The 128,120-nt window shown below is 40.6% G+C and overlaps 3 protein-coding genes and 1 long non-coding RNA gene across 7 annotated transcripts in view; 1 reads left to right on the forward strand and 3 right to left on the reverse strand.

Moving 5' to 3' along the window:
* Positions 1-18,565: 18,565 nt before the first annotated feature.
* Positions 18,566-26,606, forward strand: LOC307029691 (protein FAM200A-like; the record flags this gene model as incomplete). The annotated part of the gene is made up of 5 exons (XM_079665769.1): positions 18,566-19,293; positions 19,394-20,359; positions 21,075-21,240; positions 25,688-26,380; positions 26,593-26,606. The coding sequence occupies exons 1-5, from the start codon at positions 18,586-18,588 to the stop codon at positions 26,604-26,606; spliced, it is 2,547 nt and encodes an 848-aa protein (XP_079521895.1). The 5' UTR covers positions 18,566-18,585.
* Positions 26,607-59,022: 32,416 nt separating this feature from the next.
* kcnj3a (potassium inwardly rectifying channel subfamily J member 3a) lies at positions 59,023-78,885 on the reverse strand. The gene is made up of 3 exons (XM_079664964.1): positions 77,341-78,885; positions 76,098-76,314; positions 59,023-60,876 (listed from the first exon to the last, which is right to left on the reverse strand). Exons 1-3 carry the CDS (start codon positions 78,016-78,018, stop codon positions 60,284-60,286), a joined length of 1,488 nt encoding a protein of 495 aa, XP_079521090.1. The 5' UTR covers positions 78,019-78,885; the 3' UTR covers positions 59,023-60,283.
* Positions 78,886-87,223: 8,338 nt separating this feature from the next.
* Positions 87,224-121,502, reverse strand: galnt13 (polypeptide N-acetylgalactosaminyltransferase 13). Of its 4 annotated transcripts, XM_079663975.1 has the most exons (13): positions 121,031-121,497; positions 116,894-117,184; positions 110,450-110,618; positions 108,131-108,297; positions 105,912-106,119; positions 104,429-104,599; positions 103,666-103,783; positions 102,959-103,139; positions 100,356-100,495; positions 98,557-98,655; positions 97,689-97,823; positions 97,373-97,402; positions 89,836-94,927 (listed from the first exon to the last, which is right to left on the reverse strand). In XM_079663975.1, the coding sequence occupies exons 2-13, from the start codon at positions 117,033-117,035 to the stop codon at positions 94,742-94,744; spliced, it is 1,746 nt and encodes a 581-aa protein (XP_079520101.1). In that variant the 5' UTR covers positions 117,036-117,184; positions 121,031-121,497; the 3' UTR covers positions 89,836-94,741. The 4 variants fall into 4 exon arrangements, with proteins under 4 accessions (XP_079520099.1, XP_079520098.1, XP_079520100.1 ...); XM_079663973.1 differs by lacking the exon at positions 97,373-97,402 and having other exon boundaries at positions 87,224-89,978; positions 97,689-97,841; positions 121,398-121,502; XM_079663972.1 differs by lacking the exon at positions 97,373-97,402 and having other exon boundaries at positions 87,224-89,978; positions 97,689-97,841; positions 121,031-121,490.
* Positions 121,503-125,154: 3,652 nt separating this feature from the next.
* LOC307028177 overlaps positions 125,155-128,120 on the reverse strand; it is a 19,975-nt gene continuing 17,009 nt past the window's right edge. Inside the window, exon 3 of the long non-coding RNA XR_013804867.1 lies at positions 125,155-127,184. This is a non-coding gene — a long non-coding RNA (uncharacterized lncRNA). The remainder of the gene's footprint in view (positions 127,185-128,120) is intronic.

Here is a 128,120-nt window from a genome sequence, read left to right on the forward strand (position 1 = left end):
ATTTGGACTGAATGTGATATTGATATTTCTGTAAGAACTGTATATACACAGATTTCCTTTGTCCTGTAGATGGAGATTTCTATTATACTGGTAGCTATGAGCGCACATATCTTGGAGGAAAGCGTTAACTTTTCAGAATATTTGTGTATGACATGCAACTTTTTATGCGGCTGAACAATGTCAATATTGCTTCTATGGTCTTATGTAGGGTATGTGGGGGTCTATGATGAAAACAGTGTGTGAATGAGATTATTGGCCACCTCTTTTCAGGGTCAGAGAATCTAGAGGAAAATCTGAATCAAAGAGACGCAGAAGTTCCAATGGTAAGCTTAGGCCTTAGCGGTTTGCACAATTTCATATGCCACAGTAGGTAGTGATTTTAATATATATGAAAATCAGCCAGAGCTGTGTGCATGTGTCTCTTATAATATCACCGGTGGGAGATTTTCACTGCCTTACAAAGGACGACTGTTTTCGTTTCCGCTTACTACAGTGTTGCCTCAGTAAGGCTCACAATGAGATATGTGTCTCTGTTACATACATCATTAGATGTTACATCTTGAGAACACAAAAAAGAGGAAATCACAATGAGCAATGTAAAGATTTAATTTGGACAGTATCTTTGTTTAGTTCTTTAAACCATGGTATGTTTAATCCAATAATTCCCCTGGCAGAGGAGCAAGAAATGGGATTGTTCCTTCTACTGCCATGGTGGCAGCTCATTGAAAATGTAATACACTACTTCCAAGTCACAGGTCAGCTGGCAATCTGAATTTTAAAAGGACTGTGAATAATATTCTATTTTATTTTGAAAATGAACTTTGTGGCCTCCATCATGAATCCAATATATGTCTTAATCTTCCGAGCTCTTGAAGCCCACAGCTCTGGAGGAAGGCCTTTGACTCTTGAACCTAATAAGGAAATCACTTGTTTTCTCATCCGTCTTCACGTTTTCATCGTGGCTGACACAAAACAGTCCTTTGTTTTAAAAGTTATTGATGTAGCATAAAATATGTTATTAAATATAAGTGCTTTTCCTCACCGTTTCTACATTAAATCATTATGTTAAGTAAGAGGGCTGACACTAATAAAACACTCAAAAAAACTATATTATTTATTCAAATTAAAATATTATTTGTTATTATTGTTATGCAGTTGCATAGGTTTGTATGACCAGTGTATGCTTAAGAAGAAAATATTCATATCTGAGCATTTATTGTTATTCTGAACTGAACACAGCTGACAGTGAATTTAAACGTTAATTACGCACTAACCTTTTCAAAATGGATATTTAGACACGCTGTGTCCAGCGACTCTGAATGTTCAGGAAATGAAAACATCCAACGACCAATCAGTATCTGCTCACATTAGCATAGTCTTTTAAAGCCCATTGCCCCAAAACATGCCACGGAAATCCTCTCCTATTTATCTTAAAATAGCCACTTAACTTTGACTGACACTAATTCTTACTACATGGAACTGTAAACCCCTTCATTTCCCCCTTCTGTCTCTGTCAGAAAATTACAAAAGACAGAGTTTGTGATGTCTCCAGTGTGCAAATCCCTTTATTCTGTCAGATTACAGCATTTGATGTGACGTAGTGCGGCATTCTGGCCTCATACGCCTGGCTGAGAGAAGGAACCTGTCAGCAGCAGAGGGGAGCGGATCATCACTCTGACTGATCCACAGGCCGCACACTGTCATCTTCTCCGACTGTACAAGTCAACACAAATAAAAGTGAGGAAGCAAAAGCCATAATGGCTGGGAGAGATCCAGGCTCATTGTGGCCATTACTTTTATTCAAACCTTACAGATGACATGATGTGAAAAATGAGCCTGTGTCTAGTCGGGTGCCCATTAGTGAGTGAGCACATTATCTCCCCTTTTTCACATTGAATCTCCTCCCTGCATGCAGTGGCAGATGCTCCAGAGGAGTCACTCACTTTTATGGGCTTTTGACTGCCGTACTCTTTTAAATACAGGGGCCTGCACCAGGCAGAGATGACGTATGGCTGTCAGCGCTCTTTACCTCACTGACATATGCCTTCAGTGGATCCCCCCCTTAAAGCCTCCGTCTAAAACTAAAGGGGACAGCTAACCTCTTCCCTCACAGAGCAGACAAGCATGCATCAAATTGATTATTACAGCAAAGGGGGTGATTTCAAAAAATATCTATTACCATACAATTATAGTGCAATTTACTTAAGTACAGTCTAAAGGCAATCATGAAATACAATTCCCCAAAGCCCTTAAAAGTGATACCACAAAGGGAAACTTCAAGTACTGAAATTACTATGAGGAATTTTGGGACTATATATGTGGAATATCATTGAAAATGATACAAAGCAAACTAAGTCCTTATACTCATGTATGCATTTTAAAGTACAATTTTTTGGGAAGTTTTGGTGTTAACAAACCTCAAGTCTGAGTCCCTTTTTATAACACCTCTAATGGGCGTTAAAACACCTCCCCCAGCTGATGAAGGAAAATCAATTACTTTGTCAAATCACTGTGTTCCTGTCACATTGTTGTGGCTGGCATTGACATGACGAACAAGTGCTTCCTCTGTGCTTAGTCCATCTATCCACACTGTGAGAAGTTCACATCACATAATAATTTTTTTTTTTAAATTCTGCTTACACAGAGACATTTTAACAGGCATACAACACCCAGACTTGCTTCCCAGGCATAATCACTAATAAATGACGCTACTAATTTACACAAGCACTTTAGCTAAGGTCTGACATCACTTTCTCAGCCTGTCCTCCTACAAAAAACAACCAAATAGGTCGATTGTTCAGCAGCTTATTATGACCTATAGTCACGTTTTAAAGTTTAGCACCTCTAGTGGTCGTGTAAGAAACAACAATTTGCGGCAATTGCAAACGCTCCGAAGTGTTGTATATTCACAAATAACCCTCTCTGGAAAATCCTAAAGTGTAGAATAGTTTGGCCATTAAAATGCTTTTTGATTAGATTTCTAGCGAGAAGTGTATATTGTACTTTTAGAATCCAGGTCCAATGGATGTGTAGGATCTATAGTTTGATAGATATTACGAAGATGATTTGAGGTCTCGCCAGGAGAACGTGTATATACTACGTCTGTCCCCTATTCATTTCTATTGACGGCAGCGTCCATGTAAAGTTGGCGTCAACCCTCACGGGGTGAAAACAGTATTTCCGGTCTCGAAGTTTTCATAATAAAACCGGAAGTATTCCCCTCACTGTCAAATGATTTTACAGTGATATCTGCCGTACCCATCCACTAAAAAATATCAGTTTATCCTTGTTAATTAAACAACATTGATTGGTTTTAAATTGTGTACAATGCTTTTGTGTTTTTAACCTTCGATTCGGAGAAACAAATAGTTTTTTGGGAGTTTAGGATGGCCGAAGACACTACACTACCCATAATCCTCAGCTATTGTTTGGGACTACAACATCCGCTTTGCTTGACAAACCCCGTGATTAGTCCTCAAGCTCTGTGATTGGATGCTGGAGTGGCAGTGCGCCAAGGTTACGCCGAGCTTCAAACAGCTCTTTGAAATGGAATGAAACCACGGCAGACTATCCAAAACTGGATTGAACGGGGCCAGCCCCACCCCCCAGAACTACACTGGCTAATTGTGTTTCGCAACATGTTCTATGGCACGTCTCTACTAGGAATTTTAGTTTTAAAAGACGTTTTCGTATTTCCCATAATTAGAAGTTGCCAGTATTAAACTGTGTACACCCCTGGAGGTTTAGGGGATAGGAAACACTCAAATTTAAAACATATAATTAACAAATGGGTGAAAATAGCTTGTGTCCATAATGGGCAGCATTAATATCCACTGACAGCTAAGGTCAAACGAGCTTTATTTAATAGCTGATCTTATGTCTGTCCCCTCCTGTTGTTCATTGATAAGCCTGAAACATGCACTTGTCAAGGTTCAGAGACAAATTTAGCAAATATGGCAGTAGCCATCGATCATCTTAAGATAAGATAAGATAAGATGTACTTTATTGATCCCAAGTTGGGAAATGTTTTTGTTTCAGTAGCATTGTTACGTGCTCCCCTCCTTGTTGTATTTTCTGTCCCCCTGCTGCGCAGGTGCACCTGATCTGCCCCTGGCTACGCCTCTGCCCAGGTGTTCCTAAGTTCACTCAGCCGGGTTATAAGGGGAGAATGGAGGAGAAGGATCCGCCGCCTATCCTAATGCCGGAAGTCAATCTTCTTTTGAGGATCTCTCTGCTGCTTTTGAGCTATAGACCCCATTGCTGCTGATGTTTGATGTGTAGCCTGGAGGACCTGGTCGTCTAGTTTTCGTGGCTTTATTTTGTTTCCCATAGGGTTTTGTTTAATTTCTGGTCAGGGGAGGGAAGTTCTGGGTCCTACGGCCCATGGTGTGGCTGGCTCGGGCCCCCTCCTTCTTTTTGTTTCTTTTGGCCTGTCCTCCAGACCTCGTTCGTTTGCCAGATGGCTTGTGTGAGTAAATGGCTGTACATCAAATAAATGATCGCTATCAAGCACTGGTTTTTGGTGTGTTTTCTTTTATGTTGCGGGTCTCCCCACGAGCCACTACCACGGAGTAGGGGGCGGGTCGTAACAGCATACAACATGCAATTTATTGTTACTTTGTAATTCTACTCCACAACAATTCAGAGGTTAACCTGGTATTTTTACTCCACTACATTTATTTTAGTTACTTTATAGATTCTGATTAATGATGTGAAATATACCCTTAAAGCAGACTTTAGTTACACCTGAGCAGGGGAGGACTGGGACTAAAAATCAGCCCGGGATTCTCGACCGGCCCACTTCGGTACCGCCGGCCCACCTCGGTACCGCAAGTAAATACCGCTAGTAAATTGTCAACGGGGGGTCCGACCGGATCTTTCTTATTCAAAAGAAGACCTTAACTTAAAGTATTCTTTAATGTTTAAATAAAGCCTTATGAGTTTTGTCTGTTTTGCACATCCTCCTATTAACATCTTTGGACGTCCTGCACTAAAATGTTTTATTGTAGAGATCACTACAGTATCGTCGTGATATTTTCTATTCTATATTTCTATCATTGACCTTCTACTTTCCCCCTATTTTGTATGTAGACTACTCTTAGTAGTGTGCTTCAACCACTAGGCGTTGCGGGTTAAAAAATGACAAGTTTACAGTGTTAACACATTAAATTATACTTTATGAAGATGTTCCAAATAACACACAGCATACAATGCCATAATAACTTTGTATTATTAGTGTAGGACACTTATGTATGTATAACATCTGAAGATGTGTAGTTTTATTCATGCTTTCACATAATTTTACAGGATATTGCTATATTATTTCACATATAGTAGTTCTACACATTAATATCTGAGGTATATCCGTCATTTAAATGGTAAGCTATTGAAATTCTGAATCCATAGATGTGTCTCCCATCACCCAAAACACCTAACTATTCTCTCAACTCAGTATTTACATTCTTTAATTCAAAGAAAATCAGCAATATCTTTAAAAACTACTAGTCATTTTCTACAGTATAAGCTGTGCATCGTTATGGTGTAAATATAACCCATCTACCAATTGGATCAAATATAAAAGTCAGCCGAATTAGTATTGATACTGCAAGGAGAAAAAAGAAATGTGTCTCTTAGAATCGAAAGAGAAAAAAACTATGGGAAAAACACAAAAGCAGTGTACACAATTTAAACCAATTAATGTTGAGTAATTAACAAGGATAAACTGATGTGTTTTAGTGGATGAGTAGAGCAGATATCACTGAGATCATTTGACAGTGAGGGGAATACAGTTTTATTATGAAAACTTGGAGACCTGAAATACTGTTTTCACCCGGTGAGGGTTGACGCTAACTTTACATAGGGGGAAAGACATATACGTTCTCCTGGCGAGACCTCAAATAATCTTCGTAATATCTATCAAACTATAGATCCTACACATCCACTGGACCTGGATTCTAAAAGTACAATATACACTTCTCGCTAGAAATCTAATCAAAAAGCATTTTAATGGCCAAACTATTCTACAATTTAGGATTTTCCAGAGAGGGTTATTTGTGAATATACGACCCTCCGGAGCGTTTGCCACAAATTGTTGTATCTTACACGACCACTAGAGGTGCTAAACTTTAAAACGTGACTATAGGTCGTAATAAGCTGCTGAACAATCGACCTGTTTGCTCGTATGAGTAGGAAGACTTGATTCACTTTCTCTATAATGTTTAATGAATAAAATGGAGGGAATTCCATTAAGACCCTTGCCAACACAACATGACATATTTTCCATGGTTGTTGGGAAGTTTAAAATCCCCATGCAGACTTTTGTGAAATGCATTAAACAGGAAGTTATATAAAAGATTAGGTTGCTACTGAGAAACAAGAATATATAGCCTCTTTCTTCATTCCCAAATGGCCAGAAATGTGCCAGTGTACCGAAGTTAACAAATATTCAACGGTATGGAAACCCCCAAGAAAGGTTGAGCCAATTTGAAAATTACATACAGTACATGTCATTCTACATGGGACATAAATCTGGATGCAGTAATAAAGAACAAAGCTCCGAGGTTGTGGTCAGTGACAGGGAGTCATGGCTTCTCTCAGGCATGAGTATGAACCAGAGCCGCTTGGTTCAATCTAATCTCTGACAAGAAACAACAAGCCTTTGGGACACCCCCGCGGTCCACCTCTACACCGCACAACATCATAAGCAGCTCCACGCAGGGGGTAAGATCTACTGTAGCTGTCAGGGGAAAAATGTGTTTCCATTTTACAACTTCAGTGGCAGAGAAGACCATACAAACGCTCCTCTATTTCCCTCGCTATTGCTCATTCGTTTGAATCTCTCTCCTTTGCTCCTGTCAGTTTTCCCTCAGTACACACACTCAAAAGGCTTCCCTGGTGACTGTGTCCCATTACTATCCTGAGACTGCTGCACAACACGGCGGCGTGGCCGAGGTCCCCAGTGATACCACTCAAATTCCCACATTGTCAAGTCAAGCACTGCAAAGGATTTGGTAGCCCAGTTTAAATGCAATGTTTCACTTTGTTTCTCCTAAATTTGTCATAAATGTGTAAATGAGATACAAGTCATTTCAGCGGCCAAGTTGAACAATGTTTCACGTCTCAACATAAAGTCACTGATTCGAGTTGAAATCTTGCTTTTCTTCAAAGATGCAAACAAATTGAAACCAAACTCTTAACAATTTACTAAACAGTCTCCACACCAGGTAAAATAGATAATACTATGTCAGTTATTTTAATACAAATTAAAAGTTGAGTATAATAAACTATGAAACTGTCTGTTTGACTTCAATAGATCAAATATTGTTGTTGTTGTTTTAAGTTCATCGTCCCTGAAGCCTTTTTTAATATGTGGCAACATAACCAATTTATCACAGATTTATAGAGTCGTATATAAACTGAACAAAAGTATAAACGCAATACTTTTGTTTTTGCTCCCATTTTTCATGAGATGAACTCAAAGATCTAAAACATTTTCTATATACACAAAATAACAATTTCTCTCAAATATTGTTCACAAATATGAAAAAATCTGTGATAGTGAGCACTTCTCCTTTTCTGAGATAATCCATCCCACCTCACAGGTGTGGCATATCAAGATGCTGATTAGACAGCATGATTATTGCACAGGTGTGCCTTAGGCTGGCCACAATAAAAGGCCACTCTGATACGTGCATTTTTGCTTTATTGGGGGGGTCTGGGGGGGTCCGAAAACCAGTCAGTATCTGGTGTGAGGGTTAGGGTTAGGGTAACAAAAGTGTTGCGTTTATATTTTTGTTCAGTGTATATGTTCAAAGTCATTTACAAGTAGTATCTGGATCATATTTTTCCACCAGATAGCAATGAAGAATAAACGTTATTTAAAAAAAGCCCCACTCATTACATATCTTAGCCAAATGGTATTTTTTTAAAGTAAGATTTTGAATTAGAAGTGTTGGTAAAAGAGAACAACTATTTCTAATTTAGCTTTAACAGCAATTCAATTAACGACTTGTTGTGTATAAAAAAGGCAATATATTTGAAAGTAAGCACAGGTTATAGTCCTGTGTTATTAATCTGGGTGGTGGGGTTATGTATACATTATGTCATATGATTTAACACCATTAGTGTTGATAGAAGTAGGACGATACTTGATACAAACAGCAGATTGTACTGTAAAACGGTTGTAAGAAGTGTTCTAAAAAGCTGCCTTTTTTTATCCAAATATACAAAGCAGCCACACAATGATTCCACCAGGATCTCAGAAGTGATTGTTCTAATCACCTGACACACCTGATTTTGCCGATTCATTTTCTCCATTCATCTCGAGCAAATGTAGCAACAGCTTGCATCTGTTTGTTTTGAGTTGTCAAAAAGGAACCAAAGGCATGTATCAACATGGAATAAATGCTACTGCAAGATGTCACCAGCTGCACATGATATGATGAATTACAAGCATATGTTAATCAGCCGGAGTTGCAGTAATGGGTTGTTTACACAGCGTTGCATCACAAACCTTCTTGGACTGTTTTCTCATATACAGATACGGATTCTTGAACAGACAGGAGTACACTACCGGTTGCATTACTAATAAACATGTCTGCTTTTTTTTTGTTTTTCTTAGTTTTACTGCTTGGTTTTCCAACACCATAGAAACAACTAAAAACTCATTAATGAAATACTATGTGTCTTCAATGAAAAATTAACTGAGTTTGCTCATGCGTTTATAATTACTTTGAATCTGCCTGCCTGTTGTTGTTGTTGTTGTTGTTACACAACGAAGACAACTCCTGCCAAGACTGCCTGACAATATTGGAAAATCCAATAATGTTTTCATCCTTCATCACTCAGTGTATTTCTTCTCAAACATGCATGCACAATCATAATGTATGTGTGTATGGGTGGGTGGTTGGGTCGATGTGTGTCTATTGTGGGAGGTTGGCCACAGAGTAAACAGCAGTAGGTCCAGCAACATGGTCAATACTGGCGTAAGTACCTTTTTATTTCCCAAGCCACCCACAGCGTTAGATCCTGCAGTTTGTCCAGCAAACTTACTAATGACTGGAGTAGCCTCACTGCTTCACTGTTGTTTTCCTTATCCATGGGTGGATGGATGAGGAGGATATAACAGGTGCACGTAGCATACAGGTATTCATTGTTACTGAAATAACAATACATATTTGATTTGTAGCCTATTGAGCAAGACAATCAGTGGTTTAGGGTAACAAAATTGTAGAAATTGGGCCGTATCTTCTACATAGATTTAACAGGACTCATGGATCTTTCTTGGAAAAGTTTTACAATATAGATGTATACGACAATATAGGAAAAACCTGTCTCTTTGCAATTTATATGAGAACATCTACAAATTAATTATCTTCTTATTTTCTAAAAACTAACCTTAAATAATTAGAATTCAAATCTGAAAAGTGAAAGTTAGTTTTTAGCCAAAAATATCATGAACAAAAATCAACAAATTAATATTACATTAATTATGGTTGATAACAAATCAGAAATTGTTATGAAGGTATACCGTTTATCACGTCAGCTATACTGTATACAGAATATGTCTGGAGTCAGTTGGGACAAAACATAATGGGGTTATATCTTTATGACATAATTCCAGTGACCTTAAGTATAATTTTAAAGTATAAAAACATGAATTTTTCAAGACTAAACTGAATTTAGGACTTTGGGGATTTTATCAGTGCTGCTCAGTGTAAATAACCATATTCATGTGGGGATTTATTAAAAATGAAAGAACAGACAAGGTAATATTTTAAGAAATGATAAATGACAATATAACTAAAGCAATATTTTATAACCGCAAATGAAATATGAAGATGGAGGCTACTGTGTGTAAATAAGGGGCGAATGAAGAGTAAATAGAAACATCACAAGCAGAGACACACTTATAAAGTATGCTACAACTAAATTGCTTCCAGACTCTATGGGCTCAATATGCGATTTAAAAGTGGCTGGCAGTGGCAATATTCTCCTGATATGGTGTTTAGTTTTAATAGGAACCCTCAGCTCAAATATGAGCAGACAAACACAGCAAGACAAACACAGTCTCTCTCCGGCAATGAAATATACACTATCAAATAGACCTGTACCTTTTTGAATCCGCTGTGTGGGTGAAACTAAAGCGCAGAACAAACAGCATTCTGATATGGCTTTGAGGGGGATAACAGCGTCTGACAGGGTGGAGAGAGCAGGCTTTGGGCTCGCTGCGAAAACACAACCTGTGATTGACATGATTCCCTGGCCTTAGAGAAGTTTACCTTTTAATAAGAGCTCAGAGAGGCCCTCTCAACAAGCTGGTCCAGTCTCTCTCTCAGGCGTCGGCTGGGGAGGTGTGTGTGCATGCATTGATGTGCGTGTGGCGTTTGTTTGTGTGCGTGCGTGCACGTGTGTGTATCGACGCACACGTGTGTCTGTGCCCACTTGTAGCAGATTTCAATCAAGGATTTCAGCCATGCCCAAATATCCCTTCTCTTTTGGGCCAAGTTGTTTGAAGAAAATGAGTGGATTCAGGATCAAGAGCCTTTCTGGAGGAATTTAAGTCTGTTTGAGGATTATGACTTCTTCATCCTGTACAAAGCCTGTGGAGAGAGCTATATGCTAGCCCTTGGAGGCCAGGCTTACCAACGCATCCCAATCGGTGATAAAGAAATGATAAGACCCAGGGAAGACATCATAGTTTTGGCGACAAAACTTCAAAATAAATAGGGGAGGTGAAAACTTTCCGGATTGACTCTAGAAGGGTCGTTATTTTGCAGTGTATAGTATATGAATGATCAAAAAATATTATTAGTGGATTAGATGGATTTGCAATAATAAGAGGATACATAGGAAGGCAGACTAGTAATCCATAGTATCTGACGACGATAAGCCTCTGGGGGAAGGGGATATGCATCTGTGGTTAAGGCGTTCCTAGCAGATATTCGGGCCAATACTTCCTGTCTTCCTCATTGTTTACAGTTCGATTATAAACTTGAGATGTAATCTGGAGTAAGAGTTTAGATACAAAGTAGTTTCCACTTTTTCTGCAAATAAAAAGCTAAATCAATGTCAAACGATAGATGATGGGTTCTGATATTGCATTTGGTTGGTCGATGTGTATCAATAGGTGAGGTTTTTAAAAAGGATTCATAATGAGGTAACTAGAGAAAAAATTCCTTCTCTTTTGACCTCACATAATTCCAGTGAAAATATGGTCCTTTAACATAATTTGCAAGCACATGTTGCCTTGATGAATTTCTTCAGAGATTGATGGTTAAGTGTCCGTGTAGGGATGCTTTTTCTGAATTTAACAAACCGCAGCACTTTCTTTGACCTAACTTATGAATCGTTTTTGGCAAACTAACACATCCACTGTCACCCCGGATCAGGTTTCAATCCGACCTCTTATAGCATCGACAACAGCCTGCTGCTCTTCAGAAGCTCCATTAGTTACACAGCTGATAAGTAAACTATCAGCAGCCCAGCCAGCTAGGTGTGGATCATCTCTAAAAGGGAGCTCTGATGAAAATCATTCATTATTTACCGTGTTTACAGCGTAACCTGAAAGCAAAACAAGAAATCAATGGAAAATGGGGACAAATTACTGTAAGTGTCAATATTTAAGACAGTTGAGAGAAAGGGCTCTCAGCCTCTAATAGATTCTTTCCATTTACCTTAAGCTTATCGAGTAGAGGCTTCATCAATTGTTGATAAGACCATTAGTAAGTTGTTGATGAAACAATTTAGTATCATTATAACGCTAAATATAACAAATGGAGGTTGTTTAAAGGATCAAGGCAACATCCAGCGATTAGAATGCCAATTATTTAATAGTGTATTTTCGTTTTGCTTTTCCCATTTACATAAACTTTAGTTCCTGTAGCCTACCATCAGAAATATTTAATTATAGAAGTTGTATAATATACACCAAAGGATCCACAATAATTTGATTCTCTGTAAGCTTGTTGCAAGAGAGCATTCATTAATTAACCTCTTCTTAACAAGTCTAAATTCTGCTATAAATCTAAATATCAACAACAACTTTGTTATATTGTACATTCTTTAAAAGTAATGTATGGAGAAAGGATTGCTATGCATCATGCTATGTTAAACAACACTCATTTAATTCCAACATAGACAAACTGATCCAAGCTATCTCCCAACCGCACAAGTCTCAGGAGTTTGCTTTTTTTGAGAAGGGTGTGGGATTTGTTTGACATCAGAGCAATGTGACTTGTGTCCCCGCTTTACTCCACACTTATATTATTTGTTCTTGATCAAGAGCAGCCACCCCCATACAAAATGCAGCCGAACAGAGGAAGTGATCAGCGAGCAAAGGAAGCCATGAACGTGGAGGAGAGAGGAAGTAGCATCTCATACAGACAGTCGCAGCAGGGGACGGACTAACTATAGCCACATCAATGACTAACTCTCACAGCAAGGACACCTCCCTTCACTTTGAAAATAAAATAAATTAAACAACAAAGGGGGACACTGACATTCACCGCCTTTCAGTTTATTGCACCAAATAACTGCTCGTCGTACGTCCAGCACAGGATCATTGTTAAGTTCAGCTGCCAGTGAGACTACAGTGAAATTCATTTTTAACAACAGAGTTCCTTTCCCAGCAGGAATGATGATTGTTGTATGGATTCGTAGATGAGGCAGAAAAAGTTCCCTCATCCCTAATATGGTCATTCCAACACAGGAGGAGACCCATCTTTGTACTTCCTCATGCATTACATACACAATCAATAATGGAAAAATATACACTGCGAAAGGCCTTAGTCGCACTGCCTACAAGCGGCATTGATAAATGATTTTGTGCCAGTTATGACAGCAAGGTGCATGCAGTGAAGAGAGTAGAAGGCCTTTTTAATAGTGCAAGGAGAGAATTAAATCAAACCCAGGAGGGCCTCCACTGGAAGGGAGAGATGCTGCATCTCCCTGCTCTAAATCACAGCTCTACTTAAGCCCATCCCTCTCTTTCCCCATTTTTCTACATTATCAGAGGAAACCTGTCACTGCTGTCTATGGGAAAGTTTACAAATCATGATTTATCAGAGAGAGGACCTGTAAACACCTGTGAGAGAAAATAAGCATCCCATGCATTATTATTTATAGGCCGAAAAGTTGTTTCAGTCTTCCTTTAAGTTAGGAAAGTATAGAAAATGGTTTGCATATATGTTCTCCTTTTTTTCATGTTTTAATAAAAGCCTTAAATTGTTGTAATACAGAAGATATTCAGATTATATAAAGTGCTATTTTCACTATGTCCTCTGTGTACCTGTACATTCATTTGCAAACAATATCCCCTTTCAATGTGCACACCCTAGATCACAGCTCCTTATTATCCCAGGATGGGGAAAATAAAAAAAGGTGGCTTAAGGAGTGAAAAGTTTCCAAAGGTCAAAAATTAATCAAACTCATTTCCTTTGGAAGAGAAGTATCCTGGAAGCTGCTAACTCGTTTAGCAGATTTTTAACCTCTATTTTCTTTTCAAAGGGCTGCAGATTCCCAAAGGAGCAGACGTCCCTGGCCTTTCCTTTACAACTGGATAAGTGAATCACAATGACCCTCCAAGGCCTGTTTCTGGAGACACAAACATTGCACTTTTTAATAAACAGAAGCAAAAAAAACATGCATTCAGCAAACTCATGTATTTACAAGCACCATTATATCATATGGTAGTTGGAATATCTCACATTACTTATTTTTAAACCAGAGACTTTATGCATCCTAAACAATAACCCTGTTTCATGCCACATTAAGCAATACAAACAGGAAAACCCACCCCAGCTGGGGAGAGAAAATCCTTCTTACTGGCCAACCACTTTATCCAGTAAATACTGCAGAAAAAGGGGACAGAGTGAAAGCCGAATGAGGGACACAAGTGAACCCAGGGTGACGGGCACTTAGTCCACTGTCTGGTGTCTGTTCCTATAATGCAGAACTTCCTCTAGGCAGGAGCGTCTGATTGAGGAAACACACTGATGAAATACAGACGTAGACTAGAGGGTCGGATACATAAGCCTGAATAAGCCCAGAGATTTTTATGTATAAGAAATGTATTAGTTAATAACTGCAAATATCAAAGAAAATAAATAGCTGTGAAAAGGAGCGATGTGTAAATAAATGCTCCAGAGTAAAGATTAACATTGTCAGATGATTAAAATCTGTTAAAATACAAAATGTGGGATTTCAGTGATGAAACAAATAAAAAATACAAAACGTTTTTCCTACACTGTGCATGCAGTAATAAACAACAAGATTTTTAAATGCTAACCTAATTAGCAGGAATATTGATTCAGTTTTACTATTAATTTTGTTCTATTTAGATTTTCAAATTTCCATACATTTCTAGACAGCACTAATTTGAAATACCAAGCTGGAATTAATATATTCTAAAATCAGGATCAGTGTAAATTGTTTTTTTCACAGGGTAAAAGATACGAGACAGCATTTAGGATTAATTTCTCCCGCATAAATAGCTTTGAGCCTAATTTGAACTGATTTGGGTTGTTGGGTTTATGGCCTAAACATGTCGAATGTTTGACGGTAAAAATGTGACTGGCCACACACACTCAGATGTAAAGACACTTGGTAAAAGTCCCCATATGGTAACACGGTGAGCTGGTCTTTAAAATCTGATTAAACCTACATGAGCAATTAACCCCTTACTCCAGCCCCCTTCCTATTAGAAAACATAGTTATTTCTATCCTTTTTTGTTTTTTTGAACAACTAAAATAAATATCTAATGCTATATAAGTTGACCAGAATGCTGCATTTTTACTTAATAAGCCTAGACATGAAAACAAAATGAATAGTGTTTTTTTAAAATACATTTTAACCTGACTCTTATTTTCACCACAAGGAAAAAAATAATCATAAAAAAACAAGAAAACCGTTAATGCTCTAAGGGAAGTCCAGGCTGTAAATGTGCACAATATTCCACATTATATACATGTCATTTCAGAGTGCACTCCAAGTGACGCAGTGTCAAATCTGTGTGACAGATTTAGGTGAACGCTGGTGAAGGGAGCCCTGCGTGGGGAGAGCGGCTTAGGGCTGACTCAAGCAGCCAGTACAAGATCTCCAGCAGGCAGAAAGCAGCGCTGCCCCACCAACACTGACAGCCAACAAGACCCTGACACCATTGCCATCTTCTGACGACAGCCACACATGACTCCTCGTGTCAGAATCCTGAACTTTATACTAAGTTAGGAGACATTTGTTAAGATAATTGCACAAACACAAAGCAGTGGCAGAATGTTAGACTGCTAAACCAGCCATGGTCAGGCAACCCGCAAATTAAGTATAATAAAGGATAATAATTTGCAGACTGATTTGGTGTGTAAACTTAATAGTAAACACAGATTGAAGCAAGAACTGAGCCAGAGTGTAGGACACATACAGCATGTGGAGGTTTCAATATTTGGAGCTAAAGCTTTCCTTTATTCCTAATGTAATGTCTCCCTCTTTTGGTAGCTCATGCAGCAAGAAAAAGCAGAGAGCAATTAAGAAAATTAACAATCAATTTCACATAGATCAGAACGTCAAAATAGGAGGAGCAAAATAAACCTTTGATTCTATTTTCATTTAAATCTATTGAATAGTTTGGTAACTCTGAGTCTCTTTCAATGTTTACGTTGTAAGCGTACATGCAGTGAAAACTTCATTTAAAGATCATCTTGCTATCTACTGTAAAATCACCGTCATAAAGAGGATGTGATAACGACATGGCATAGTTGTCTAATGTTAGATCATATTGATTTAAACTAAAGTTAAAGGTATGATGTTTCTGAGAACTACATGCTGCTGACTTCTTTCTCAAATCTGGGAGCTCCCTGACATCTAGTGGGCAAAAGCTAGACTGTTTTCCAGAGCAGGAAAGGCTATGTTTGAAAGGCCATTTCAGTTTAGTATACCTCTCAAATATACCTACAGACTTCAAGCATAAGTAGTTGGTTTCGAGCATACAGTACAATGGTGCTTAATTATCCATAAAGGACATATATCTATTGTAGATTAAGTATTTTTGTATCAACAACGAGCATTTTTCTTTAAAGGTGACCTGTCATGCAAAATTCACTTTTGTACGTCTTTTATACATGAATATGTGTCCCCGGTGTTCCAGGGAACTCACCAAGTGTCAGAAAACACAACCCTCTCTATTTTCCTCCATACCCAAATCTCTTAAAAAGGGGCTGCAACGGATCTGATACAGACTGATCCAGATTTGAACATTTCTATGACGTCACAGAAGTGGCGCTACGGCTATTGGGCCAACTCCACCAATCAGGAGGAGACAGCCACGGACATTGCCGTTTGAAAGCGCTGGAGACGCTGTAGTACATATGCCAGGCCTGTAGATGGTGCTGTTCTCACAGAATCAGCCCATGCAAAGAAAGTGTTAAATTGAGTGAAATGAGGAATGGCTAAAATGCATGATCTGTTTGGTATTTTGAAAAATAAAAAGTATAAATATGCCTTATATAGGTATGGTCCTACACTATACTATTCAAATATAGCATGATAGGTCCACTTTAAATAACAAAGTGTGCTTTAATATGAGGCACACACCATCATCGTATAATATTTTGAGAAGACATTAAATTAAAGGAATGATAATGCAGCTGTTGCATGGTTGTGGAAACGTATACTCACAGGAGCCAGTGTTGATACATTGTACTTACAAAAGTGCAATACAATTATGGGTATACATGTCAGTTGTAATATGGTGCCAGAAATTGGCAGTTACCATGGCATATTAAAATATATTTGCATCTATGCTATGTGCCTTTGAAGAGTCCAAGGGAACAAGATTTGTTTACTCATCAGTAAATTTGGTTAGGTGAGATCTCTGGAATATTAAATCATCCACTTCTTGACAGACTTTTAAAAGACAGGTGAATTGTATTCATTGCAAAGGCATTTAGCTGAATTGGATAATGCATATTGTTACAGATTTTTCTCTGTTCACATATTTACATACAAACACCATAAGGAAGCATGAACTCATTAAGTACAGTGACCTACTGTAAATGCCTAACTGTTTTTCAATCAGTTAACAATGTTGAACAGTAGAGGTATAAACCCTGAACTGTAAACTTGCCAGATCAATACTCAGACTTTTTTATATGGGACCAAATTAACAATAGAAAGTGAAAGTAATTGAGGCCAAGAAGTTAGACTTTGGTTTATACAGTATGGGCCAATAATTGTTCATTACTGACACATCCAGGTTATAGGCCTAATACATGTTATTTTCACAGCCCTTGGAAAATTACCTGTGAAAAAGGGCTGTGAAGCAATTAAAAAACTATTTTGAAAGCTCACAGGGACACTATCAAGGCAGGTGAAGGTCTTGGACAACACTAATAGGGTTTTGGATGTAGCAGAATTAAAGTAATATTTCATCATATTTACCTAACTAGTCAAGTTCAATTATTGTTTTTCTTTCAAGGAACAGATAAAAAAAAAATCTGTTCTAAATATATACTCACATGCAAGTTATTGATCCTCATTACTCTTGTTCATATTAGTTCGAGATATCCTTTACCTCATATCTTGCAAGCACTTTAATGGAGTACAGCAGGAAAGACATGTCTTAAGGGCAGTGTATAGAACGAGGCAAAATATCAGGAGAAAAATCTCGTTCTTAGAATGTGTAGCTTACTTTTGTATTCTGTCATTTTTAATAAACAAAACAATTAATAGATACAATAATAATAGAGATTGTTGGTTGCAGCTTTAAACTCAACACATATTGAATGGCCTTGAAAGTTAGGTGGGGTGATCCCTTTCTCTAATATATTTTTCTAATTAATCATGAGTCAACAAATTAAAGAAGAAGTAGCCTATTAAATATAAATATGACCTTAATTATGTTAGCTATTTTATTAATGTGACCAATGATAGAGTAGGCCATTCCAGCACAACAACAGCATGACAAATCTCATACAAACTTTTAAACGCTTGCTTCTGACCTCAGTAGAGCCTTCAGACTTTAGTTTCCTGAAGAAAACTATAGGACTACTAGAGCATGAAAATCCTTCAAACAAAAGAGTAAGGGCTGTTTTATATTTCATTATAGCATTTTGTATCTGATTTTGACAACATTGTAACTGGAATCACAGGAAAACTGCCAATCAAACTAGTTGTAAGTTGATTTTCCAAAATATTTTTACCTTACCTGTTCATAAGCACATATAGCTTATTTTTTTTCTTTGCACAAATATGTTTGTCTAGCAGGGATGGGCAACTGGCGGCCCGCGGGCCGCATGTGGCCACCGCCCTCACTTTGTGCGGCCCGCGAGTCAATTTACAAAAATATATTGGTTTCACAGTTGTAAACAAGCAAATCATTTGAACCAGACCCCACTTGTAATTAATAATATTCACCGCTAGAGGGCGCTCCCCCCAAATTCATGAGGCCTGCAGCCAAGTGTATATTGTCTTCTGTTTACCTCGCGGCTTTCCTCCGTTAGCGGGAAAAGAAACATGAGCGCCCAAAAAAGAAAACTGGACCTAGAAAACCGTCTCTTTCAGCCAAAATGGTGTGTCTTGAAACTAAATCGGCAATGAAGGACTACAATTTAAGTCGCCACTACAACAGCACCCATAAAGACAAATATGAAAAGCACACAGGAGCTGCCAGAGTCGCCATCGTTGCTGACCTAAAAGGGAAAATATGCCAGCAGCAGAACTTTTTTACCAGAGCCACGACTACACAGCAATCGTCTCTCACGGCGTCTTATGCCGTTTCCCTTGAGCTTGCTAAAGCTAAGAAGCCCCTGTCTGACGGCGAAATGGTGAAGAGTTGTGCAGTCCAGATGGCTAAAGCATTCGGAGATGACAACATGGCTAAAAACTTTGAAACCGTCTCTTTGTCCCGTCGGACAGTGACACGAAGAATATTTGATATACAAAATCATGTCGAACAAAAGGTAAAACAAGTCATGCATGACTGTGCATACTTTTCCTTAGCGTTGGATGAGAGCACTGATGTGACTGATGTGAGCCAGCTTCTCATCTACACACGGGCCATTAACAGTTCCTTTGAAGTGCACGAGGAGTTATTGAAACTGGCTTCTTTGCATGGCACTACCAAAGGACAAGATATTTTCGCCGCTGTTGAAAATGTTGTAAGTGCGCACGGAGGATTTCACAAGCTCTCAGCTGTTGTTACCGATGGTGCGCCAGCAATGCAAGGAAAGCGCACTGGATTCGCCGGCCTCCTCCGCCAGAGTGGCGTTGACTGTCCAATACTGCACTGCATCATACATCAGGTGGGTAAAATTATTGTCAGCTATTCTAATGGTTTTGAATGTGGGCATTCTTTGTAAAAAAAAAAATCAGGCTAAATCAAATTTCGTTTTGATATTGCAGGAGGCTCTGTGTGCCAAATCAATGAACTTTAGCCATGTCATGGATTTAGTTACCAAGACTACTAATCTCATTCGAGGAGGGAACCGGTCTCTCAATCACAGGAAGTTTATAGCCTTTTTGGATGAAGTGAACGCCGCGTACGGTGATTTACAGATGCACACAGAGATAAGGTGGATGAGCCGTGGAAAATGCTTGGAGAGGTTTTTTGCGCTACGCGCAGAAATCCCTGTGTTCTTGGAGGACACCATCCAATGTGATACAAGTGCGTACTGCGCAAAACTCAGGAATACAGATTTTCTTCTCGACATGGCTTTCCTTGCGGACATTACCTCGCATCTTAATCACCTGAATATGCGGTTACAGGGAAGATGCCAAACCGTGTCGGATCTATATGCGCACATGAACGCATTTGTTACTAAACTGACTCTGTTTAAAGACGGATTTTCAGCCGACCATCCTAATCTGGCGCACTTCCCGTCATGTGAAGAGATGCGCAAAGATGCCCCCGAATGTGAGAAAACATTACCCAAGTACAGAGCCGACATAGAAGCACTGCAGCAGCAGTTTAAGAAGCGCTTTCAAGATTTCCACACCATGCAGCCACGCATCGAGTTATTCACTAACCCCCTCTTGGCTACAATCATCGAGCAGCCCCCTGAGTTGCAGCTTGAAATGTGCGAACTACAGTCAGACCCCTTTCTAGCAAAGCGCCAGGAGAGGGGAATTTCCTTTTGGAGACTGCTACCCGAGTCCCGCTTTCCACTCCTCAGGGATTTTGCGCTCTCAATGGCCAGCATGTTTGGCAGCACTTACATCTGCGAGAGCAACTTCTCTATGATGAAGCACATCAAGTCAAGGGAGAGAAACAGACTGACAGATGAGACACTGTTCCATCTCATGCAAATCGGATGTACAAATGTTGAGATTGACATTCAGTGTATTGTGCAGCAGCAGGAGAGGCCACAAGTATCTCATTAAGAGTATAGCTTACTGATCCAGCTGTGGGTGAAGTTCAAAAAATGCATATGTTCTCGGTTTTATGTATCGAATGTGAGGGAAGCATAGAAACACAATACAAATATGAATATTCGTTGTTAAACTCAGTGTTGGTGTTTGGTACAATAAACATTTATTGCCTATACATATTTAGTTGTTTTCATTAAATTAGGAAATTAATGAGGACATTTTTTTTTGGCCCTCACTATCCTCAAAGTTGCCCATCGTGTTTACAGGACCACATCAGCTGTTGTTGCGTCCGTTGTTATAGCGACATCGCGAATAATTAAGCTAACAAAAATGTGTGCTAACTGTCTAATAACAGTGCTTATTCAAACAAGCTGCTAACTTTTAAAAACAAAGCAGGTGAATTAAAACACTTACCGCGGTTTTAATCACGTTTCCAGATGTCTCCATGACTCTTTATTTGGGGTTCTATTTCATCCTTATTGACCGCCATAGGCGGTGCTTTAGCACTGGATATCTTCTGTCTCGCGCATGCGCAGGTCGAATATTTATATCAACAAAGTCACGTGTGACCTCGTATGACCCGGAAGGCATAAGTTCCGGCGCCGTCAACGAGCGCAGTCCTTTTTCATCTTCTCGCTGCACAGGTTACTACTTTATGAGTAGAAGCCAAGCTAGCTTACTGAAAATTAAGGTTCTAGCTCATCGCTACCTGTAGCCTTGTGATCGTCTCGATCGGAGCTGCGGGCTAGAAAAACGCTCGCCCTCCAAAGGCTGCGACGAGCTAGCTGTCCGCCCTTCCAAGGTAGGGGACCGCGGTGTTCACCGCTCGGACCCTAGGAGCTCCGGACCGGTAAAGAGCGGACACTCCTGCATGTCAGCCGGTGAGATCGCTACCATTTATTGCCGATTGTTCTATATATTCTCAAACTGAGATAATTGTGTACAAATTAGCCGAGGGCTTTCGCTAATTTGTTACTGTGCTATCAGAGGCGCGGGAAGGTATTTTGAGTGGGGGTGCTGAGGTGCTGGACTCCAGTGAACACTATTACGGGCACTATAGAACACGCACAAAAGCACTCTCAGGGTTCCCGCGGGGTCTTAAAAAGTTTTAAATTTGATAATATGAATTTAAGGCCTTAAAAAGGTCTTAAATATGACCCAAAAAAATAGAAAGGTCTTAAATATGATTTAGACGGTCTTAAAAATGATCGGATTTGAAAGGTACTTCTGTGTTGAGATCGCGTCTAAATGTGTTTTGGGGGAAATGTCCGGGCTGCAAAGTAACCAGTACGGTAATAGCCTTTCAGTTCCCCCCAACAATTTGTATTGAATTAAATCAACATGGAACCAGTAATCACTAACTTTGTTTCCCCCGGACCCTTATTGGAGAACACCCAGCTAATAACCTAGCAACCAAGCTTCAGCCAGCGGCAGTCAGAAACTCATGTATCTTCGAATCTACTTACAAATTAATATGGGGAAGTGTCAGTTCAACCGTATTTGGTTAGAAAACATCTAATTTAGTGCTTGGTTGAAACCAGTGGAGGGGAACGTGTTTGAAGCCCGCTGCACCTTTTGCAAATAAAATTTGCGTTTGTTTTGCTAATGTCGCATTAGCTAGTGGAGCGTGAGCTAGCGCAGCAGCTCCCGCAACAACACAGGGCGAACCTCCGGGCGACGTTTGGGTCTACAACGTCAACCCTAAAAGCGGAGGTGCTGTAGACGCTAAATACCGTAGCTAAACACCAATCATACAACAGCAACGATGAAATAGTGTAGCCAAGGCAGCAGAGCTCTGAATATAGCCTCTCTCTCTCTCTCTCTCTCTCTCTCTCTCTCTCTCTCTCTCTCTCTCTCTCTCTCTCTCTCTCTCTCTTTCTCTCTCACACACACACTAGGGCTGCTAGATTATGGCAATAATCACGATTATGTTGGTCAATAATTAATATCATGATTATTAAATACGATTATTCATTGACTTTGAAAACATCCATTTATTGAACTTTAAAACAAATAATAATTTGAACAGTATCTTTTTAACTGTTGATTACCCTGAACGTATAATTAAACGGAAAAACCAATACAAAAATAATTGATACATTTAAATAAATAATATCAAAATAATAAATACCAATAAACAAGATCAACAAATATTTTGGAGCGCCCTTCCACAAGCTACTAAACATATATAAACATGATAAATAAATTAGAATAAAATTAATTAGATCAAATATGTTGTAGTGCATTGTCACAACCTAGCAAAGCAAAATAATCGTTTTTTTCGATTATGTTGTTTTCGTAATTGTGGCAGGCCAAAATCGTAATTGCGATTAAAATAAGATTAATTGCACAGCCCTAACACAAGCGCACACACACACACACACACACACACACACATACATACTCTAGACGTGTGTGAGGACACAGTTTTGTGTACTGTTATGCTGTTATGTTCAGTCATTGTTCTTATGTTGAACATGAATACATTTACTTTTTAAGTAATTATGGGACGTATTTCTTCTTTCATAGCAATTTTCCTTCATACTTTATTGCCGTGAAATAGGTCTTCAATTCTATTCAAAGTGGTCTTAAAAAGTCTTAAATTTGAGTTGGCAAAACCTGCAGGAACCCTGACTCTCCACACGCAAACACACAGTACACCCGCGACTGTTACAATGAAGGCTCGATAATCGGCTCACGGCATATAGGCAGGGGTAAAGTGCTATTTCTTATGAGTGGGGAGCGGACCTCACCTCCTCTAGGGAGGTCCGGGGGGGATGCTCTATGGATCTCTCAACACCCAGAAATGAATGAAACACAACTGTAAGCAGATGTTCTTTTTCTTTATGGATATTTTACAAATCACTCCCCTTTCAAACTGTATTCTTGTTTTACTGCCATATAGTATTTCATAACTGTTTTTCCTTTATTCTCTTATTTTTTTTATAATGATCATATGAAGGTGTGCCGCGGAAATAATCTTTTGAATAATTTTTGACCAAACCATTTGAGACCCACTGAGATAACTTAGACTAGAGTTAACTATCTAAAAACTCAGATTGTCCGTTTAGCTCACCTGAGCCTCTCAGTCCTAGAGGAGAGGACTCTCCTCCAGCTTGTTGTGGAACAAACAGGTCCGTATGTCCGTTAGTGCAGCTAGCTAACCAGATGCTAACAACACGGTCCCTGCTGGCACCGGTCCCTCTCTCCCTCTCTCACACACACTAAATGTCCTATTCACACACACACACACACACACACACACACACACACACACACACACACACACACACACACACACACACACACACACACACACACACACACACACACACACACACACACACACACACACAGAGAGAGAGAGCGCCGAGCTTGAATGACACAAGCACACTTTTATTTCCATGCAACTCTCTGATTGGTCTGGTGTCTTGCCTCTGTTGCATTCACTGAACACGGGAAATTACAGTCCTTCCGTCCTCTCTAGTGTCATGATGAGGTTCACGTAAAGCACAGTTAATGTATTATATTATTGAGGTAGAATTGTCCGGGGCTACAGAAAAAACATTCGGGGCAGGCCAAAATATTATTTTACCAACAATGTGGAATTTATTGGCTACATATTACACAGATTATGCACAGCCGGAGCAGCAATAACCGTCAAATAATAATTCAGACAGGGGAGCTCCGCACCCCCTGCCTTCCGCTAGGGGGTGCTGCAGCGCCCTCACCACCCCCCTAGCCCATGGTGCTAGTGAAGAGAGCGTCTCTGCCCTCCTCTCACTACATACATTTGGAGCCTTACCTGATTCTATCGTCTAGTTAGCTGAGTGCTTCCGTTCAAGCTAACTGTTACTGCGCTAGTGAGGAAAGCGTCTCCGCCCTCCCCTCACTACATAGATTTGGTTCTTTACCTGATTCTATCGTCCAGTTAGCCGAGTGCTCGCGTTCAAGCTGACTGTTACTGCCCTAGTGAAGAGAGCGTCTCCGCCCTCCTCTCACTACATACTTCTGGTTCCTTACCTGTTATATCATCCAGTTAGTTGAGTGCTCCCGTTCAAGCTAAGTGTTACGGCGCTAGTGAAAGGAGTGTCTTCGCCCCCTCTCACGGCACACAATTGGTTCCTGTTCCATCCTCCAGTTAGCTGAGTGCTCTCGCTTAAAGCTACTTGCTACAGCGCTAGTGAAGAGTGTTTCCGCTCCCCTCTCCATGCACACAGTTGGTTTCTGTTCCATCCTCCAGTTAGCTGAGTGCTCTCGCTCAAGCTAACTCTTACGGCGCTAGTGAAAGGAGTGTCTTCGCCCCCTCTCACGGCGCACAATTGGTTCCTGTTCCATCCTCCAGTTAGCTGAGTGCTTTTGCTTAAAGCTACTTGCTACAGCGCTAGTGAAGAGTGTTTCCGCTCCCCTCTCCCTGCACACAGTTGGTTTCTGATCCACCCTCCAGTTAGCTGAGTGCTCTCACTCAAGCTAACTTGCTACAGCGCAAGTGAAGAGAGTGCTTCCGCTCCCCTCTCACTACACACAGTTGGTTTAATACCCGGTCCATCTCCAGTTAGCAGAGTGCTCTCGCTCAGGCTAACTCGCTACGGCGCCAGTGGAGAGAGTATTCCCGCTCCCCTCTCACAGCATATATACCACGAACTGACCACTATCTTTTTTCTCTCCCCAGTTAGCAGAGTGCTCATGCCCACGCTAACTACTATTGTGCTTACTCCCCTCCACCGCAGAGTTTGTTTCCTGGCCCAGTTATTTACAGTGAGCTGAGTGCTCCCCCTTGGCGCTATGTTTAACGGCTGTAACACCTGTATGGCTTTTCTGCAACCAGAGGATGGCCATGACCTTTGCCCCTCTTTTCTTGGCCTCGAGCATCTGAGGGAGGGCCTTTCGGAGGACCCGTGCATGAATTGCCCCATCATGCCTCGTGCGGTAAGAGCTGCTAGACTAGCCAAGGTTGAACTACTGACTGTGGGTGGCCTTCCCCCTGCACAGTCGACTACATCCCAACCTACCCGTCCTAGGCGTCGGGCAGCAGAGGCATGGGGCTTGTCTGGCAAATTAGTCATCTGATGAGACTTGAGACTGAAGGCATCGATAACATCTTTGCCCATAATCTTAACTCCAGGAGGGACGTAGGGCTTTTCTTTCATGTGAATCTTCATGTGTTGTTTGAGGCTGGCCTCCACAGCAAACACAGCTGACACAGAGGTGTCCCGCCCAAAAAGAGGACTAAGCCTGATAGGGTGTCCTCTAGGGTGGACCTACTCACTACTGAGCTTGCCAAGATGAAGTCACTCCTCTTGGCTCTCCATTCTGGTGTCCGTACAGAGCACGCCGCTGCACCCAGTCCACCCATGGCTGAGCTCACTCCAGATGACGATGTGTCCTCGATGGCAGCTTCAGCCACTCAATTCAATGAGTACGACGGAGAGGGCCCGTCCCATGCTTCTGGGCCTGGCTCCTGTAACTCAGCTCATGCATCCTCGGAGGGGGCGGATGTCGGCTCCATGGGTACTGTCATCCGCATGGCACTGGCCAGTGCGTTCTTCAGGCGCACTTTGGCACCCGCCACCCTTGCAGTTCCTCCCTCTTGTGAGTATCTGAGGGAGTTACATGCATGCTGGAGGGACACTAAGACTCTTTCCCGTCTTACGTCCGATGGCGGAGCCCTAGCAGCCATGCAGGATGCGTCAAAGGTCGGCCTTGACCACATGCCGGCTGTTGAGCCTACCATTGCTTCCCTCATAGTTTCCCCTGTCGAAGCTCTGAGGTCGGAGGCCAGGTGCCCTCAACCCCAATGTCGGGTCACCGATGACCTGCTCACTAAGGCTTACGATGCAGCGGCACGCATGGGCCGTATAGGCAATTCCCTCTCTCACCTCATGCTCAACCTCTCAGCTTCCCTGCAGCAGGAGGCTCTTAGCGCTTCCGCTACCAGCCTCAGTGATTCCTCATTACAGACGTTTGCTCTGCAGTCTAGAGAGCTTGTGCGCCTGAGGTCCACTCTCGTCCAGACTCAGTGTGAGAAAAAGTTTTTAGAGAGTACTTGTCCATGGACAAGTGAGTTTGGCAATTTACTTGTCCGAATAAATGTTTCACTTGTCCATAGCTATACTTTGTGCATGCATTGCTGCACCTATTTTAAATATGATTAAATATCAACATAAAGCATACAAGAATCTGGGTTACTGTAGGTACACATTTTATTGTTTATTTGTTCATATTGTTCACAGTGTCTGGTTTCTGAACTTCTACCATCAAGGCACATCAAATGAATGTCAGATATAAAATAATAAGATAAAACAACCAAGTACTAACAATATAATGTTTTCTCCTCTGTGGGACTAGTAGACCTGCTAGCAGCAATGTATGGCTTCAGGCTCAGGGTGGTTGTTCACTGCAGCTGTCTCTCGAGCTGGCTGTGGGGCAGCAGGCACAGGTAAGTTGCTGTTCACTGCAGCTGGCTTTGGGGCAGCTTTGACATACCTCTTGGTCTTAGCAGAGGTTTTCCATTTCTGGATGGCTGGCTCTGGGTCAAACTCTGCCACTGTGGTGGTGATGTGGCTGACCCTCATGAGTGACCCCAGAGTTTCATTGGTCATCTGGGATTTTCTGGATGTTTTTATGAGGTTCATGAGGGAAAATCCACGCTCCACGGCAGCAGAGGAGGGAGAAAGGGTGACCATGATGTACACCAGAACCAGGACGTCCTTCACATCTGGGTGGTTCTCAGTGAGAAGGTCACTTATGACCTCCTTGGGGGGCTGCCTCTGCCTGTACTTCAGTCTGGCCTTGAGAGCTGGCCACTGTCTAGGGATGTTGGTTACCTCCTCCTCACTGAGAACAGACTCGAAGTGGGTCACCATGTTCATAACCTGAACATCACCATATGTAGCTAGTTGTGCATCTGATCTTGGGACGTTCCTGGGGTCAAGAACATGGAAATCACTGAAAGGGGTATCCTTCAGGAAGGAAAATCTCTTTTCTAGGAACTTCACAGAATTCTCCAAGAAGGAATTCTTCACTGTTTCTGGAATACCTGTTCCTTTCAGTGAAGTGATGTGTCCATTGTTCTTACTGTCAAACTTGCCATCCTTGCAGGTTGCCATGTAGCCAGTGTAGACATCACCTCTATTATGCTTAAGGCCTTCCAACTTGATCCTGGCCTCACACAACTTTACATCAACATCATAAATGAACAGATCATTACTCTGGAATGCCAGACTCACGTTGGCCAACACTTCTAAGACATCTACCATAAAGTGGAGCCCATCAACAAACTTTGCAGACTTCAGTACCTTCAAGTACCCCACACACTTAGCTCCTTCTTCTGTTTTTCTGTTTGAAGCCTCTTCCATGTGTAGGATGACAGAGTTGTAATTTTTTATGACGGCTTTGTATGCCCGGAGTCTTGACGCCATCCACCTAGTGCCACAGGGTGCTGAGAAATAGACAGGATCCTCGTCTATAACGGCTGATATGGCATTCACCTCCCTCCTACGTTTACCAGATCCATAGTAGAATCTGTAGATAGGGTCCACTCCTTTCTCTACGATGTCAATGAAGTCAGTGGCTTTGGTGGCATCTAGGAGCGACAGCTCCAGCTTATGTGGAGCACACCAAATCGAAATGAGCACATGCCCCAACAATTCCCTCAACTTCACAATAACTCCTCCCTTGGCACCTTGGTACCTTGGTTAACGCTGGCACCATCAAATGTGCAGGCTATTATTTTCTTCTTTATGTCTCCATCTGTTAGGTCAACATTATGTAGTGCCTCGAGGAGGGCTGCCAGCACACCATTAGCATCAGCTGACTTTACAGCCATGATGTCAATGAACTCTGTGGTTGGAAGTCCATCTTTGACATACCTGAAGATAGAAAATAAATAAAGTACATCAATAAAGTGCAATAAAAAAATGTAAAATGATTTGGCTTATATAAACCTTCCCACACCAGTGTTACCTTCACCTTTTTTTAGACTAAGAACACTAAAAAGCAACTTCACCTTCATTTGCTTTAAACAATTTATTTATATACTTTACCTGTTACAAACTTTTAAGTTAACTGAAAATTAAAACAAATATAATGCATCAATAAAATGATTGTGAATTAATGACTCAAACAAAAGGCCCTTTTGGAGATAAAATGTAACTTAAATAAGACAATATATGCACTTACAAAAGAATTAAAAATAATAATTACCTAACATATACATTCTCCTGTTCTGTCACAGATATATCCGTGGATCCATCCCCCATCAGAGCGAAGAATCTTGAAGTCTTGAGGTCTTCGGAAACTCTGTCCTTCTCGACTTCTGCAATGGCCTGCACAAATGCCTTGCACCCCTTGTCGTTCCGGTACTGTGTCGGCATTTTGATGCCATTCTTCTCTTGAAGTTCGATGAGGCCCTCAAACGAACGGAAAGGCAGCTTTTGTTTGGCGACATAAAACGCTGTGTTGAACATGGGTTTCAGTTGGTAGTCCATATCTTCTGCCTGCTTCTTGAGAGCCACAAACATTGGCCCTGTGCCTTTCTCTGTGACCTCTTTCCTTTGAATGCAGAGAATGTGATATTTGCTGGACTCGTGTGACTGAAGTGTCTCAATGCGTTTTGACCCTGTGACCCCCTTGTACAGTTGACTGTTGTGGTCAGCAATGGATGTATATTCTCTGCAGACCTCACAGAACATGATGTCGTCCACACATCTTACCCACGGAAACTGGGTTTTCCAAGTCTCAATAAATATTCTTTTCCTCTTGGGTGTCAGGGCGATGTCACTCTTGGCCTTTTTAGATGGACCAGCCATTGGTGAGATAACTGAACATGGCCTTTTAGCAGAGGCTTTCTCGTGACTGGGGGAGTCATCGTTCTGCTCACACTCTGGGACTTTCTGAGGACTCGTTTCAGCATGTTCAGGCTGTTGTTCAGACTCCTGTTCTTGCAGAAAAATTATAGATTATAGAACCTTTCTGCATTTTTTGGGGGTTTTTTCTGAAATAATTTGATATGCCCTCTTTCAAGCCCCTTGGTACATAATAATAGATCCCCCTTTCAATCCCCCCCCTTTTTTTCTAAAATTATTTTACATACCGCTTTTTTATTATTATTTTTTATTAATTTCTTATTTCATAGTTTTTCATTATATTTATTTGTATCTTCGATTTTATTTTTGATTTGATTAACCTGTGTGAATCTGTGCTGTCCTGTTTTTCACCCTTACCCTGTTGCTGTTTGAACTAGGCCTACTGAATTTCCCCACAGGGATTAATAAAAGTCCATCTTATTTTATCTTAAATTGTAGAGTCCCCTTTCAAGCCCTTAATCCACTATTTTCTGACAGAATTTATTTCAATTATTTTCCTTGTTAACTTAACATACCATTTTACAACTGTGAGAATGATGTTTACAAACCTTCTTAGAAAAGAAAGAAATCTTTTGTTGCCCTCTTGGGGCCACTAGAACCTTCTTCTTCGCCATTGTATTTTACATTTTCACACAGTTTCACGACACGACGTAAGTGAGCAAAAAGGAAACGTAAAGCGGTCGCAAACAACAACTGCGGACACGGACAATTTGCGAATGAGTCATGCCTTTTGTAAGCTGAATTTATCAATAATTTGTCATTAATTAGCGGCGAAAAACGTCACTTGTCCACCGGACAAGTGAATTGAAATATCTACTTGTCCGATGTTGTAAATAACACGTCCCGGACGGTGGGACGTGCACTTTTTCGCACACTGAGACTCGTCGCCAAGTTTGGCTGGCACAGTCACCCTTATCAGAGGCATGTAGGAGGACTCTCCGTGCTGTCCCAGTGGAGCCAGGGGAACTGTTCGGTTCACCTGCCGTACAAGTGCTCGAACGGACTGTCCAAGCTAGTCAGACCAGGCAACAGTTCTCAGCTCTTGGCAGAGACATGCCCCCCCCCGGTAGGCCTAGAGGCTCCGCATCTGCCTCCCGAGGCCACTCCCGTCCACCGGCTCACCCCGGTGCCCGCCAGGGTCCTCGGTATCCCACGAGGGGGCTGGCCCGCTACGGTCCTGTTAACTCGCCCCCAAGGCAGCCTCGGTGTCCGGTGCCTAACTGTCGCCCCCCCAGAGCCTCCAGAGGCCGGGTGGCAAGGTACTGAGGGTCTGTGGCCGGCTGTCGGTTATTTCTCCCAGCAGCAGCTCAACTACTGGGTAGCTCAAGCTTCAGACCCCTGGCTGGTTTCCACCTTAACCCGAGGGTACAAGCTTCAGTTCTGACGCCGGCCCCCAGCCTTCAGCCGGGTCAAAATGACCACCATAAGCGACCCGGCAAAAGAAATCGCACTAAACCAAGAGCTGTCAATCCTCCTTGCCAAGGGAGCACTCAAGCCTGTGGACCCCATCTCAGAGCCCGGGGGCTTCTACTCGACCTACTTCCTGGTAAGGAAGAAAGGCGGTGGCTCTCCTTCTCTCTCATGTCGCCCGGCTAGGCCTCAGGGTGAACATGGAGAAGAGTTGTCTGAACCCCTCTCAGAGCCTAACCTTCATTGGGGTGTCTCTGGACACAGTCACTATGCGGGCCTGTCCATCTGCTCAGCGCCTGGACGACATCCTCCAGCTTCTTCCCCTCTTCAAAAGGGGCAGGTCTCCGGCATATATCCTGTTTCTCAGCCTCTTGGGCATGCTGACAGCTGCCTCAACTGTCATTCCCCTGGGCTTGTTGTCACTGCGCCCCCTGCAAAGATGGCTGAACGGCCTCCACTTACACCCCAAGTTGCACAGACACAGAAGAATCAAGGTGTCACAACAGTGCCTCTCCACTCTATCCCCATGGAGGGAGATGTCGTATATGTCGAAGGGCGTGGCCATGGGCTCCGTCCCTTTCTGCAGAGACACCGTTACGACGGATGCCAGCCTCTCGGGATGGGGTGCGGTGTGGCAAAACAGAGCAGCGGTCTGCTCTGGAAGGCACAGAACATATCAATGTGCTAGAGCTATGAGCTGTGCACCTAGCACTCAGGCACTTCCTGCCATACCTGAGGGAGAGGCATGTGCTTGTCCGCTCAGACAACACTACAACGGTGTATCATATAAACCACCAAGGGGGCACCAAATCTGCACGCTGATCTGGGGGTCTCTTCGGCAGGGCAGAGGTAGATCTCTTTGCCTCGAAGATGTCGACCCACTGCCTCCTGTGGTTCTCCTTGAGGGAGAAAATCAGCCCTTTGGGTCAGGACGCCCTGGCTCATTCATGGCCAGGGTGTCTTCTCTATGCCTATCCACCCCTCCCCCTGATCCTACCAACACTCCTCAGAGTGCTTCATCAGGGCCACAGGCTTCTTCTGGTGGGCCCTTCTGGCCAGCCAGGACTTGGTTCTCCCTGCTGCACAGACTCTGTTGCGGGACACCTTGGCGTCTCCCCAACAGGAAGGACCTCTTGTCTCAGCTGGAGGGTCGGATATGGCACCCCAACCCCTGCCGCCTCCAGCTGTGGGTCTGGCCACTGGAGGGCCCGACCCACTGCTGAGCGACTGCATAGAGCCTGTCAGGAGGACTATTCTCAATGCTAGGGCACCATCTACTCGTACACAGTACGAAAACAGTTGGAAACTGTTCTCTGACTGGTGCCAAGGGCGAAATGAGGACCCAGTACAACACTCGAAAGATAATGGAGAGAATAATGTTTAATCAAATACAGAAATACTTTGAAGGTAACAATCTTAATACTGCTTATCAACATGCCTACAGACCGGGCCATTCCACATGCACTGCTTTAACACAAATGACCGATGACTGGAAGGTGGAGGTAGATAATAGGAAGTTAGTGGGAACGGTACTACTTGATTTTAGTTCTGCCTTTGATGTCATCGATCATCCATTGTTGTTGAACAAGCTAGAGCAATATGGTTTTCATCTGAATGCACTGAGGTGGATAGAAAGTTATTTGACCAATCGATGTCAAACTGTTTTTTTCAATGGAAGTCTGTCAACTATTAAAGTCAGTTGTGGAGTTCCTCAGGGGAGTTGTTTGGGACCACTTTTATTTTCTATTTTCACAAATGATCTACCATTGGTCTTACAGGAATCCAAAATTGTTATGTATGCAGATGACTCGACAATATATGGAGCAGGTTCATCTACAAGGGAGCTGAGTCACTGTATAAATAAGGATCTACAAATGATTTCAGAGTGGGTAATAAATAATAAGTTGGTACTTAATGCAGGAAAAACTAAATCTTTAATAATTGGGTCAAATCATCAGTTAAAATGTGAACCTAAATTGCAGTTACATTTAAACCATATTGACATTAAACAAGTCAAGGAAACTAAGTTGTTAGGGATAACTCTAGATCAAACACTGTCTTGGTCTAAACAAATTGATAATGTTGTGTGTAAAATGGGAAGGGGTGTGTCACTCGTTAAAAGAATTGTAAAACATTTGCCAATAGATGTCAGGAGACAAGTCTTGGATGCTTTGGTGCTATCACAGCTTGATTACTGTTTTGTTGTTTGGTCTAGTGCTTCAGAAAACGATTTAAATAAACTACAAGTAGCACAGAATAAGGCAGCACGATGTGTTCTGCAGTGCTCCTACAGAACCAGAGTGACTGAAATGCTGGAGACACTGAAATGGATTAGTGTTAGACAGAGGTCCATTTATTCTCTGTTAAATTTTGTAAAGAATATTACAGTGACACACTTACCACATATATTGTCACAAAAGTTCATAGCACAGTACTCTACACATAACTATCAAACCAGACATGCAATAGAAAAAAGGTTCATTTTACCCAAATCAAGATCAAATATCAGACAGAAAACAGTACTATACAGAGCAATGGTCAGCTGGAATTCGTTACCGGTCCATATCATTCAAGACAACTCAAACATACATTTCAAACATTTGCTAAAACAATATCTGAGAACTACAAATTAAATTTGAACTGTACTTGTGGGTCAATTAGTAATTAGTATTATCATGTAAATTATATTGTTGGTAAAATTTTGTTTAGGTTTTGACTTGATGATGGCTAAAATGTGATGACTATTTTTTTCTGTTTTGTTTTTGCTTTCACTTCCTTACCATGCACTTTTCATGAAATGATGAGTTGTTCTGTTCTGGTTTGTATTATGTATGTTTTGTGTGGGTGAGGACCCCAGGAAGAATAGCCAATGCTCATGCTAGTGCTAATGGGGATCCTAATAAAAACTAAACTAAACTCGGTGCCTACTACCCTTGAGTTCCTGCAGTCCCTCCTGGATGAAGGCCGGTGTCCCGCTACCATTAGGGTGTATGTGGCTGCCAAATCAGCTCAACATGCAAGGGTTGACAACAGCACAGTGGGGAGCCATAGGCTCCCTCTTTTTAAGGGGAGCACTGAGACTTCGCCCCCCGAACATCCCAAGGACCCCTACATGGGATCTGCCCTTGGTGCTGGATGCCCTATTCTCGCCTCCCTTTGAACCCTTGTTACAGGCAGAACCAAGGTGGCTCTCAGCCAAGACTGCTTTCCTTCTTGCCATCACCTCAGCAAAGCGTGTAAGCGAGCTTCAGGCCTTGTCCGTGAACAGCTCGTGTCTGAGGTGGAACTCAGATGGCTCAGGTGTCACCTTATGGCCGAACACAGCGTTCCTCCCTAAGGTGCTGGCACGCTCTCATTTTAATCGGCCTATCCAGCTGGCACGGTTTGGCCCCCCCATCAGGAGAGGGGGAAGAGACGTCAAGACTCCTATGCCCGGTGCGGGCCCTTAGAGCTTATGTCCAGACTACCGCAGGCATTCGTCAGTCTGAACAGCTCTTTCTGTGTTACGGTGGTCCTAAAAGGGGCCGTGCGCTCTCAAGGCATACAGGGCGAATGACCGTCCCTTGCCACCCAGAGTTAAGTGCCACTCTACCAGGAGTGTCTCCACGTCATGGGCGACCTTGAGAGGTGTGCCCCTGGAGGACATATGTGCTGCGGCCATATGGGCATCTCCGAGCACATTCGCCAGATACTACAGTGTGAATGTTGCCGCCCCTCACCCGCTGGGTGTGGTCCTCCTGCAGACTCCGCCTAGGCCATCCTTATAGGGTGAGTATTCAGACTTCCTTGTGACTCTGTTGGTATAGGTCATCCAGTGCTAAAGCACTGCCTCTGGCGGTCAGTAAGGATGAAATAGAACGATAGTTACTAGGCATGGGCGGTATCATTTTTTTCATACCGTCATACCTTGCTGACATCATACCATGGTATACGGTATATGACGGTATCAGTCCCAATTTAAGGGGTAATTTCTCCCCCCAAACATTTTTTTACTCAGTATATCAACAGCCCCACCAAAAATATTTTCCACCAGCCGCCACTGACGGTATGACTTGGGTCGACTTGAGTGAGGTGGCGTTCGGCAGCAAATAGATGTTTCGAACGGTATATTATATGTTCGGTGTAAAATGCAGCCCGAGCCGGTAGACGCTCGCAAAGTGCCGCGACGTGCGCGCTAGTTCAAAACAAGGGCTGCATACATGACACATTGTGCAAATGGCACATTTTGAGATCGGATACAGGACGCGTTTGTAGATGTCCAAAGTTGTTTCCATCGTGAGCTAAGTTAACAATATATCATCATACATAAACATTTTCTGGGAGTAAATACTTGATTTATTGAATAAAGTTTGCTATATTCACTAACTAGTTTGGCAATATTATTCCGTGCATGTGTTAAGAACCTTATTTCCATTTGATTCATTGGATTACTCGCGTGAATGTTTAGCACGTAAATGCTTTCGTTTTTAAAACCGTCCGACCTCGACTACAAAATCATCAACCAGTTGCATAGGATTAAAAAATGTCAAGACTCACTCACCCCGTCTTAAACATTCCCAAAGAAGTGCCTCTGTCTCTCGTTGTGCTGGATGAAGTCACTGGCGACAAGTAAACCCAAAATAGTCCCAAACAGGCGCAGAGGCATTTTTCTTTTTTACTAGTTGTCCGAGTTCGGGGCCGGCAAATGCTGCCGCCATCTTGCTCAGCTCAGCTCTGTGCTGAGCTCTGAGAGCGGGAAAGACGGACTGCCCTCCCCTGCCCTCTGCTGGCGCGTGCTGTGCATTACAACCAATGTCGTCCCTGTCAAAACTCTGTCAGTGTAATAGAATGAAACGCATCTGTGATTTGGCGCACAGTCTGTGACGTTCCGGTATTGAAAATCCTACCGACGGTATTTCGAAATACCCTGGTATACCGTAATACCGTCATACTGCCCAAGCCTAATAGTTACGTATGTAACTACGGTTCTATGAATACTGGATGACCGCCAGAGTTCTTGGTCACTCGGAATTTCGTGTTTCTGCGAGAAGATTCCATAGGACTGAGCTCGTTGACGGCGCCGGAACTTATGCCTTCCGGGTCATACGAGGTCACACGTGACTTTGTTGATATAAATATTCGACCTGCGCATGCGCGAGACAGAAGATATCCAGTGCTAAAGCACCGCCTCTGGCGGTCATCCAGTATTCATAGAACCGTAGTCACATACGTAACTATCGTTTTATGCAGTTGGAAAGATTTATATTCCTTCGATTGTGACGAGTTTGACCCACTGAGACCCTTGCATTCAAATAGGTTAACCGGTAGTGACATTCAAACGGTTTACTCTTGTGAAGTGCGTAATAAAAAGTCAAATGTAGTTATCAAGATGATTTGTATACTGCGAGAGTAAAAGCAATTGAAACTTAGCGTATTGCTGCCCTGTTTGTTTGCTTCATGAAACATGTTTTAAAAAAAACATTGTGTAGGTTACAATACAATTACAGTATCCTATGGCATTTAGTAGCCTGTACATCATCCTGCATATCATAAATACACAAAAAGAGGTAAACATACTGTACATAACTTTGTTTTGTTGTTTTTTCAGAACTCTTTCCAGCACCTTGCTTCAAATGATATAAGCTTCTGTCCTTTCTTGTTTTTTTATTTACTTTTTATTTGAATATTGTCTGAGTCACTCTGCCTTAACCACATTTGTTGTGACATAGTTTGAGTTTAATTCTGTTTTCAGAGCACCTCAGCCCATGTCACACCCACAATGTCTACTGTTCCATAGTGTATAAAAAAGGCACCATCATATTTAGAAATTACATGGCAATCTGTTTTATGTGAAAGAAAAACAGGTATTGATAATGAGTGGGGTTATTAAAAGGATGTGATGTAAAAATGTTATAAAAAGCATGCACCTCTCTTTCAAGAATAATCCTTTTGGACAACAGAAATTGCGAGCACATTGTGGCGCTAAAGCACATATGTCAAACTCAAGACCAGGGGGCCAAATCCGGCCCGTGGTGGATTTAATTTCGGCCCACAGAATAATTTCTAATTACTATTAGATCTCAGCTCAGAGCCTGACCCCAAACATTGATGAACTTCCACCCGAGATGAGATGCCAAGTATCTGGCTTGAACTAGCATCACAGAGCAGCAAACTGAGTTTCAATGGTTTCATTTTGCACTCCTTTTTCTCTCACGACAACAGGGCATGTTTGTTTTTTTCTTTGAGGGAAATTGTTTTTTTGAAGCTGTTGTTGGCCTGTGGAAAAACGTAATCATAAGAAATGACTCTGCAGATAGAGCTATAAGAAATACATGCAACTGATTATTTAGTGTTTAATGTTGTTCTCAATGTTTATCATTTAAGCTTTGTTAGTTCCAGGTTTAATATATGCAATACGTTTTTGCAATAAACATTGAACCAGTCCGGCCCTCGACTAGTAACGATTTTTTAATTTTGGCCCTCTGTGTATTTGAGTTTGACACCCCTGCGCTAGAGGAAAGGGTAGGGTGTTGAGATATTTTCACTATGAACAATGTTTGCATGATGCAATCCCCTGAAGCCTAACTAGCATCTCACTTGTTTAGTAAATGAAAATTTCTTGTCTTAGTACAGTCAAGCTGTAAGCCTGCTAGAACATCCCTTCCTATGTTTCTCCTCCAGCAATTGTTGTTTTGCTCAATGTTTTCCTACAAAAATAACAGTTACATAAATGCTGAAGAAAGTTTATAAACTCAATATGATTGGTTGCACACTGACTCCCACAGTTTCTTTTGTGCCAAAACCATCCGGAGAACTTATTGTGCCAGACATTACAGTACAGTGTTCAAAGAAGTACTCAGACCTTCAAGTTGAGTAAAAGTAGTAATACCACGCTCTAGAAATAATCTGTAACAAGAAAAAGTCCTTGATTCATAATGCAGGATGGCCCATTTTAAAGCCATTTATATTATACTTTTGGATTAAAATGATTGAGGCATTACAATGTATATCACTTTATTATTGTATTTGGCAATGGGAGCTTATTTTTGTATGATACACACTGCTATGTAGCTTGTGAAATTCACCAAGGGATGAATATAATATTATCTTTATCCTATTTAATACATCTTATTCATTGATTATACTTTGTGTTATTTATTAAAATCTCCCAAAATAACTAGTAAATAATGTTGTAAAATATATATAGTTGAGAATAAAGCACAATATTTGACTCTGAGATGTATAAAGTAGCAGAAAATTGAAGCACTAAAGAACAAGTATAGTAGCCTACTAATCAAGTATGTACACATTTTACCTAAACAAGGACAGGAGCCTGGAAATCAGATGAGCTGGAGCAGTCAGCACAGGAAGTCTCAGAACAGTGTTAAATAACATTAAAAAGGATGATGCCTGGGATGGTGATAGACGGTTATCACCTAAAATGATTGTATGTGCAGTGAGTTATTGGTTTTTATTTTAAATATTCAATCAGATAATGAAAATCAACACTATACAACATTGAATTACACAACACTGCTGTACAAACAACTCATTGTCATATGTGTGTATCCTCTCTCAAAAAGCCACAGTAAAAGATGTGGGCCTGTCAGTCATACTGATACTGGTCTGGATTGATGGAGGCAGAAATACTGTGACACATGGTCTGAAGCTGACGCGGTTGTGGACTGCATCAACCCTGTGTCCTCTTCAACATGAAAGTGGCTGTGGAGAGTGAGATTTTGAAGAGAGAATCTGGAGGACTGCAGGAGACAGCAGGCCTGGGTCACCAGCTGAGCATCTCCAACTGAAGTGGTAATTCTGCAGAGAGCCGATATAAACACCACCTGCTTACTTTCACCCATAGAAGTTCACATTTTAAGCTTTTCCTGTTCAGAATGGCTACACAAAATTAATTGCTTATTATGTTTAGATTATTCATGCTGACTGGAAGAAAATAAAATATATTTTCGTTTAAACTGTGCCAATAGTGTATGGTGACAATTCTCCTTCTCTGCCATAGATGGCACTATTGTCCTTAAAATATGATTGTTAATCTCAATCAAGTCCAAAATGTCTTTAAACAGCATTACTAAGACAAACACTCAGCATATCTGATATCAACAAGTTAAAGAGGGTTTATATTTTCATTTAAAAGCATGTTGCATGCTTTGTAATGGGATATTATATAGTTACAGGCTTGGTGTTTTAACGCAAGTTTCAGTAGCAATGGATGATCATGTAATGACCAGACTGGAAAGCAAGGGTAAAATTCTACCAACACCAAAAACCCATTTGGGTACACCTATTGGACACAACTAGTTTAAAATGTGTCACGGATTGTTGCAGCAAATAATTGTATGTTTTAAACATAAATAAATATATAAACCTCCTCATTACAAAACCCCAGTTGGACTTTCCATGAATATTAACCCAATATCAATATCACCATTATTATGCTTTCCATGCTCATAAATTACTCGGATAAAAACCCTATCAAAGCATCACCCATCACCTTCATTAATTCTGTTGATATGGATTTATGTTTCTTATACATAGTCTCTTTTCTTGTGATATCCTCCCGACTCTGTAAAAGCTAGTTGGTTTGCTTCATGTACCTGGAGTTAATATTAGACAACCCTGTGTTGTCATTTTAAATGAAGATGCATGAAGCTAACAGGCTTACATCCTGCAGCCACTTTGCCTTCATGTGTTGTTGTCATACTGAAAGATTACTTTGCATTCCCTTTCTTATCATACTATTTATCATGCACAGTTTTATGAAGGACAACAATTGTAAACACGCAGAGTGCTCGATTGTGCTCGTGAATTATTTGATATGATGTGATCACAGAGGAATAGACTTTAGAAAGACAGATCGTGGTAATCCTACTTGCTTGGAAATATCTATGAATGTGAATGAAAGTGTCAGGGATTATGATTCAGAAAGCAGCAGAAGTGAAGTATTTTTGTACAGAGTCAGGAATGTGGATTACAGCACAGGGGAATGTATATGTATAATAGAGGAAGGATGGAAATATATCTATATCTCTTTGATGTCCCTAAAGTTTGCAACAGACCCTTCATAAATTCTAAGGGAGACATTATGTGAAAACAGTTGGTTAGATATAAAATGGAAAACAGACAATTTAATATATTTGCCAAATAATCAAGCAGATGAAACACTGACTTCAATGCTGAGGATCTGAGTCTGTTGTTTGGCTGATTAATAACCTATATGTTTTTTTTACTTGTTTTGAAAAATGATTTTATTCTATTTAATAAATAAGTTTCTTGCTTAAATAAAGCACACTACATTTGGTGTTTACCTTGTGACCAAAAATAAAAAAGACATATGTTGTTGGCTGTATAATTGCAGTGCCTGCTGCTGTTACAGTAAGTCTTCTGTATAAAGGTTGGTTCTTTCTAGAAGACGGATGTTCTCTTGTAATATTAATTATTTCTCAACAAATTTGATATCAGTTCCAGGTGTACAGTAGGAACAGCATGAGGTGTTATTACTGAGGGGAGAGAGAGAAACGCTCTCCGGATAACCTTACAGGGCAATGTGGTTCGTTCTACATCGAAATGGAAAACCTTCTACACCTGACACAGCTCGCTGACAGGAGCGCTGTGTCTCATTATAGGTGACTCATTATCTGCTCCTCCCGACGTGTGTGTGCATGTGTTTGCATCGCCTTTAGCATGTGTGTGCAGATCTGTGTGAAATGACATGTTCATTTTCAGCATGACAGCATCACGAAGGCCTAGGGTTTTTATCCAAACCCACTGTAACCATCAAAGGAGAAGCAAGTTTTATAAATGTCCCACCAAGTGACAACACTGAGGTCAGAGTTTCACTAAACGTGACATTATTTGACCTTAACTTCATCCATTGTTGTAACTCACACACATCCTGACATTTTCACAAGAAAATGTGACAACCTCTGTCCTTCTCTTTCCTTGAACTTTCCTCTTCCATGAGTTCATAGACGTTTACTTCTCTCAGCTCTTGCTTTGGCTCTGAAAACTGTCCTTTTGAAATATGCCCCCAGATGTCTGATTTAAATGTTAGCAAAATGTCACATTTTCTCATTGGAGTGGCTGTATGGATGATATTAATTAGCATAATTGCAGTGACCATGTGGACTGAGATTATTGTGCGGCTGCTAGGCTCTTCTATTGTAGCTCCTCTCAGAGCCTGTGGATTGCTCATTGACTCACCCAGCAGTAGCGTTTCCTAGCAACGCCTCTTGAATGTACTGTACAGTACTTCCCCTTCTCATGGGCGCCTTTAATAATCTGCTTTGCTTTTTCCATGTAAGCTTTGTTAAAAGATTTATGGTGCATTTCGAAACTTTGCTTTTTTCAGTGTCTAGCCGTTTAACCGTGTATATTCTAGGGATAAAATGTAGTTTACAGCAGGGCTTTTCTGTGCATTCCTTTCTATGACGAGGGAATTAGCATGTTACAAGAATGTAAGGATTCCAGCTTTCACAATGAGAGGGGGAAAAAATGCTGACCAGCGATTAAAGCTCTGAATGAATTACCGAGTGATAACACTGTTCTGCTGAGGAATGACTTTGACCCGGGCAATTTCATTAACTGCACTGCACTCCTGATAGACAGTTTTAATAAGTGAGGACAATTTCACTGAGCGGCCTCGTTGTCATAACAAAGCTGGGTAAATCCATACATCATGGTGTTTTACAATGAAACTAAGCATTGGCCTCAATCAAGTATATTCCAGTATAGGGAAATGCTTCACAGTACATTTTTTAACATTGAAATGCACTATTTCAAGATGTGTGGGTCACAGTAGCAGTCTATATAAAGCATGAGTGCATTAAAGAGCTGTGAGCTGAGGGCTGTGGGAGAAAGGTTATCTGTTTGCAAGTGATGAATCCTGACATTACATGTATTGTTGTTGCCTGAGTCTGGCCCAGGAAATGTGTGGCTCATATAAAGGCTTCTCATCATGTGGCTGACAGACGGTGTATATTCTCCGGGACAGGAGATCATGACTTTTGCCACAGTGTGAAATTTGCTGCAGAGAATCAGTCTGCATGTGGGTTGGTAAGTACGCCTTAAAGCAGGTCTTGGAATATAAATATGTTTACCATTTTGTTTATCTATTTGTATTTTTCAAAACCTCTCAGCTCAATCAAATAATGTTTTTATAGTATGATTTGTTTGAATCCCACTATTGTTTTTCAAAATTCCCTATACATTTGTGTATCAATATATTCTTCAGGGTTTTTCCATATAAGCAGTCTCTGAACAGCTCAACATGTATAAATATTCGGGTCTAAGCTTCTCAGCATGCAGCAGGAAGCCTCCCAGGAGCGCAACATGTTTCCCTGCATCGTGTTCACCTCTTCGCTCTTCCACCTCTTCCATTGTTTTGTTTTATTCATGTCTCATAATAAACTTCCTCTCCCATCACTCAGAGTTAACGTACACCTGTGATTGCTGCTCGACTGCAGCCTCCAACATCCTGTGTCCAACCCAGAGTTATCTCTTGCAATTCTGTTGTTCTTGTTTTTCTTTCTCTCTCTTTTATTCACCTGTTTCTGCCCATTGCTTTTCCCTGAGGTGAAGAAGATGTTGTCTCCCATCTGGCTGACTTCACAGCAGACTGACAGTCCTCTTGTGACTCCCTGGTGCATAGTGTTCAGCTCACTGTCTGAAGCCCCTCTGAAATAATCCAGGCGTATTTTCTTTTAATGCAACCACTGATGGACACCTAGTAAAATGTGAAGAAAAAAACACTCAGTTGTATCCGTAACAGCAGTTATTGCTTGCTGACTGTATCTGAATGGACCATTTTTATTAAGTGTGTGGTGTCATAAAAGATGTTAACTGAGTGTGCAATGCAGCGTTTTTCCTTTGAATCGACAGTCATCTGGCATGCTTAATCGCTTTTTAGCGTCAGTGACTGCGGGGAAGAAATGTGACACTCATAGTACCCCACAGAGATAAGATTATCTTCAAATCTGTGCCTATATTTAATTTGTTTGTCCCCCACCCCCTCTCAACATTACATTTGGAGCCACAGTTTACAAGTGTTTCTGAAATCCTGTGACTAATGGCTGAGCATATGGCTTTCCGCATCAGTAAATGGTTTCACATAAAAATTCAAGACTTATTTTCTATTACATTTGTTTTGTTTCTGCCACAATCTAATTAAGATGATTGTATAGTTAGCTCTATTACTTATTAGCATAAGTGATGTTGAACTATTTTAGGTAAACATATCACAGTAGATGTGCAGGATAATAAGCCTACTTTGCATTGCTACCCTGCAGTTTGTCTTAATGAAGCCATTAGCAGGAACATTTCCTGTACCCGAACATGCCTGGTGTTAATGAACCACCTCAGCTGTCCACTGTGGTTACTTTCAAGGCCATGTGCTTCTCTTTGGGCGAAGGCAAAATGAAATAAGGAAGCATGAGTCAGCAGTGGGAATTTGCAGCGAGGTGATTAAAGGTAGTAGTGCAGGACCTTTCTGGGAGTGAAAGATGAATATGATTCTACTCTCTCATCTTCCTTAAAGCCATGATGTGGCCCCTAGAGATAGCTCGTCCAGAGCCAGCATTTCTCGGCAGCAATTCACAAAGGAAAATACACATATTAAAATATGTTTTGAAGAGATTGGTCAGCTCTAAACGATACATTGAAAGATTGGATTGGAACATCACAGTGGCTATTAGAAATTCCTCAGGCTAAGGAAATGTTGTGTCCGAAACCAAACATTTGGAACTATATAATATACTGTATTTATTCTGACATTTGTATAGCAGACATTTGTATAATACCAGCATGTATTACTCCAGTGAAAAGGGAAAGAGGAAAACATATAATTAAAGAAGAAATGATTGAGCGATGCATAAATTAGTTCATACACTGAAAATGAATTGGCAGCAATTTTCATAATCAACCATTAAAGTCATTTAGCAAGCAAAATGTTCAATATTCTCTGGTTCCAGCCTCTTAAATGAAAGGATTTCCACTTTGTCATCTTTTAACGATGTGTTATGCATTTAAATTGTAATCTTTTTGTTTCCATTTGCAATTTCTAAGGCTCAGAATGTCCTATCAACATGATTTATATTTCACTGGAGCATTGACTTTTCATTTACAGATGGCTGCTCTTACAAGATAAGAGTCAATGAAAAATTGCTAAAACCTTTTATTACATTTGTCCTGTATAGTACAGCAAATGTGCAAGCTGAGGTCATTTTTGAGTATTACAACATGTTCTAAAAATAAAAGTATGAAGCAGGTCTGATTAGAACACACAGTGACCCTGCTAAAAGCCAGTAAATTAAGAATGTTTTTTTTTTTTAAAACAAGGTTAATTAACTGAAAAAAGAGAGACAGGAAACAGGAGGAGAGAAAGGGATGACATGCAGGGGAATTGCAATTATGTCTCTTAACCACATAGGCCACAATTCTTCCTGATTTATATGAATATGATGACATATCATTTTAATCATATCATCGTTAATTCTGTGTATGTTTTTCAACTGTTGGTTGGACAAAACAAGTAGTTGTTTAGGCGCAGCTTTCAATCCTTGAAACTTGAGCTAGGCATTTTCACCATTCTTTTTTCAGTCCAAATGATGAATAGATTAATATTTCAAATGTTATGTAAATTTAAATAGTTTGAATGTGATGGCAGGTAAAGCCAAATCATCCTGACCCTAAAACATAAGATTTTTGGCTTCTCCCACTTTGCTTTTCATACAGTGAAAAGGCCTTTAACAGCAGATTGAAAATGTAAGTCTTCCAGCCCTGCACAGTTCCTGGGCTGACAGGGCTGGGAGACTTACATTTTCAATCTGCTGTTAAAGGCCTTTTCACTGTATGGTCATAATGTGTACCTTATCTGAGGAAGATCAGAGAAACGTACAAAGCAGCATCATGAGCCAGCCTATTTTCTATTCCATGTTGGATTTGTGGCAATAAAATGTGTATTTGAGGTTGTATTTTTCGTGTACAGTATGTGCGTGGGCGTATGTGTTGATGTGCATGTTTTATATGGAATGAGTGCATGTATGAGCAAATGTGCTTGAAAGGCCTATTACATATTCCACTTCCATATGTCCCTCATTTCTCAAGGGGATAATCATATTAAAGTGAGTCACACTTGACCTGCCTTCCAAAGGATTTAAACACATCATAAATACAGCTGCAGTGTGGTCAAACTACTAATTTGTTAATAACATGTCACATGTTTTTTTGATAATGTTCTGTTCGGATGACATCTTGTTTCGTTTTTATATTTTATGCTATTTATTTCAAAAGAACAATTATTCATGTTCATTGAAAATATTAGAAGCGATGAAGCAAATGATTCGCATAAAAGGTTGTTTTGAAGGCATTCATACAGCCATGGTCTACCTCCTTCATTGCTTTCGCTGATTTCCTGATGTAGAGATGTCCATTGTTCTGTACGTAGATGATGCCATTAGCACAGATACATTAAACATGAGCCATGAGCCGGCACTGGAATTAAGTGGAACAGATGGTAAGCATATTTTGAGCTGAGCCAGAATGAATAATTCCCCCAACTGATGACACAGCAACGCCAGCAACAGCTTTGAAAACTCCCAACTTGGGAGCAAAGTTTTAGTTTGTTCAAATCACCCGTCACAAAAGATTGAGTGACACATCTGAAGAGAAGTTCTTATGGCAAATCTAAAATGCAAGATAAAGAGGGAAAAATTATTTGTGTAAACTAAAACACTGTTAAAAAAAATCTCAAAACATACAAGCTTCTCCCTACATGTAATCCCTTTAGTTTGCACTTTCCAGGCGGTGATGTTCTTTGGTTTACCTTTGTTGACAAGCTGTTTGAGTGTGACATTCTGCTTTTATAGCAGTTTAGCAGGTTCACATGCTGGATGTTTGTCCTTCAGGGGACAGTTGCCCTCAGACCTACCTGTCAGTTTAAATAAGAGGTGGCAGAGCATTTTTCGGTACATTTCCTGGAAGCACACAGGATATAATCCATCTCAAAAAGGCAATATGCCTTAATGGCATCTTCTCGGCTAAGGGAGGTTAATGTTTTCAATGATTTGTATAAAACACTTTTTGATTTGAACTAATGCAATGATTAATGATAATGATGTTAATCAAACATATTATGTGTTTGGTCAGATTAATTACACATCAGCCTCTCATGTATGGGAAAGGTCCTGGTTTCTATGACTCCAGTCACTCACAAATAAGGGTGTGACGTTGAACCATTTGCTGCAATAAATTACACAGGAGCATCACCATTAACTCCACGTAACGACTCATTCTTCAAGTGCTGTTTGCTGAGCTCGCTGTTTACCGTTTTTTCTTCTTTCTCAATGATGATGGGCTTTGACATTTGATGTTAAGGCAACCCCACTAATACACCATGGTCATTATTTCACCATCGTGGGAATATCTTTTGCAGTAAAGTTTTGCTGGACTGCATTATGCACTAGAGATGCTGAATGATTTATTCCGTCTGACATGTCGGCCGTAATTGAATGTAGCCTTCAAACTCACTGCTGTGAAAGCTATCACACTCACCCGCGTTCGACTTCATTGCCTCCAGGAACCCTACTTTGAATTCTAGCCCAATTAAGATTGTTTCTCTGTGTTATTACTTTCAGTATAACTCTCCAATAATGGTATGTGGGGAAGACGAAGGGTCAGATGCAAATTTTAGCGAAATCTGTTCGGTGGTGTTTTTCTGGAGCCACACTACTCCTAAGTGTTTTTTGTCTTTAAATAGATTGGCAGGCCAGTTATTCAGTTGTCTGGATTTAAACAGATGGAGTGTTTGTTCCACATCTGTGTGTATTGCGAGACTATAATCACCCTGACTTTGGAAAACAAACAATCATACTATTTCATCGAGAAACGATCAATGTGCTTAACAACAGTGTTTTGAAACAGTGTTAAAGCTAAAATAAAGCACTTAAGTGAATTATGTGGGACGAGTTTTCCTTTGATGCACCTCACACATGTACAGGAACCTTTCTGTGTCAAAGTTGACCTTTGCTTTTCCGCTTATCTCTATCTTCAGTGTCCCGGTCACCTATTGATCCCACCAGTCCTTCAGAATAACAACATGGGAAGGTAACTAAGCTCCTTTGTGCCTATGCGACCCCGACAAAAGAGTAAGACAGAGAGGAAAAGAAAACAGTGCTTCTTTCTGCAACATTTAGTCCAATCAGCTCCCTGAGGCTGAACGCCGACGGGAGGCCTGGTTCCTGTGGTGAAGGAAAGTGGAGGCTGAGAGCCTGCTCTATTTCTCTATAGCATGAAATATGCATGTAGGTGAAGTGCATTATGAATTACATGCAGGGCTTTGTCCAACAAATCCATATAGTCTGTGAACACATGACTGTTCAGTATCGAAGGTTATTTACTGACCAGCATCTTCATAATGAAGCATCCAGCATGGATTAATAATTGTCTGTGATAAAATGTATGGTTAAGAGACACAACAATCTGACTTTTATTGTTTTATAGTTGTTTGGTTCCTTCACAAATAAGTTAGCACAAACAGACCAGCTTCTTTAAAATAGTGAGTTTAAATTGTTTGTTATTCCTGTATCTGTTCATTTGAGATTCGGAAATCTTAGAACAACATACTGCTCGTTTAGCCTTTTGGAGTATGGTTTTCTGGCAGCACCAAACACCTGGATACCTGGGGAAGAATCAAACACTGTTAATACCCAATAAGGTAACACATGGGACACAATGTAGACTCCTGAAAAAGTCATCCCACTGCCACAGCAGGCACTCAAATGGCAGTGAAAAGACAATAATAAAGTGAAGGACCAACAGCGAGACATAGGCTTCGCCCAGCCATGTGAACCCATCTTTGAATCTATAACGGGTTTCACTCCTGCTGCTCAAAATATAGAGTTAAGCCATGGATCAAAAAACCACCATCCTATAGCAAACATACAGTGCACATAGTGAATCTACATCTAAATTAAAAGATGTTAAGTCTCGGCAGTATTCAAATGCAATGTATTCTGGTTGCAGTTGCTAGGTAACAAGAGCTTCAGGGGGAAACCCTTATTATGAAGTATTTAAAACGTTTCATTAATTGCTCATTTGGAGATAGAAGTATTTTAATACTTATCTTAAATACTATTTCCAAAAACATTAAGCATTGTGCATTTCTGTACAATACTGATCTTTTTTTAAAGCATTACAAAGCATTGCTCTGGAATTGCCTTTCTGAACATTTGGTTGCTTTTCGATGTGCACTGACGACAGGATGGGACACTGTGGTGTACTCTAGCTAGATAAAAAGCCTTCATGTAGTGTATGTCACACTTGCAGAGGAACAGAGGCACACAGTTATGTACAATCTCTTTGTCATAGCTCCTCTCTTATCAAACAGTTGCCTCCTCAGCCAGAGCTGGGAATGCAGCCGAGAATCCGCCACCCTCGTCTGCAGGCTTATTTTTAGCAGGCATGGATTGTGAGAGAGCACTTGTTTTATTTCAGTCCTACTGGCTCTGACTGAAGCAACCACAATTATTTGGTGCCCTTTGAGTATGCAGAGTCATTTTCCTCAAGCGCACATCCACCACATGGATGAGCAAAAGGTGGAAGGATTTATGAGGGTTCAATGAATCTCACATAAGAAATCCTCGTGGCAATGGATGAACTTGGCTTTTTCTCATTCTGTTATATCCATCAGTGAAATAATGATGATATCATTTGTCATAACAAGAACTGTAGTAAATATACTTACTTTAAATATTTTTTATTCTTTTTTTTTTTTTTTTTAATTAACACCACATGGAGAAAAAAACATTAGACAAACACAAGATATTAGATTAAGCCATAAATAATTATTTAGTGCCAAATTATTGTACTAATGACTTTCAAATCATTTTCTGTTGAGGTTTACTTTCTCAACTGGATTACATTCAATGGTTTTCCAAGTCTGGAAAGACATATAACTGCCCGTGCTCTTAAAGAAATAGGGCGACAGTTGCTTACTGATCACAGAGTAAACATGAAATGGAAGTGAACAGATAAAGCGAGCATCAGGCAAATGGGCTCAGTATTGGCCGGAGAGAGTGGGCTCGGTGTTATGTGTCCTCCTCAGCTCCTTTTTCCCTGCGCTGTTGGCGACTAAACAAGAGATAGATTTTGACTCAGGTGCAAACTGAGCTGTTTTGCAGACGCCCACACCAGCCCGTTATCGTACAAATACAATACACCAGAGACAAGGCATCTGTTGTGGCTGTGTGTGTGTGTGTGTGTGTGTGTGTGTGTGTGTGTGTGTGTGTGTGTGTGTGTGTGTGTGTGTGTGTGTGTGTGTGTGTGTATGTGTGTATGTGTGTGTGTGTGTGTGTGTGTGTGTGTGTGTGTGTGTGTGTGTGTGTGTGTGTGTGTGTGTGTGTGTGTGTGTGTGTGTGTGTGTGCGCATGCGCATGCGCACGCGCACGCGTACGTACGTGTGTGTGGGTGTTAGGATGAAAAAGTATGCAGGGATGGGTTGTTTTTTTTCTGTCTGTGAGTATGTTTAAAGCAATGGAACACAAACATGTGATTGATATTTTTGCACTTTCTGTTACGACGCAAACTTCTATAAATACACTGCAAGAAATATATATAAAAAGGAGGAATTGAGCCCTGTGTTGACTTCAAAAACACTGCATTGTGCCGCCTGTGTTGATGACAGTTTCATTACGCTGAAGCAGCTGTTTCTGCACTGAATTATTCAACCCATGTGTATTTCTAGGATATGAGCTCAGGGATAAAGGGGAAAACGTGTGAATGTAGAACAAGTCATGACAGATCCTGACAGGAGACAGAAATGTCCTCTCTCCCCCTCTGGTGCTCTCTTTTACACTCTCTCAACCATTTTAATCTCCCATTTAATACCATCCCTTCCAGACTCAACTTTGATCACTGTCATTTTGCAAATTTACAGGATTGGAAGGATTGAGACAAATGCATTATTCATCCCACACACCAATTTGGGTCTCCTCTGCTGTCTGTAATGCACTTCTCTCATCTCCCTGTCACTTTTGTCTTTTGTTCTGTTTGCTCTGTCAAAGGAAGGCACTGATCTGCAATGGTCCTATAAGAATAAACCAAGGGAAATAAAACTCAATTATGCTAGTTATAAGAATAGATTAAATACAATATGTAATCTCATACTGTATTAAAATGTATTGGTTTGTTGATCTTAAGGAACACAGTGGTTGCATTTTATTAGTAGGCCTAATCCTAAACAGCAGTTGTCATGCCTAGTAATTTGGCTTCAGATTATGTTCAGTGTCAAAAGGCAGGCATGTCGGAAAACAAACAGTAATACCCCCCTCGTATTCGTTTCATGGTGCAGATACTGTCTAACCACCAACATGATTGCCTTGAGCTGGAGTGAGCAGAAGCTTCACGACCCAACCCGCGCCTCAGTAAATCACAGTTTAATCAGCTTTTATGAGTCAGGAGCCGCTGCAATCAAAATGAATTGGAAATCACTACGGAAGCCTTGAAAAGTTGATTCACTCTCCAGTCAACAGGCAGATGGACTAAAGACAAATCTTGAAAATCCAAAGTAGCTATGTGGCAGTGACACAATCTGACTATCAATCCAACAAGGTTACTTTAATCCAAACAGCAGGCTTTATACCGCAAGGTGTCTGAAAAATACAGTTTTTGTGATAAATGACAAACAACTTAGTGTTTCTTCAGTTCCTCTGTGATGCTGGAGGACTTACTCCCTTAGTTACTGTAGCTAGCCTACGCCAGTTACGTTTCTGTTCTCACACAGGATGTGTTAATAATAGAGGCAAATTTACCTCAGTAATTTAATAAAAGGATGATAATTCAAGGCAGGGGTAGACAACAGAAGGCTTCTAATTTGTAGACAAGATCTATAGGTTACTTACGTAACCCCAGTTCTCAGAGTAACATGAAGTGAGATGTCTCACTATGGGATGCGCCTCAACGCGTATGCAAACAGAAGCATCAATCTCATTACGCCAATCCTGATTGGCTGGTGATCGTGACGTCTACGTCAGAGAATCCACCTACACTATAAGTAGCTTGCGCTACGACGCAGCGTCATTCAAAATAAGCACCTCTTCTCGCTTCGCCTTAGCAAGAAGGGCCGTCTGGTGAGATATCTCACTTCATGTTAGTCTGAGAACTGGGGTTACGTAAGTAACCTATAGCTCTCATTCATAACACTCCGTTCGATGTCTCACTATGGGATATTGAAACTCCCGTATTGCTAGACATGCTTATCTCGATAATCACCAAAACAACCAGAACTTAACAGGTAGAACCCTGTCTCAACACGGGGCCCAGCACTGTGCGGCCACACTTGGAGCAGAGACATCTAGCCTGTAAAAGCGGACAAAAGTGAGCGATGAGGACCAGCTCGCTGCTGCACAAATGTCTTGGATGGAAACACCCTTGAACAAAGGGCAGGATGTAGCCAGTCCACGAGTAGAATGAGCACGCAGGCCCGTTGGTGCCTGCAAACCCTGACTCGTATAAGCCAGAGCAATCGCTTCCACAATCCAGTGGGAGAGCCGTTGCCTGGTAACGGGCTTGCTCTTATGAGGGTTAGCCCAGGACACAAAGAGTTGGTCATTGCATCGAAACTCTTTTGACCTGTCCATATAGGTGCGTAAAGCACGGACTGGGCACAGCAAATTCGGCCGCTGTTCCTCAGAGGAACACAGTGGCGGAGGAAATGCCTCAATGTCAATGGGAGTACATGAGCCAACCACCTTAGGTACAAAGGCAGGGTTGGGCTTCAGCAACACTCTTGTTTGCCCCGGGGCAAACTGAGTGCATGAAGGATGTACAGAGAGCGTATGAATGTCACTGACTCGCTTGGCAGATGCCAGAGCCAGTAACAACACTGTCTTCAGTGACAGGTGTTTCATGTCAGCTTCTTCCAGGGGTTCAAATGGAGGTCGAGTGAGCCCATCCAAAACCACTGCCAAGTCCCATAAGGGCACCAGTGACCTGGAAACAGGGAGGAGCCTGCGAGCCCCTTTCATAAAACGGCAGACCAAAGGAGGTTGGTTTGCCCTTTTTCCCTCTAAGCCCACATGGCATGCAGCAATAGCAGCCAGGTACACTTTGATCGTAGAGAAAGCTCTGTGTTTATCAATCAGGTCCTGTAGAAATGATAGAATCACCCCGACAGGACATTGAAAAGAGATGTGTCCCTTTTAAAGGCACCACTTCTCAAACACCCTCCACTTACAGTCATAGAGGGACCTGGTGGAGGAAGCTCTTGCACTCTGAATAGTGTTTATCACCTTCTGAGGGAGTCCCACTGTATTCAGGTTATACCACTCACGGGCCAGGCCCATAGTGCCAAGCGCTCTGGGTGTGGGTGAAAAATCGTCCCCCCCGCCTGAGACAGTATGTCCCTGCGTAGCGGGAGCTGCCACGGCTGCCCGCACAGCAGCTGATATATCTCCGCCAGCCAGTACATTGCAGGCCAGTGTGGAGCTATTAGGATCAGTGTATGGCGTTGTTCTCTCACTCTGGCCAGAGTTGGGGGTATTAGAGCCAGGGGTGGGAACGCGTACAGAAGGACCGGGGGCCAAACGTGCGCGAGCGCGTCCACGCCTAACGGTGCGTTTAAATCGCGCATTGAAAAGAACAGCTGACATTGAGCGTTTTCTTTTGATGCGAACAGATGCACCGCGGCCCGACCGTAACGCACCCACAGCTGACTCACAATTATTGGATGTAGAGTCCAGTCTGCATATAGTGGTGCACCTCTGGACAGCAGGTCTGCCCCATCACTCCTGGTACTTGCGTCGCTCTCAGAGAGAGGAGACGTCCGCAGCTCCATAAGATCAGTTTGCGTGCCAGCATGTGTAACTGGAGAGAACGCAAATCCCCTTGCCGGTTTATATACGATATTGTGGTTGTGTTGTCTGTCCTCACGAGGACATGATGTCCTCTGAGAAAAGGCAGAAAGTGTTTCAGGGTGAGGAACACCGCTAAAAGCTCCAGATAATTTATGTGTGACCGTTGGAGGTCTCTGCTCCAGAGACCCCTCACAGGTCAACCTTCGTATATACCCCCCCAGCCCGTCAGACATGCGTCTGTGGTGACAACCTTCCGCGATAGGACAGCATCCATAGGCACGCCCCGTACTAGAAAAGTCGGGTGCAGCCAGTGGCGCAGTGCCATTACGCATTTCATAGTGACCATCACTCTCCGCGCGCCATGACGAGCGGGGTCCAGTCTGAGGGCAACTACCCAGCGCTGTAACTCCCTCATGTGTAAGCGTCCCAGTCGTACCACCAGGATGACTGACGCCATGAGCCCCAGTAACCGCACACATGATCTGAAGAGAACATGTTTGCGTGGCTGGAAATGAGCGAGGCAAGCCCTGAAGGCTTTCACTCTCTCTGCTGACAGGCGGGCTGTAAAGGGCACCGAATTCAGGCGTAAACCCAGGAAGAGTACAGTCTGGGCTGGGGACAACATGCTCTTTTCTGTGTTTATTACAAAACCCAGGTCGAGCAGGTGTTTTACGAGGACATTCGTCTGCTTAATAGCCTCTTGCTCCGACTCTGCGAGAAGGAGCCAATCGTCCAGATAAGTTGCCAGGCAAATACCCTGTTGTCTTAACGGGGCTATCACGCCTTCCGTACACCGTACAAGCACTCGTGGGCTGAGAGACAGACCGAAGGGAAGTACTCTGTACTCGTAACAGACACCCTGAAAAGCGAACCTCAGATATTTCCTGTGTGGATAATATACTGGGATGTGGAAATACGCGTCTTTCAGGACGACTGATGTGAACCAATCGTTTTGGCACACGAGACGCAACAGAGATGTGTGAGTGAGCATTCTGAATTTGTATCTTTTGAGATATTTGTTCAGAGCCCTCAAATCCAGTATTGGCCGAATTTCCGTTCCCTCCCCGTTTGGGAACGAGGAAATACTTAAAAGCCGCTCTGACTCTGTTCGGAGGGTACTATATATATAGAGCTTTTTTTCTAGTAAGGAGAGAATCTCTTGCTCCAGAATATGGGCCGATTCTCCCCGGGCTTGGGAATGCAGAATGCCCGAAAAGTGAGGGGGGGTGACAGCGAATTGGAGTCTGTAACCCCGTGCTATTGTCTATTGTGAGCATCCTCCACTTTTTGCTTCTCAAAGCAAGTGGAGATGTCACATCCCTGTCGTCTAACCTCTGTGTCTTTATTTGTTGTGTTATGGGGCCCTCTAGTGTCTGAACACGGTGGTACCCCAGGTTGACAACCCCGGTCGACACTGCGCATGCGCGCGGTGGTGATGCCTTCACAGTCCCGTCCATCGTCCGCCTTCTGAGAGAGGCAGCAGCCACTCTTAGAAGGGGGGTAGACTTCAGTCTGTTTATTGTTTTTATTGTTTTTCTTTTCATTTTTATTGACTGCGCCCTTGGCTTCAAGCCTGGAAACGACAGTGGAAAAGGATTTATTAAACAACAATAGTAATGACATGTGTTTGTGTGACTTAAACAGGCAGCGGAACTTGCTGTCTTTGATGTTAAGTCCATTTCCCTCATAGCGCGAACTTGAGGATGGCGTTCTGACATCACTCGAGGCGGCGGGAAGCTGGGGACATGGTTGCACCCCGGAAACACATCCAACACTGGAACGTATCCTGGAGCTGGAGAACAGGGAACTCCCAGCTCCTTTAACGAGGAGAGGAGAGGAGGCTGTCAGGCCGCCCTTTTCTTCTTCCTCGCCTGGTGGCTGAAAGTCTGGACCGGTTGCTGCCGGAACCGGAGACTTTCTTGGCCAGCTCGTCCTCGCCTCGTGTCTGGGCTGGAGACCCGGGGCGAGCTGTGACCTCTGCTGATTCAGGACCTTGAAACGGGCAGGACGTGAGGCAGCCTGAGCGAAGGACTGCTGCAGGGCCGTTGAAGGCGGCGGCTGGACCCTTCGGGGAAGACAAAGCTGGAGAGCCTCGTCCTCCTTTTTTTTGGACTCACACCGCTGCTGCATCGAAGCTAGAGCGGAGCCAAATATGCCCTCGGGAACAATAGGCATGTCCAAGACTTCCTCTTTTTCCCGGTCTGGAAGGTTGGTCAGGTTAAGCGAAATGGCTCTCTCCTGTACCATCATTATCCCCAGTGCTTTGCCCGTGGCTTGGACTGCACAGCGCTGCACACAGAGGCAAATGTCCTTGATCGCTGCAATTTCATCCCACACGGCAGGCTCAGGTTTGACCGTCATGTCCTCGCAGAGCTCCGCCTGGTAGGCGGTCAGCAGCGAGGAGACGTTGAGCGCCCTGGCGGACAAAGCTGCGGCTCTATAGGCTCGTTCGGTCATTGCTGACTGGAAGCAGTCTGCCTTTGCCGGTAGCGTGGGGTTCCTGCTCGGTGCCGAAGCCAGCCGCGGTTGGAGGTTGGCTTCCACCAGCGGCTCCATGGGCGGCACGCGGAGCAGGCCGAGTTTCTCCATGCCGTCACAGTCCAAAGAGGAGGCACCCTGGATTGGGGCCTTGTTGCTGAAAGGGCGGTCTCTCCACGAGACCGACACCTCGTCCAGCATCTCTGGAAAGACTGGGAGAAGCTGCCTCTTCATCCTTGCTGCTTGGGGCAAGTTCTTCCCCTCATAGTGAGATCTGGAGGTCTCCTTGGCCACTTCAGGCCAGGGGATGTCCAGCCTGGACGCAGCGCGTTGGCACACGGCCTGCAAGTCCATACTGAGGCAGGGCGAAGCTGGTGTGCTTTCACCCGGGGGAGCGGACATCGCCTCTGGCTTTGCAGCCTGAGCAGATGAAACGAAGATGTCATCTTCGTGCTCATCCGAGTCGGATAAGAGGAACTCAGAGGTATCCTCTTCATCCTCCTCCGTATAGTCCCGCTCCAGGACATCCTCCGCGGGTGGAACCACGGTGAGGTCCAGTTTGGAGCACCAGCTTGACACAGCGCGGGGCTCCGCTCTCGCGGCCCTTGCTGCCACCGGGCCCCAGCCTGACACAGCGTGGGGCTCAATCTCCGCGGCGGTCGCCACCATGTCCCGATTGCCGGCCGGCAAATCAACGGACATGAAGGGGTCCTTTCCCGACAGGCTAGCTTGGCGCGCTAGCCGTTGGCGGAGGCTCTTGACGGTGAAGCGGGCACAATGCCTGCACGAACCGGGGTTATCGATAGCTTCCTGGGCGTCTTTCAGCCCAAGGCAGGACGAGCAGACCTGGTGTGAGTCCGTGCCCGAGATCTTAAACCCGTAGCCGCAGAGCCGAGCCGACGACTCCCCTGGTGTGAGGGAGAGAAGGGTCCATCCTCGTTTGCCGGGGTGTCGGCGCGGAGGGACACGCTAGTAACAGGTATGTTACCGTTTGAAAGAAAAAATCAAAACCTTATCGTAATTCTGAAAGGAAAAACTGCGGGCAGATTTTTTAATATTAACTGGTGTGTTAATATGTTTTATCTCCGTCTCCTCTGGTGTGAGGGAGAGAAGAATCCGTCCTCGCTTGCCGTGGTGTGGGCAAGGAGGGATAAACTAGTAACAGGTATGTTACTGTTTGAAGAAAAAAAAAATCAAAACCTTACCGTTATTCCGAAAGAAAAAACGGCATTTCATTCGATCCTCTGCAAAGCAAAAAGTAACCGGCAAGCGCCCGTCGACCGAATGTTAGCTTGGGTTCAGTCTGTGGACAGTTAAGCTAGCCCGCCTACTGATATTTTGAGATGTGCTCCGAAGCGAAAAGAGGTGTTTGAATGACGCTGCGTCGTAGCGCAAGCTACTTATAGGGTGGGTGGATTCCCTGACGTAGACGTCAAGATCACCAGCCAATCAGGATTGGCGTAATGAGATTGATGCTTCTGTTTGCATAGGCGTTGAGGCGCATCCCATAGTGAGACATCGAACGGAGTGTTATGAATGAGAACTATTCATTTTGTAGATGGTAACAAGCGTAGCTATTGTAGTTAAACAGGCTAGATTCCAGAGTTGGTTCTATAACTGTCTTTGACTACGTTTTTAATGTGGTCTACTGCTTATTTCTGAAAGGGCATCTTTTAAGAGGGTCTGTGGCAGAACTTAATGCCCCTCAATTACAAATGTAGAGCTGATTAGATATAGGATTTTAGTACAAACATACAAACAAACAGACAGTCATACAGCAACACACCATCCAAAGATTAATTAATGATTGAACAATCACTGTTAGGGACATGGGGAGACGAAATGTTTTCTCCCTTTTTAAAATGCCATGATCACAGAAATGCATATGATTCATCTGAAATAATAGACCATGATAAAAGGGAAACCCTGCAAACCCTTGTGATGGTGGGAGGACCTTTGTCTTGTTTCGCAGTATGTCCCGCAGTGCAAAGTCACCAACAGCTCGGTCTTATGTTGCACCATTCTTCATGTGTGACGCGTTATGTATCATCCCATCTTGACACTGACACATAGTTGATGTTGTGTGGGAAGTGAGACAAGTCTTCAAACAGCCGGTCAGCATGCCATATTTTATTTTGAATGTTTCCCTCTCATTGTTTTTTATTAACAACAATTATATATATTTGCTAATGTAATAAATGGAAAACTACATCTTTGATTCATTTGTTTGTGGGAATCATTTGGGTTTAAACAAGGTTTTGGAGGGAAATAGAAAATGCTGACATTTCCGAGCTAAATTGTGTTTCATTTATCCTGTAATCAGCAAGCATCGCCAGCTGTTTTCTTTGCCACAGGCTTATTCTGTGTCAGACATTATTTGTAAGGAAACCTGATTATGGAAATTATCAAAACATCTCTGAAAGAATTACATTTTTTATGGATTGTTAACAAGATTTTAAACTCTGAATAACCCTTTTCTTGCCTCCTACTACAATCCTCCCACATCTTACGAATACACTTGAGTCAATATTTTATTATTGAAATGCTATTTCTGTAGATTGGCATTAATGGCCCTGCTCGAAAAACCTCGGGTGTCAAAACCCAAGTGACATCTAGAGCAAAGATCGCCTTGGTGATAAAGGGCAATTGTTTTCTGGCAAAGCAACTGATGATCTAGGCTGGCTTTAAGGGATTTGCACCCAATCTCTAAGGAGTCAAAGGATAATTCCATCTGCAGTTTGGATATTCTGATTGATCCCACGGGTGTATTTGAGAGATTCAGAAGAAATGGCTTTCAATGGATTTCATTGTGTACTGTGTAATACATGAAGAGCAGCAATCCTTACACAGGGTATAATCAAAATAATGAAAGCATAAGAAGAAAATACTTCCCGCAGTGACTCTGTGTCCAAATGGGATCCTCTTTCTGGCATGTTTAACTCCAGTTTTATAAATAGATCACATTCATATGCAGTCCTGCATGTGTTGTCAATAAGGCAAGATAAACGCACACAAATAAAAAGAGCAATCCATCATGAATACTGTATTTTTCATGTTTTTGAAAAAAGGTTTGCAGACTATACCATTGAGTCTAAAAAGAGACAATCTTCTACATCTCTGCCCCTGAGATTACTGACAGGGTTTTGGTCCAGTTATCTATTATAGCATATGTTCAGTTTCAGTCAGCATTGAAAAGTGGAGTTAGCATTCAAGTATATCATTTTTATCAGGGTTTTCTTTTCTCCGTTCACTTTTGTATTTACTTCCTTTGAACAGTTATTCAAATTCAAATTAAGGTATAAAGTGTGCAAAATTGTGAACATGCAAGCATTGTTAATTTTAAAATATGGTGCACATTACCTTTCGAAATAAGAAGAATAACAATACCAGCCAACTGGTTAGCTATATTTAGCATAAACACTGAAAACGTGTGAACAGCTAGCCTGGCTCTGTCCAAAAGTTCAGCTGACTACCAGCCTCTTTAAAGCTTACTGATTTACATATTAAATATGAATTATAAAGATAAAATAATGAAATGTTTTCATTCAACAGGGTTCAACGTGTTTTTATATTTGGTTTCTGGTTCAGATTAAAATAATGGACTGAACAAACTAATTAAAGAAAAAGCTTACAGACATTATGTCTTGTTAAGAGAGCTTAGAAATGCTGGTAGATGGTATTTTTCCCACCTTTGGTCAGTGCCACCTTAGGTGTAAGGTTAAGCTTGCTGGCATCTGGTTGTATCCACTGTTCTTTCAAACCCATCTCTGGGCATGAGGGAAAATTAGTCAATTTCACACATGTCAAAGTATTATTTTTAACTGAACAATCAAAGGTGTTATGTGCACAGTGACGTAAATGAGCTTTGAGTGAAGATCACTTATTATACTGTGGTAGATTAATCCATATAGACCCATGCCAGCTCTCTCTAGGTTACCATGTGGTTGCTCTTCCATCGTTTTGACCACCCCCTGTAATACTTGTAATGTTAATAACATTGTATTGATTTGACCAGGTGAAGCACGTGTTACATCTAGTCAGTAAATCAAGTAGCAAGATGCTAAACAGTTAGGTTAGATCTTTATTCCTGAAGAGATTGGGTATCATACAATGTCTTTGATGCATTTAGAGAAAACCAGATTTCATGGCATGGATTCAGTAAACAGAATGAATATGGGGCTGTGGTATACCCTGTGGCTATATAAAGATTATAGTCATTATACTATTATTGCTTTCATCACAGAGGAGGGAGATTATGGGCCCTTAAGACAAAGGTTATGATTTCCTTATGGGCCCAACTCTAAATCTAACCAGTAACACCTAAGTTGAAAATCTAATGGAGTGTCCTAAATGACCACACAGGCCTAATGAATATTAAGATAATTCTGTTATATAATAAAAGTAATGATGTTCTGAACTACTGTCCTAAGAAATTCATTCATGACAAATTGCCCATAAATGTTTTCTATTATCACAGGGAATTAAAAACTGATTGCTTTGTGCTTATCAAGAAAAAGTATTGACTCTTTCAACTTAAGTGTTACTTTAATAAGCAAGTGGAAATTGCGTAGCATTGCGCCTAGTTCAGACAGGTCATATGATGCCAATAATGCATTTTCAAATGTTAAATACATCATCTAGCAACATATTCTGGATTTGATCAACTAATAAAGTCATAAAATCGAACATGGTAAAATAGTCTATATAAGAAATACCAAAAATCCAGCTGTGAACAAACATGGAAATGGATACAAGGTAATATAGTTAAGGCTAAACATCTTTGTCTATTACCTTTGTATAGCTAAGTCAATAAGAGGAGCATGCAATCAACATAACATTGCCACAATTTTACAGTAAACAACAAAAGCAATCAACTCAAAACAAATGTATGTGCCTTCAGTTGCCACAAATTAGTATTATGCAATGTAGGTTTTCCACGTCGTAAATCATATGGCTTTGTGCAATTTTTCCACTTTCAGTAAAATCACCAATGAAATTGTTTTTTGTAAAATAATATATCAATAAATATCATGCCAGAAATTATTGAGATTCTGTTCTACATGCGTTGTTTCTTACATGCCAGATTGTGCTAATTGTACATCATCCTAAAAAAAATATCAGAGTTCTTTCGTCATAGCATGTACACTTACATCCAGGGAGAAATGTGCTCAATTCCATCACCCTACTTCATATAAGGTATTTGTGCACATGTTCTACAATTCTTTTAATATAAGAATATTGTCCATTAATAAATTAGGGATAGTACAAGGACTTGGGGTAGGGAAATAAAGGGGAATGGCATACGTTAAAATAGGTTGCCTGCTCTATGTAAAGCGATCAGAATTCATCTTTCGGAGTTTGGGCGGCAGGTGTCCGTCCATCCGGCCCCCCCCTCCCCCAGCCATTCGCTGCAGCTTGGGGGGCAAGTCTGCCACTGACTTACTCATGGGCTCTGACATCTTGGAGGCCTTCCCGCCCAGCTTATCATCAGAGACACCGGGAACAGAGCTGATTCGCTGCAGCTTCATGGGCAGGTCTCCAAAGCTGTAAGTCATCTCTGAGGTGGTGGAGCTCATCCTTAGTAGCTTCTTGGGCAGGCCTTCCCGCCCTGACATCTTCTGGAGCTTGGTGGGCAGCTTGCAGGTGCTGTCATTGTCCTCCAGGGTCTCCAGGCAGTCCAGAGAGCTGTTCTTCTCCCCGCTGTTGCACAGGGACGGAGCCATGAGGGGCGAGGAGAGAAGCAGAGCCTCCTCCGCCTCCTTCACACTGTACGGAGGGGTGGACACCTCGAACGTGGCGTGGAACTGAGAGTAGTCCACCTTAAAGAAACCTTCCTCCAAGGAGATAACCGGGTAGAAGCGGTGTCCCCACAGAACCTCGTCCTCGGTGTAAGATGTCCTCGCTTGGCAGGTCATACCTGTCAAAAAGAGAAAAAACATGAAGAAAAGATAATTATGCAAGATAAATGGGGTGAAGCCTGCGAGCTAGTTCAGGCAGTCAACTAGAGCACCAATGATACATTAACACGTGGCACACCTCGTCCCTCTTACAACCACCCAAACACATTCTCCTAAACATGCCGCTCTATTTAAGCTGCCAGGTCTTCCTGCCTCCGCCTCGCTATGCTGCTGCTGCTGCTGTGTTCACTTGCTATTGCTATGTTCATGTTCCTGCTGCTGTGTTTCATGTTGCTGCTACTTGCCTGCCCCACCACCACCCCAGCTTCCACCTGTAGGCTCGGGGGATAGTTATCTAATCATCACTCAATGTTCTTTATAAATCTGTGGAGTGGCGAGGCACGAGCCTAGACGCCAAACTCAAACTATATGCTGCTTATAATAAACATATTAAGAACACGTGAGTTGTCTGACTGAAATGTCATTCTGCCACAGCCAAACACAGTAAAGTGGAATATTTTTAGTTGAAACGTTTCATGATGAATCCGGTCAACAACAGAGCTTTGATTTAATGATATGCTTGGCACCGTTCCATAAGAATCAACAGCATGGTATTCACCAGGATTCTTGTAATTTTCACATCACAAAGCAAATAATATTGCAAACAAAAGTGCCTCAATCAATAAGTACTTAATGCATAACAAAGCCAGCTGCCTGAATAGAAAGCTTAATTGATTTTTTCAGTTTCCAAACATGATGTTTATCAGCAATTTCCAGCTTAACCTGAAAGATAATTAAAGGAGAGTTATTTGCTGTTTGCGTTTTATAAGAATACTGTGGCTTAATATTTAATCAAAAATAATAAGACCATAGTTTTTTTTGTATTACTGTTCATAAGAAACTGCCAATGCAGTTGAACATTTGATATCAATGTATATTAAAAGTAGCTTTTCTTTTTCTTTTTTTTCATTAATGCATAAAAAACAGTTCGATACTGACCCCCAAGACAGCAGGAACAACAGAAACAGCTACCAGTAAAAGAAACCGATCTTCTCCAGCACCTCTTATGGTACTTAACATTTCAGTCCACACCTTAAGTAGCTCCAAAAGATGGAGGATTAAGATAATCAAATTACAGAAACCCACAGGAGGAATGGCTGCAGGCGAAAGCTTCAGGAGGTCTAGCCCACACTGAAGTTGCTTTGGAGACTTCTGACACAAGGAAAGAAATCCAATTTAATCAAAAACACAAAAGGTTACATGAAGAATCTGTTTCACAACAATTTAGAAAAGCCAAAAGGCGGCTGACTTGTTAGATTAGGTCATTTCAAGAATACAAATTAAAAGAGGAATATCCTATTTAGTGATTATTATGCTCTGCAAATTAAACATAGCAGAATATGATAAACTTAGAGCAAATGTTCACAGGGGACTCTGAATTAAATCCCTGCTTAAAAACTCCCCTTGCGTTCTCAGAAACAAATTGATGCAATTAGCAAAATCAGGAGTTTTGAATTAGTAATCAACATTTTTTTTTATGTTATTGGATGCTTATTAGTGATTACTCATCAGCACTATTAAGCATCCGCTATCATAGCTCTGCATTATATTATACTACACTACACACAGCAAAGCCCCATTCATCTTGGCATAGTTAATATTCTGCCGAAAAAACGACTTATTTCTCAATGAGAGTGAGCATAGAACATCTATAATTAGGTTTACATCTGAAACAAAACACTAAATTGGTTATATCAGTAAAAACAAAAGCCCTAATTTTAGCACAGAGGAATGTCTGGGGGCACTCGTGTTAAGACTTGTTGAAATCCATTAGGAAATCAGCGACGGCAGTGGGTTATTATCACATGTTTTAATTACCAGCTTAATATTGTTCTAGCAGCGACAGTTGGCTCCAAACTAAGACGTAGCCTTGGTTCACAGCGAGACACCGCTGCTGATGCCAGGATGTCATCATCGAAACTGGAGGCATCTGTGATTCTGCCCGATTCCCAAGGTCATAAAATAATTCACTGATAACAGCTCTGTACACAATCACAGATGTGCGAGAGACTGAACATCAAATGCGTTTGGGGTATTCAAGTATTACTTCTGCACTGTCGCTTCTGAGTCCCGGAGCCTTCAGGCATATGGAAGAGTGCTGCAGTGAAGCGGGCAAAGCTAATGAGAACTTTAGGGCCAAAGCGAGGAGAGTTAAGTGTGAACGGAAATCATTTTTTTCCGCATTGTGAGCCTTTTAAAACTGCCTCCAGCAAAAACATAGTCACCATTTTGATCATCAACAGGCTTTCTGAGGAAACTGTGATGTTAAATGCTCTCTGTTTTGGTTTTGTAAGAGCTATTAATCACCACCAGAAGTCAGCAGTATAGCGGCTCACTGAAAAGTAGTGGATGCTGCGATGTTAACTGGACATCGATACAGTAAACACAAGACGAGGACATGAGTAGTAACTTCACTGGTGCATGCTAAGGTAAGAGGTTGGAACAAGTGAAATGAAATTGTGCCTGAGGCAAAAGGTTGCTTCAGCAATACTCAAATAGCACCATATATCATCTATTAATAATGCGCCATTGTTCCTGCAGATGTTGTAGGAGTTACTGAAAGACCTCAGTCTCTGGAAAAACATGAACCCTGCTGGCCAGGGGCTGAATCCCTTCTCTACAGCCACTCAAACCCACACACAAAATGTAGAACAAAAAGTCTCCCTCATGTGGCTAGTCTAATTAACTATTCCCTTCTTCAAAAACTAACAACGGCACTAGACTTAATCATGGCCGTTAATGCATTTCATTTCCATAAATTATTCAAGTACTGATGCCTGAGTCGTTGCATAATTACAGACACGATTGCGACACATATGTAGAATTGTGTTGATAAAGACCAGCTGTTCTGCAACACCCACTTTCATACGGCACGCAGTAACACAGACACAGTTAGGGGAACAAACTCTGTGACTTGACTTTCTTTCAGGACACGACACAGTTCGTATCGTTATGGAAACTGACACATTATGTGGAGAAACATGTTAGGCAGAGACCCCAATATCAAGTTACAGATAAACAGCTACAAATAGTACGAGTATAAATCATTCAAACCAGTTTTTCAATTTCCCCCAGTTACTGAATTTATTCCTGAAAATAGGAATCCAGTGAAAATAGGATACACACAGCGGAGTGTATTTCGTATTACTGGTGGTAAAGGCTTATGTAACTCGAAAATACACGCCTGAGAATCAGTGTTTCTATGGAAACAAAACTGTAGGAATGTGTGCATGCGACAGCCATAAACCTCTTCACTGTTGAGTTTGGTCAAACTATCAGTGACAACACACAAGAAAAGTCTCTCTCCTGGAATACGACATCCCAACTGCTCCAAATTGATTTTTCCATTTAGGGCAGGGTCAAATCATCCATATGGCTCCAGAGTCTGAGCAAAATGGTTTTACAGTCTCTGAAACGACCTTTTACAACACAAGAGGTAAATCATATACTTCTCATCAGTGAAGGCAGGAGCTCATATTACAAAGTCATCTTTATTAAAGCACAGAACGATTTTCTCTTCCTCTGTCATCCATCACTCTAACAGTTTATTGTTTTATATCTGTGTCCATCTTACCGCATTCGGTATCATATCAGCATTGAGTCATAAAAACACACACACACAAAGCAAAGGAAAAACAATAATTCATCTGATCCCTGCTGATGTTTGCCGCTGAGACAAGGCACTGTAGGACATCACAGCAGTGAGAAGGAAACACCTTGGATGTGATGTGCAGTGTTTTCACAGCCAGTTAAAGGTGTCCGTTACATGTTAACGTATGTCAAAAAGTGAAACCAAACAAACACTCACACAGCATCAGACTGTTTTTATGTACTCCCTTTTTTCATACTCAGTAGAAAACAGCTATATTCACATTAGAAAATATTTTTTTTAATTCACAAAAATGTAATCTGAATTCATTGGGATCTAATCAATGATTTGTTAGTGTCTGTTTCAGTTATCAGTTCATCTACCTTTATTATATAATAGTAACAAAATATGAATATTTTTAAATAAAACTTAAAAGGGGAACATACAAAATGTAAAAGCAATTTAACACATAAGCAGAATTATTCATTCTTCAAATCCTTAACAACAACAACAACAACAACAACAACAGAAATACAGACACTAGCCGTACTCGGGTTAATACGAGGGCAGAAGAAACCAGGAGGGGAAAACATCAGTCGAATCGAAAAGATAATTCCTCATTCAGCCCATTAGGATAGATATTTGTAAGATCCATTACACTTCTAATTTCAGTAAATGGTTATCTGTTCCCCTCTGTGACTCACTATAAGCCAATACCAATACATTTCAAATCCTCAATGGAGTGGCCCTACTCAATAAAGTGATGCACAATGAGACTCTGTAGCAGCCTCTCACATTATCTAGTAGGGTTCTTGTTATTTTACCAATATGATAATGGGTTTCATGGTCAAATAAACACACTGTTTTGTTTTATAAATTGTGTTGCAGAAGGGACATGCGCAGACATTTTGAGGGCCTGTATGTCCAACCTGAAACCAGGTCATCCTTCAGAAAATGTAATGGTTTGATAGCCAGCAACTTCACTGTTCTGAATCCCTCTCATCAGCATAATTTCAAGCTCCAGCAGGAGCGAAAAAGCTCTGAACAAACCTACAGTATACAACCTGCCCAGCACCGAACAGCCGACACACAGTTAGCGACTAGTTTGTGAACATAGTGGAACATTTAGCAGATAAAGAAATAGTTATTTCTTCTCAAGAGTTGCTGTAGACCTTCAGACCTTAACAAAGCTAAATAAAGACAGTAAACTGTGGACTTACATTTCCCAAGGGGCCAGAAACATACGGACTGAATGCTTCAGTCGCTCTGCGTCTGATGGAGAGACAATTACCCAACCGCTTGCTAACTCATTTGCTTACAGCTTGTTGCACTGCACCAAAATGTTCAAACACATCAAATGATATGTTATAAGTTACAGTTACTTGAATATAAAACAAAAACATATGTAATGATGGATTAATATATATTTGAATGGAACAGACCTCTCCAGGCTTAAGTCTGTTCATGCTTCAAGATAGTTTAGAGATTTCCATTTTGCATTCAAATGTAATTGTTAATGATATTATAACACAAACAAACAGAGGAAGAAAAATATGTTTATTGGCATGTTGATCAATTGTATATTTTTACAAAAGTAACCCTATTACCCTTCCAACTAAGCAAAAAAGAAAAAAAATACCATGCATGCCATGGATTAATAGTCATCTTAAATTCCACACACCGTAATAATGCAACGATATGTAAAGGCAACACAAAAAGAAAATAAATATTGCAAAATTGCTAATAATGTGATCTGTCAAGAGCTGTTCAGTGACATGCCTTCAGTATAAAAGGTTGAGGGTTATATGATATTTTCTGACTGGCCAATGCAAATCTTAATCCCACAAATGTGAAATCCCTTCAGAAGTCCTTCATCGCTGAACTTCACCAGGCAGTTTACTGCTTTCAAAGTGTATGAAATATCCATGTGACAGCATGAGCGGCATTAGAATAATCCTCTGCTGAATCCACGAATTCAAGACGGATGTAAAAAAAAGCGTCTCCTTAAAGGTATATTTCAGAGAGAAATACCAGAGAATCATAGCAACATTTTCTGCATCCATGTGAGCAGGTGTGTCACATGATGAGATTTGTTTTCTGCCATCTCAGCAACATTCATGTTTTCTTTTCCAGGCGTAAACAAAATAAGAAAAAATAATTGAATTTTAACAAAAAATAAGTGGACTTTGGAAAAGGCTCTATAGCACTGAGATAGTCTGTCTGAAGATTACAGGTATCTGCACTGTACGGTATATTGGGCAATATTTCACTCCCAGCTAATTCCATTAGGGATTGGGGCGGAGGCCAAGTCGTAGGAAGTATCAAGAATAAACTTTGAGATGTAGATACCCAAAAGCCATCTCAGCTTGAGACTCTATATAAATGCACTTTCCCTTGATAACACAGAGCGGGCTGCCTCTCTGGTCTAACAAAGTGAAGCAGCCGTGCAGTCAGCAGAGTGACAGCCAAGATAAAAATGGGTTCTTTGGGGGCTGGAATAAGAAAGTACTGTAAACTGGGAGGCAGCCTGCCAGCTTTGCTCGATAGAAGTTAAAAAGAAAACAGCCAAAGTGTTATTCGCACACCCTTGTCTAAAAGAAGCTCATGCAGGTTGTGGAAGGATAATATCCGTTTGGTGCCTGGCTCCGTCAAATTCTCAGCTGCAGATCAGCACTTCACACTGAGGACAGAAAAAACTCAAAGGGCCAACCTGAGAGCAGAGATCTATTTATTGCAGATCTGTCAAAGCATTCAGGCAGAGACTCAATCTAGATTTTTGTTCAGGGTTGATATCAATACTATTATATGATTCATAAATAGAAAGGCACCAAATAAGGGCACATACAAATTAAAATGGATAGATAGATAGATAGATAGATTAAAACTTTTAAATCTTCAAAGGTAGAAGAGAGTATAAACATAATAAAATAATAAAATGAACTAAAATAACAATAAAAACAATGAATGGCAGCAGCAATTCTATGTACATGTCTAAAGCTTAAAGGACTGCATTGTATTTTGTATTTTTAACAGTGAAAATGAAGATTTTATCTCTATGAACTCTCAAATTGAGAAAAACAAAGATGTAGGTTGAAAAGTATTTAGCCAAACTCTCATTTAGTGACAAAATCTAAAATAACCTCCATCTCTCTTTCACTAAGTCACCCTAATGGACACACACACACACACACACACACACACACACACACACACACACACACACACACACACACACACACACACACACACACACACACACACACACACACACACACACACACACACACACACACACACACACACACACACACACACACACACACACACACACACACACACACACACACGCCCACCCACCCCAGTGCTATCAGCAAAGTCCCCTGACAGTCTATCACGGCTGTGGAAACTGCTCAAGTGTTATGTATGAGAGAAATGCTAGCAAAAACAAGCATGAGAATCTGGACGCTTCTCACACAGAGCTGCGCCACAAAACACCGTCCAAGATTCCTCCTGCTCTCATTGTCGGGCACTCGCTGCGGCCAAGGCTGTCCACGACAAACCTTTGCTGCATCGCTGGGTTGTTAGGAGCAGCAATTAATTCGAGACAATTATCCAGCTCTACATTTTGACAAGCAGGAAGCAGAATTTCCTTTTGTATTTTGTTAACGAGTTGTGCTGAATTTAGTACTGGAAAATGTAACGTTTAACGGTCTCTTTCTAGTTTGGTTTATCAAAGATGATTAGTTACTATTAAAATGTTGCAGAGGAGAGACCAGACTGTACCTATAATAGTTAAAAAATGTAAAAGTCTAATCTTGAAATAGATACTGCTTTTGTGGACACAAGTTCCGTCTGATTATCTGTTTCTATGGTGACCACCATCAAGTGGTAAAGAAATCGAGAAATAGACGAGCTTTCAGTGACCTGCTCTTCAGAGTTTGACTTTTCAAATAAGACAGAAACGTCCCCTCCCTCCGTTAAAATACTGTTTTCATGTGTGATCAATTTGTGAAGGTGGCCCCCAGTTGTTTTCAGCTCTGATGTTTATTCCATGCATACAGCACCGGCTGAGCAATGACAACAAGGAGGAAGCTGATTGAGGGAAAAGCAGGGGAAGTGCACTGATGTGGGGGAGGGGAGAGCCTGGATGCTGAGGCAATTGCTTGAATGTGGAGGCTGTTGGAATGGGAAGGAAGGAAAGGATATAGGAGCAGGGTCTGCCAACCATCTCCACACAGGGTGGGGAGTCAGGCAGGCTACAGGAACATATGGCTGTAGGCCATTTACACAGCCAGGAGAGCACATATTAGCAAGTGAAGGCAATTTCAATACTGCCGTAAAGGGAACCAATCGAGCAAAACTGCATTTGATGGATTTCCTTTAGGCCAAACAACCACTATAGGTCACATAGGAAGAATCCTACTGCGGGGGGCGTCCAAATCTAATGGGGCTATGAATGATTTTCTCCTTATTATGTATTGAATGCAGAAATGATCAGAAAACCATTTTCTTCTCATTTAAACGGACATGAGAGTGAGTGAGGGCTGTAATCTCACATTGATCTCAGCTATTAAATCTACTTAAGTCATGAGGAGGAGTTACAGCAGAGAGGAAGGGGGAGCACAAAAGAGAGATTTTGAAGCCTTCAAGAGATCTTAGACTTAGGTGGTGTTTAAGAGGAATACCTCTCCGGTGAGAAACCAGCCCTATTGTTTCTCAAGTTATTCACTTGAGCTTAAGATACAATTATTCCAGTCAAAAGCATGTCTGAGTGGCAAAAACGGAAAGAAATGATTCCCAGACAAGGGTCTTACTAGAAGACAAGCTTAGAACAACATGTTCGTGTGGCTTTGATGTGGCTCCCAGTTTAGGCTGCAGGATTGATTTACCTGCACTTCAGGGACAGTCACAGCCCAACCAATCAATGCTGCCATTGACGAACACAATAAGTGCATCACAACCTTCCAAATAACCTCTTACACCAGTGGACCCACAATATTATCTTGATTATGGACATGTAACACTTTGCCCAAAGGATTCATCCTTAATCTACTATAGACACGGAGGTCTACAGTGTGTGTTGTTAATTGCTGAAAGGTTTCCTTCTCACAATAGCATCCCTACTGAGATGTGGGAAACCAACATGCAGTCCATCTTTTCTAAGAGTCATTGTTGATAAATGCATTTCTGGTGCTTTCGTCAAAACAGTTCATCCCAGATCTGCCACAACACCTCCTCTGCCAATGATTTATTGCCATCCAACCCAGACTTGACAAATCCCTAAAGACACAATTACTGTGCTCCCCCTTGGGAAGCCAGCACAGTTCACCTAAAAGGGATAATGAATCCACGATGTCATAGCCGGTTCGCTGCATTGCCCATTATGAGGAGTTCATCCCCAGTGCAATTACAGTAGAGATAAGAGGTAAATCTAACAGATGCATTTCTGGATTACACTTGTTTGTTTTTCTAAAATTAGTAAAGCTAATTTCAGCATTATTCGAATCAGCATGCGAGCTAAATCGAGCTGCAGATAGTAATTGGTTGATCAAGCAATGCCAATATACAGGGAGTAGACCAAGTATTATAAACACTGAAATAATGTAATAAAATCCAAAAGCATAGCCCCAAATCTTTGGTAAAGCTGATTACATTCAGTTAATTTGTTAACTTTGTGACCTGTGGTCCCTTCCTCATAGGGATTTTAAGGGGGGGGGGGGGGGTTGTTCTTTAATCAGTTGAGTTATTTTGTCAATACTGTATAACCCCAATGTAAAATATATTTAGTATAATGTCTACTACATTATATTACAACACCATGATGGAGATTCCGGAGTTGGTAGAACCAACACCTCTGTTATAGTCTGTCCCATGAAGTGGAACATACTCATTTTGATGGACTATTACAATAGATTGCATTAGATAATATAAAGCTTCAGGCTCTGGAATTGCCAAGCCTCTATCAATTAATCTATTCATTCTGCTTTTTACAGAGAAATCCAATAATGACATATGTAAAAACCTAATAGTGAAAGAAGTATTCAGATAATTGACTCAAGTAAATGCAACAGAATGTAAAATTATTCCATTACAGCTAAAAGTTTAGCCTTTTAGATATTATGTACTTTACCTCGAAGGCTAACATAATATTGTATTCAGGTCCATATGTATCACTACACCTCTTTGTGACACTGCAAACATTAGCCATATTTGTCATGCTGAAATATTTAAGGCAGGTAGTGGCAAATGTCTTGTTGATGAAGGCAAATGAACCAAAAGCATGACATACATTTTAATAAGACATCCAGCACGCGGCTTATCGCAACACAGGTGGAGCTCAGCGGGGACAGCCTCTTCTCTCCTGAGTTCTCACCCTGAGCACATTAGAGTTAATTGGAAACTCCCGCTCTCAGCGTTGACTTCCCCACTGAAACCAATTGAACCCTTTGACCTGCAGGGCTGCGTCAGGGAGCGCGACACCAGCGAGAGAGGAGAGCTGTTGGTGTAATGAATCAGAGTGAATCATGGTCAGTTTCTCCACAGGAAGTCAAAGCCATGGCTCATATCCGGGGTTCACTTGTGCCGGTGTTTGCCTGATCTCTGGGGCTCTGGTGTCAGGTGACCCAAGACGTCCGAGGTTACAGCCTCATACTCGTATGATTGAAACTGTTAGGCCTCGGGCGCATCAGAAAGCTCTCCATTTTCATTTCAATTACTGTTGCCGATGATAAAACTCAGATCGGGCCATGACATTGGCTCTGCTGCTAATCACGAGAAAGAGATGTTTCCAATGAATATGCTGGCTGGCTTTACTACGAGACAGAGTCTGCATCAAAGCAATTATTACTCGTAATTTGATAATATATAACAGAGTTGTTGTTAGGTCAGTTAATTACTTTTATTGATCTCAACTAGCAGTAGTCTCCCTAATGCCTTTTTTTATTAAGTATGAATATATTTGTATCATCAACCAATCTCTATACATCAATGCATATGAATTCAAAATGTAATACTGTCTGCTTCTTTAATATCACACAGGTCGTAACACAGACTTCATTAAAAAGATGCAGCTGCAAAGTTTTGAATATTGAGTGTACAGGTATGCATTTCATTATTCAAATCTGTGCTCTCTACTCACATACAGTACTGCATTTTGCACACATGAATAAACATTACCAGTTGATCCAGTCTATACGCAACTAACCCCCTGCCACCCACACTCATTTAAAATGAGCTGTGAGCTGGGATATTCTATTATTTATTCTATAACGATGAATTATAGGAAAGCATTGTAGCAGTATATGAATAGGCGGGGGCTGACAAATCTTTCAAAACAATCAGAAACAACAGAAGACTTTATTGCAGACGGATCCCTTTTCGTTTTTTTTTGCCATCATTTCCCTCACAATCAAATCAAGAAATATCACGCTGTGTTTCGTTTACAACATGCATCCAGTGCTAAATCATCTACAAACATGGGGAATTATTAGTAAGTTCAGTAGGCGGAGAGCCTTTGCCTTCATTAAAAATGTGCTGTGTCACCTAAAAGACTGAAGTAAAGTCAAACTAAGAAAAAAAAAACGTATTTGCAGCATTTCTGCATTAACAAGAAGGATAATGATACACACATTTGCATGAAAGTCACAGTAAGAAAAATAGCTTTATGCTGATTATACAGTTTATGCTCATGAATTATTGTTTTTGTAGCTAATGAGTGAATTTAAAAACACTTGTGCAAAATCTGCAACCATGTTAGATCCCCAACACTATAACACATTTCAGGAATATACTAATGTGCTGTCCGACCTCTTTCTGCTCTAATATAAATGAGTTCCCAATTAAATAAATCATCCGCTTGTTTTATTAGTTATTATTTCTCTCCTCTGCCTGGTATTAAATTATATAAATACACATTCGATCTTTAGCACACAGAGCTGCATAATTCAGATAGGAGTGTTGTGGTGTAACTGCATTATGTAAAAGCCCAACATTGAGAAGAGATGAATTGTAGTTGCGCTACACGATTGGTTTCCTGGATAGAGGAACCTCAACGTCTGTTTGTGGCAGCTACAGTTTATTTTGGGTTCTCAAGAATCCGCTCCACTGATGAACAGATTGCCTCTGGCTTGGTTTTTAAGCCTTTGCAGGGTTGAACAGTATGAATGGTGTTTATGGGACACGTTCCCTAATTTCTTAATAATCTTAAGATTTGTTGTAGCTTTGAATGGGCAGAATCAAAGACAGGTCATCATTAAGCTGTGTAGTGGTACGGTGAAAATTACCACTATTGATATGTTATTATAAACCAGTTTGCTTGTGAATTATTTTCCACATATTTTAAAATGTCACAGGAGAAAAAACCTTGTTTATAAAACAATTACACAAGCAGCCGTTACCCCGGTAACCCGGTGTTTGGGACGGAGACACCAAGTGAAAGACTGTCAGGAACGGACGGTTTTGAGGCAGCTATGAGCGGAGCGAGAAGTTTGGACACGCCTGTTGATGTGCAGAATAATTAATCAAAATGACACGTTTGATGTGTGCACAACCACTGGGGGTTCTGTGGTTACTTTCACCCAGTCTGTCGCTCGTTGCACAATATTTAATGCATCTGCTGAGCCTAATTGTGGCCTGACAGTGCTGCAGGAATAAATTAGCAGATTTGCACTTCCCTAGTCTTAAAGTCAATGGATTTAGACGCCTAATAATATCTGTGGTTAACACAGGCTGTACCGTTTTGTTCAACATACTTTTTGAATAATTTAAATAATGCATTTGTTTCAGATATTGTCCAGTTTTGCTAAAGCTGACAATGAGGCTTCCTGTTTTGCATTATGTTGATAACATTTTTCCCAGCATTACATTGCCCACAAGTTGCTTATTAATGAGATACCTTGTGGACATGTGTTTATCATAAATATCTCAAAAATAAAATAGAAAGTAACAGAACCAAATGTGTAACTGTAGAATCTAGTTGGCACTTGTTTTTTTACAGATTTAAATTTCTTGTACAGATTTTATATCATCAATTGGTATTAGCTCTAAACACAAACACTTGTTCTTAGTTAATCTGCAGTCATCGATTGTAATTCATTCTAGCAGTGTTCAATTCCTCTTTTATAATCCACCACCTGCCATGCCTGCAATGCACAAATAAAGCAGGGGTAACTCAGCTTGGTATTATTGAGCTGAGATTCACACGCCTGACTTGCACTTTTGCTTGTCAGCCAATGACACTGTAAAAAGTAGATACTTGTTGGGGAGTGATAGGGTTTGCTACTTTTACATTGATTGTTATTGTGTCTGACATTATCCCTGTTGCTGTTGTGAACTCAACCAAAATGGGTTTTTACAAGCTATTTGTTTGTGATTTCTTTTCTTGCAGCTATCCTGTTTTGCAGGGCTAGCAGTCAGGCTGCATGTACAGTACATGAATTGCATTGTGATGTAAAGCCAATTTATCCTCAGCAGCAAAACATCTCCCGCACAGCCACGTTAGAAAGCGAGCTCAATCCCACAAAGCCACAACTGGCCTTATTCCAGATGAAAATATGCTGCTACCAGACTTCCTACATGTCTCATTTGGAAGGTGCATCATACCGAGGTGGTGATCAGAAACACCTTGGGCTCCTATTCAAAAGGAATAAGGAAGAGCGCATACCTTTTGTATACAATGAAGAGGTTGTCAGAGGTTACAGCTAGAATATAACGATCCTTAGCTCCTACGTACCAAGAGACACACTAATCTGTTTTTGTGCATGACGAAAAAAATCACAGTCCAAAATATATTTGAGTCATCTCAAGGAGAAATAAGTTACTATGTACATCATTCTGTCTGTTTTTAGGAAGGAAAAATAGCCCATCACTCTGGACTTTTCATCTGAAGAGGAGAGTATTTTAACTTTCCATAAATATAATAAACAACAACAATCTAGATGTGGGCAGCTTCTTCACTAGTAAACACCAAGCCTTATAAATATTTCATATTTTCCTTTCTCTGCTTTAACACCTGTTCTAGCGAGCACTTCGTGGTACAGTAACGCCTCCGTGTGCTTTTGATATTTCAAAAGAGATCCCCCTTAATACCAGGCGATGTTGTCAAGAAAGAAATTTGATTTCATGTTCAGCATCTCATGTTGGCCTGTTTTATTACTGAAATTGTTTTATGATTCCTATATCATAGGAATGAACAACCTAAGTTTAGGTGCAGTGCTGCAATCCTGAATAGTCAAGGAGAGGTTGCCATGGAAACAGAGTTACATTGGCCAGAAATGAAAGCGTCTGAGGATTTAGACTTTCACTGTACATACATTTTTAACCACAGATTGTTTCGACATCAGCCTCCGAGCAGAAATGTCTGTAAAGTAAAACTGTAAGCATAACAATCCCACAACATGAAACCCCACCATTGTAATTCAAACTGAGATTTTGACTCTTACATATGATACAGTGACTCATCTGTGACAGTAATAATATTAATACCTGCCAACAATATAATGATAACTCTGAATATGCTTACATATAAAAACCAAAGCACAGTAGCACGATTACAATTACTCATAAAAACATGCTGACTGGGAATGATTTGAATTAAAACATGTTCAAACAGTGATCAGCCAAATGTTGTTGAATATACCTCATCTAACGCTATGCCCAGAATGTATTGATACTGTATACTGTAATTATCATCAATGTGCGCATGCTTAAGAATGTATCAAGTCGTATCCGAGTGACATAACTGATGCCTGTCGTAAACTGAAGAATCAGGATGTCAGATACTTCTCAGCTAAAGAGAGACTTTAATAAACTACACTAAATGATCTATTAGGAACTGAGTATCTCTGTTAATTGCTGCCTGCAGTGTCAGCCTCCCTGTCACATCTCCATATGCTGTTTTCCTCCGAACCAGCCTATCAGAACGGCTCCTCTGTTCACTTTAAGACACCGAAGGGGGTCTCCTCACACTACATCAGCTGTGTCAAATAAACGGTTGAATTCAAAATGACCAGAGCGGTGAATTTTACTCAAGGCATAACTCATCCTGTGGAAATGGAATTCCCTAATTCCAAAGGGACCTTAGAAAGCAAATTAGTATCCCCTCTGAGAATACCCGCCACCAGGTAAGTGCTATACCGGCACAAAGGCATAAGAATGGAAATGTTTCGGATGAGAAAAATAAAATATACATAACCTTTAACTGAACCTGCTGGAGTTTGAAAGTGTTCAATGGCTCCTTTTTAACTTAAAACGTGGCTCTCTTTTTTTTAAAACCCAGAAGGTGTTTTACTGTATGGATTTCAAACAATTATCTTTGATGGATTAGGCTAACACTGCCATTACAACCTTGTCGCAGAAACACAAATCAATAAAATGCAATAAAGGGGTCAATATCAAGTCTTTGGATGTCAGCTATTAACACCTATGATAGAGCTCAATATTATTTATGAGATGTGTTGCAGGAATAGATATTGAAGCAGCTCAAAAATATCTTCAGCAATTGTGCATTTAGCCTGCGGCCACAACATGCAGGATAACAAGCTCACATTTCCAACAGCAGGCCTGTAATTAAAATTCATGTTGGTGGTTACTCACCTGTAGTCTCTACTATTCCTTCTAGTATCACCACAATTTCAAACTGCTCCGTTTGCATGGACCTTTGGGAGAGGTCGTAGAAGGGGCTTTTGGTGTCAATCACATGGCAGATCGTGAGTGGTGAGACGAGGAAGAGCTGGTCTGCCCCAGTGCTGAAACCCACGTCCAGCTCCAACTGATCCAGCGGAAGAAACTCGCCCTCGGGCGTCTGGCGAGACTAAGGAAGCGTACAGGAAGAGACAGAGACAGAGATGTTTGGTGGGGGAAGGAAGGGGAAAGACAGACTTATCTACAGCACACCATAGCCTTTGGTGGAGCTGTTCACATTGTATACTGTATGCAATCTGAGGAACCGATCATCAGTCTCATCAGAACGGAAAAAATTGCTATACGTTTTTCAAATGAAATCTAAAGAGGCATCTATACAGCAAGAACATATATCAGCAAGTTATGTGATGTAACGCTGGGACCTAAAATGTGTCATATTTTAAACAAAACACAACATCAACTGGTTTAATTTATTTCTTGATACTGCTGGACTAGCCTTATACTCAGCAGCTCTGTTAGGACGTAAACTACAATCTTTATGAGAAAATAAAATAATAATTTGCTAAAATGGCTACAGTATTTGGTCAACCGATTGTATACTTACCTTGAACTTTGTGAGAGCTTACATTTAATTCCCTACTGCATATGAAAGCATGATAATTGGTGAATCTTTGTTTTGTAAAGCATTACAAAAAAATAACATATAGATTTATGATTGACGTTTTAATAACCAGGTGTTGGACAGCAGGGTTAACAATACATTTAATTATTCTAATAAGGCACAGCAGCCAGTTACCCAAGATTGTAACACACTGTCACTGTTAAACAGTTTAAAATAATTGTATGAACAAAAGGTTCTTCTCAAGATCTGGTAAAGGGACATTAAGACCTCTTGGCATATTTAATGGGTTATATTCTGCAATTAGTTATGCAAAATGTGCACATTGTAAAAATGAATAAGTGGTCTTCTGTGCTTTGGTCAAGCATAGGTAATGGTCTATCTTTTGTATCATTGTGGTCTATGAAGCTTTGTCTGATAAATGCATCATGACTTCCTGTTAGAGCAGGTTTAAATGCCAGTGTGTAGGCCTTTAAGCATCAGTTTTCTAAAAATAAAAAACATGGACTTGGCCATGACAAACAATTGGAATAGAACTACATTCGCTGCCGGCCAACTAAATGTAGCATGACTTACTTTCAGCAATTTGCAGCGGATCTGTGCAGAAACCATATGGCTGTTACGCAGGTTGCCGACCCTGAACATGAGAGTTAGTTTTCCATCTCGCATAGATATGGCAGCATGTTCACTAAACATCAAAGTCTCGGCCCTTTTCTTTGGCTGAGACATCTTGATAAACATGCAGCCGATCAAGAAGGCATCGACGATCGATCCGAGGATCGACTGGAAAAGAAAGAGAATGATCCCCTCGGGACATTTGTCTGTGATGTATCTGTAGCCATATCCTATCGTGGCCTCGGTCTCTATGAAGAAGAGAAAGGCTGAGGGAAAGTTATAGACATTGGCCACACATGGAGTGTACTTGTCATTGTGGGCTCTATTGAGGTCTCCTCGGATGTATGCGATGCACCACCACATAGAGGCCATGAAGAGCCAAGCGACTGTGTAGGTGAGGATGAAAATAAATAGATTCCAGCGCCATTTCAGATCTACTAGTGTTGTGAATAAGTCTGAGAGGTATCTGCTGGTTTCACCACCCAGGTTCCCATGCTGGACGTTACATCGCCCGTTCTTGTCCACGAACCGCTGCCTCTTCCTCTTTTTCTCTGGGGGAGGCTGATTGAATCCAGACCCGCTAGATGAGGTGTTCACTACCTGATAATCGTCCCCAAATTTCTTTCGAAGTGCAGACATACTACGATGACAGCAGCGAAAGAAACAACAAAGGATTCAATGATATAAAAAAAAGTCTGGGTTGTAGGCGAGTTGCTGCAGTCGTTAATGCCCGTGCGCAATGTCTCCTCTTTGGAAATAAGGCGATAAAAGTGCGCTGTTTTCTCCCCGTTTAGTCTTGCACCGTCCTTTTTCGCCACACGCTACTGTTGCTACACTCTACAGCCATGAAATATCAATATTATATGAGTAGTTTACGAACCCCAAAAAATAAGCCATATGCAAAAAAAATAGGCGACGCACGGGATAAGGTATCCAAACGCGCCAGTCGCAGTCCAGGTTGTACAGGTTTATCAGTTGCTGCGTCGTGGATTACTCATCGCCCGTGAAGGTTGGGGCTATATCGACCTGATCAAAACTGTACTCACAGAGTAAGTTTTCACTTGAAAGTTCAAAATCCTTAAACGGCCCATAAAACAGCAATATCTCTGCGTAATTATTCTCTGAAAACTGTTCCCAGGATGAAACGTCTCCGTGCGCACTTGCGTCTGTGTTGGAGATTGTTCGGTTTCCAGCCCTTCCTTTTTGATCTGTATACATAGGAGAGGGATTGCATCCAAGCATATGAGTGTAAAAAATGACGAGATGGAGGAAGAAAATCACTGTCCCACTGTCGTCATTTTTGGCTGCGCGCATCGACGCTGTTTGCCAGGCTCTTTTCAGGCACCTTTTCCGTTCTCTTAGTTAAATGTCGGCTGGATTCTCATGGTTCAATGGTAGAGATCCACCAGATGCTCCTTTGGCTGCTTAGATCCTTCTTTCCTGTCGATTTGTGAGCGGTTCCTGCGCACTTCCACGTTTCCAGTGATGCACTCACTGTTGCCTAGTGGTACAACAGTAAAAAGACAGACAATTTGGAGGAGGAGGGAAAGGGTTCGCCTGATTTGACAGTTTTTGATGATCAAATATGTTGAACTGCAGCCAATGTCATGATTGCTTTCAACTAATGACACTGGACACCACATTTAGCTTTTAACAAGACAATAAACAGGCATCTGACTATGTGTTGCATTATCAAATAAAGACAATTGTAAAAACGGTAATAATACAAATAATAGAGCCATGTGGTGGATGTGCAAAATAGTGTATTTTAAACCTTTATCACAATGTTGCAATGCCACTGCTTTGATGCATCCTAATTTAATAATTTTGAACATATGTATTTCTATTATTCCCCTTTTATCGTCTCCAATTCAGTTCAAACAAAGTCTTTCCATCTGTAGTGGACATTTATAAATGCACTTTTGTTTACCAGCTGTCTTTGACACCTGTTCTAACAGCCTCTGATGATGACCCCGCTTTCATCCCATGGGTGACTGCACCTTCTTTGCGGAATGACACATACAAAAATATCTTAACAGAGCAACAAGTGCTACAGGGATGCTGCTGACATTCAAACTGTATGAAATCTCAGGGGGGACAAAGAGCTGCAACAAGGATACATCGCAGAATTCACTCGTCGTATTACCGAGATCATGGCCACGGAGGAATACACCCACACCATAGTTACCCAGCCTCACACGCTGTGTCTCAGACACACGAGGCAGGAGGAGCAACATACCACCACCTCTTTCCCTCAGTCTCTCCACACCCCTTTACAATTATCTTTCTTTCCATTACATCGAGATGTAATTTGGATAGGCATTATGTCTCCCTGATAAAGGCACAATTACCAACCAATCACAAAGACACTAATGACTGCAGCTTTGAAATTCAAAATCTATTTTATTTAAATATTTTTGGCGGTCAGTTTTGAACAAGGTGTATAAGCAACCGAGCAGTTTTGGGGGTACATTTGGGTAATTATCTTTGGATAAAGAGTACATTCAGGGGACAAAGAAATACATGAAACACCCTTACTTCTGAATCAACTCGCCCATACATGTTACTTGCATCATACACAATGTCATGTGAATATACTTCATATTTACACTCTGCTGTCATGTCGTGGGGCATCTGCTGATTTTTTACAAGATACACTGTTAATGTCTACCGCAGTTCGTTGATATTTTCCCAACCGTTTTGGGATCCATTGTCTGAGCTCATAGGGATCAATATGCTGTTGAGTCACACGCTATTCCAGGCACAATCTACCTCTCCTATTATCCTGCAGCTCCCTGTGGTTTATCCCATGGTATTCCATAACCAGTCTAAGCCCGGTATGCTGTACTGTACAAATGGTATAGCTTCTAAAAAATGACACCAAGGCCTGACATAACCGTTTCCAAATGAGCGCTTACATGTCAGTGCTGTACAACGTTGATGTGCCTCCAACTGTTGTCTGCGAGGCGCTGTGGTTCAGTCCTATGGAGGGGGAAGGCAGGGAAAGATTTCCCCATCAGCAGGCCGTCATAATTGCCAGGTGAACATTAGCTTCTGCAGGCCTCTGTGCTTTTATAATAAGTGAAGAGTAACACAGGTCACCCTCCATGCATTCTGGCCCTCATTAGGAGGAAAAGGCTATTCACATATTTGCAGAGAAAAAATAAGGCTATTAGTTTGGACTGGTTACCCAGGCTCACACGCTGTCTCTCAGACACACGAGGCAGGAGGAGCAACCACCACCTCTTTCTAGCCAGCCAGCACAGATTTTTTAATTGCTGTATTTCAGAGATATAGTCATCGAAACAAAAGTTTCCCCCACAACTTGAAAATAGCAATTAACTTCTAAGAAAACAGTGGAGTGTGTGAAGACACTATCTTATGCATATGTCTAGTTTTCTTCAGTCTGAATGTCCCTAAAACTTTAAATCAAAGTTTTTTTTAATAACAAATATTTTTGAATGAACAAAAACAACTATTTGTTCAAACAAACAAACATCATGCTATTTCAACACTCAAAATGTCAGCTAATTGGATTACTTGCCTCTTGATATTACATTGGACTGAGAGTGACCAAACGATCCACCAATGCCAATAGCTTCTACTCAATCCTGATTGGAGCAAAGAGAAAAATATAAATCTGTTGTTAAAAATATATATATACCCAATGCTTTTACCTTAATGGAGTAATCTGTTGATTGCATGTGAAAGATAATAGTTATCGTAATGATTTCTTTCTTCAGTAATTGATTACTGTTCTCATATAAAATGTCAGTAAAGGGTAAAGATACCCATTGCTTCTAAAAGCAGTGTGTGCCCCCCTAAAAATGTGTAAGTAGAAGATGTTCGCCACAGGAAGAGGAGGATGTTTAAATGAGTAAACAAACATGTTTTCAAATGTGTGATCATGTTGGACCCAATCGTGGTAACGGAAAACAAAATATAAGGCCGTCCTTTGATACAAAAGCAAAATGTGTGCAACAGACCTGATTGCAAAATAAATGAATGTTTGTTTATTTTATTTTCAAGCCTAGTTTTTTCATGATTTATAAAGTAAAATATACCCTTATACAAACCATTAATCAAAAACTCTCATCCCCACAGAAACACGTTTGTAAGTCTGCTCCACACACAGACTTTGTCAATGACAGCTGAATACAAGAAAGAGGTTAGGGTCCGGTCATGTTCTTGTCACACACCAGGAGGCAGCTGATGTGTAACACGGTGCACTAAATTGAAATATATGCAGATTAGTTCTTATTTTCTAGCAGCTACATTTGAAAGAGCAGTACATTTTAGTTCTACAACTCGACAGCTTTTTCCACCACAAAACACCATCTTCCATAATCGCCATTACGTGTTTTGCACTTCTTGCACCAGCGCATGTCAAGCATCCGTTAGTCAATGATCAGAAATACTTTGATGATCTTGTGTAACCCATTTTATAAAAATAGCCCAACAGGCGGTCTGGGATGGGATTGATTTATTAATCTAATCAGACCGATGTAGGACACTAGATGCATTTGCCCTCCTCTCTGAATCAGCTTGGGTAGCACTTGAGGTCATCGTCGAGAAAGATTAGACAATCACTTCAGACAATCTGCTGTAATTTTCCATCTTCATTTATAATCTCTACAATCAGAGGCAGAGCAGGGAAAACCGCCTCAGCTTTGATGGATTTGTCCTATTATTTCCCCACACAAATGTACCACATCCTCCGAAAAATGTCTCTGTAATCTTATTTTGCTGATACAATATTGATTTTTTGTATTTTAAACAAACAATCTTATCATGAAAGACATGAACTATGATTTTCTCCCCGCAGAGATTAGGTCTTAACATGAGTCCCACTGGATGCTGAGGCACTAACAGGCTCTCATCCATGCTTGGCATATAAAGTGAAGCCATGTGGTGGATGTGCAAGGCAGCAACTCCAAACCAGTGACTCGAAGAGGAATAACATTGGGTCAAAATATGGAAGCTCTAAAGACCATATTAGATTGTCAGCATCTTGTGGCAATCAAAAAACATTACAACTGTTATTCAGCGACTAAATGAGTAGCAGCGTTTAACCTTAACATCTGATATGATACAGCCGCAGTCATGTTAGATGAGGAATGATGACAGAAACACATTATGTGTAAAACTCTAATGGAAGTAATGTTCTGGTGTATTCTTCTGTTTTGTATTTCCACAGCTTAAGAGGGAACCTTATTTGTTGTCTCAGGTCAAAAATAGCACCAAAACAGGAGTGTTTTGTAGAAGAGCTCCTGGAGATTGATGATTGATTACTACACAATTACTGCTGAAAGCAGCAGGGCCCCTCCTCCTAATCACTGATTGTGTTGCTAAAAGGAGATTATCACACAGGAAAAGCTTGTTTGAGGCACTTCTGCCGGCAGATCAATCAAAAATACTCAAAAGATTGCCAGCATATCAGACCTTTCTCGGCTCTGCACATTTAGCACAGGTGCTGTGCATTACTCTGTTTGGGAGTATGCCTCGGATGGCAGAAGATTTGACCCCTACTGAGATACTAGCCTCAAACCATATCTAATTAAAGTTGATTTTCAAAGCAGACGCTGTGGAACTTCAGGTCCCCTCAACAATTAAGCTCTGGATTTTTCCTTTGGTCTCTAGCAAGAAGAAAAGGCACATCCACAGGGTTGATTATCCCCCTTGCTTCCCCCCAGTCTGCCTCTACCTATTATTGGATTCACTTAGTTGATGAAACCCCATATGTTGAGCTGAAGGAGACGGGTTGACCGGAGTCACAGTGGAGAAATAGCATGGCAAATGTATAGTATCGTATTTGAAGTCCAGGCACGAAACTCTAAAGAGTTTTTTGTCATGATGGTCTAATGGAAACAGGTTAGAGAGACAATCACATAACCACCAGGGATGTTCTATTCCTGCTGCGATGTTCTTAAGAGTTGTACTGCATAGGAGCAACAGGGGGAAATGTGAACATTTGTTGAATACAACTGCAATATATTGGGGGGGGGGGGGGACATCCTGCCCAATATTCAGATACGCTCAAAATGTCCCCCCCCCCCCCCCCCAATATATAGCCTAACTGATATAATTTTTTTTTAAATGAAATTGCTATTCTATGACTTTTTTATTTGGGCTATTTGTATACTTGAACATCTTTATTTTCTGTTATTGTGAACTTCACCAAAATGATATATTCTTTTCACATGTAAATTGGTTCCGCCTTTGTTTGTTTATGCATACCTTTATTTTGTACCCGGGGGGTGTAATTCGCTGTCGCACGTCCGAGTCCAGCTTCAGTTCTGGTATCTTTTTCTAGTTAGCCCTAAACTATATTATTTTTATTTCGTATGGTAATGTTAAAGAACCCTGCGGTTTAGCTTCTTTGTGTAAATAACTTGTAGTTCTGATGTTAAAACCGAACTTTTCAGGAATAGTACCTAGGGGAGTGATTTGTAAAATATGAATAAAGAAAAAGTAAATCTGTTTACAGTTCTGTTTGATATTGAGAGATGTATCCATAGATCTCTTAATGTTGTGTTGGGGCATGGGGTTTAACAGGTTTTAAAGTATCCCATATGTATGTAGTGAATTTTTATATATTTGCCTTTAGAATGGCAGGAAATTAGTATTCAAATTTTGATCACATTTTTGGTCGCCCCCAATGTTGACTCCATGGTTACGGCCTTGCCTAAACAGCTTGTTGGAGCTCCCCCCCCCCCCCGTGAGCCCAGTGTGCTCTGATTGGTCGGGACGTAGCGAGGCTCGTTGCTGCGATCTGCTGCGAGGAGCAGACAGGCTTCCGGGTCGGCGATACAGCGAGAACAAGCAAAACTCATCCTGAGCATACACAAACACTCACAGCCGAAGTAAAAACAATAAGTGTGGCTTGATATTGAGTAAGAAAAAGGTTTATAACGCTGTGTGAATGGGTCTGCGGAGAGCATTTCTCCGAAATCCCAACTTAGCAGCCCGAAAAACGTTTACCCATTTAAACAGTCGTGGTAGATACCTTGTTTGTTTTAAACATCATAAATACACAAACAACAATGAATACTTACAGGTTGTGTACCTGAATCTCCCGCTGGTCCAAACAAAGTAAGAACAGCATCGCTCTTCAGTGCCCTACGCTTTACATATCCAGCATGAACCGCTGAAAGGTTTGTGAAGCTTTGTTTTGTGAAATGCTGGCAGAGGGTGTGGCCTCTGGGTATTCACATGTCACAGTGCCCAGGAAGTAAACAATGGAAAATGAGAAATCTCCAATGAGGCGTTTTGGGGCAGCATAGTCTGTGTTAGAGTTTTACTCGCTACAGGGTGTACTTTGAGGGTTTTGGACTCTGCAGACCGTTTACATGCATAAAAACCTTCATAACACACAAGGGGACGGGTAATAACCGGAAAAGCATGACATGGGCCCTTTAAAACATAACATATCAAAATGTCCGTTTGCAATAACCAGCAAAAAACAATGAACTACGACTTACTGCTGTAATACACAACTTGATAATTTAGCAATCTACATGTGGTAGGTGGTAGCTTCACACGACACACTCTTCATTTAGCTGGTAAAACTAACATAACAAACACACGTACATCTTATATCTGCATTGTTACATTTCAACGTTCATTATACATCCGTGTCATTATTTTCACACGTTTTAACCACTTTTACTCAGTGAATACAGTAACACTGCAACGAAGCCTCATTTTGTGGGCTCGGTCTTGAGTGAATCGTCTGCCGATTCTGCGTCTCACCTGTAGGACCCCTGAGCTGCCCTAAGTGCCTGTGTGAGCTTTTCATTGTAACCAAATAAATATTATAGTTGCTATTGTGTGTGAAAACATACCAGAAGATTAAATAAATCAAATTCAACCAAATACAAAAGTGCCGATAGCAAAACAATACAGTTTCCATGTCAATTAAGATTCCAGTGTCAATATCTAGGCCCAAAACCTGAGTAAGGTGAAACTAAACTATGGTTGCAGACAAATTGTCAAAAAAAATAATCATGTTCTATTTATTTTCTAAACACTATTCCTTAACCTCATGGGGTTAATTTATTAGGACTTAGTAAAAGACAACTGCTAAGAGAAGACTTTCGTACATACAATATAGGCGTCTACAGACCCTATGATTAATTTGGAGAAAAACAAAACATCATTTGAAACCAATAGTTTTAGAAATATTTGTAGTTGAACTGAATAAAATAGGGAATAATAGAGCGCGTATTGGTTTTGAGTCTCTGGGGATACGATATATTTGTACACGTATAACTACTGTTTCTGAGCTTAAATTAGTCCTACTATTATAGTACTACTATATAGGCTACTGGCGTCTAGAATTGTGCAGCCTCCCTGGTGGGAAGCTCTGGATGTGTTGAACCTTTGAGAGCCACAGTGACCCACAGTAAGCCACAGATAAGGTCTCCATTAGGGCTGTTATTTTAAAGCATCTCACCCGTTAATGGACTCCCCTGGCCCAGCTGCAGACCCACTATCTTATCCTCCCAGGCCCAGTTAACAAGCCTGGGTTTGGCTTCCTACAGGTGTGAGACAGGGCCCCTGCTGAGAGTGTGGAGAGACACTCGTGTGTTGTCGGCTCCACAGCAACTATTAATATACCTCTGCAATGGCTACCTTGGTGAGCATTACAAACGTTTATTGAAAAGCATTAGTGAGGTGGCAAAAAAACAGAAAACAATGAACACTTTATATAATGAGTTATTATGGTAACACTTCTCTGTTGTGAAAAAAATGCTTCTATATATTTACCATAAACCAAACAAATGACATAATATTATATTATAGTATATAGTAATACTTTTATGTAGTGTTTATATTTGATTAAATATTAAAAGTCGTTTTTAAGAAACAAGTTAGCTCTACTTAAAGACCGGAATGTGTTGTTTCACACTTGGTTTTAGGTTTTAGTACAGGTTAGACAGAAAAAATATAACCTTTGCAATATCAATTTTTTCACAGCATGGATTTTAACAGAGGCAAGGTGTTACAGCTGTTGCCCATCTTTATGCTTAACTAAGCTAATCAGTTGTGGCTTGTAATTTGACATTGTAGGTACAGTAGGCCTAGAGACATGTTAGTTCCCGGCAAGAATGTTTTTTCTCTAAATGTCAAAATGTGCCTTCAATCAATCATCCACAGAGAGAAATTAATCAACACATAAAGTCATTTACCAAGCAACAATAACAAATATTAGTCTGAATATGCGTGCGTTTTTCTTTTTGGCCTTTATTATTTGTTAAATATTAGGGTTTTGGACTTTTTAGTTTAGAGAAGGAGGCTTGCATTGGCACCAGCAGGCTTTCCCCTCAATTTAAATGTCCACTTCATTAACAATACTCAACTAAATATTATAGTATTAAATGGAAATTGGATTCCTTTTCTGCCTTTTTGCCTCTGATATTTCCGATCTTTTATTACAGAAAGGTGCCATTATTTCCCTTCAAATACCTCTCACTGACATTAAAAAAAAAACACCTTATTGACCTGTCAATTGCAAAAGCTTGAAAGACCTATAGCAACAGTAACCAAGAAGGGCGGCAGTGTCCTGCATTCAGGAGAATTATGCCTCTTACATTTGAACGAAGCCAGAGTATGAAATGTCATACCTTCCTCAATAACATGTACATTATAATGTCTCAGAAGAACCTTCATTAGCTGGCAATGGCCAGCACCTTTACAAATACTGAACTACATTGTATAGGATGCTACCTTCCCCTTTTGTTGTTTTGTATGCTACTATTAAGGTTAACCATGGAGGAGAGGCTGCAATTAATAACCTATAAAAAAACCCACACTCAAAACTGGTAATGAGATGTACGGGGTCTTAAAAGCTTCAAGAACAAGGTTTATTAAACAACTCATGTATTTAGTGAGACGTGCTTGCTTGAAACTGATATTAATGCAAAAATCTATGTTAAGTCTTTTTTTACAAAAAGGCAAAATGTACAAACAGGTAACATCACTTTGCAACCAGTACATTGAAACAATACAGTCCTATTTTAACACCATGCACTTTGAGATAATGAAAAACAATAAATGTATCCGTGTAATCTAAAAGAGTTGATTGAATTTTAGTCTAGATGCCAAGCAGGCACTTGGCAAAGACTCAGTATTCGAACAGCATTGATAGTATTTCCCCATTAGTTGACCCCTCATGTCCGTTTGCCTTACGCCCTTCAGGTGGTCTGAGGATTTGGTTTTGTTAGTCCGACGATTATTTCCAAAACACACCGCAATTTCGATAGGTAAGCACAGTTTTTTTATTACCATACTCCAAATAAAGCACAGCAATACCTTGTGATCTTTGAACCATTCAATTGTTTTTTTCTCAGAGGAGTGTTCAAGTTTAACCGCATCTTAGAAAAATAATTGGTTCTGTATGTACAACAACAACAACAACAATGGTGATAGAAACATGTTAACAGTATTATACAATAGCATTTGTTGCCTGATCCTTATCAAAAATGTAGTGAAAAACTACATTTGCACATTTTAAACGTTTTGACTATACTGTTACTAAATTATTGATCGAGCATTAATATGAAGGTGACGTATTCATGATATATGACAGTTATTTAATATCAATTTCCATGTTTTTGCAAGAAATTAAGAAAAATATTTGACATTCTTTTTGTTTAATCACCAAAGTAAATCAAATGTTTTCTGAAACAAATGATCCAATAACTGAAACAACTTTCTAAAGGCACACGCAACTATCCTGCTCCAAGACATCATGATTCCTCAGGATTTTGGGAGCAGGAATCTGAAAACTTTAGTAATGACATTCCCAGATAGCTGTGATAACACAGAGTCGTTCCAGTGTTTCAGAACTCAGTCGTTACCATTTAGGGGAAATTTACATTCAGTCAAAAAACAATTATGTATATTCTACTCATAGCAGAGTCTCTAATACTGTACTCTTAATTAATACTTCGAACCAACCCAAAGTGCTGCTTCACATCTTCATATTATGGTTCCTATTTCACTTAAATTGAACCTTTTGATTAACCTGGGAGGATGTTATAGCTACACTTGTGTTGCATTCTCTTAAATTTAAGACGGTTTAAAAATCTTTAGCTTAATAATTTTTTTAATCTTAAGAGATTCACCTAAGGTATTTTTATCTGACTCTTACTGTCTGTTTTATACTATGTTGCCAGATCTCATGTAATGTAATGAAAAAAAGTTTTTTCTTATCTTATAGGAAAAACCAAAAAAGGTTTTTCTTATCTTATAGGAAACACCAAAAAAGGCTCCGATATCAGCTAATCACGCTATGTTATTATACGCCTATATGACAGCTTATAAGAGGACATCGGGGTAAGAAATTCAAAAGATATGTTTGAGGTATTTTAGTAATGCATACTAGAGAGCACTGAAAAGTAAACCTTGTTTGTTTCGTAGATAACCTAATTTAAGGATGCTGAAAAAACGTTTTTTTCATTAGTTTAAAGTCAAACTAAAATAATACTATTTTTAAATGTATCCTTTGTGTTTGTTTGACTTTTAACTTTTAACAATTATGAAGTTCCTCACACCCATGGATGCTGAAGGTGTGATACCGGCCCTCAAATGTCAGTGCCCAGCTGTCGTGGGACACACCCGTCCAGAGCCTGCAAGCTACGCAATGTTTCTACAAATGTATGTCCCCAGAATATTTACCTCTTTTTATAAAATGAAAAAATATACACAAAAGCTGTAGTATCCTTATATAGTTATATGATGTAATGTCCTTGCATCATGAGAATTCAAATTTCAGCTCGACTTTAAAACCAAATATTAATGCACAACGGCATTATTGGATTCTTTAACCCTCAAATATCAAGATAGGTTTCAACTCCTCAAATCCAGTATTGGTCCCGGCTCTATAAACAACATCACGTTCTGTTATTGAATGTACCTCAGACACTGATATGAAGAGAGAATGAGCAGCAGTCATGGAAACAGTCTTGAACAAAGCACAAGGAAGGTAATTTCATTGACAGTGCATCACAGAGACGTGCCTTGCTAGATTCTTGTTTTAAATGCTTTTCTATTTCTGTTTTGGTCCAACAGCTAAGCTAAGTCTGAGCAGCACAGTGGACCCAAGGCTAGCAGCTGTCTTGACACAGTGTGAGTGCTTTGACGCAAATGTTCTCCATGCACAGACCTCACACAGCTTTTCTCCCGGCTTGGACCTGATGAGGTCTCCAAAGTCGTGGCTCGTCATGTCGCCTTACCGGCAGGTGCAGCTTCTCTGACACCTGCGGCTAGCTGTGAAAGGAAACGACCCCATAATGGAAGATAAGCCGCTGATGCCTGGATCTCTGTATTTGTTTATACAGGAAGAGGCGTATGTTGTGTTGTGGTAGGAGCCACCTGGCGAGGGTGAGGAGAGCCATGGCTGGTTAGGATAAGGGCAGAGCGGCAGGGGGGGGGGGGGGGAGGTGAGATAGGGGTCAGACAGTCAGGGTCATGTTTCGGAGCAGCCACTGCTGAGAGCGGCTGCCGTTGCAGTCTTTGAGGGTGGGGACCATCTTGTCTTCCTCTGACGGCATGTCCAAACACTGGTTGCTGTTCACGTGCAGCAGGGTGAGTCGCTGGAGAGGGAAAGAGGGAGATGTGTCAACACGTTAGCGTAGATACATAAACAAATACTTTCAGTTTTTACATTTTTCTGTCATTTCCCCTCAACCTGGAGAAGGTGGAAACTGCCTGGATGTTTAAGAGGAACCTTCTAAGACACACTTCCAAATATTGATTTCCCGTATTTTACAAAAACATTATTTTACCCAAGCAAATGGCCTGAGCTGACACTCTAGGACTGCAGCTGGGGCAAGAAAAAAGCCATAGGCATAATAAGAGAGCAGGACGTTCTGGTCGAGTTAAAGTGAGAGTCGTGCCCATTGTTCAACACAACATGCACTGAGGCTGCTTGGAGGATTGGGGCTCCTGTCAGTTGTGAGGCTGTGTCCCAGCCACTTTACAGGAAAGATTTCTCTGTTGAGCATCAGAAAATGTCAAAAAAGGCACTAGCTGCAGAGACTAGCTGCATTACATGGACCTGATGGATATGTCAAATGCGTTGTAGTAAAATGGCATAGCAGTTTCCTTTAGATTTTGGCTTGGCGTGTTAGTTTGGAGTTGGCAGGTTAAATGTTGGATGAAAAGCAAGCAGAGATTGGACTCAGGGGGGCAGTCGGTGTGTGGGACAGAAGACTACAGTAGGAGGAGGCCTATGTCCAAGTAGCTTAAAATGTTAGCCTCAAGACTAATTTATAGATATGTTCTATTATTAACTCTGCAACAACTTATGCGTTGGCCACTTTGAGGCAGCACTAATATTTATTTTAAGTCGATGACATACAAGTTAGCAAAGAGATGAAAGACACTATAATTCTCTACAGAGGTGAAGTGAAGTACAGCCTAGGGTGCTTTTAAGCATTCTGATCATGAAAACAACCAAAATAATTTACTTTATGTGCTTCTGTGGGAAACAAAAAGTTATTAAAAGTGACACCATTATTGGTAAAAGTTATAATGTCAGATTAGGTACATTTGGAAATTGCTAGTATTTGTAATTACCAAACGGAAAGTATGGGCAGTCATTTATTTTTGCATAAGGCAAGATACATTGTTCATTTACTGTTCAGAAATGTAAAATTAGATAACAATCAAAACAGGCACCCTTTAAGACTCAACCCCCATTGGGATATAATATATATTTTCTTTATGTCATTAATAACACCTCTGGATGAGCGACAGATAAACTCATTGTCTTATTGTTAGAGCAATATTACTAACTAGAGAATGCAATTCCTGAAGAAACTGCTAGTGAGAATGTTTAATCCTGAAGCTAAACTGCTATGCTGAAATGTAATGTGTAAGAAGAAAGTGAAGAATTTAGATTGAAATGATACATGAACACTCAGGGCTTGAATGTGTGATGAGAGAAGAAAAGAAAGTAAAAAGGCTTGGAAAAGCAGCAGAATATTTGAACTGCAAACTTTTAAACTAACTTGATGGTGAATGATCTGTCGCCATGCCAACGGCATTTGATGACATCCCATAATACGCTTAGATGCGTTGATGGCTGCATCATTACCAAACCTGTGAAGTTTTGGGCCATTTGGAGCATTCAGGTTCAGGTTCAGGTTATTTATTTGTACCCGTAGGTAGATTCTGTTTGCAGAGAAAAAGACAAGGGTTCCATCCTGACACTAAAAAAAAACACAAACAACAGACACATCTCTAATAAAGGACTAGTAAAAGTACAAGTATACCCTGCTCAACCAAATCTCAAAAATATTTTAAAAAACATTTTAAGAAGGAAAACATTAGTACAAACATGGACATTCAAAATTCAAAATTAAATAAATAAATAAAAATAGGCATCTGTGTGATGCTCCTATGATGTGTTAATTTGTGCAATAGCTGCTGGGATAAAACTGTTTTTATACCGCTTCGTTCTACTCCTTGGGACAAGTAACCTCCGGCCCGAAGGAAGAAGCTTGAATTGAGTGCAGAGGGTGGGAGTCATCGTCTAATATGGAGCTGGATAAGTTGGAGTTTCCTCTGAAATGTAGCACCTGCTCCACTCCCCATTTTGCCCTCTCTTTTTAATCAGTCCAGTCTTTTTACTTTTCTCTCATATAAACGAGAAAAGGCAGAACAAAGCCCAAGTGCTTTTAAAATGTCCAGCCTGGAAAGGCACACCTGTTTTGATTAGTTGAACAAAAGCACCACATTAGCAAGCATATAATACCCTCACTAACCACTGGAGGAGAGATCTCAATGGCTTTGGTTAACCATTTATGTTCCCTCCCAAGTAACACGCTTCCGCAATTTCGCTCCTTACTTGAGTCTTTTTTCCTCTACCTAAGAGTTGCACGTGGAGAGGTATAGAAGCTAAGGTTGCATAGGACAATTATGATGTAGCTGGTATTCGTAAGATTTACTTAAAAGTTAAATGTTAAGTGATACTAAGAACCCATTAAGTGTTCTAATGTCTGTGAATGAAGGGATTCAGAAGAAATTTTGAAAAGAAAAAGAATAAGAGATATCCTCAGTTGCACCAGTCTGCACCCAGTTATCTAGGGAGTCATATTCATACTAAGCAGCACAGCATTAAGTTAAATAAACACCCTACAAACATCCCTAAAAAACATTGTGTTTTTGGCATTAAAACATGAGCACTGGCATGATTTATCTTGTGGTATCAAGTGTACTTTGACTGTTGACGGAACATATTCAGACTAATGAGCACACAGAGACACTCAGCCCATGTTTGATCTTAAGCTATAAAACACAAGGGCATGACATTCCCTGCCTGGATACAAAGAAGTGCGCACACACACACACACATCTTTCCTGAAGTACATATTGCAGACCACGACACGGGACACATTTGTTCAAACACAACAAGAACAAAGAGAGCAGGTGGTGTTGGACCTTACACACCTGCCAAAAAACGAACGAGTAAAAGAAAGGAAGCTCTTCACTACTCAAAATAAGCTGTTTAACAAACTTAAAATGTATCTAGTGAAACTACATACATATAAACGTATAAAATGTATGTAGTGAAACTACATACATTTTAAGTTTGTAAAGCAGCTTATTTTGAGGATAAGAAAAGAAAAACAGAAAAAAATATCACTCCTTTTTTTGCAAATTTGAAATCAATATGCAGTATAATTCTCTTTAAATGTGTATTCATACTGCATATGGAGGTATATCTAATCTATAAATCATAAGGAACTGGCTTAGCGAATAATGAGAAATCACATTTTTCTTTTATTCAAAGATCGAAAGCTACTCTATTGGCAGAGATGACAGAAGAGGAGTGTAACAGCAAAGGGTAGAAAAACCATTCCCCATTAATTGAAAATACTAGAAATGGTGAGGTATTGTCCTTTGCTCATCATTATGTCATGCTTCCTTTGGGGCAAAGAAAGCTCCCATCTCAGCCTCGCAGCAAACCAACTAGCCTCTGCAAGTCGCTGAGTGTGTGCACAGCTGAGACCGGCTAATTAAATGAAAACGCTTCCTAACCATAAGCCAAGGGTGAGAAACATCATCCTCTTTGTCACCAGGCAGCGCGGTGGACTCGCTGAAAGGCAGAATACATCCTGGTTGACGTGATCTTATGCTGAGGGCTGGCCTGCTGTTTTTGTGGGAAATACAAAAAACAGCAGATACCTTTTTTGTCTCGAGTCAGAAAACAGTCTCACTCACTCTAATGGAGCCCTGCTATTGTGCACTGTACGTGCTCTCCTCTGATGCTGGACATAGGACCTCGGAGTGTAAACAGCAAATCAGGCCATCTAACAGCAGGTCATTTTACTGCCGCAACTCTGACACACACCAGCAGTCATGGGAGCTCCTTACCCAATTTACCCTGCTTGCACACAAAAACTGTGGCATGCTACAGTGAAATTGCTCTTTAGCTTTTTGAGAGATACAGGACTCCGTACAGGACTATGAGGTGCAAACACCATATAACAAAGAAAGCGAACTAGGATACAAAGACCGGAAAACTGCAACCCTGATACAGCCAGAAAATCGTCAGCCAAAACATTTTCCTTACAAAAGCATTTAAATAAGCAAGCCGAGTGGTGAAAAGCACCGATAATACGAATTCATTGGTTTTACAAATATGTACATGGCACACAGTGTATACAGCTGCTTCAGGCCAATAGGAGAGTGTCCTGAGAGGCCAGTGCCATGAAAGGCAGGTTCACAATGAAGGATCACTTCAAAAGAACTTGTAAACAATGGTGAGTCCATTTTAAATCAGCCCTGCCTGTAGATAATCAGCTAAAAATAAATCATGCCTCCATCTCAGGCATCATTCACCGAACGCTGGCAGCTGCTGGATTTTCACATCAAAATAAAATATTTATGTTGGAAAATAAATGTCAAATGAGATCTAATTTAGCATGAAAACTGGCTAAAGGTCCTTGCTGATAGCATCTTATACACAGAAACATCGTGATGGGACATCTGTCACTTCTTGATGTGCCTCTGCCCCGGTCTTCATACGTTCCCCCGGAAAGGTCAGCGGTAAAAGCTACTTAATGCTACCTAAAACCATTTCCATGCACATTCTGACTAATACCTGAAAGATCAACAAGAGATCAGAACAACAAGCTCTGCATTCATCCGCCCTCACTGAAAAAAAACAAGAAACTAAACAATCCCATAAAAACGAAAACAACAATCAGCTACAAAGGTGACGATTAAACCGGAACAGGTCAAACTAATCTACTTCTAACAATGTTAATGACAAACTACATCACTACACGCGACTAAACGACCACCACTTGCCTAATTTTTACTAACCTGCTCACCTCAAGCCCTACAGTTAGAGAAAATAATCAGTGGGACTGAAGTAAAGGTGTTGAGCGACTTCCTGACGTGTGTAGTTATGGAGGATCCAGGCCTGTAAGGGACTGCCGTTACAGGACTCCACTGTGGGGCCGTAGGTGCCGTCCTCCAGGCGGCTGATGGTCAGACATGATTGGGTGATGATGTGGAGAAAGGTGTGCTTCTGCAGCAAGCCCGGAGTGATAGGGAGAGATGGTATTGAAGGTAAATCCAAGAGTCATTAATTTTTGTTAAATCAATCCATCTGTTCCTCACTGCCCACTTTCAAGTTTAATAACAGGTGATTTGTTCAAATAGAAAAGTTGTGTTGTCTATTTAAGGTGTTTGAATCCTGGACTGACGCAGTTTGATTATGGACCTGCATCAGGTGTAAAATTCACAGTAGGAAACCATACATCTTCAATATATATGAATGACTGGTGACTCAGATATCAATACATCGGAGACAAATTAACCAGTGAATTAGCACATCAATAATTATAACTGGTGAAAAATCTTTCTCGAATTCTGCACAGTACAGATATAAATAGATTGTGTTCAACTATAACAGATTTCAATGAACAGCAATGTTTGTTGTTTTGACATGACCCATTTAATATTCGGTTGAATAAAAAAACAATGTATTTTTTGTTGTACGGATTTTGGCATATTGCTGGTTTCCTTTTAAGAAATGTTTCTCATTGATTGATCTGGTAATGAGGTTACTTTTGGCTCAGATGTTTTGATATTTGCTCCTCCTTTTTGATTGGAGGATACAACTAATCAAGTGCTGCATTCAAGACTAAGGACACTCTGAAATGTCCAATGAAACAAATATGGACATCTCCACATAACCTTTAGATATGTACAACATGACAATGTAATAGAGTTGAATTTATACTGTCAATGCACAGAATTTAAATCGTTCACATCTAAATGTTTTTACATCTCTGAATGCGACATTAGTATAAAGGAGTTTTATATTGTGAATTTGATGCCTGACAAAGATCAGTAATGATAACTTTATATCTCTACTAAACTCAGTGCTGCTCATAGTTTGCAGATATTAAACTTGTTTCTACCCCACGTGATTACATTCTTCCTAATTTAGATAAACACTTTAGTGCAAAGGGTTACATTTTCGCAGAGGACGTGTCTTTGTGGGTGACACAACCTGACAGCTCTCCTTGGCAATACACAGTATGGCCGATAATAACAATAACAGTAAAACAACTATCAATCTCTACTATGCTAATGTAAATGTTACATGTCTGCGAAGGATAAACTGAAGGCCAGGATACTGTACATTTGTCAGATTATTCTATTTAATATTAAGGTATATCTATATGTAAATAAAGGAGAGAGAACATAGCTCGATCCTGGCTGAAACAGCAGGGGGAAAAGAAAGAGGGCAGTCTGTCACAGTCGTGAATGAATAAAGCAGGACCATGGTAGAGACAGGTATTTCTATGAAAGTGAAACTGATGAGAAGATGAAATGTTAATGGTTCTGTAGTCACAAAGGATTCAGTCCCTGTCCATCACACTGGGGCTTAAAATAACCGAGGCCACTGACAGCGGCGAAACCCCAATGCTGTTTACAACAGAGACCAGTCCTCTTCGTTTATAAATTATTCAAGTTCTTCCATATTAAGAATGCTCCCAGAGACCAAAGTGTAATGAAGGGATTTCTCCGAGGGTTTGTTCAGTGCTGGGTGGAAAGGCCTCTGGGCCTCCTCACCTTGTCACAACTACATGTCAGCTAAAGTATATCTCAATCACTGATAAATGGCCCTGTATTCAGCTCACTCTTCTCCAACCATCGCCTTGTGCTTCAGTGGAGGAAACATGAATTGTTAATATAAAAGTTGCTTTTTGTGACTTACAATCCATAATGGACTAGGAGTTATGAATCAACAAGGGGAGTATTTTAGTCCTTCTTTGAGATCCACATTTTTCTTTTTTATATTTAAGAGCCTTCAAAATTGACTCTACATTTCATAATGAATGTATCCATAACCAGGAATATAAGGTAAAAATGAATCTGTTGTTTAATATGCAGAATTCGTTGGCTTTTTCATTCATCTAATCCTTATTTTCATGCTTCTATGAATAAACTATGAGTCACTTGTTGGATGTGTACGTTTTGTTTAAGTGTGTCTTACAGGCCATAGGTCTGTTATGTAACACACATATATCAGGATAAAGGTTTGTTATTCTACCTGGCAGGTGTTTTATTATTTTTCCCCCCCATCTCATTTACTTTAATTAGGATTGATTTAATGGCAGCAATATCTCTATGTATAGTGCAATTCAGTCGAACAGCAAATGCTCCACTCCATAATGTTGAGTCTTAACAAAAACTAAACATCATATATTTGTATATATATCGTATCAGACTGCATTCTTTACAGGAGGGGTGTTGTGATGGGTTAAAAATAGAATTCATTTTAAAGAACAAATAGAAATCAAACATCCTTTAAAGATTCAACCTCCCCTTTCTGCCAAAAATAATAAACCGTAAATCCTCTACTCTAAAAACCACCAACACAGAATTATGGGATAAATCACAACACTGGAAGCACAGCACTCAAAATACGGGGCGATATTCAGGAACGATGACAGCTTACCTCAAAATCATATTCCCACTTGCCAACATACTAAGTGAGAGGAGAGAACATGAGAGCAGAGACTCAGCAGCTGGGGTTGACAACTGCTAAAAAAAACGGACATACAGCGCCATCTGGTGGAAGCAAATGTGTATTGCTTCTCCTACTTTGCACTACCCAAACCCTCACGATGACATAGGCAAAACAACATCATTCAGCATTTCCTCCAAGTCCTTTTTCGAAACATCAGTCAATAGGACCCAAAGAATGCCCCCCTGCAACAACACGCAGCCTGGTTATGGCATTATTTGGCTGCTAACGGGAATATGAGTCCTACCTCGGCATCGTACTCGAACATCTGATTGCCCTTCATGTGGTGACACTTGAGCATGACGACGGGTCCATTGAGGCGGGATACGTCCAAACAAAGGTCGTCTGTCCTTATTTCTTTATCCGCCGTGTAAGAGAACACCTGAAAAACAAGAGGCCTCTGTCAGAAGAGGAAGATTCAATGTCATCACTAGGCTTTCTAGAAATATATATGATCATTGTGTCTTTGATCAAGGGATATTTGAGTGATTTGCACAACATTTGTGATTTTATTTGGATTTAGAGCCTTTGTTGTGCCAAACCTGATTTAGATTGTATACTGTACAAAAGGAGTGCAGTTTCAGTGATGTATACTCATGTAGTGTCTCATGTAGTGCAGTTATTCATAATAGCCCATAACAAGAGTTGCAAGCAAAGAGGGAACACTGTTCAGACGAGAGTACAATTAAATACTTGGCACAAACCATCCTCAAATGCCAAAGACTTCACAATGACCGGCAGCAGTGAACCAAATTAACAAAGGACTAAAGAAACGCGAAAGAGAAACTTGGCCAACATCCCAACTTGAATTGTATGGAAAATCTGTGGATTGACTTGAAAGTTGGCAATTCACACACACTTTGCCTCCAGTGTGATTGAGCTCAAGCTTTGGAGCAAAATCCCAAAGCTCATGTTTCCAGGATAAAGCAGTATCAAAGGCTTGGCTTTTTCAATGTTAATCCAAAAGAGATTAATCCTACATTCCACTAAGAACAATTCCTCTTTAGGCACATTCCCAGTTCTTGTTCATAGGACAATGTGTGTGTTGTTGTACAAACAGTGTTGTAAGACTACAAACAATACATATTTTTGTTTTAATATCTTTCTTCACTCACCTGGTTTCCACCCATGCCATGACAGTTGAAAAAGCCAACTTTCTCATTCTCCTTTCTTCCCATGTTGTCCACACACTGGTTGGTCTCAACATTTCTGATCTACAGGAAAGATTAGAAAAAAAGGTTCTCTAATGTGAAGTTAACTTTCTATGTCTAGTCTGTGTCTTTAATTTCATACTTATTAGCAACCTAACCAAACAGAAGCCAGTCGAGGCCTGCTTAATATTTCTCATTAAAAATGAATAATCTCTTCTACACCCCTATTCTTTTGTGAGTGTTCATTAATGTCCTGTGGTTTATTGCTACCATTTCAGTTTTAGTTCTTGTTAAAGCTTTACTTTTTTTAGGTTTTTATATGCAAAAACGGCAGACATTTTCTGATTTAGATACTTAATGAACAGTATGTGGGCCTTGTCTTTTTTTATGTATCGTTGTAAAATGTATGTCTTTGGATTTTAGTTTGACAAGTGAGACATTTGAAGAAAGCCCTCTTAGGCTCCAGGAAATCATAGCTGGCATTTTCTATCTTTTTTTTACATTTTTTCTAGGCAAAATTATACCATAGTAATTAAATGTTTGTTAGTAGAAGCCTCAAATCCTCAATATAATTGATATTGTGTCACCAAGTTATCCAAATTCTACTTTCTATTGTCTTTCCTTGCTGAAATGCAGAAGTGAACTCACTGACTTTACAGTCCACTCAGCTTTCTAATGAAGTCATACATTCTAAGGCTGAGCTGGCTCTATATGTTGCCTGAGTGTCTTAGTATAGCTGTCGTGCAGGAACAGGACGGCGTTCATAATTAAGTGATATAAAACCTAATGGTTCCAGCTGTTAAAGAAAGGCTGACTGTGTTATGGAGGAAGAGAAATCAGCTGGGAGAAGTTAGAGGAAGACGGGAGCTGAGGAGCTGCAGTGGCTAAAGAGAGAGAGGGAGAATCAAGTCGTACTGCAGGACAGCAGAGAAAAATCCCCTCATCCTCAGCTGTATGAATGTTGGAGGATTACAGGCTCATTTCAGTTCTTCCACTGACATTACTATTAAATGGCTCCCATCTATTGAACAGACAGCGCACTGCATGTCAGCACGGAGCCATGGGCATCGAGAGACAAATCCAGGCCACTTAAAATCTTTTCTGTGTGAGGGGGAACTAACGATTAGAAAGGAACTCAAACTTTCAATATCTTCAAAACAATTAACCATGAATTCTCAAAGCTTAGCTGAAAATTATCGCAGTTCCCACAACACCCTTTCTCTTTTGTAAAAAAACGACCGTTTCATCTCTGCTTATTAGAGTAATATAATTTTTTTCCCCTTCTTTTTAAAAAGGTCCTCTGTTTTCAGGTTCTAGAAGAAATAATATTTTCACACATTTTCTGATTACATCACTGTTTGAGAGAGATTCTGACTCATATTTGGTTTTAATAATGAATTTATGTTCACCCAGCACAACACCAAACTGTGCCATGAGACTATAAAATGTATACATGCGCCTTATCTCAGCTACTCAGCATTCATAGCAACAACTGTGTATGTGGCTGGGATCAATACTGCCAGCACGAACATCCCCCTGTTTGTTTATCCTAGGCATTCAATACTAACAGCTGGGGATGTTTGTTTTTATCTTGTTTGGTGTAGCCTTTTGCTGGATCCAGAGATTTTCTGATATTTCTCACAGCAATATTGTCTTTCTGAAAGCGCAACCCTGGAGCTACAAGGACACATCTGACTGTATGTAGAGGGAGGCAGTCTGCATCTGATGCATTCATGGAGATCAGAGTACAAGGGAGCTCATACTTCACCAAGTGAGTAGTATCTCCTCGGGATCTGGGAGTCTGGGTAGATGTTCTCTAGATACCAGGAAAACGGTTTGCACTTCAAGGCCTCGCGAAGGTCTCTGCGGGAGGAAACGTCTCCGTAGTCCACACGCATCACGCCTGCAGACAAAATGCCAAGACAAGGATTCACATATATGCAACTCTGAACATCATTAACCGGCGTTAACCTTAGTATTTACGTGTTTTGTCCCGATTATAAATCCGAAAGAGAAAAATAATCCTGTTTTCTTGCACCACCTCGACTAAACACCAGAGGGACCCTTTATTAAAACCTTGCAAAAGTACCTGAAAATACTGGCTGTGTGGGTGGACATGGCAGCATTTTCTACTGAGTAACACATCACAACCTACAGTAATTGCTGCTAAGAGGGCTTGTGAGGAAGTCAAATTCTATTTATACACCGTTTTTCTAAAAGCACATTCTTCAGATATGCAGAAAAAATGCAATTGTGGAATACTGTCATGATGCATGCAAAAATGAAGATTGCATTACAGTATGTGTCAGCCCTAATACAACAGAAGACTAAAGAATGATTAGGCACCGACACTTACAAACACATTAAGCAGATGGTTTCTCCCCAGAGTGCTTCTTGAGGACTCATAACTTGCATGTAGACAGACACGGAAGGCTATTTATCATGAAAGAGTGTGATTGCGATATGACAGAACACGATATTAAACAACAACCGTTATGTTAAGACTTACAGTTTGTTTATCCGTCAAACAGGAGCCTGACAATGCAAACAGCACCTTCTGTCACACTAACAAGGTGTTACACTTTAATCTGGGAAATAGACATTTCAAGGCGAGATAAAAGCGAAAGCCTGAAGGCCACTCTTCCTCCCCTGCCTCCCAATTTATTCTCCGTGTAGGGTCTGAACATCACATGTTGCAGATGATGAATAGCCTCTTTGATCTTTAAATCACCAGTGCCGAGGAGGGAGATGCACTTTTAATAGAAGCGCTAAATGTGCCACTCCCAAACTCAGCCTGAGCAACATACTGTGTTCCTCTGTGCCAATAAGGGAGGTCTGGCAGCAGCGTGGCCCAGATCATTCTCCATAATGTCCTGGAGGAACAGACGGTCATTGTGGGGCCACAACAAGCGGAAAGACTCATCCATCACAACCTCTCTCTCTCTCTGCACACCTGACTGTAGGAGGGTCTAGCGACTGTGTGGAGGAGGAGGTCAGAGTTTGAGCTATCAGATCAGCAGATTATAGATGATCCCTTATAGGTTGTCTGGCATCTCAAACTCTTGACCAGAGATTTCCGGGAGACCGCAAGCTCCTAAAGGGTAATCACATTGCTAAGTCGACAGATGGAAGGGTACTCATCTTTTAATCTGCACTCTCCTATTGTTCTGGTTGGATATGTGAGAGAGAAGTCTGTGTTGGACAGGAGAGCCTCTAAGACAAACTCCAGTTTAGAGGAGCACTCAAAAATGTGTCAGAAGGAGGAATTAATTCATCTTATTTTGGATAGGACAAAAGCAGCAATAAACTCAATGTGAGCCAGAGTAAAAGGAGAAATATAAATTCTTAAATGAGCCAGGTTAAAAAAAAGCAAGAAAATGGAAGAATAAAAGAGAGCAAAAATGACTTTCCTTTTCGCACCAATTTGCTAAATGTAATATCAGTGAGCATGCGAGAAGTAAAGAGGGGTTGGTAATGAGGATTGTTCATATCTTTGTCTGCACAGCAGTGTGCAATGAATAAAACATCTATTAAATCCCTGAATGAACTATACATTCCCTAAAACTTTTAAATCATACAGAATTCCTGCCAGTTCAGTTAAATAATCCACTGAATAGTCAGTCTTCTGCCCATATCTGTGATCTGCTAACTCCCTCTCAGCATAATCAGGGCTTTGGTAGGGCCGTACCAACCGTTATAAAAATCTCCACTTTGCCCTAAAGGTTACCGGGCCTCTGCTCTCCGGCCCCTCAGCTGTGGAGCTTCCTATCTGAGCCTTCAGACCATCTTATGTAGTGACCTCTTTTACAGTAAACCTTGGTTTTATTTTTAACTGATGGTATTTCAACAATTGTATCATGTTTTATATCTTGTACATGTTTTGGTTACTGATTAGCAGTGGTGGGAGAAGTATTTTTTAAATCTCACTTTAGTAAAAAGGTACAAAAGTATAAGCATCAAAATATACTTGTAATAAGAAGTATCATCATGCAGAATGGCCCATTTTAGAATCAAATGTACTATATAATTATTGAAGCATTAATGTGCTCACACTTTAGTTTGCAGCTCAGAAAGGTGGAGCTAACTTCAATGTATTTATATACAGCTTGGTGTAAACAAACAATAAGTTATTTGTTGATAATGTTAAGCATTACGGTAGTTATCTGTTATAAGTAAAGTAACTGATGTAAAAAATGCATGTAGTGGAGTATAAGTAAGAGAAATACTTAAGTAAAGTTCCTCAAATTTCTACTTAAGTACAGTACTTTTTTTTATTGTCACTAGTTTTAAAAAGCTGATCATAAAGTTATTATTACTACTATTTCAGTGGCACATGCACTCAGACACTGGCTCCACTGCTCTGTACCTGGCGATATGATGTAGAAGAAATCTTTGAAATCATCCATCCATACTTCCGCCAGGCGCCTGTTGTTCTTGTTGATGACTTGGCCTGTTCCTCCGGGAAAACTGTATGGGGTGGCCTTCCGGAAAACATGGCCCACGTGTGAACATGTTACAATTTCTAATGAGCCCCCGCACTGCCAGATCTGCAAACAAACACACACACACACACACACACACAGTGTATTTTTATACAGCCCGTAGCAGGAAAGCAGACAGATACATTCACATGAATTATGCAGGCAAGGAGAATAAAGCAAGGAAACAAGAGACCATATTATTCCCAAATATCTAGATTTCATGGTCTTACTTATTCAACATTTACTAATAATACTAGATGTGCTTCAAATTTGGAACTAATAAAGAAAGAAAAACGAAAAAAAAGCATAAAATATTGATTTGGTTTTCTATTAATAAACATTTAAAATAAACTTAAAATATGATTTATTTGTTCTATTTAGAGAGGTAAGGAAATCTCATTTAACTAAACATTCATTTCCAGGATTCCTCTTTCCTTGCATATTTTTCTTGAATCTTTCTCTTGAATTTTAAGTGGAAAGATGCCGGTGAGTGAAACGTGGATACAATAAAAGGGAGTTTGTTGACATGAATGCACTCTGGTGACATGATAACATCAAGATACTGTAGCGTCCTCCCAGGTCTGTCACTCACTCTGAAAGACATTTCCAAGTTCTCTCCGCCCCAGATATCCATCCCTGGATCGTAGCTTCCTATTTCTTCAAAGTATGTTTTGTATATACAGAATAATCCTCCTGCCATGGTGGGAGTCCTGTAAGAAAAACAAATACAACAATTATGCAATATTGCCTCACTTTGTGCTCTATTTATTAGTACCTCAGTGCAACTCAGAGGACCGTTATGAATGAACAAAAAAACTGTTTGTTTGACAAACGGAAACAAATCCTGAGAGGGGTAATTACTTTTATCTCTTAATTCATTATATGTTAAAGTCAACCCCTAATTAAAGATATTGTCTGTTGCTGTGAGTGGTTCGCATGCAAATTACAAAGTGTGCCAAAAAAAAAAAAAAAAAGTCAGTTTTCTTTTTCTATTTTTAAAATAAATGAGCTCACACATACTTCAAGAGAGTACAACTATCAGGATGCTATTTAGGCAGTTGCTTAAATCAGTGGGATACACAAAGGAAAAATATCTATTTCTATCTGCAGGATAAAAATGGTACAAGAGATGTTTGTGTGAAGAAATCTAACCATCCATGTCTTCTCTGTAGCCTGCTGCTCTCACAGATAAACCCACACTTAGAAAAGGTGTCTCTTCACCTTTTGTTGTGTGATTTGACCTCCTCTTTCTTAATTGTTAATCAAAATACAACAAACTGGTAGAAAGTCAGACACACATTTCCCAGATAAATGATCTAGACTCAGCTTCAAAGATTAAAGTTTTCTTTGTGTACCTGACAGGCAGTGTTCTGTCCCCCTTGCGCCGGTCCATCTCCCGCTGGGGAACAGGGTACCAGCGGAAATTCAGCTTCCAGTTGAATCCACCATAGGTCATATCTGAGCCTGCCATGTATTCAAACGTCTCGTCGCTGATGACATCGATGATAGGGCACACCACTGCTGTCCTGAAAGACACCAGAAATACAGTGTAAGATTTAAAGCTGAGATAAATGATATAGTAAAAGCGGAATAGAAAAATAGGATAAACGTAACAGAAGAAAACCAACTGAGTAATGGTTGGTCTGTTAAAAACAAAAAGGGAAGCCACATGCTGTTCCCACCAGGGTCTTTATTGATTATTCCACAGATTTGCTTAAACCAACAAAAGTAGTAATGGCAACATTAAAATAGCTTCAAAATATAGAATGTCAATTATCTCAGACAAAGGTAAAGTAAGCTATTACTAGTGTAGGAGTAACGTTACCACTAGTTTTGTTATGAAGTCATGTTTAACAGTGTATTATGCTGTAGTCTAGGATGGACACTGGCAAAAAGTTATTATATAAGTAAACTGCAATGTCTTTCCTTTATCATAGATCATATGACCATTAAATTAGGTCTAACGAGCACTGTCACTCATCTTTGCATAAGTGACCGGTTAATATATAGGCATTGAATTTCAAGTGTGATCGTGTCACGATAATGAATATTTCTTCTGATGAAATGCACACCAATGAACAACAACCAATCGCATTTTGAATACTTTAGCAACATCTTGAAAGTGAATGTCAGATTTGGACAAAATGTTACCACAACAAACATGATGTCAATGTATCAACAAAAACAACCCTCTATCAATAATCCTGCTGCAGTAAGCATATCATATTTTCTGCTCGTCCTGCGCCCTTTTTTAAAGACATGAATACATCTGCAGCAGCATTCAGTAAAAGTGTAATGGCTCCATAATATCATTTTCTTAGTAATATGATTCTGGTTTCTTCCTCAGGGAAAATGAATGTGTCTGACCTCAGTTATGAGAGGAATCGCCAAGAGAGTCGTTATCAACCCATCCATTCATGTCAATCTCACACACGGACACCGCAGATTCACCCTGTGTTGTTCTGAAAATATATAACTTAACGTTCCGATACCTAACAGCAGCTAAACATGTACGTGTCCACTATAACTTGGACTCTACCAGCGCATACTACCTCCTGATGTAGCAGTGTTAACACAAGTATAAAGCTACAGTAATTGGAGCTAGCTTTTCCTCCGAGGCAGCAGCAGATGATGCAAAATGATTATCTTCCCCTATCAGCGGCGTAAGGCTCAAACTAAGTATTCATAACTGATGGTTTGCCGTCCCATCAATATTCAGACCGAGCTCAAGCACACCATGATGCAACTGAAGTGAAATGTGATAATGGCAGTATTATTAAAGAGTGATTAAAGATGAGACGCTCATAGAAACTGCCCCAGAAAAGTACACAACCCTACCTGTCTTCTTTGATGCGTGCCAGCAGGGGCTCCAGCCAGCCCACAGTACACTCGCAGTGAGCGTCCAGGAAGGTGATGACCTGACCTTTGGTAGCGGCCGCTCCCCTGAGCCTGGCTCTGATCAGACCTGAACGCTGCTCCATCCTCAGGATCCTCACCGGCACCTCCAGAGTGCGCACATAGTTCTCCAGCTTCTTCTTCAGGAAGTCTGAGAGAAAACAACAGACACAAAAAAGATGTAATCAAGAGCAGATTAACGCAGACAGAGCTGAACGAATAGGTTCATTTCCCTATGAGTCAATCAACTGAAACATTTATAAAATTGAATTTGTGATTTTCAGAAATATTGTTGACAAAAATGCCAAAACATTCCCCGGTTAAGGACTCTGAAATACTTTCTAGTTTGAACTGTTGAAAGGGCAAAACAAGAAAACTAAATGAGTCAACTTAGGCTTTTTGAAATGTAAATCTATCATTACGATCCCTATTTTCTGGTATATGTTGGAAAAAATGGTTAATATATATCCTTTATTTAACCAGGTAAAAATTAAGCTAATAATCTGAATATATAATAGGCTGATTAATCCCAATGTCATCACAGCTTTTTATAGTAGTACAAAATATATAGTGTTAATTGTTTCTTATTAAGAGTTTGGTGGTATATTCAGTTTTGTTTTAGCAGTATCCTTGACTACAGAGTTAACTAGAGAATGTAATTCCTGAAGAAATTGCTAGTGGGAATGCTTTATGCAGAAAATCTGACACTAAACTGCTATGCTCAAATGTAATGTGTAAGAAGAAAGTGAAGAATTGAGATTGAAATGATAAATGAACACTGGGGGCTTGAATGTGTGATGAGAGAAGAAAAGAAATTAAAAAGTCTTGGAAAAGCAGCAGAATATTTGAACTGCAAACTTCTGAACTAACTTGATGGCAAATGATCTGTCGCCATGGCAACGGCATTTGATGACACCCCATAATACGCTTAGATGCGTTGATGGCTGCATCGTTACCAAACCTGTGAAGTTCTGGGCTGTTTGGAGTATTTTCACTGAAGTTATGAGAAAACCGTGTTTCAAGGCGAGCATTGTGTTGCCATGGCAACGGCATTTGAAGAAATCTCAAAACTATCCCGTAGATGTCTTCACGGCTGGACTGTTTGCACACTGCTATCTGAAGTCTGCTGCTCTGAGCATGTCAGTTGGAGTGATGACATCATCGTGTTCCATTGCACAGGTGTTTATAGTTGAGCTAACAAGGTGCCTAGACTTCAAAGGCTTCACTGTTCTGAATGAGAGATGAACCTCTTACATGTGAACGTTTTGTGGAAGAACCGTAACAGATATCTGTGAAATTTCAAAACGTGAAGCATGTCAAGGAAGTTGAGTATCTGAAGTGTAATTTTTGTGTACTTTCGGGTTAATAATGTGGCCCTTTTGGCAGTTTAACTAAAGGTGTGCGGCTGCTGCTGTGAGGAAATATCTGCCTGAAATTACAATGGGCTTTAATGGAGACATGTTGAACGTTTTTGTCACTTCATGCCCTCAAGAGGCACTTTGTTTAATTATTTTTTGCTTAATTATTTGTCATTTTTCAAGCTACGAGATGTTTTCCTACGTTTATCATGAAAAGTTATGTCTCAAGAATGTAGGGTTTGGGAATTATGGCAGTTTTAAAAAGAAATATGAATGCGAATTTCAAGCTGTCCTCCACTCTAGCTGTGACATCACACACTCTAGTTAATGTTAAAATGTGAAGAAAACCTCTAAAACAAGGTCTGAACAATATTTAATATTTCTAAAAGTAAGAATCAGATTTAAAAGTTGTTTTACACGAATAATGTCAGAAAGATGTGTAACATTTTAAAGTTGGAATGAGGTGTCTGAGTGAAAGTATGAATGAACAGTTAGCAGTTAAATTGCATGAAGATTTGTTGAAGTCTGAAGATTTTCTCCATTGACTTCAATGTTAAAAATGTGATGTATTATTGGATGTATCTCTGGAATTATGAAAGTTATGAATGAGAAAAGTAATAGCCATCGATTCCCGACCAAGCTGAACGTTTTGATGTTTGAACGGAGTTTCTGCGATGTTCAATGCGGGAGGAGAAAAGGGCCAAAATACCGTCGGAATAATAAACTTTTCGTCCGTAGAATAACAGTTAGTTGGAATGCTGTTAACAGCATTCCCACTAAACTAGTAGAGTGTAGATTACTAACCTCGCTCGCTGGCGTCGTCCACAAGCACGATCTCCGCCAGCAGCTGTCTGGGCGAGCGGTTGATGACGCTGTGAACCGTCCGCAGCAGGGTGCTCCACGCCTCATTGTGAAACACGATGACAATGCTGGTGTTCGGCAGGTCGTCTGGGTACAGCTTGGTCTTACAGCTGAAGAAGCAACAGAAAGAAAAGTAAATCAGTTTAAGTGAACATGTTGAGAATTTTACATCACTGAAATAATTTCCTGTAGTATGCTGCCTAGAGTGCCACCTTTCAAGACCCTGTAGAGATTTAGGCAATGATATATATTGTATTTTTTTGTATTTTCTTTATATATGTAAATAAACTATAACCAGCAGGTTTGAAGGGGGATGCCACACCCCTTGTTATCAAAATGACCAAAATGCATTTCTCTTGTTGACCTGCCCTCTGCCTCACCATGTAGCAGAGAGAGTGCAGGTTGAGAGGGGCTGTTTAGTTTAATATTTTAGTTTAGTCAGTCCCATCTCATTGATCCTATCTGACTGAGGTTTTTGCAAGTTACAATCCATGGCCCAGACAGTGGCTCTGAAACAATTTACTGTGCTGTGTATCGATAAAACCATGGAGCTGTGTGTGGTGCTGAAGTAGTAGAGGGATTTGGAATCACTAAACCTAAAATATACCCGTTCTGAACTTGGTGGTCTAAGACAACACTGCTGTTTCCAAACTGCAGTCACAGTGGTTCTTTATACCCGCAGCTCTGTATTCTATGAAAAGTGAGTGAGAATCTGAAGGTTTCCTGCCCTATCCAATGCTGCCATCAGTGCAAAAATCTTGTCATAGGAGATTCACTGACAAATATCTCTAAGTGGTAGAAAAAAGTAAAACCTGTGTTGAAAGCAATGTCAGCAGATCCTCATCTTGATGGGTTGTCTGTCAAAGCTTTAGAGTGAAAATGTTTTAAACTTGGGACGACACAGAAGTGGATGATGTTGAATAAAGAAGTACAGAAGTGGAAAAAGGGCTGCCAAGACAGGAGGAGGGTAGTGGGAGGTGACGGAGGGTGAAAGAAGCCATCGGAGCAGACAACATTTCTAGCTCAGTCCTGTCGAATCAAAGTGACAGCGTAGACTGACACAACTAGGCCAGGAGGGTGCCTTCAAGGCATAATGTTATCGCCGTTCAGACGCAACGACTGCCAACTCCGGATCATTTTCACCACACACCTGGAGACATTTTGCAAAGCTAAGCTGAGTTCTGTAATAAACCTGCTGTAAAATGTATACTGAGTGAAGGATGGAGCCATAATGGACAGAAAAAAAGTGTTGCAATAAGCTGAGTGTTCACCCAAGAATTGCATTAAAAACTGTGAGAAAAAAATAAAATGTTGTCGCTTGCTTTTCATGGTGTTTCTAACTGGCAGAGCCTTTTGCATTCACTTAATGAAAGCGCTGAGGAGAACTGGGGTTCACTTGGAATATTTGAACATGAATCACTCGGATAATGTTTCTACGAGAGGCGAATGACGCTGCATATCATCGGCCCGAGATGAATGGGCTCATGTTTCAAACAAATTCCTCCTTGGATTTTCATTAAATGCTCAAGTGGATCTTGAGTGACAGTAAACAGTCCAATTCAAATGTCAGACATAATGGTCAAACCTGAGGGATCGGATGGAATCTGCATTGAAACAGTGCCCATAATTAGAGATGCCTTTCCACATTAGATAGAGTTATTAACACCAATAACATCTTATAGAAAAACAGTTTAAGTTTAATTATTTAATCATTAGAATAACATTGTTTTGATAGTTTAGAGCATTGTATCTGCATCACTGGAGAGACTCTTGATCAGAGACAGATCCCTGCACTTGTCTGAATACTGAATAATTTTCCATTTAACCTGGAATATAACTCTGCCCACATTAAAGACTAAAATCCAAAGAAATAAGAAGAAAAAAGCAGAAAGCATCAGTCAGAAACTACTGTGCCTTGCAATGGGTAACAAAGGAACAATGATTGCAGGAAGCGAAGAAGCAGGTTGAGGGTTGTGTATTGCTGTTCTGTGGATGCGTGTGCACGCGCGTGTGTGTGTGTGTGTGTGTGTGTGTGTGTGTGTGTGTGTGTGTGTGTGTGTGTGTGTGTGTGTGTGTGTGTGTGTGTGTGTGTGTGTGTGTGTGTGTGTGTGTGTGTGTGTGTGTGTGTGTGTGTGTGTGTGTGTGTGTGTGTGTGTGTGTGTGTGTGTGTGTGTGTGTGTGTGTGTGTGTGTGTGTGTGTGTGTGTTTTAAAGTGTCAGTAGTTGTGTTTGCAAAATTGATCTGGAAGACTAGCTTACGCACCCGTCCAGCCTCACGTCAGGCAGACTCCTGTTGAGTGCGATCATGTCACTGGCCATCAAGTTGAACTGGTTAATCTTAAAGAGCTCCTTCATTTTCTCCTGGTCGTTCTTGGGAATGTTTACTGCCTTGCCCATTTCGCCTGGTCCCTCGTGGCTCCGAGATATCGCCGCTGTAACAAAGCAGAAGCACAGCAAAAGGATATCTGATGAGAAACCAAACCCATTTTTCTTTTGTTCTCAATAAGGAAGGTGAGGAGTTAATATCAAACAGCATTTGAAATAAACCACTTTGTCCTGTATATACAGTCCATCTTTGATAAGGAAACAATCTGAGAAGAACCAATATGTTGTGAAAGCCCACTTTATTACAAAGGCTCCACATCTCCTGTGTAAATGGGGCTCTGAGTAATAAGTACTGACTGACCTCCCTGACCACAGGCTGTTGGCAGAGCACCCTGTTCAGACCAGTGCAGAGAAAAGTTGTTGTGGTTTTTTCAAGAACTTGTGTTTGGCAGTCTTCGACTAAAGACATGTTTAGTCAACCAACACTCTAAATGATTTTGTCTGCAAATCCAGTAATAATAATAATAATAATAATAAATGATATTTATATAGCGCCTTTCAAGGGACCCAAGGTTGCTGTACATGGTGGACAAACAAAACAAACAGACAATCAAAGGGTAAACAAAAAATAAAGGAAGCCGGGGGACCAGGAGAGGGCTAGGGCCCGAAGGCCAGGGTGAACAGGTGTGTTTTTAATGATGATTTGAAGATGTCCAGGGAGGCAGCATTACGGATCTCGGCAGGAAGTGCATTCCAGAGGGTGGGGGCCGCAACACTGAACGCCCTGTCACTCACAGTTCGGAGGCGAGAGCGGGGGATGGAGAGCAGGCCCGTGTCTGAGGACCGCAGACTCCGAGAAGGGGTGTAGGGATGGAGGAGGTCCGATAAGTACTGGCGGGCGAGGGTATGGAGGGAATTGTACGTGAGGAGAAGTGTTTGGTAATGAATCCGGGACTTGACCGGCAGCCAGTGTAGGTGGATGAGGGTGGGGGTGACGTGTTGCCATGGGTTGGTGCGGGTGAGAAGCCTGGCGGCAGAGTTCTGGACGTATTGGAGCCTGTCCAGGGTTTTGCTGGGAACCCCGGACAGGACTCCATTGCAGTAGTCCAGACGGGATGTGATGAAGGCGTGTATAAGTGTTTCTGCCACAGAGTCAGAGAGTGAAGGCCGGAGTCTGGCAATGTTTTTGAGATGGTAGATGGCGGATTTGGTAACAGATTTGATGTGCGCCTGGAAAGAGAGGGTGGTGTCCAGGATGACTCCCAGGTTGCGGACTTCAGTGGACAGGGAGATGGAGCAGCCGTCAATGGAGAGAAGCAGCTCTCCAACCTTCTGGAGCTGCGCCTTGGGAGCCACAATCATGAACTCTGTTTTATTGCTGTTAATTTTGAGCAGGTTAGATGACATCCAGTTTTTTATGTCCTGTAGGCAGTTGACAAGGGATTGAAGGGGGAGCTGAGTGGACGGTTTGGTGCAGAGATAGAGCTGTGTGTCATCAGCATAAGAGTGAAAGCTGAGACCATGTTGGCGGATGATTTGACCAAGTGGGAGCATGTAGATGGTGAATAGGAGGGGTCCAAGCATAGAGCCTTAAGGTACACCTTGGTTGACTGGGGCCGGAGGGGAGCTGCAGTCACTGCAGTAGTTGCATAAATCGACAGATCTATCCAACTAAACTTCTCAAAAAAGAATTGTTCGTCTCATTTTCGATGCAGAAAGATTGTAAGACATAAAGTGTGTAAATGTTGCAATTATGTATGTTTGTTCTTATGATGTCCAAATAAAAAAAAAAGTAAAAATTATTGTTCAAAGCACAACATAAAATATTAGTTAACCAAGACCAAAACAAAAAAGACATTCATAAACTCAAACAAGGAAGATTGCAAAAGTTGAATCAATAGATTATAAATATAGTGGTTTTTTTGACTACAAATGAAGATTTAATAAATAACAAGAGTAGGAGAATTGTCAACATCTGCTGGGAAAAAAGCAAGTCTCTCATCTTGCCTCACCTAAATTGTTCCATGAAAAAAGGGAATGACCTACAGATAAATTCTGAGAAATCCCTTTTATATTGAAAGCATTGGGCATGGTTTATTATCGGTCTCTTTAGGCTCGGGCGAGTGCAGTAAAGCCTGCTAGCTCTATCTCTGTACATTGTAATTTTCTATACTGATAAAAAGACAGAGCATAGAGCTTATTTCCTAGATCAATGTGCGTGTACCAAACCCATGTGTTCATTCATGTGCTGCAGCATGTGCTGTATGCAGGATGTGCACATAATATGAACATCGTATTCCTTTCAATAACACTTACAATAGAAAATACTGCCATTCTCACCTGTATTGTTAGGCTTTCTCACACATCATCGAAATGTGTGAAAAATGTGTAATAGAAATGTATGCTTAATCTCTTTTCTGGTATATTGTGCAGTCTAGCAGTAATATTAGATGTAATGTAATCTGTAAAAAGAGATTATACATTTCCAGATCTAGTTTAACATATTTATTAGTCGATTTATTAGTGTATGCGATATGATCATGCCTGAAAAACCTCAGCATTGCTGTGGTTTGCTGCTGCTCAGAGCCAGCTCCCGTCACCAAGGTAAAAAGCCTCCCACGGATTTATGACTGTGCTCTCTTTAATAATCTCTTCGAGCTGAAGCAATGATTTCCATGGTCCCAGGTTAAGAGGATTCCCTAAGACCTCTCGTGGAGACGGCCGGATTGTAAACCCTCTTCTGATCCATGCTCTTTTGTTTATGGTGCTGCCGACACTCTCCGTTTGGAAACGGGCTTAAATCTGATGGACACAGTTCGAGCTCTGAGCTGGATGATTGAACAAAGTGTCCATCAAACACATGCTCGGCCTCTCCAATCCATCAGGCTATAGCTACAGATACACACAACATGTGAATGTTAAAAATGTACTCTAAAAGCAAAATCATCCCCTTTACAATTATTGCTTTCACCACAAACCCTAATTCGAAGTGTCATTTTGTGAATTTGTAGAAGACATACTTGTGCCTTAAAATTACAGAGGCAAACAATTTCCACTATGGCTTCATATCTGGTGTACAAATTAACTTCATTACTAAGACATGTCGGAAAACATTCTATTTTAACCTTCTGATAAAACCAAATGTGATACACGCAACAGTCAAATGTAGCATGTTTGCCATTTATGCTGCTAACTGACAACATATTAACGCTGCATAAGGCAACACATTATTTTTCTTGTAAAAGCTTATAATGATACTTTTTTTTACCAGTGTTCTGTACTTATTTCGTTTTTTCACACATTGACGCATTTTTGTAAAATATTAGTCTAATTATTTCATTTTTTCCCTATCATCTGCCATGTCCCTTTGCTGTTGCAACACTGTAAATGACCCTGCTGTGGGACAAAATAAAGAATATCTGTTTATGACTCTAATTATTAAATCCCATCTGAAATAACAGAGTAGCTTAGCTCCCTCATTATGACTGTGAATGACTATTCATACCCTCAGCACTTTCTACATCTGTGAAATGATACAAAGAGTAGGATGAAATATAAAGACTAAAACAGATGGATCAGAGGAGCCTTGGGGAACAAACTCTCTGTGGTATTTTCAAGCCAGACACAGTATCCTCCTGACACAGATCATTCATTATGAAAAATGACCTTGATCATCTGTGAAGAAAACAGAAGCTCTTTCTGTCCTGGGGTCATTCAATCCAATTCAATGTCCCTGCCTACAGCTTTATCCCAAGCAATTACACTGAAAAGGTTCTCCTCACGCTCACAGGTAATGAGACTTCTGAGACACAATCACTCACATTTTAGCGCAGAACAAAAATAGAGTGCTACATGACTCTCTGTTAACCTTTGCTTTATGTGATTCATCAGATTGTTATTCTCACAAATTAGCAAAACATGTGCAACTCTAGACTCTCCGGCCAACATTAGTAAGTTACAACAAGTTAGCTTTCTCTTTAACAAGATTCATCTTGTTAAGGTGGACTCAGACCTGTCCTCTAGCGCTTTTTATCGTCATTTACTTCCAACAAAAAGTAATGGTGCACAGTTTGGAGCTCCATCAAAAGCTTGATCCATTTTATTTTTCTTTCATATTTTACCTCACCTCTTCCCTCTGCTGATCTGCTCCGCTCTCTTCTTTCCAGTCTGATGTGGCTGACATTACGTTATACATCAGAAAACCATAGCAGGACAGGGACAAAATGTCAAGAGACCATGCTGCTCTGATGCGCACCTTAACTGCAACTAAGACTTGGAAATATGTGAATATATTATCAATATTGTGAAATTGAGTTAGATATTGTCTTCATAAACATTTATTCAGCTGCTCCTTTCAATCATAAATCACAAAACTGTGAAAAGTTACTGTAAAAGATTACCAGTACAAGTCTAATCAATTCTCACAGTGGCTGTAGCTGTCTGAGGGCAATTCTCAGACTGATGTGACATACGGTTAGAACTGCTAAATTGAACAATCATGTTACAAGAGAGCACAACAAAAAATACAGTTTTATTATTCTCAGAAGATTAAGACCATAATGAAAATCCAGTCCCACCAACACAGACCAACAAGAAAATGTAGTACGGTAGGTGATTTTTTCTAAAGCTGTGTCTTTTAAAAAGGGACCCTGATGTGTTTTGCATTATAGCATTTGTCGTTCTGTAGAGAGCACTAACAGCGTGAGAAAATAACAATTTGATCGGTCTCTCAGGAGTCAACCAAGTTTATGAGTTTGCAATACTAAATGAGTTACAATGTGGTGCAGAAAGAACAGAGAACTGGATATATTGATGCGGTAGACAAGAACCTGTTGTTAGCTGGCAGCATCATTTCCTTTACGTTAAAAAGCAGCACGACTCCAAATGATTTTACCCTAGTATGTCAAGCAAACGTAAAACCTTACATAAACATGAAGTGGCCATAAAGTTCCTTATAATCAAACTGGAAAACTCTGACGTTAGGTAAGGGGTGACTGCACTAACAAGGAATTGAATGCATGCATTCCTTAAAGGGTCATTATCAACCTGGCAATGACCAGGGCCAGATCATTCACTACCCAAGCATTGATGTTATCGTAATTAGTGTTACCTAACAAAAACACTCAATTTGGGATAAATTGATTCCAATCTCCTCTTGCACTTTTCTTGCATTTTATGTATTTGTACTGCAATGTTTGTAATTTTCATTTTCTTAATGTTTTATGTGAGGGACTGCGGATGGAAAGTAGCTCAAAGCTAAATCTTGCATATTTACACTTGGCACACATTTCATGTTTTAAGTGTTCATTAATGTGCAATGTCCCTGCCAAATAAACGAATAAATAAATCGAGATGTATTGTCGTCAGTTCTGGGCTGAACTGGATTAAACTAGTAAACAACACATGGAATATTAAAGAAACCAGTGACACTCAGTTCATGTGTTAAGCAAATCATCAAATGGAAGCCGTTTGAAAGTAACACCAATGTACTTTGGACTTTGTTATGGTAATGTAATAAGTCTCAGTAGCTGGCAGTTTGCCTCATTCTAACCCTACAAGCAGCTTAGCAAACCTCTGAGCAACCTGCTTATGGCAGGGCATGTGAGGAAATGAACTCCTTAATAGGTAAGGTGGTTTAGTTTGATCATGGAGATCACTTCAAGGTTGCAGAGCATACAGGAAAACAAACTAGATTTTTAGATAAACCTGCATTTATGGAATAAATGAATCTCTCCAGCTTATATCTACAAGATTGTTTGATGTCAAACCATATTTTTATTCTTTAAAGATCAAAAAAGCAGAACAAAACATTAGTTTAAAAAAAATGTAACTAATCAGTTAGTTTGTTAGTTATTTCGTTTTTTTTGTCCCCCCACTCCAATAAACTGGAGTTACACAAATTCACCCAAGTTACAAACTATCCTAACTTCTACCAGGAATAAACGCAGATTTAAGATGTAATCTTAAAGTAGGTTGTAAATGCAGATGCTGCCTCAAAAGCAAAATGTTTCTGTTTCCACTGAATAATCTGGATGTGTTTCGATTATAATCCTAAAACATTATCTATTCTAGCTGCAAGTATCTGAAATCAAATTCATCAAAGCTCCATTGTAAATTAACATTACTGCTGGAAATATTGTCTAAACTCAACGAGAGATCTCACTTAACCTTCTGCATAACATACTCCATACTATTCACCAATGTACAAACCACAAATAAACTGGATTTCTTTTTATCCTTTGAGATCCCCCAAAAATGTTTTACATTTCTTCTGAGGAATCTTACAATTTCAACAAACCCTGAATAAACTGAATATTTCATAATCTATCTCCAAGTGTCTGCACTGTGAATGGAAGGTGTAGCAGGATATTTGTGGACTCACCTCGCAGTGCCGGGAGCAGCGAGCGGTCTTTCCTGTCATCACATTTGTTACACTCGCTGAAATAGAGCAGCAAGAACACATCCACCAGCACCCACACTAGAGAGGTGGTCAGCACCACCTTACAGTAGAGAAACCGTCGCATAACCTCCCCGGGACGTCAGCCAGGAGAGCCGAACAAGGGTCGCAGCGAGCACTCAGGAGCACTAGGACTGCTGACGGAGCGTTTGAACTCTGGAGACGGGGTGTGGAAACAGGGAGGAGACGGAGCAGGTCTGACCGAGAGGCGTCATCCTGCAGAAGAGAACAAACATTCAATCAGAAGCTGTTCTCCTAAATCCAATGACGACAGGAATCATGATCATAATTTGAGTCTTCTGGCTGTGATTCTGGATGTACATCATGAAAGATGCAGAAACAGGAAGTCAGCTAAATCTATGAGTGTCCACATTTAAAGTGGATCAATATTCGTCTTTTGAAAAAGTGATTAGTAATCACTTCCTCTCAAACTTCGCATTTATGCAATTCATAGGTATACACTATCAGATGAGATTACAAAGCCTTTACCTATTTTATTTTTTTATATTTGTAGTTTAGTGGAATATAACATTACACAAAAACGTTAAATAGATAAGACATATCAAAACAGTATACAGTGTTTTACAGAACAAAACAAAGGGAGTGAGTAAGATTTACAGTAATGCAGATGTGCAGTTTAATTTACAATTTTGGGGAATAACAAAATAATACTATTTGTATACATGTGAGGCAGGAGGACAAAAGAAAAGAGACAGAAGGATATAAAGTGAAAAGAAAAGCGTATACAGAGTAGCAGGTAGGCCTAATCTAAACTGTGTCATTAAAGCAGATACTATACCAGATACTAAATTGAGAGTTTAAAAAATCTCATAATGGGGTGCACCGCTGGTTTAGGGATTAAGGGTTAAATTATGTTTGTCTGATCCCAGATTGGCCGGAAGGGACAGCTCCACATTGAAAACAGTTGCTCTCACTGTGTCATCAGAAAATTCTGCCTTTGCACATTCATCAAATCACTGTGTGGGCCAACTCAGTTTGTAGTGCCAGTGCAATCCCTGACATCAAGTTTCCTGCATACAAATTATCCCAGTGAGTTCCACTGCAGAGAGGTAAACTGCATTTTGTTTCTATTTTAGGAAAAAGCAAAACAGAAATAGGAATCAGCAGATAACTTGAGTTGAGGTATCAGAATCATATCAAGAGGTCGGATCAATGCATCATAGATCAAGATCAAGATATGTAAGAAGGGCATTTTACAGTTGAAAGTGTACGCAGTGGAATCCCCGTTTAAAGCTATCTCACACACTATGTTTGGATGTACTGCAGTTTATGTCCATTATTGCTCCACAACACCAGTTCCTACATATGTGCTAAAATAGAATCATATTGGGTAATGTACTGGCCCAGAATATTTACCAGTAAAGCTCAAACACACACCTACTTGATAATAATATTGATTATAATAATGCCAACTTGAGTTTGTAAAGGTTTGCACTCCAGAAGAGCAGCTATGAGTGGGGTCCACCCAAGGTTTAATTTCTCCTTTTATAGATTTATTTCATAGTTACTGTTTGCCTTTATTTTAAAAAGGGGGTTAATGGGTTTCATTGCCTCTGGTCATTTTCACGAGGGGGATGGTCCATTGGAGTACACACCCAACTGCCCATATTAGACTGACCCCCAAGCCCTCCACATTTTCCATTTGAAAGGATGAGTGAATGCTCATTTCCCCCTTTGCCGACTTCTCCCACTTCATCAGTAGAGCTGCTCGGACCATCTGGGAAGCTTTCACACCAGAGGCAATTTGTGGAGTCTAGATATCTCATTGGTGTGGAATGTATGCCTCACAATATTTCTGATGAAAAACAACACAATTTTCTGTCAAACAGGATTTGTACTTGAATGAAATTATATGGTTTTGTTGACTGAAATCCAAAGCTTATGAAAGTACAAATAGAATGGAAGTGGAATGAGGAGGGAGAAATGCATTCAGCCATAGAAATCAAACGCACAAGTATCCAGTAGCCTTTTAGGCATTCATAACAGAACTTTAGGCAACAATCTATATCACACAGGGGTAGGCACCGAGCCCCTGCACAGGCTCAAAATGTAAGATATACTTTATTGAAGTTTTTGCGTATGAGTGTGCACTTATTTGTAAATGCATTCATATATAGCAACTTTTGCAGCCTTTACATGTCCAACTAGTGAAAAAATGCCTGCAGCATATTTTGTGGGAATCTAATGGATTCCCTTATCTTTCTCATACAGAGTGGTAATGATTTTGCACTCAGAATGTGCGCACACATTGACCTCTCCGCTCACTGTCTAAATGTCCATCACAGGGTCCGACACCGCTGCCCTGGGCTTACTCTTATCTCATTCAAAAACAAGGCAGTGTGCGTACGGCTGCATTAAAGATGTCAGACAGAATTCACACAACATTTACTGACTCCTAACCCGAGTAGGTGGACGCAATCCACACTTACAGTTAATGAGTGTATTCAAGAAAGAAAACGTCTCAGTAAAACTCTGCTGAAATCCGAGTCTGTGTGTAGCATATCACCTCCTCTCACATGGTAGACAGATCATTGATGATTCGGTGTGATTCTGTCTGTTTGCATCTCTAACCATCTGCTTTAGTGTGTCAATGACACAGACATGTTTGGGTTTGGTACCACCAACTGCGCTGCCAGCAGCTTGCTGGAGTCTCGTCCGAAGAAGTCTGAGTCAATTAGTCCGACCATCTGCACAGAGGCATATTTCTTCTCTGCTTTACACCTCTAAAAGCAGGTCCCTCATGTCTTGACAAGCCACTTTTCCAGTATATTCAAGGCAAGTGTTATCCACCGGGCATTAATTGCTTTGTGAAGTGACAGTTAATTGTCCCGTTAGCAACTCCTTTTGTTGTGAAATGTCTGTCGCAGGCCTATGAGCTAAATCACAGATTCCTCCTTCAATCAATAGGAGTGCTTGTACTGTATGCGAATGACAGACTGTTGACTAATTGGTGTCCAAAGCAATACAACTGAACTTGACTCTGGAACCATGGCAGTAATGAGCAGCACACGTTTGAAGACAAAGCCGGAAGAAAAGGCATCAGCCATGACGCAAAATAGCTTTCGGCTGTGGATAATTAAGGGATGGACTTGCTCATGGGTACTTCAGAGGATGGTAGGGATTCAAACCTGCTATTACCAGCATTTTTTGTGTCCCAAGCAGAAAGTTTAGCTGAGTCAGACATCAATACTTTTTGAGTGCAGTACAAACTGCACCAAGTGGCATTAAGAACTGGAAACTGTCAAGACTTAAAATATGGCATTGACTGATCAGTCAACATACATACATACATACATACATACATACATACATATATATATATATATACACACACACATACACACACACACACACACACACACACACACACACACACACATCTATGCATTAAAAGAAACCAAAATTAATACTGATATTTTCACATATTTTAGTACAGATAGCATGACAATACTATAAATAGTAATACTATAAATAGTATTGTTATGTTATTTGTACTAATATCAGGTATCATATTTTCATTGAGTACCATTATTGAAAAATGCAAATCTACACCCAGCACTACAAGGCACAGCCGGTGATTACAGAGCTGATCCCAATAAGCCCATTAAGGCCAATGGCTGCTACCTCTATAACCTAAACAAGACACAAAAAAAAGATTACATTTACCACTGTGGTGGTTTAGTAGGTTTGACGTAGGCTATGGGCTATACCCACACAGACTACAGTATCACCAATGACATACCCACACAGACTACAGTATCACCAATGACCATACCTCACGCTTACATGCACGTTAGCCTATAATGATTATTACAATCAATGTTGCATGTGACAGAAGTGAGATGGAAAAACTGCAGTTTCAAATTACAAAGAACATATATATTCTCACTGATACAGAGCATGGTAACCTTGATTTTATTTAATGCATAGTTATAACTTAAGCACCATCAATACATCTACTCTGTCATGGTGTGTAAAACCACGATATTTGTGCCCTATGGGAAGTGGTGGTGATAGAAAATGATGATACTCAGTGCTTACCTAAATTATGGATGGAGTGAACCAGTGACCTGTTCCAGGCTCGCTCTCAGGCAACGTGTTGAACGCAGACAACATGACCCAATATAAACCAACACTTAATGGCCAAATTCAACTGCGTAATTGGCTCTTGCACACTGACGTCTCGAAACGGCCACTAACCACAGTCCATCTCAGTAAAGAGTAGTCCACAATGCAGTGTGATGGTTTCCATAGGCTAAAGCCTCCCGTGGTACCTGTTTGGACTCCCTGATATGATCTGTCACTAGTTGAGCCGCAGTAAACCGGCGAACACGACCAGTCTCCATTAATCTTCCCAACGCGTTTCAACGCTGATGCGGTCAATGCAACGTAACGTCTTAGTACGCACCTGTTCTCTGCCTGAATAATGTAGCAGTAACAGCACAGGCGAGATGATATTCAGCACAATCTAACCTCAGCTCAGACCGACCTTCAGAGAGCCGCGTCTCTGCTCTCTGATTGGCTGAAAGCGACGTCGCTCATGAAATCCTCTCCAAGTGGACTGTCACGGGTGTCTGGTTAATGTAGGCGCACCCAGCGACCACCGCATACAGCATCTATCACAAAATGTGTAGTTTTTCTGTATACAATTATATATTTGTTATAATGTTACGCTGATTATGTCCATTTAGATGTGCAGTGAGTTGAATGTAATTATGGTTTGTGGATTGGGGGGAAACCTTCAGTACAGTTATGTTTAAGTTGTTGTTTTTTGGTTTGTAAAATACCTATTGATACTATCGATGACTCAAAACTCTGTTTCAATTGATTTATAGCTTTAAGGAAATATTTAGCTTTAGGTTTAACTTTTTGTATGATTAATAACATCCATGAATCTAGTAATTAAAATAATCCTAATGTTTCTCAAGTATATTTATATTGTCATTTATCTTAGATTAACTATTCTCACTAAAACATTAACCCAAAGGTCTACAATACAAATAATGTATTGTGTTTTATCCTTTGGACAAATATTCTCCTATACAAATCATTTCATACATTTCTTTCAGTTCTTTCTAGTGTTTTGAGCTCAATAGGACTGTCTGCTAAAAAATAAGTGAAATAAAATAAACGTAAATACAAAAACAGTATTCTGTAAAGTTATTCGCATTCAGGTTAAATCAACACCACAGTACACGTTTCGCAAATTAAACCGTGTTTTACACTGCAGCTTTTTATGGCAGCCCTTGGGGAAATCGTGTTGAGCATTGCTGCCATCTGCTGTTTATGATGAGAGTTGAATCTGTAGTGTTCAGCAGTCTATGATAACTCTGATGTCCTTTCAAAAGTACTGTCAAAAACTGTAGATTCACCTTTTAAATAAAGCTCTAATGTATATATAATTGTAAACAACTATATTACTAAAGCTGAGATGTACAATGTGGTCAATTCACTGTACATTAGACTAACATTCATAATTGCATGTATGTATGTAGAATAACATGTTCACACGAGACTCAAACAGCAACGTCAGGGACGCGGGAAGAGGGGGGTGCTGAGGGGGTTGCAGCAGGAGAGTTGTAACTGCAACGCCAAAAAGTTCACTGAACAAATCTATAGGCTACATATGTTTTATTTTTGAGTTAGCATTTTAGTGTAAGCAGTCTATAAAAAGCTTCACTATATAAGAGAAAGTGATAATGCGGTGTGCTTCTTCTGTTGCTCTGCTATAGAAAAGAAGCTAATCAGTGCAGACAAGATCAGGGATGGGAGTTTGGCAGAAAGGCGAAAGGCAGGGGAAACTGGCGAAAGGCAGGGGAAACATTTAGGGAGCATGAGAAGTCCCATCAACACACAGGCCGTCAACAAACTGGCAGCATTAAAACGAACACAGATGAATGCACTGCTCTCACAAGCTGTTGCTAAAGACCAAATGACTGCATTTAATATGACGTTATTATACATGGCCGCCCCTCCCTACACGCAGATCACGCAGACCCCTCGCGGATGGGGCCTCATTTTGCGGAGGGAGCCTCCTCTGAAGCGCAAACGCTACACCTACAGTGTGGCTCCCTAGCACCACACCGCCTCACCGCACGTCACTCAAAGCATCCACTAGATGTCAGTGGATGTCTTGGTTTCTCTTTGTTCTAGAGAGAGGGATGAACACCTTGTGTCATTGCTTTGTGCAGCTGGCTAGAACATTAGTTGAACAATATTAAATCATATATATTTTTGTTTTGCTGAATTACTGTCTGATGTGCTTACAACACATATCTAAATAATGTCTTCAACCTCTGCTTGTTGGTCAGCTTTTGTTTTTGCGGCAGTAGTGAAGAAAGAAGTTGTTCTCTTCTGACTTGACACAGTAGGAAAAGCACGGATGCAAATAATAAAAAATTAATCATAGCTGAATTATTTTTAGTTGCTTCCGTTAACTTTCAAGGTCCTAGTGCTTCCTAACTGTCTTACTGGAACACAATAAACGACATTATTGTTATTAGTAAAACCTGTGTTTATAAGTTAAAGAAATTAACACTTGAAAAAAAGTAAGCCCTTGATGGAAGGAATTCACGTAGTTTTTTTGTCAAAATCCTGAAAGTGTACTAAAAAGTGTTTTTTTCCAAAAGTAACAATAAACCAATAAAAAAGCTAAAAGCTAAAGCCATATCATTTATAAATCCTTATAAATTATATCATTATAAAGACTAAAGATATTTGCAGATGTTAGATCTTAGAACACAAACAGGACATAATGTACCTCATACAGTAATGTTTCGTTGGACACTCCTGAGACACGTGCGCAGTCTGGTCGTATGGTGGCGCTCGTGCTGTGTCGTGACACTGTCGTCATTCCACTTAAGCGTTTTAACGCAGGCAGCTACTGTCTGGCTACTTACCCGCGGTTTGGGAGGAGTCATTTCGTCCTGAAACTGGCTACAGACCACATGAAATCTCCAGTAATGTGATGCCAAAGCAGCTTGTTAAACTCCCGAAGAGCACTGTCTGACCTGACGGAACTTCTTCAGTTCTGCGCCTCATCATCAACATCATCTTTACTTTCCACCTGATGACACATTTCTCAGGGATTGTAACAAGGCGAGTTGTTTCCTCTTTGGCTCTCGCATCTCTCAAACTCAAGTTTGACATTTTTCTAAAAAGTGGAAATGAATAACACCGGGTTCAACCAAACGGAGGGAGGACTGCTCAACAAGACCGAAGAGTTATTCTGCTGCAACTTTTCCTCCGTGGTGACTGATAACGGCTTTGTGCCCGCTGCTCCGGATGAGAGGAGCCTCTTCGTCATGAGGGTGGTCCAGATAGCAGTGATGTGCGTTTTGTCCCTCACGGTGGTCTTTGGCATATTTTTCTTGGGTTGCAATCTTCTCATAAAGTCAGAGGGAATGATCAACTTTTTAGTAACGGACAGGAGACCGTCTAAAGAAACGGAGGCAGTTATTGTTGGAGCCTACTGACTGACGAGGACCTTTGTATAAAGATGTTAATCAGATCTGAAGTCCAGTGAAGCCAGATGGAAGAAAGCGATCAACAAACAAGACCCCGTTTTCATATTGGTATTTAAAAAACCTCAGAGGTGTCTTACCATGCTGGTGACTGCGGCTTAAAGGTGTTCCGTTAAGTTATTCCTTGAGGCTTTTTAACGCCAACAAAGACTCAATCTTCTCCGAGAGGTATAGTGCTTTTTAAGCCTCTTTGTTTATTAAGTATTCAGTCAAGCACTGTTCAGTTGGAGCTACGTATGTCAAGAAGCATCCTCATAAAGTGGCAAAGTCTTCACATTTGCTGCTTTATCAAGCAATTATTGTTTTAAACATTGACTGTATGTTGTATGTTTTTTTGCATACAATATGCAATATATTATTCGATGTATTTATCTTGACTTCCTGGTGTTGACTGTATGAGTTTGGGCGGTGGAGAAAAACATTCTGTATTCTGTTAATTGGAATAAATTCGTACTGTAATTAAAGTTGTCCTCTTAATTCAAGTATTTGTTCCCCTCCATGAATCACAACGCCCTCTTCAAGAGTGATTTAAATGTTAGAACCCAAAAGATGTAATTAAGATTAGGTTGTATGTTGTTGATATTGATAAGACATTATAATTTAGATGCAATTGAACACAACAGGAAATGTGGTATATTATGATCCTTTATTCATATAAACTGACATCAAGACAAGTGTGTTATCCTGCGTACATTGGATGAGTTAAATGGAAAAATTGCTTCACACTTACAGATTTGGCTGTAATTTTTCTCCATTAATAGTCCAAATGTAAACATTAATTCAATTATCTTAACCGAAAATATATTTTTTTAATCAACCCAATAAACGTTCTACCAAAAATAAAACCCTTCTGATTATCTGAGGGGGTGGTTCAGAAACGTATCCTACATTCTCGGTCTGGGTCAGATTGTGATTATTGCAGCGTTTTACATCCTTCCTCCTTCCTGTCCAAGCATCTGTTGTGCTGTGGCTCTGCTCCTGGCTCACCTGAACACAGCTCCCCAGGGTGAAACCAGCAGCTTCAGAAATTACTTGTGGTGTAAACCCTGGGAGAATAAAGCCACAGAGCAATATGCTGCTGTCTGATTGCCTGTGCTCCTCATGCAGATTAAACAATTTTAATCTTGATTTTCACAAAAATGTCCTTCACCTCAGTTTCTCCCTCTTTCTATTTTCCCTGCTATGTCCCCGGCTGTCATGGACTTTTTCGGTCTGATGATGGATGGATGTGGCTTGTCAAGTAACACACACTTAATGTTGGATTTAAAGGAAATCAATACAATTTGACTTTAAGAAATCAATACAATCATCACACATTTTAATCAAATGTAATGTGAACTTGAAAAAGGATGTAATGTGTGTGAGAAGGCAGCTGATAAAACTGAAGATGGTAAAAATATGTAAATGAATTCCCCAAAAGCAAATAAGTGGTTCACAATCTGCTTGCTTCCTCAATGGCTGATTAGTGGTTAATTATTTGCTTTTCCACAGTTTTTTAGGGGTGGGAAAAACATCGTACTGAGGGTGAACACATTTCAAACAACCACTGTGCAATGTAAAATGTAAGAGTTCACAGCATTACACTGGATTGCACTTTTGTTTGCGAAGAAAAACATCAGGTACATCTTTCAAAACAGTACAATTTATCACACCAACATCAATGGCTTAAAAAAGACCGCATTACAGATGTTTTCAATGTGTCTACCCCATGGACGTAGAGCCAGGACATTATATTCTGTACATTTCTTAAACTATTTTCAAGCCCTTTTTGTCTTGCCTTTTTCGAAACCCCCCAAAAAGGCCACAGCACAATGGCAACCTTAAACATGTAAATTACAAGTGATATGTATACAAGTATAAAATCACATTTAGTACAATTACTCTCATATATCAAGTTCTTACGTCAACGTTCACTAGCTTTGTATGGTTAACCCATTACTGGGCAATAGACTTTATGCCTCATTTTCAGCATATGGTATTTGGAACAGTTCTAACAACTGAACCAATGTAGCCAATTATCTAAAACAAATATGTTATAATAGAGACAGTAATTAAGACTTTAGTAAAAATACAAATTGAAAAAAATCCATTTGGCTTTCTAAATCACACAATAAAAACTGATTCCTACAAAGGTCATTAACCTAAATAAATGTTGCAGAAAACTAAGAAAAGCTTTAACACAATGCCAAAGGGAGAGTTACTTTCTATATGTCACACCCTGTGTTTCTCTCGGCTTTGTGTGATTGCCATCATGAGGGAGGGCCAGGAATAGCTCGAAGGAAAATGTTGAGGCAGTTTAATATCCAGCAGAGAACAATCTTCTGTCGGCAGCTGAACAATTGTTGGTTCATCCTGCGGTGTCTCCTACACATTTTTCAGACAGAATTCTGATGGATTTTGGAGAGGTGGATGTAAAGTTGGAGATTAAAGTTTTTTAAATAATTTGTAGGAGTTTAATGTGGATAGTCAGTTTCTTGATGGACAGTTGGCACTATCAACTCAAATATTGCACACACCTTTCCCACACCAATGCTCACAGAGAGATTTGGGTTGATATTAACAGCAAATAGTCATCTTTACCCCTGGCACTCTTTCTGTCAACAAACTGATAGTCCTCTGCAGTGCTTAAAATCATCACCTCAGATATTTCAGAATGTGCCGTGTAGTTTATTCTGCAAAAAAAAAAACAGAGTATTAAAGAAACATGGTTTAATTAAAAACCTCATAGTATGGTCCCACATTTCTCTCAAAAGAGAGAAAGTGCTGTGGGTCGAACAAGACCAAAACATTCACATTTTGCTCTTGTACTTGCAGTCAGAAGATTCTTAATTTAAAGCCAACAAATACATTTAGTGCCCAATAAGGTTAGACTCTTCTTACAAATGCATGGGAAAATAAATGCATCTTAAGTTATGCTTGCATGAGGTCCTATATGAGCTTGATGCACTGAATGAGGTCAGGTTAGACAATGTGCAATGAAGGATTTCATGTTAGACAATGAGTTTTAAACAAAACAATAATGCCGATGACGATGGCCGGCAAGATAAATAAAAGGCAGTAGAATTAAACTAGAATTACCACCTTGCGTTTCATCGCTTTACTGTGTTAGTTCTTAAGCAGTCAAGTTGTAGGTTACAATCATGCCTTTCCAAAATATCATGTTTTTTATCATTAAATTGTCATAGTTAGTTAGTAAGTTTGTTTTGACTGAATGGCCAAAAACATGTTTTGTTAGGTCACAGTGAACTTGATGTTTTGACTATCAAAATCAGTTCTTCCTTGTGTCAAATCGGACATTTAAGCCAAACTTGAAACATTACGTCACATTGACCTTGACCTTTGATCTTTGACCCTCAAAATAAAATCATTTCCTCCTTGAGTCGAGGTTGAAGTTTTGGCCAAATTTGAAGAAATTATTAAGGCATTCCTGAGTTATCGCAATCAAGAGAACGGGACAAATAACCGGAAAATGGGTACTACTTTACAATAATGGCGCGTTTCCACTACAGCGCGGAGCGCGGTTTAAGCGTGCCGTGCCCGGCCCGTTTTTGGTTGCGTTTCCATTAGGCGTAGTTCCGGCTAGCGGGTACTTTTTCACCGTTTTTCTG

This window comes from Notothenia rossii (assembly GCF_949606895.1).
Source record: "Notothenia rossii genome assembly, chromosome: 2".
In the NCBI taxonomy this organism is placed as follows: Eukaryota; Metazoa; Chordata; class Actinopteri; order Perciformes; family Nototheniidae; genus Notothenia; species Notothenia rossii.

What these genes read in the sequence shown, in the direction of transcription:
- kcnj3a (XM_079664964.1), bottom strand. Translation starts at nt 78,018, where the DNA reads ATGTCTGCACTTCGAAAGAAATTTGGGGACGATTATCAGGTAGTGAAC. An exon ending in TCCGCTGCAAATTGCTGAAA is followed by an intron (nt 76,315 to 77,340) that starts GTAAGTCATGCT and finishes ACGCTTCCTTAG; the next exon opens with TCTCGCCAGACGCCCGAGGG. An exon ending in AGGAATAGTAGAGACTACAG is followed by an intron (nt 60,877 to 76,097) that starts GTGAGTAACCAC and finishes TCTTTTTGACAG; the next exon opens with GTATGACCTGCCAAGCGAGG.
- galnt13 (XM_079663975.1), bottom strand. Translation starts at nt 117,035, where the DNA reads ATGCGACGGTTTCTCTACTGTAAGGTGGTGCTGACCACCTCTCTAGTG. An exon ending in TGTTCGAGTACGATGCCGAG is followed by an intron (nt 97,403 to 97,688) that starts GTAGGACTCATA and finishes CCTCTCACTTAG; the next exon opens with TATGTTGGCAAGTGGGAATA. An exon ending in AGTGGGAATATGATTTTGAG is followed by an intron (nt 94,928 to 97,372) that starts GTAAGCTGTCAT and finishes GGCTTGCTGCAG; the next exon opens with AAGCACACCTTTCTCCACAT.